Source organism: Phyllostomus hastatus, unplaced genomic scaffold (assembly GCF_019186645.2).
Source record: "Phyllostomus hastatus isolate PE091 unplaced genomic scaffold, TTU_PhHast_1.1 phas_contig_40, whole genome shotgun sequence".
Lineage (NCBI taxonomy): Eukaryota > Metazoa > Chordata > Mammalia > Chiroptera > Phyllostomidae > Phyllostomus > Phyllostomus hastatus.
Window position 1 is genome coordinate 63,678,434 of NW_025333872.1, and position 104,682 is coordinate 63,783,115.

Consider the following 104,682-nt stretch of genomic DNA (forward strand, 5'->3'; position numbering starts at 1 on the left):
CAACCTAGGTATGTGCCTTGAACAGGTATTGAACCCCCAATTTCATATATGGGGATGATGTTCCAACCAACTGAGCCACACTGGCCAATGCTGTCTCCTGCTATTCTTGATAATCAATAATTATGATTACAGTGGTTCAGCATGCCCAACTTTTGAGCAGAATGCCAGGAAGGACCTTTCAGATAAAATATGATCTAGGATCATATTTAGCATTCTTAGAGGGCTTGGTAAATACTTTTTAAAAAAAAATTAAGTAGCTGGCATAAAACATTAAGTACTTTTTTGATAGAAAAAAGGGGAAAAGAGGAGATAAAATGTACACACAAAAGCATCAAAATAGAGATTGGAATGTTAGAGTTAAAAGAAGCACCGGGGTCACACAGCCATAGCTACTGAGGCTGATGCCACGTGCACCCTTAGAGGTTCTCTGGCCCCTTATTTTACAGATGAGAACATTGGAACTTGGAACTCAAAGAGTTTAAGCAATTTGCCTGTCTACAAAATTAGCTTGCCCTGAAACTAAAATTCAAATTCAACTATCCTGCTCTCATTAAAGAAAATTCATTTGTAATTTCCTCTACCCTGCTTTCCTTTCTCATACTACACGGTGCCCGATGTCTTGTCTATCATCCAGCTTTCGCCATGTATGTAAAGTGTTTCTCCAGGAAGGAGCACTTTGACTTGAGGTAGGGCCTTAATTTCTCATAGAAGAATTAGATTTTTCTCAAGAAGGAAATAGTGTTGACAAAAATGGTAGTGTAGAGAAAAAATTTAAATGTAGTTTATTTTAAACAAAGAATTAAATAACAGATCCATGTTTAAAACAAAATGCATGTTGCGAGTGCTAGAAACACAAACATGTTATGTATGCGTGTTGTGGACAGTCTATGACGTCTTCTTACTGGTTTTCTCAAGTGACTTCAGAGATTTTTTTAGGTAAAGTACATATAAATATATTAATAAAAACATTCATTGCTTCTGCACTTGAAAGTTAGTTATGCATATGCCACTGATGTATCTCTCTTTTAGGAAAGCAGAGCAAGACTGTGTCAGCTTAAAAATATGAGAGTTTAAATTTTATGAAAACAATCTAGATGTCAGTATAAGTACACACTTATATACTTGGAAGTTTAGCTATGTTCTTTAATGCTTTACTCACCCAACACACTTCCGGATGTCTGGTCGTCTGGGATAGTCTTCAGAGGACAGCATTTTATCATGAATGGAGAACAAACCTCCAATCATGATATGTCCCGGAGAAGTGGCAGCCACAAAGTCATCAGGGTTCTGACAAGGCTGGGAAGTAGCAAGAATAATCACACAGCACATAATCAGTACAATCAATAATGCCATGTTTCTATCTCATTTGCTCACTTCATGCAAGTTCTTAGGAATCATTAAGCTCACAGAGCACCAACAACACATTCCTATTTCACCTGTAAACCATGTGAGGTATATAGTTAGGTGTCCAGGGCCAGAAACACTCAGTATTCAGATGCTTGATGATAGTCAAAACATTTCTTCACCAATAAGAATATACCAAACTTTCTAACACTCCTTTGTTGCAGATGTAGGACAGCAGGAATGCTGGGTGAAAGCTGATAGAATTAGAAACACAGGGACAGTTTTGCACTTCAAGGGGTATCACCTTCAAGGCACAAAAGTTTTAATATAGTTTATAAATTGTTTAGAAAAATAGAATCCTACTTTGATTTTCTTGGAAAAGCTCTATTTTAAAAAAAATCAAATTCAGTTAAGTTTAGGTATTTATCATGTCCTGTTTATATGTGTTGAAATAAGTATAAGTAGCTTTCGTAGTGATGGAATTAGGTGAAACTTGTCTGGCACAGTGTTTTGCTTTGAACAAGAAAGGTCTGTCATAGATCATTGACACTTCTGCAGTTTGTGGGTTTTATTTTTATAAATTTGAAACTAGTGTTAGGCTATATGTGCTTAAAAAGACTAGGAATCTTATCTAACATGATCTTATGGATATAATTTAGAATTTATAAAAGATAAATGAACTTCAATAGCTTAGACACCAGTAAGGAAAAAGGTAAAATTATGAATTTTACATTTTAAAATCAACCTTATTCAAATATTGGATTATTAAGGAACATATGATGGGCAAGCAATTCCAAATCCAATATATCCGGTTTGTTGGATGTAGCAGATATTTTTAAGGGAACTTCAGAAAATAAAGGAGTACAGTGACTATTACGGTATTTCTCATCATTCAAATCAGCCTTAGTTTCCATTGACATGGGGGTTATGCCATCTAAAGAGTGGAGACGTTATAGTGCTTCACACCGTGTCAAATGTTTCCTTGTCTTATCGTTTGCACTAGTGGCAGGATTTCCTCTTAGGAACCCAACTAGTTAACTTTAGTTGTCCAGAAAGTTTAATAAACATACATGAATTTGAAAACTTTTCAAATGTTTTGTATTTGCATTTTATCCATTTTAATTTTAATATTCATTTGCATATGTCTGTGCATTTGGATAAATTTATGTTTTTACGTTTTGTAATGAAGGTTATTTTGCTCAGATAACCTCCAAGGTCTTCTGTAATTGCAAATCCAAAGACAAGCTTTGGTAAATACACTGAAAAATAAGGCATTAAAATAGTTGTTCAGCAAAAATATATAATAGGTATTAAGCAAAATAAGCCCCTCATGTGACCATATTGCTCAGATTCAATTCTTATTTAAAAAATCAGTGACAAAAGTTATGCGGAGCAATTTCTCTAAGGTTGCAGTTTTAACATTTAGGGTCTTTGCTATCTGATAAAACTTAAGATAAACTACATTTTAAAAATATTTTTATCAATATAATTTAAGTTGGAAATCTGTTTCTAAAGGGGGCCTTCTGAAGGTAGGAAAAATGTTCCAAAAGCCCTTGCCTTGTAAAATGCAGTGCCATGTGGCAGCGAGGTTCCAACTCTGGCCCAGACCTGGGCGGCTTTGTCTACCACTTAGCATGTGACCATGAGTGGGTTACGTAACATTTCTGAACAATAGTCTCCTCATTTATAACATAGGTAAAACACCTGTAGCTTATAAGGTATGTTTTGAGTCTTGCTGAATCAATTTGCCAAGCTCCTGCATTCTGGTAGGCACTCAACAATTAGCTCCTGTCTTAGTTATGGCTGCTCTATAGCAAAAATACCACAACCTGGTGGCATCTAAACCACAAACGTTTATTTATTTGGAAAGAATACAAACATTTATTTCACTGGGAAGTTCAAGGTACATATGTTGCTGGCAGATTCGATGCCTGGCGAGGGCCCACTTCCTCATACATGGCTGTCCTCTCACTGGGAACCTCACAAGGCGGGAGGTAGAAGGGAGCCTTCTCTGCCTGTTTTTATAAGGACACTAATCACATTTAAAAGGACTCTGCCCTCATGACCTACTCACTTCCCCATATCCTAATACCATATCTTTGGGAAGATGCAAACATTCAGAGCACAGAGGCTCCCTCCTTTCCCTTCCCAAAACTAGACTGAAAGTTATTAATTCTTAAATTTGGTGTGCTTTCTACAGTTGTTAATTCATTGTTCAGAGCTCTTTCTCAAACATCTTAAATGCTTCCCTGGTAGAAATGATGTTTGTGACGGTGTCAGTATTTACCCACCTTGGCTCAGGAATTCCGTCACCATGCTATTTCCTGTTGAATTGTCATTTATCACTGAAATGCTCCAGCATATACCATCCTCTCTGCTGTGGTCCTGTCTGTAACTGAAGTTTATCTTTGAACATTTGATTTAATATATAGTTTTAATGTTAGGTAATTGTCTTTAATGTGCAACGTAGGTGATGTTATTCTCCTTAGGGGACTTCATGGAAGTCTGTGAATCCCTTAAAGTCGTATAAAATTGAGTGAACATGCCTACATGGATTTTTCTGGGGAGTGCGCTCAGTGCTTTTGCCAGATTATCAAAGGGGTGTGTTGTGCCCAGAAAACTGAAGAACTGTCCATTAGAACAGATTTGAGCCTTGCTTCCTAGGAAACACAGGGATGTTTTCTGAGATGATAATCCTGCCTTTGTTACCCATTTTTAACTCCAATCATCCTCACTAATATACCAATAACTTCAGCATTTGTTCGATACACCTGACCATTTAAGACCACCAACTCAAAGGATTACATGAGCAAAGCATTATTACCCACGCATCATTTCTTTTCCATCTCAGAGTGGACCTTAGATCACTGCTCTAAGAGGACCAGACCTACTTGCCCCAAAAGGATGGTTGTTTATGGGTAAAGTTAAGCATAAACAGTCTATATACTAGTATAGTGTTTTATTAATTCAGAACAGGCCAAGTGTTCATTTTTTAAATGCTATTTTCATTTTCTTTATTCTTTTTACACCATACGGAAAATGCTAATTGTTATTGAAATAATTTTATTTTTGTATGTACATTCCCTCTGCCCCCAACTCTCTCTTAAGGACTTTAATATTTTAGGTTACCATGTAGATCTACCTTTCATAGTCTCAAATGGAAGGGTAATGTAGTATTTTATCATCTCCCTAAGCTCTAATAGTACAGTTCCACTTATAAAAGTACTTTTTTCACCCATCTTATCTCTAGTTATAAAATAGATGAGGAAATCAAAATCCAGAAGGATCTACCTCAGTATCAATCACTGCCTCAGTCTTCTTTTTATGTATAAACTAAGTCTCTCATACTGCAAAATATATTTTTTACAGAAAAAACTTTTGTGTAACAAGTTGCATATGCTTGAAAGCTATTTTTAATATCAAACTAAATTGTAAATTCAGTAGAAAGACAAATGTACCAAAGCACCACTTTAATACTGTTGATACAATTAGTTGATAGAGTGAACTTCTCACTTTTTAATCAGCTTTTGATATGTATTGACATAGTTCAAGTTAACCACTTAACTCTATTTTCTCTATGGTACACAAATAATGCATAATTTATAAAATATATTTTCTTTAGGGATTTACAAACTGTGCTCTTGTGTCCTCACATTCCCTAATAGACATTCTGTACACAACAGATGCTTATGTTGGTAAGTAATCCAGTCCTTCTTTCTCAGGTTGCTGTGTTAGGCTTGAAGTTGAGAAAGTCAAAAGATCATTCATTTCACCCTGAAGATATGGATACTGGAGTATTTCAATCTTCTTGTATTTCATTTTTGTTTAAATGTCATTTCCTAGAGAACTTATTTATTTTCATCGCAGCTTTTATTAATATCTACCACTGTTTGTTGCTTATTTGTTCACTGTCCATCACCTCCATTTTATTTTAAAGTTCTTTTGATTGACTGCCCATATGGCAGACACTCAATAACTAGTTGTTAGACAAATGAGGGAGTAATTGGAACAGCGCAAAGTGGGTGAGTACAGCTTTGCCTGCCCTTCTTAGCTTAGTGGGTGTAGCTTTAAGAACTTGCAGCCCTTGGACGAACCGCCTGGTGAAGACCACTCACAAACTAAAAGCAGAAACTCCAGGTTCCCACTGCTTTCCTCCAGAATGAAAATGTGTTTGGGAACTCAGTGACACCTGCTTCCCTATTGATTCATTCTCCGCTCTCTACTCCTAATGAGGTGGTATAGTAAGCACCTGGCTGATTGTAGACCCAACAAACTGTTCACTACTGACTTATTTGTTTTCAACATACTTCATCAGGTTCATAGTTCATGTGAGTGTCACATGTTTGTGTTTTAAGGATAAATAACCTTTTATATGTGCTACACATGCAGCTCTTAGTTTCAACCCAATAGCAAGAAACAGGCCAAAATAAATGATAAGTAACTAGACAACAAACTAAGAAGCTATGTCATATGAACAGCTTATCAGTGAAAAGACTGCAAGATTGCTCAGGAATAGGAATACTTGAATTTACAGGTTTCATATGAATATAGGCAAAAAGAAGAGACTGGCAATTTTGAGTGGGAAAGAGGACATTGTGTAAGCAACAAGATTGGGTCTTCTCCCTGGAGATTCCAGTCAACAAGTTTAACCCCTCAAACAAAGGCAGACAACTTTGGTTAGACCAGGTTAGTGAATTATTGCAGATCTGGCTGCTTCAGTTGGCAAGCAGTCATTGAAAGGATTTTTTTCAAAGTTTACTTGTAGAAAGAGATAATGGAGCTATTGAAAACAAACAGGTGGAAACCTCTCATGATTGAAGAAGACGGTATAACAGATAACGAAGTTTGGAAGGTAACAATTCTACTTATGACTACAGTGTAGAATCGAGTTGGTTACAGTCAGTTGACCAGTAGTTTCATTTAGCTCTTTGAATCTATCAGTTTGTCCTCCAATACTGTACAAATGAATATGTTTAACTCTTTAAATCCATAAAGTAGAAAATGAGAGTTGGAAGCGAATGAGGTTTAGTCATAAATATATTGGTTCTGAGAGAGACTATTATCAAATTTCTTAAGTTACTATCCAAGGTAAACTGATTATGTAGCAAATCCATGCTTTGGGGAACTGTAGAGAGAACTTGGATCATTTAATACTTGCAATTTTATTCTGAAGTTTGCTTTATCTAAATTAGCCTCAGATAATTACCTGACAATGGATCAAAGTTATGTTTCATTTGCTGGTAAATGCTTTTCTTTCTTGGGAAAGAGGTATAGTAAACCATGCCATAAGTACTGAGTACTCATATTCAGTACTTATTGAGTGTTTACTGTGTGTCTGCCAGTATTCTATTAATAGGTGCTTGGAACAGAAGTGAAGAAAGCAAGAAAGAAAACCCTATACCTCGAGAACTTCATATCCTAATGGGGGAGGCAATTTTACAAAACACATGTTTCAAATGTATTAGAAGGCATTAAGAAGGTTTAAAGAATAATAAAGCAGTGAAGGGCCATAGAAAGTTCCAGAGAAGGGGTGGCATTTTGTTGAGGTCAGTTGGTCAGTTAAGGCCTTACTAAGAAGATGGCATTTGAGCAAAGACTTAAAGGTTAGGGACAGAGCTGGGTGGATGTAGGAGGGACGTGGGATCCAGGTAGATGCCAGTGCAAAGGCTGGAAGTGGGAGCACGCCAGAACAGCAAGGACGCCAGTGCAGTTGAGTAAAGGGGTAGAGTAGTAGGAGAGGAATTAGAGAAACAACAGGGGACCATGTCATGAGGGCCTTGCAAGTCAGTGTAAGGACTTTGGTTTTTACTCTGAAACAGGAAGTTATTGCAAGGGGTGGGTTAGTAGAGTGCCGTGTTCTGATTTTCTTTTTTTAAAGGATCATTTGATCCGTGTTGAGATTAGATGGGAGGCCATAGGTAGCTGTTGCAATAACCCAGGCAAATTGATGTGGGCTCTGTGAGTCCGGTGGGAGTGAAGAAAGTGAGACATGATAAAGCCTGTCTATATATTTAAAGAGTAGAGCCAAACAGAATTTACTAAAATAATTACTTAAGAAAATTGCCAGCTCTAAAATTCCTATTTTCACCCTTTCTCCGTTTCCATTTATAGATATACTAAGGATGCTGGAGCAGATTTAGGAAGTCAAATTATTTGGCTGTAGAGCCAATAATTTTGAAGCAGATGAAAGTTCAAGAAAACTGCTCTGGCTGGTGTAGCTCAGTGTTTTGAGGGAGGGCCTGTGAACCAAAGGGTCACTGGTTAGATTCCAAGTCAGGGCACACGCCGGTCAAGTCTCCAGTTGTGGGCATGTGAGGAGCAACCACACATAGATGTTTCTCTCCCTCTATTTCTCCTCCCCTTCCCCTGTCTCTAATAAATAAATAAATAAATAAATAAATAAATAAATAAATAAATAAATAAAATCCTTTTTAAAAAGTTCAAGAAACTTTTTAAAAGTTTCTCAATATTTGTACTATTTCTCAATACTGTTTCTCAACTGAGTACTGTTTCTCAATATTTTTGTACTATTATATTTATTCTAGCATATCAGATAAAATGGGGTAGAAGATAAAATGCAAACTGTCTTTTTTCTTACTAAGTATGTGTAGCAAATATTATTTTTAATGAAGTGTGGCTGCAGCATTTAATTTTAACTTCATGGTTCTGTCTTTGTGTTTACCTAACAATAACAAAATGCATCCATCTTGGGAAATGCAGAAGATCAAAGGGTCTCATCTCCATTTCCCTTCAAAGACAGTAAAGGGAAAACAGCAAAAGAACCATAGTGAACATTTTCCACTTTTGAACTCTGTTACTATCTTTTAGTGTATTTTTACATTTCACTTTGCAATTGGTTTAAAATCTCTATAATTTGCTTTCGTAAACAAGAGATGATGAAAGCATTTTCTTGTGATTATGAAGTAAACAAAAAAGTTAGCTCGAGTTAAGAAAAAAATTCCATGAAATACAAGAAAAAAAAACACTGATGAGGTACAATTTCAGTGAATGGCAGCATGCTCTCAAAAGCAAGGTGTCTGGTGACTTGCTATTTTGAGTGCCAGGAACATCTGATAATTTTAAGTTAAGCTACTAGAGGAAGAGAAAAACTGTTTCCCAAACTTCTTGAAGATGTTAATAGTTATCCTTTGATAAAAGGATTGTTTATCTAAATAAAATTAGAAACACCGGTTTAATTTAAGTATTCAGATTATTTATTACTCATCCCTAGGGCTTTCACATCTCAAACTTTATTCGGCCTAGAGGGATATAGCCATATGGAGGTATCTTCCATGAAGTACTTGTTCTAAGTGTTTTGTTCCTTTAAAAATGGGGATTGACTCTTTTCTTATTGATTGAAGGAGTTCTTTATGAATTCTGCTAGACGTAAGAATTGAAAACACTTTTTACCACTCTATGTCTGGACTTCTGAACCCCCTCTCCATTTTTATTCCCTCTTTTAAAAACACCAGTAAGCAGGCCCTGATTGGGTAGCTCAGTTGGTCAGGTCATCTTTCCTCTGCGCCAAGCTGTGGTTCAGTCTCTGGTCAGGGCACATACAAGAAGCAACCAATGAGTGCATAAATAAGTGGATTGATAAATTGATCTTTCTCTCTCTCAAATTAATAAATAAACTTTTTAAAAAATCAGTAAATGAATTTTGATATCTTATCAGGTAAATGAGACACAAAACATAAAATTAACCAGTTCTGAATTAAAATTCTAACTCTGCCACCCAGAGGTTGAATGAGCCTAGCCAAATAACTTTACCTCTCAGTTCCCTTATCTATACATTGGGCTAATAACACTGACCTAAGACTGCTATGAGGGTTAAATAATACCAAACATGGAAAGGACTTGACTTAGCACCTGGAACCAGTAGTTGCTTAATAGCCATTGTTAATAAAAGAAGAGTATGTAGGGTTAGGCTCTACACTGGTATTTTTAGCATGTGGGTCAGTCAGAAGCACTATTCATCAGTTATATTTTGTAGCCTACTCTTAAAGCACTGAGTCCCAAAATGAGGTGAGACATTGATTTAGAGTCCACTAAGCAGCCCAGGGGCCAGAGACTGACATGTGGACCCCGAGTAGTGAGAGAGACTTTCTCCAGGCTCTCCAGAGTTCACATAAGAGGCCAAATCCAGTCATTTCTATAGTTATTTTGAAGGCTTTAAAAAGTTATGTTTGATTTAAAAAACATTTTCCATGAAAAAAGACTATGTTGATTCATAGGCTGCTTTTTAATTTTTTTTTTTTTTAAGTCAGAGAGGCAGGACTTGGGACCACGTAGAAAAATATTGTTCAACATCCCCACCTACTGGTAACTCTAAATAATATTATTCAATTAGTGAAAGAAGAGAAAATGCCTAGTTTTAAAGTTATAATATAGTACTAACGATGATCATGATGAATGTGTACTGAGCACTTGCTAGATGTGTGAGTTCTTTTCAAGAGCTTTACGATATGGTAAATCACTGAATAGTAACCTGTGCTTTGAATACAGTGAATGTAGTATAAAGAAAAGTAATTTTAAACGTTATCACTGGGCTAGAGAACAAATCATCAACTCAATCCAAAGCAAGACCTTGAGTCCACGTCATCTGGTGTCTAGAAGGTGGTGACAGCCTCCCGCGGGGCCTCTGCCTCCGGTTTTCCCCAAGCCAATCCATTCTGCACTGTGACATTGATTTTTGTCTTGGTGATTAAAAACAAAGAAAGGAAATAAGTTTCTGAATAGACTTTAGGAAAATATTTTAAAAAATTTAAAGCAGAGACAATAATCTTAAAACCAAGACTTTCAGTTGATAGGGTGGAGTTTGTAAGAGAAAAGAGAAAGAGGAACCTCAGAAGGCAACACAGTATCAAATATTCACCCTATAAAGTTGATTTGAAAAAAATACTTGACATCAAATCAGATTCCCCACCAGATTACATAAAGATCTCCCATGGTGGGGGAAACAGGAGACTGGGAAAGGGTGTGATCTAGACAATCAGATCTTGAACCTTAGCCTGAGCCTGGCGTCACAATCTAGGGATTTGGGGAGGGAGGGAGTGTATCTTAAAAGTAGGAGAAATATAAGTGATACGTGGTCAGGGAATGGAATTGGGAGCTTGTCATAAATCTTTGACATTCCTCCCATGAGAGATGAGAGTCTCTAGCCCCTCTCCTCCAGTTTTGGCTGGCTCTGTAACTACTTTGACCTATACAATTTCACAGAAGTGACACTATGCTAATTCCAAGCTCATGTTTTAGGAAATGGGCAGCTTTTGTTCCCTTGATGCCTGGAACACTGGGAGGCCTGAAATTTCATGTAAGACTCCAACTACCCAGAGACCTCCACAGTGGAGAGGCCTTGACGTTCTTAGCCTACACTCTTCCAAGATGTTAGAAGTGTGACTGGAGTCATCAGGTACTCCCCAGAGCAGCCGTCCTGCCAGTAAAACACCAGATGACCTCAGTGGATGCCCCACGGAACAGAAGAATTACGCAGCTGAGTCTTGCCTGAATTTTTAACTCCCAGAATCAAGAAATATAATAAAATAGTGGTTGTTTTAGAACCCTCCATGTTGGGGGAAGTTGATAGCCAGCAATAGATAGCCAGAACATTTCCCTGCAGCCCTTTGTCAACACAGCAGGCTGAGGATAAGTTGAAGTGTGTACCAGATCATGTCATACCCCTCGTCTGCCCAAAGCCTGTAAACTTTGTAACACCAGAAAGTTCTCACAGTGACCTTAAGGCCTTTCCTAATCTCATCTTTATGACTTCTCTAACTTCATTCCCCACTGCTGTTCCCCTTCCCTCATTTCCTGCCACACTGGCTCTCCTGGAAAAAACGTAGCATGCATGTTCCTGCTAATGACTCTAGCAGCTTCCTCTGCCTGGAATACTCTTTTTCCACGTAGCTACTTGGTTAACTCCCTCAACTCTCCAAAGTATTTGTTCAAACATCACCTTCTCAATAGCCTTCCCAGTGAGGTCTACGCTGATGACCTCATTTAACACTGTCAATGATCCCACTCGGGGGCTCCCAGCCTCTCAGCTCTCTTGATCTCACCCTATAGTATTTTGACTTTTGGGGCGGGGGCAGACATATTTATGCTCTTTTAAACTGTTATATAATTTATTTATTTATAATTTCATTAAATTGTTTATCATCTTGACTAGAATATAAGTTCCTCAAGGCAAGATATCTTTCTGTTTTGCTCACTGATGGATCCCAAATGTCTAGTACATACTAAGTACTCAGGAAATACTTGTTGACTCTTTAAATGAATGTATTTACCTTGAATTAGTAAGATTTTGGTATGTACTGTTGAGCAGATATGGGGGTCTGAGTAGTAAGTTTATTTATTTAATTTTAGAAAGAAAAATACATTAAACTTTAGCTTACTTGAATTCTCTGAATGTGAAGCTTTCTTCCCTGCTATGTTCATTTGAGTCAGAAGTTTCTGGGTAAGGGTTTGAATTTTTAGAACAAGTTCCTAAATAGAATATAATCACTATCATCATCTTCATCATTCATCATTATCATTGTCATCTTTGTGACTGCTTGCAAATCCCAATTGAAAGCAATTTTATCAATGCAATTTTTTGTGAGACAGTAGGCAAAGCATTGTCTTTGCTATTTTTATTCATTTTTTTATTCTAAATAGTTTTCTTTTTTGAGTCCAATCAAGTATCCCTCTTTTCCTAGGTTGCTGAGTGCTTTTACATGAATGAGTGCTCAACTCCCTCAAATAACTTTTCTTTGTCTATTAAGATGTTGGTGTGTCCTTTTTCTGTTAATATAGTGAATTATATTGATTGATTTTAGAGTATTAAAGTATCCTTGCATTCCTGGGATAAAACCCCTGTATCATAATGCATTATCATTTAAATACATTGTTGAATTCAGTTTTGTTGAGAAGTCTTGTATTATGCTTATGAGTGATAGTTTGTAATTTCTTTCTTTGTAATGTCTTTGTCAGCTTTTGGTAGCAAGGCTTTGCTGACCTTGTAAAATGAATTGGAAAGTACTGTATTATATCCTCTATTTTTCTGAAAATTTGGGTGCTATTATTTCTTTTTGAAGTATTTGATAGGAATCACTAATGAAACCATTCATACCTGAAGTTTTCTTTACAGAAAAGTTTTTGATTGTGATTTCAATGAAAAGAAAAGAATAGGAATATTTTGATTTTTTATTCCTTGTTGAATTAGTGTTGATGAGTTGTGTTTTGGAAGATATTTGTTCATTTCATCTAGGTTTTCTTTATTTGCTGGCCATAATTTGTTCATAAATATTGCCTTATTATCCTGCTATATCTAGGATTTATAGTGATATCTCCTGTTTTGCACTTGATATTTTTTGTGTGTTTTATCTTACTCTTTTTTTGTAGTTATTTTTATTCTTTTTTAAAATTTTATTTTAATCATTATTCAAATACAGTTTTCTCCCTGTTTCTCCAAATCCAGCCCCCCTAGTTGTTTTTATTCTTGTTTGGGGTTTATAAATTTCACTAATCTTTTCAAAAGATTAGCTTCTGAATATTGTAAATGTTTGTTATTACTGAAATGATTTTTTTCACATCTTTATTATGATATTTTGTTCTACTTGGTTTTAATTGCTTTTCTTTTGCTAAATTCTTAAGATGGAAATTTAGATCACTAATTCTAAAACCTTTTTTTCTTTATTAGTGTAGTCATTTAAAGCTACACATTTCCCTTCAAGTACCACATTAGCTGAATCTTACAAATTTTTATCAGAATCAAATTCTGATTGTTTTTATTATCATTCCCTTTGATCCATGTATATTATTTAATTTTCAGATATGTGGAGATTTTGTAGATATATTGCTTTTATTAATTTCTAATTTAATTCCATTTAGATAAATGTTCTTTAGGATTTCAATCCTTTCAACTATACTGAGATTTATTAATAGCTTGGTACATTTGGTAAATGTTCCATATGCACTTGAAAAGAATGTGGATATAGTTGGGTGTAGTGCTTTGGAGGTATTAATTAAATCAAGTTCTCTGATAGTTTTGTTGAGATCTTAACTGATTTTTTATGTACCAGTTCTACCAATTATTAAAGGATGAATGTCAAAATTATTAACTATGATTGTAGACCTTCTGTTTCTCCCTTCAGTTCTCTCAGTTTTTGCTTCATGATCTTTGAAGCTTTGTTATTAGATGCATACATAGTAAGGTATTAAAGAATGGATCTTTTTATCAGTATTAAATCTCTCTCTTTATCTCTGATAATATTCCTTGCTTCAAATCTACTTTGTTTTATGCCAATATAAACACTATATTTTGTATAGAACTTTAAGAAGAGTTGTTGACCATTTCAGAAAGTCATATATCAATGGCAATACCTTTCAAAACCAAAAAATCCTCACACCAATATTGTTTTGCATGTCTAACTTCATTCATGGTGAGTCTATGTTTAGATGCAAACATCAGTTGTCTTAACAAGGTGTTTTAGTATGGTATTTAGTGTTAAAATATTTAGTCATGCCTAAGCATGTATCTATTAAAATACATATTATTTAGTATTACTTATCTTTCTTTAGTTTACCCTTTACATTAGAGCCAGTGCATTACATTGATTTAATATATGTGAGTAGTTGTTTGCAAATTTATATTTGGTGTAGTAAAGGCACTATTATAAAATATTTCTTATAAGAGGGAACATGGGAATGTGGGCTGATAGGACTGAGGATTAGACTGACCTGGCTCCTGCACTGGTGGGCAGTCTAACAGGCGTGGCACCCTGGTTAAGACTATGAACATTCAAATTAGGCAGGGCAGGGTTTAATCCTGGCTCCTCGTTCTTTAACCATGAGACCTTAGGAACGTCATTTACAATTTTTGAGTCTCTTTCTTCATGTTTAAAAAAAGTCATGTTCACACCTACCTCATAGAATCAGTGAGGATAAAATGACAAAACATTTAAAATATTCAATATAGTTCCAATTACATAATGAGTGTGGGGTATGACGTGTTGTTATTAAAACCAAATAAATCCATTAATTCCTGTAATACACCTTGAGTTAAGTGTTATATACTATTAATGATACAACTATTGATAAATGCTTTACATTTATTCTTTCATTCCTGAGGAACTTGCATCTCACTCTAACTCATAGGATTCCATGTGCTAATAATATTCCACCGTTTGTTTATTCCAATCATGCCAAATCTTATTCCTTTCATCTTGATTACTTCCTTTGGGTCTTGAACTTGCTTTCAGATATATCAAACATTTAGTTTTTTATTTCTGTTTTTTTTTAACTCCCATCCTTACATTCTCATCGACATCTCTTATTTCCCTGCTGGGTGTTCCCCCATGACTGCACATGGGGAGGGTGAGTTTCCACCTCTTTGGCTGTCATCAACCTGTTGCGCAGCCATCATTTTGCGGGGTGAGTCCAGGCTTCCTCAGCAAGCCCGGATGTGCCTTTTCACTGCAAGAATTACAGTGCATCCCTGACTGGGAGGGAGTTTCATTTCCTGTAGGATTTTACAAGGCTACCTGTACAAAGAGCACTTCATGCCTATTGAATGAAGCAGTGAAGACATCATATCCTTCCATTTCTTGGTATAACAAATGTTAATAAAATATTGGAAGGTCATAAATTTGAAAAAAATCACTGTATAATATTAACTGTTGAGTTAAACTCAGAATTTCATTATTGATGACTTTCATTCTTATTTAGAGAGATTTTCATGAGTACCTACTTTTCCAGCTTAAAAATTTGGATTCAGTCTTATCCAAGTGGATTATGAGATCATTGGAAGTCTAATATACCAATTGTTGGCTCTCTGGAATTCTTTTTTTTTTTTCCTGTGGGCTTGTGATTATTAACACACCGGAACAAGGTCAGGACAGAACTCATCCTTACCATGACCCCGACTTTACTAAAGTCTTTCATTTTACCTTAATCATTTCCTGTCTCAACTATCACAATTTCCTTTTTCTAAATGGTCTTTCTCAATCCTCTTATTTCTAACACTAAGTGAATGCAGGAGGCAGCTGGCAATCCATATATTATTTAATGGAAACTTGTCATAGGAGAATTTTCCATTAGTTTCATTTTCCTTATATGGTCTACCAGCAAGTCATATAATGACCTTGATAATTGGCTTACTATCTCCGGAGAGACCAATTAACATTTATGTCTCTCATGTCTTCTTTCAAAATTAACTCATAGTTAGAAACAGATAATCAACTACCTTTTTGATGTGATTTAAGTTATGAATTAGCAGTTATAATAGCTATGCTGTAAGGATGAAGTGGCTATTTATTCAGTTCATAAAATTGGAAATTAGTTCACATTTACTGTAAGTTTGTGAATAAGCTTAATATGCACTTTGGTTTTACATCTGACTTCATGTTGTCCTGCTTGTCGAAGTTTCTGAGTTCAGTTTCTGGAGATGTGAGCAAACAAAAATTACAAATCAATCAACCCAAAATGTGTAATTATATGTAATCATATTATTTGCTTTCCATGTTAGTGTGAATGTTACTATAGTTTACTTTTAGTACTAGTGCTATTTAAGTTTAAGTTGATATATTATTTCCAAAGTGATACATTCTGACTTCTTTTGATACACCCAATTAATGTTGAAATATATATATTGCTAAGATTCACCATAGTTTTGTATATATGGAAGCTCACATTTTTAGTACCACAGAATTTAGGAAAAAATGATTAAAAAGCATTTTTATTTGAAATAATCATTTGATGTTTTTCATTACTTTTTGGTTTTATAAAAGTTAACATCAAAGCCACTTTTTGACTTCTATATCCCTCACTGATTCCTCCTCTCCACTTGTATTTATTTTTTAACTTGAAATTCATGATATATTTTTTTAAGGTGCAACATGATCAACAAACAATTTTGGTCTAAGGATAAAAATGGGTTCTATCACTTTTCTGTATTTTTTGCATTTCTTACTTTATGTTCATATTATATTTTAAAATTTTCTGCAGTGTAATAAAAGTTCTCTTGAAATTTCACGTCACATCATTATAAATGGCTAACTGAAAACACAAGATATGTAAATTGTACATGTTTTCTACAGCAGCAATGATTAAATTACTTATTTCATTTAAATGTAAATAACATACAGTAATTAAAAATATTCTACATATAATGACATATTCACTTAATTAGTATTCACTGACTGTGGAAATGGAAATGGAAAAACTATCCCATACCCTTCTTTACAGGAGCTGGAGAATGACCTAGCAACATACTGGTGATAACCTTCTTATTTGTCATAGTGAAGAAGACAGACCCAGCGTCCAGGCATTGCTAAGAGCATGTAGTGATGAACATGCCAGAGTGATGAATATTCCTTGGAACATATTCCCAACTGGGTCTCCTTAGGGGATGGCACCGATACCCAGTCTCCTTTGGGGTGTTCAGAGTCTCTGGTCTGTTTACTTTTCTGGTGAGCAGACTCATGTATCTATGCAGTGTGCTGGATATAGTATTTTCATTCATGACCTACATGTGCCATGGTACAAAAAACCAAACCAGAAAAGCACTGCTGAGACTACTGAGAAACTGTGTTCACATTCTTGCTCTTCAACCTGCCCTCCATAGCGACCCCCTCCTGTCTTTAACTCTCTCCTCCACACTGCCTTTCTGACTGAACCAAGGCTAAATTATAATCCAACTGAAAGCATACTTTATTACATCTCTAAGGCTTTAGACTATGTTTGGGACATGTCTCCATTCATGTATTCTACAAGCTTTCTTTGTTTTGATGTGATAAATTCATGACATATTATTGACAACATTCATTTTAACTGATTCCCTGGATCTGAGGTTGGTCTCTGCATTTTTCACATGTATTTCAGGTAATTCTGTTACAGATGGTACAACTTCAAGAAGTGCCATTTAATCCTTGCATTAGATATAACCAACTACCTCTTCTCTTGACTTAATGTTTACTTACTTATTACACTTTTCTATAGTTATCGATCCTCAACTGGTACCCAAAAGCAATATGTTGTGGAAAGAATAGCATTTACTTAGCTCTTCCAATTGATAAGTTGTTCAGTAGAGATGACACATTGAGCTCAAAGCTATCAAATGGAGTGAGAGATGAGGAATAAATGCATTGTACACATGGTCCTGGACCCACAGCCTGGAGTTAGGAGGCATAGTTACCCATTATACTCAGTGAAAAGTTAAAAAACTAGTGATTTAAGCAAAACTAATCTTGTTGAGCTTGGGAAAATTATATGAGTTCTACAGTTATTCATTTCAATATTATATTTAAAAAACAATGTATTCATCAAAATTTGTAGTGATTGTTAGTCAAATTATTATATACAGCAAAGAGATTACAATTAGCATACTCACCAGTCAATTTTATAAAATACAAAAAATTGGAAAGTTGAGAAAAAAGCTGCACTCTTCAATATTCAAGGAGCAGGAATTCTAAGTAAAGGAACCATTTAGGGTGTATTTCACAACTGTACAATGATATACAGTACTATGCTAAGAATAAAGAGTGGTCTGGAGCAGTTATTGATTACAGAAAAATAAGGACAAATTTATGATAAATCATGCATGATGCCTCCAATTTTAAATAATTTAATTTATTCTATATTGTTTGTGATAGTAGATAAAACATGACTACAATATGTCTGCTAATTTCAATTATTGCCTCATTATGATAGGAATATTAGGACTGAAAAGCATTCTGTTTTTGCCCACTTCTTCCAAACGATCACTGATAGGAAAATGAAGCAGTTTTTTGTCTTCGTCTTGCAGACTACACATTATACCTTGAAATTAAATGCTATAAAGTAGCATATTTTGTTACATAATTTGTTTTCTGAAATAATAGGCACCTCAGTCCAAGGCCGATACAAAATAGGTGGTATATATATAATATTTTAAGTAAAAAGCTCAAAAATGAAGAAGAAAGTAGCCCTTAAACATGCCTAATTTATTTGGATCTTCGAACATCTTATTCTGTTGATACCCCTAGTGTATGTCTCTGTGTGGACACTTCATTTCAAAGAGTCAACTGCAGCATTCTCTGGGCTTGGGTCTGGAAAGAGAGATATGCTTTGGAAAATAATGCCACCTATAGGGAGAAACTCTCAGGAGCTGCTTTAGAATGCACTGGGGCACCCAAGTTTCTCCTCAAAGTGGGATGCATGTGTATATCTTTGTATGTGTAAACCCACTCGTGTGAAGTCCTTAAAAAGTCAAGTAGAAAATAAGAACATATAGCCTACATATAAATGGACTTACAAGGTAAAAACTATTTTTCATTTGGTGTTTTTGTGTATATTATTGTACTTGATCTTTATATGAACCCTTTGATGTAAGTTAAATTCAAAATCTCCCTCATTTTTGAGTTCTATTCTCCTTCATCTAAAAACACACACAAAAAGCCCCATCCAAAAAAAAAAAATACTGCTACATAGTCGCTCTTCAAAAAACTGCTTTTCTCACTGGCTACTGCTACTTCGATGTCTCCAAAAGATCAACCAAGCTTTTGTGAGATGTAAGAGTATCACTAGCCCATTACTGTGTCAGTTAGTTTTTGCTGATCCTTCAAGGAACGTTAGTACCTGCCATTCACCCCATTTCCAACAGTACACTTCTCTTCCTGGCCCTGATCACTGTCCAGGTGAAATGTGGCGACAGCTTGCTAGAAAATCCTTTTCCTGGATTTTCTCTGTATGAATTTACCTTTTACATTGATTTGCAATTATGGAGAATGGGTTTTCTGCTCACATGGAGACTAGAGCCATCAACTCAGTCTCCTAAATTCTACCAACTGGATTTTCTTCCTCTCTCTCTCTCTCTTCCTCATCAACTGTCTCAATCTTCTCAGCCATTTTCTGCCATTTCCCTTTCTTTCTCTCTTCTCTTTGTTCTCTATTTCCCATTGCTTCTCTGTCATCCTACATGCAATAAGGAGGAAAAAAAAAGGAAAGAAAAAAATTAACATGGCACAACCAAAATTGAAGGATGAAGAAATTAGACTAGAAGACTAAAAGAAAGAATGGAATGGAGACATAATTCCCTGAAATTTACAACACAATAGTCAAACTAATAGGTTATATTTTAAGAATAAGCCTGTGAGGTGTGTTCAGACTTTGTAAATTACCTTCAAAAGAGAGTCTTGACTCTTTTCTTGGGACAATAGAGGCTGTGTAGCATCGGTATTACTCTGAGGAGAGAACAGGCAGTAGAGGGGTTTAAAAATGCAGAGCAGTAAAACTTTTAACTTGGAGAAGCAAAACCATGCTCCAAGGAAGTATCATCAACATCACCAGCAGCAGCAGCAGCAGCAGCAGCAGCAGCAGTAAGGGTGGCAGCAGCCACGCCACCACCAATACCTGCAAAAAAGGGCAGGCAAGCCAGCAGCCAAAATGAAGGCTTTGCTATTCACCTGAAGAATTTTTAGAGACCACAAGAGAAGACCTTCACCCAATGTAGTAGGCTCTTTGTGGGCAATCTTCCTCCTGACTTCACTGAGGAGGAAATGAAACTGTTTGAGAAATAAGGGAAGATAGACAAAGTCTTCATTGATAAGGATAAGGGCTTTGGCTTTATTTGCTTGGAAACAGAGCCCTAGTGGATATTGCTAAAGTGGAGCTGGACAAAATGCCATTCCGTGGAAAGCAGCTGCATGTGCTCTTTGCATGCCTTACACTTTGAAACCTTCCTCATTATGTGTCCAATGAACTGCTGTAGGAAACCTTTACTGTCTTCTGCCAGGTTGAGAGGATCGATCATTGTGGGTGATGGAGGAAGGCCTTTAGGAAAAGGCATTGATGAATTCTCAGGGAAGCCAGCTTCTCAGAAAGCTCTGGACAAATGCAGTGAAGGCTCCTTCCTGCTAACTACATTTCCTTGGCCTGTGACTGTGGAGCCCATGGACTGCTAGATGATGAAGAGGGACTTCCAGAGAAGCTGGTTATAAAGAACCAGCCATTTCACAAGGAGTGAGAGCAGCCACCTAGATCTCCACAGCCTGGCTCCTTTGAGTATGAGTACGCTGGAAGACATTCATTGAGACGGAGAAACAGCAGCAGGACCAAGTGGACTGCAACATCAAGGGAGCTCACGAGAAATGAGTTGGAGATGGAGGCTGTTCACCCTGAGGCGTCACCTGATGAGGCGTCAAGAAGAACTCGGGAGGATTGAAGAGCTGCACAACCAAGAAGTGCAAAAATGAAAGCAGCTGGAGCTCAAGCAGGAAGAGGAGCACAGGCTCCATGAGGAAGAGATGCAATGACAGCAGGAAGAAATGATGTGGCAACAGCAGGAGGGATTCAAGGGAACCTTCCCTGAGGCATGAGAGCAGGAGATACAGATAGGCCAGATGGCTATGGGAAGTGCTTGGGCATAAATAACAGAGGCACCATGGCCCCTGCTCCTGTGCTTGCTGGTACCCCAGCTCCTCCAGGACCTGCCACTCTGATGCCAGATGCAACCTTGGGATTGATCCCCCCCAACTACCAAATGCTTTGGCCAAGCTGCTACAATGGAAGGAATAGGGGATATTGGTGGAACCCCCTCCTGCATTCAACCGTGCAGCTCCTGGAGCTGAATTTGATCCAAACAAACCTTGCCAATACTAATAAAATTGCATTGTCTAGTTTCCCAAAAACCCTTAAGAGAAGGACCATTTTTGGACTAGTTGGAATTCTACATTGGAAAAGTGTTAGGGATTCCTTCCAATAGTTAGGTCTTCCCTGACTGTACTAGGGAGTATGCTGGAGGCAGAGGGCTGGGGAGGGGTGATATTTAATAAATGAATTCTGTGTGGTACATCGTAATCATATCTGTATGGTGCATTCCTGAAGTCTCATGTGATTATTGAGGGCTGGGGAGGGAGAGAACAATGGAAAGTGGATCCAGTTAGAGCCCCCATTAATCTTGATCATTCCATCCTTTGTTTACCCTGTTGTATTTGCTTTCTCATTTTTAAACTCCCCAACCCGAGACACTGCCACATACACCACAAATCCACCGACACCCTCCAATGACCTTATCCCCAGTGCTCCATTCACTCCCAGCTGGGAATTCAGACAAATGTCTGCAGAAGTCACAGAGAACATACACACAGTTCTGTTATATCCCATATATTATCCCTTCACATCCTAAGGAAGACATTTCCTCTTAGGGATCATTTTAGTATATCTTTTAAGAAAACTTGTGTTGACTTGCCTCCACCTTTTTCTTGAGTCATTTTGTGAATGGCCATTTTATGTCTGATTTTGCGGTTTACAACATTTTTCAAAAAGATTTTATTTATTTATTTTTTAGAGAGGGGAAGGGAGGAAGAAAGAGAGGGAGAGAAGCATCAATGTGTGGTTGCTTCTTGTGCACCTCCAACCAGGGACCTGGCCCACAACCCAGGCCTGTGCCCTGGCTGGGAATCAAACTGGCAACACTTAGATTTGCAGGCTGGCACTCAACCACTGAGCCACACCAGGCAGGGCAGTTCACAGCTTTCCTCGATAGGCCTCGTACCGTCTTGGGAACAGACTTGCTGTATGCTGAATGTTGGACAGTAGCTCTTAGCCTTGCCTATCTTAGGTAGTTATGCTGTATATTTTTTTACTCTTTTTTTATTACTTTGTTTTAAATATATTTTATTGATTACGCTATTACAGTTGTCCCATTACCCCCCATTCCCCTCCACCCTGTACCCCCTCTCCCACCCACATTTCCCCTCTTTAGTTCATGTCCATGTGTCATAAGTTCTTTAGCTTCTACATTTTTTATTTCTGCTTATTTAAAATGTTTTTCTTTATTGAGATAAAGGTCACCATTTTAACTAGTTCAAAGTGTATAATTCAGTGATTTTTAGCATATTCACAATATTGTGCAACCATCACCACTAATTCCAGAACATTTTTATTACCCCAAGAAGAAATCCTGTATTTATCAAACAGTCCCCCTCTACTACCTGTAGCCTCTTGCAGTCATTAATCTACTTTTGGTCTTTATAAACTTGCTTATTCTGAACATTTCATGTAGATGGAGTCATATGGGTTTTATGTTTGGCTTATTTCACTTAGCATAATGTTTTCAAGATTCACTCATATTGTAGCATATATCAATATTTCATTATTTTTTATGGTTGAATAATATTCTTTTTTAATGGCTACACAACACTGTATTTATTCAACAGTTGGTGGGAATATGGGTTGTATTTACCGTGACTATTATGCATACTGCTGCTATAAGCATTTGTGTACAAGTTTTTATGTAATCATATGTTTTTAGTTCTCTTGGGTACATACTTAAGAATAGAATTACTGTGTCATATGACGATTCTATATTTACCTTTCTGAGGAACTGCTATCACTGCAGAGTAATAAAAATTCTCTTGAAATTTACTGCACCATTTTACATCCCCACCAGCAGTGTATGAAGCTTCTAATTTCTCCACATTTTTCCACAAGTGTCACCAACACTTATTTTCTGGTTCTTTTTTAAATTGTAAATCCTAGTGGAAATGAAGTGGTATCTCATTGTGGTTTTGATTTGCATTTCCCTAATCCAAATGATATTGAACATCTTTCCCTGTGCTTATTGGTCATTTGTTTATTTTCTTTGGAGAAATACCTGTTCAAATCTTTTGTTCACTTTAAAATTTGTCTGTTATCATTTTAGTGTTGAATTATAAGAATTCTTTATACATTCTGGTCAGTAGGCCCTTATCAGAAAGCTGATGTGCAAATATTCTGCTATTCTCTGTGCTGTCCTTCTGTTCTGGTGATAGTGTCCTTGGTTGTACACCTTTTAATGGAGTTCAGTTCATCTATTTTTTATTTGTTGCTTGTGCTTTTGGTATCATATTTAAGAAATATTTGCCTAAACCAAGGTCATGAAAAAATTTACACCCATTTCCTTTTAAGAGTGGTAGAGGTTCAGCTCTTATATTTAATCTTTGATCCATTTTGAGGTAATTTTTGTACATATTATGCAGGAAAGTTTCAAATTCATGTGGAAGAGGTTCCTCTTGCATGCGGATATTCGATTCTTTGAGCAACACTAGTTGAAAAGGCTATCCTTTCCCTACTGAATGGTCTTGGCCACTTGGGAAAAATCAGTGTTTGCTTTATTTACTTTGGGATTCTGTTTTTAGGTTCATAACTGACTGTGCTTTTATTTCAGGCAGTGTTAAACAAAATTTAACTGCCATGGCTGAAGTCTTTTTTAAAGAAAAGTTTTGTTGGGCCAAACACGCTCACTGAAAAGAAGACCAGTCTTGGAGCATGAAGTCTGAACCAACTGCAGTATTGCTTGGTGGAAAAACCTGTATGTCTGTGGTCCCAGAGTTTGTACGCATTTTTAAACCTCCTACAGGAAGGCAGGGGAAGGGGAAGAAACATGTAAGCCAAGTTGTCTGAAGGAATTTATAGTAGCTATAGGCAAAAGGGGCGGCAAAAGTGAAGCAGGGTCAAGCTCCGAGACAGGTGCAGAGGCCACAAGGAAGAAGGGTGGTTCCTTTGGATTTGGGGGCCAGTAGTCTGGGAAGTTTGTGACTAAACATGCTGAGGCTCCTGGGGTTCAAAGACATCTGGCTATTCTCTTTTTTGGATAATTGAGGAAATAGCTATCTGGAAGTTAATCCAGAAGTTCCAACAGACATATGCGTATATGAATATGAGCAGTCTTTGGTTAGCTGCTCCATAGCTATCAGCAGGCTAACTGTTCTGTTTCTTTCTTTCACTCTCTGGCCACTGTAATTTAATTTAGAATGTCTCTCAGGAATGTCCTCCTTGTCAGCAGCAACAATGTGGAATGTATTACCTGGAGGCAGAATGAAAAACACTTTCTACATTTAAAAAGTATTGTTGGTGAACAGGAAAAATTAGATGAAATAGGAGCTTTCACAGAAGAAAGTTTCATAGATATGATCACTCCAGGTCATACTGAGCCCAGAAATAGTCTAGGCAAGGAAAAGATATTCCTCAGCATCTTTCTGCAGTGAAAAGAACATTCCTTTCCTTGTCTATGAACACTAAAAAGGATCTAGAGAATAAAAACATTAGATACCTTTTAGTGAGAGCTTACTGTTCCGGGTACTGTATTAGGTTTTTCTTTATTTAATTGAATTCTTAATAAACGCTATATTGTGATGTCTTATTTCAGTACAACCTGAGTCAAGTAGTCATTTCCAAAGGTGATTTTTAAAGAAGTGTTCGTTTCTAGGAGAAACAGGTAAGGTAATAAGGATAGCAGGACAGAGAGAGGGAAGAACCCAGACAAAAATGGGATTTCAATAATTGTCTGGGAGAAGATGCTTCAGCCGGATCTCATAGAGGGGCTTTGGAGTGTAAATTGCAACCCCAGTGTATCCACCATGAGATCAGTGAACTTTGCTTTTATTCTCATCATCTAATCCCTCCTCATTAGTTATGGGCTAAGGGCTCCAAGGAAGTATGTAAACACAGAGTTACTTGGACTTTGTCTGTGGACAGTGGTGGTCTGGTAACCAAGGCACTTCCCTCCAGAGAATCTCAGGTGTTCTCAGGTAGTGCTGGTGAAGCTGGTTCCTGTACAAAAAAAAAAAAAAGAGGCAGAAGCTGGGAGAATGGGATCCCAAGGGGATCTGGGCAGAGCAGCCACAGTCTGCTACAGACAGGTACTAAATTTCCCAATTCAGAGAGAGGGAACGGAAAGGTTAAGTGGCCAGCCACAATGCGAATGGGTGCATCTGACTTCAAATTCTTTTTCCTTTTCCCTTTACTTTGGGAACTCCAAGAATCTCCTTTCTCAGATGCCACTGTGTTTTTTTCTTAAAACAGAATAACTTTTTTCATATATTCTTAGGATCAGTCAAATTGCATGCAACATTTTGTATGTATATATGTATGCTTTTTCTCCCTGGCAGGGAGAGTCTATGATTAAATACATTTCTTAAAGGAAATATAAAAAAACAAAATGTTATGAATCACTATGTTAAGAGGTTGTCTCTTTTTATTATTATTACTTTACTTATTTGCTTATTTTCCTGCCTAGGATCTTATAACTTGTTTATCACCATATGTCTCTAAAACTTTGGTCTCTTGAACTCATATTAATTATATTAATCACAAATGGCAATTGAGCATGGCAACAGATCCCTACTTCCCATTTTGAGCACTGCTTTTAGTGCTTCTCATAAGTTTAGGAAGGACTGGCATCGATTCTTCTTTAAACATTTGGTGTAATTCACCAGTGACACCTCTGGTCCTGGGCTTTTTTATGTTGGATGTTTCCGAGCACTGATTCAACCTCTTCACTCGTTACAGGACTATTTAATTTGTTTCCAAGTAGAAGTACAAAGAGCTTACACATTATTTTGTTAGGCTAACGGTTTACTCAAAATTAAAGCAAAATGTTCACCAAGAGCCTTAAATGATCTTGGTTTGTGTTTCCATTAATCAATTCAACTCAATAATTGCCATATACTCACTTTCTGTCAGTATGGCTTACACACACACACACACACACACACACACACACAAAATCAACCTGGGTGCCAAATTTTTAAGAATTCAAAAGTAAATCCCAATATTTTTCTAATGTTGCTCTTTTGATTATGTGATCTGAGTGGGCAGGCCTTTTCTGTACACACAGTTAGTCTCTGGAACTCCCTTTATAGAATGAGTCTGAGAGTGTCTTTGTAAAGTGGAAAAATTCTAAACTTTAGCATTATAGATCTAAGCCCCACTGACGGAGAAATTTCTGAGGCTTTGGGAGCTTGGGTAGAGATCCATATGCAGAGTTGTCCCTGGGGGGAGTGTAGTTTCAGACCTTTGGGTGCCTGGATGGGTGGCTGGCTCCAGCCTGAGCCCAGCTGCTGGAGGTTGGTAAGCAGAAAGCCTTAGACAGAGAGGTAATGCCTTCTCAACAAGTGGTGCTAAAAGATGGGAGAGATGTAAGTACACCCATAATCCTGGTTGTGTAGGCCTGGTAATGCTCTTAGGCTGTATTATTTCTCCCCATAATTCACCCTTCAGCCGTCTACCACCTTGGGTCTCATTTTGTTTTCTTCCATGTTAAATTTTGATGTAATGTAGTAATATTAAATTCAAGTTCAGGGGTGTTTTCTCTTTCTAATATTCCAAGAGAGCATGACAGGCTGTGGTTTGCGGTAAAGCAATATCAACCAAAACAAGACCCTTGATCTTTTTGGACAGTGCTAGGCATTTAGTTGTCAAAAGAACAGGTGATGAAATGAAAAATTATGTAGCAGACAACAGTCACCCCAAGTCTCTCCTAATTTCTCTGTCTTAAAGGGAGCACACATTATCATTTTCAACATGTGCGACTCTTGCCGTTTTGGATTGAAAATGAAATATTGCAATTTCATTTTCATTTCAACAAATGTCCATGGCACTACCCAGAGGTATGAAAGATGAGGAATCCGGAGGGATATGTTTAAATCACGAACTACTGTTAGTAGGAGCAAATGCACCTTTTCCTCCAAGGTCAAGACGAGACTCTCTGGGAAAGTGAAGCCTGGGATTCCAGTGCTTGTGCACCTGTGAGCAGGGCAGTTGGGACACCTGTGATGCGATGGTGTCTGTCCCCAAGTCACGGAGGAGAGCCCTCAGCAACCCCTCGGATTGCCCGGGAATAAATAAGCCCGGCCCAGGTTGTGCAGAACTGAACGGTGCTCTGGGGTCCTCCTCTTCCTGCCCGGGGCTCACACTCAGGGCTGCCAGGCTGCGGGTCGTTTGTGTTTCCTGAGAGTAAGGACGCGGATATCTGCTCTTCCCCCGAGAAGACACTGGATCTTTTTCTAGTTTTTCTGGGAGCTTCTGGTCTGAGAAGTGTCCTCGGGCCCAGCGCAAGCTGAGAGAAAAGGAAGAAAGAGGGGGAAGGAGACGTGGAGAATGGGGCTCCATTGCTCTGGCGAGACGGACGCAGGTGAGGATGCCCGTTTCCAGTTGTGCATCAGTCGGGACCGCAGACAGGTGGAGTAAGGTAGTTCCGCCTCGGCCCACCTGGTTCCCTGAGCGATCTGAGCTGTACCTGTGCAAGGCTTTCCTTCTCCACGCCGCCGCGGGGATCCCGAGCCTGAGGCCCCCGCCCCTGCAGCCCAAGTCCCCAGCCCCTCCCCTCCCCGCCCCGCCCGGCCCCGCCCTAAGCTCCAGGCTCCACGGGGAGCCGGCAAGCGGCGGTGCCCAGGTCTCCGGTGGCCAGGAGGATGGCCAAGGTCCCGGACCTGGAAAACGCCTTCCCTCAGGCTCAGGCTTCGCCCCAAGTTTCCTCCGAGGTCCAGGACGAGTGTTGTGTGCAGCTCCTGGGCAAAGGGTTGCTCGTTTACCCACGGGAAACGGTGTACCTGGCTGCTGAAGCGCAGCCCAGAGGCGCGCTGGTCAGCAGAGAGAAAGAAGACGACTCAGAGCTGCAGATGGGAGTTAAATCAGGTGAGTGAGTGCTCTGCTCCCTCCGGGGAACTGATTGGAACTGGGATTGACACAGTCTAAAAAGGGCATCCAATAAAAAAAGTAATAAACACCGCAAACACACAAATATGTAGAATGTTCTTTTTGGGTCTTTGTATTTCCCCCAGGGAAGTATTTGTTAACTAGAAATTAAGGGACTTCACATAGGTGTCCTCCCAACCCCCATAGGCAACCCCGTTTGACGCAAAGGTACGTTAAGAGGCTACTCAATTAATTTTATAATCTGATTTTCTGCATTATCTTTTCAAATTGCAATCAGAAATGCATTTAAGCAATGGTAGCTTCTCCTCTGAAGAAGAGGATTCGGACAGTCGCGACAGTAAAACCAAAGCAGCAGATGCACACCTGTGTCAGAAGAAAACCATCACGCAGATTATGAAGGATAAGAAGAAGCAGACACAGCTCACCCTGCAGTGGTAAGATCCCCCCGCAGGGGGACACTTAAGCACTTGTTGAGTTTTAAAAATCAGTACCTTCAGAATCTTTGCTTTTCTCATTTTGTTTCTCCCTTTTAAAACTTTTTTTGTGTGAAGTTTAAAAGACCAGTTAGAAATTTACTCCAGTTTTTTTTTCACTGAGTCATTTGGCATGGAGACATATTTTGGTGCTGATGAAAAATGAACTACAATACAAATAAAACCACATCACATTCTTCATTATTGACTAAAACTATAATTCATTCAAATGTAAGCAATAATGGATGGTTTTATGACTTATTTGCTTAACATGAAATCAGTTTGCTCCTGTATATTTGTTATTTGGTAGTTTTGTGTTTATAAAATATGATTCTTAAAAACAATTTGAAAGAATGAAGATCTTAACATTGCCTTGATCTATAAAAGGGCAAATTTAATATCAGTGCATTGGCCATAAGGTGAAATGTATTTGAAATAAAAGAAATAGAAACATCAGTTAAGATATCACTAGTAACTTAAATAGATGTTCAATTGTTTTTATAGCACCCATCATATATGATTTATTATAGTAAAATATCAAAATTGGATTTTGTGAAAAATCTTTTAACACCAACAATTTATTAGTAGACTCTTTATATAGAGAACATTTTGTAATATTGATCTAAAAGGAAGAGGGATCTAAAGTAAAACATCATATTAAACTTCCCCTCAAAGTGTGAAGAAATGGGAGTATATATTTTCTCCCAAATTCCAAATAATAAGCTAGTAAGTTAAAAGTTCTATCCATTGATAGGTAACATAATCTGTTTATATATAAAGTATTATCTAAATCTTAGGAAAATGCAAAAAATAATAAAAAATAGTAAATTTTTGTTTATTATAATATTAAATTAGTTTTATATGCTGTTTTTATAATTATATACTCTTTCAAATATTTGAAGTATAAAGCCTTTCAGATATTTGAAATACAAATCAGTGATCCTCTAAAGTTATGGTTTAACTATGAAGTTGATGTCACACTTACTGGTTTAAGGTACAACTATTTTTCATTAGGATAACCAGAGGAAAAGTGTTTTGATTTCAGTTATATTATGAAGGTCTTTCAAATGATCACTTTCATTTTTTTTACTTCAAATTGAGTGAATAAAAACAAACTTCTATTTATTTTATAAATATGAATGCCTTATAATTAAAGAAAGAAATTATACTCCAAATTAATATTGTACTTATGCCTAGGATTGCTCAGTTTTGAAGACAAAAGCAATGCCTACAACATCAAAACAGCCAGTGAAAAGTGGGCATTATATGCATGTCATTAACATATAATTTTTAAATACTTGAGTGTTTCTCAGTGGTTTTCATTTAAGTATTCCACACCTTCTCCCCTCAAGAGTGATATATATATATATATATATATATTTAAAAACCTTCTCCTCTCAAAAGCTATATGTATTTTTTAAAAACCTAAGGGAGTTATTTATATTTTGAGAATTTTCCATTAACATTATATATGATATTGAGGATGGTAAAAATTAGAACAGAAAGTTTAAGTGAAAAATCTGATTGAATAACTCCAATTTTCACTGTCAACTAGGTGTTTGGTTTTATGTATGCAAATCACACTTGGTTTTGCTTCTTTTTTTCCTTCTTCATAGCAAAATAGATGTCTGATGCTTTACCTGCTTAGAGAATATGTCCTTTGCCTTTTCTGTCATATGCATTGGGAATATGTTAAATCAGAGATCTTAAAGAGTTCCACTCAGTTTTAATCTGAATGCATACATTGATCTTATATAGTAGTAATTTTGAATTTACTATGCATAAATTTGGTAAGTTTTAGCCAAAATCACCTCCTGGATTGTTAGAAAAACTGGAAATAGAATGTACAAGTTCTGATTTCTTGATTGCTGTTCAGAGATTTGTAACCTTTAAATATATATCATTACATTTATATAAAATGTGTTTAATTGCAATTATAGACATCCAAACAATAGAATCATCTCTAAATTTTCAAAGTTTGTGTTATTGTATTTATAATATAGAGCTTAATTTATATCATATTTAGAGGTATCTATAGAGAATTACATAGTGTTTCGAATGTGCGGGATATTTTAGGTAATTATAGTACTGCTCAAGGTTAAGGTGTAGGGTAAAAATAGATCAGTACCATTTGGGAGTTAAGTGAAGTGAGTTTACCTTCAGTTATTTTTCCAAATACCTGCATCACCATGCTTCCCTAACTATTCAGGTTCAGAACTAGTTTGTGTACAACAGTAAATGATTGTAGACATTTGCCATCCTGAAGCCTGGCAGCCCTTTAGCATTGAGAATGTTCCTTTTAAAAAAACCCATCATTTTCAATTTTACTATTAATGTTTATATCTTACAGAACAAGCCCCAAGAATAGTGAGGATTTACAATACATAGAAATGAGATCTATTCTTTAGGCTGTGGACCAGGCAGGAGTGGTTTTATGTTAGCCATATTATTTTAACTGCATTAACAGGTGTTCAATGGGGGTTCTTGCACTTCTGACATTAATCTGTGATCTTATTTTGAATAATATTCAGAGTATGTCTACTCATGAACTCATTTGTATAAAGTGTCTATTAAAAGTGGGCATTAAATAAATATAAAGGAGGAATTGAAAGGAGAAATAAACAGAATGTTTGATTTGACTTTTTGCTTTTTTCTTAGGCTTGAAGAGAATTACATTGTGTGTGAAGGAGTTTGTTTACCACGGTGCATCCTGTATGCACACTATTTAGATTTCTGCAGAAAAGAGAAATTGGAGCCAGCCTGTGCGGCCACCTTTGGAAAGGTAAGTGACACATACTGGCTCTACTCTCTTACAAGTAAAGTCATGTGAGACAGAGAGGATGGGAACAAATTCATCTGAACAAGTTTTCATATAGAATATTAAGAAATTTTTGTCTCAAGCATAAACAAAGTCTCTTGAGAGCTATATCTGGAAGTGTTACATACTTTGCTTTGATTTTACCTACTATATATATATGTTTTACTTGAACAACTATATGTTCTAAATGTTAAAACCCTGCCTCTCTGAAGGTTTAATGTGACCTCAAAGGCAACTGCATTTGAGTGGTGGCATTTCCTTTCAAAGAGGGATATGTTAAAGAGTGTGGTTTGGGCTGTATCGAGAAGCAAAATTAAGTGGAAGTGACAAGTATCTTGGTAATGCAATTGATTATTATGTTTATTATTTACTGAGTCCAAGTATAAGAGTTTTTAACAGATTTTTCTTCTATTACATAATAATAGATTTTCTAATTCTCTGCTTCACTCTGACTCTAAGATGTTACAGGATTGATTAAATTTCTCTCATTTTTATACGTTTCTTTCTACCCAAATAGTGTGACTAGGATGGGAATTTACAGAACTGATGTTACTATATTTCTTTACATTGATCTCATTTTGAAAATCAGGAAACACTATCAGTACCTTGTGAAAGTCCTGTTCTTTGAGATTGTTATGCTTGATGGCCTACGAACCTAAGATATCCTGGAAAAACTGTAGTAATCTTAATTAAGTCTCAAACCTTGTATCTCATATTAACTGAAATCCAAGTTCCAGCCTGTAGAGGGACTCATTGCCCAGAAAATAATGAATTCTATGATTCAGCCCCTCAGTTTTTTTTTTGAAATAAAATGGTTTATTAACTTACTTTAAAAAAACCTATTTACGAGAGCAGTTAACATGGTCACCCAGTGAGTTAGGCTCCAGCTGAGACTGTGACTAATTTGTGTGAGACTTTCTTAAACGCATTTAATCTCTTCTAATTCTGCTCACTCCTTCTATAAAATAAGGAGGTTAGAAAAGACAATATTTAATATCCAGTTTAGCATTACTATTTTATAAATCCACCTTATTATGGCAGTAATTCTTATCTGTTAGGGGGTCGTGAAACACTGTGAGAATCTGATAGAAACTACAACACCAGTTCCCAAGAAATGAACACATACATAGTTTGCCCTGAAGCCTTTAGAAGATCAGTATGGATCTCCTATAATCCAGATTAAAACCCCTGCTTTATGTAGAAGAGATTTGTACTCTTTAATCAGATGTTAGTTTTTACTTTGCAAGTTTAGAAAAAGAAACATAGAAAAGAAAAATTTTAAAACACTGCTGTGGAGATCCTGTAAAGCAGACAAAGTTTCATGTGTCCCTCTAGGGTTGGAGATAGATATTTAATTGTGGATAAACCTCTGGACAGAGTTATTGTAGAGAAACTCAAATCTTTCCACTAAGTTGATAAAGTAATAAGTGCCTTATATATTAAGACAATTTTTACTTGAAATTCAATTTATTTTCTAGAATTAATTAGGTATGAATGATCTGAAGTAGAACCATACACTTTCTAAAAACTAAAGTAATTGATTTTCTTTTTAGACAATTCGCCAGAAATTTCCCCTCTTAACAACACGGCGACTTGGAACAAGAGGCCATTCAAAGTAAGACATATCAATAAGCATGTATCTGGCCAGTGCATGTGATACCTTGTGCATGAAGATTGACACAATGTCAAATAACTGTTGTCTTTATTGGTGAATAAAACCAGGTATTTTCTCCTTGATGAAGCAGACTTTTACCAACTGTAAGAACTAAAAAGAAAAATGAGTGAACTTTCAGATAATATTTAAAAAGCAAAATTTACAGAGAAATCACAATATTTTTTCTGGTGAAATAACTCAAATAAATCATTTTCATAACCTTAAAGCCACTCCTGAAGGCACCAGTGTCATGAAGGGCAGATGTATGTATCTAAAGTGAGCAAATTGAAGTCACACTTCCGAAGAGCAAGGCCAAAGCCAGGGGTTGAAGCTGGTTCAGGTTCTTCCTCTGGTTTTCTTTCAGATAATAATTTTTAGAATCTTCTCTTTCCCCTTGAAGAAAAATAATATGCCCAAAATGACCTCGTTGGTCATCTCTTAGTGTAAATATAAACATAAATGAGGTGTCATATATTCCTTCTTTTGGTGACTTTAGCTCTTTTTTTTCCATTTGTGGCAATCTTTGTACAACTTACAGATTTTTGTCCATTAATTATTTACTCTTTTCAGTTTTTAGTTTTTTGTTTCCTTCTGTTTACAAATGTATCCAACGCTCTTTTATGTTGATAAAAATAAAATTATCCCACACCTCTACACTACTCTTTCTAATTACTGTTATATTTTTTTTTGCTATTTCTTGAAAGGGCAGCTATCTGCTCCCTTCCTCTAGTGTGAATCACATGCCTCCGTTCTAGTAATTTCTTTGCTATCCATTGACAAAAACTCAGTGACTCATTTTTACTATTACTCATCTTCCTTGGCACCTTGTCTAGCATTTGAACCTGCTGGAAATGTCCTCTTCAAATAAACACATAGATAAAACTTCCTCGATGGCTTCCCCATCACAGCCCTGCCAGGTCTTCTTCCCTTCCCTGCCTCATTTTTCAGTTTGTTCAGTGTCTCCTTCTGCCCTAAGATCTGGTTCAGCACTGTGCAATGAAATAAAATGCAGCCACATAGTTGAAAACATTCTAGTAGCCACATTAAAATAGTACAAAAAGAACAGATAAAATTGATTTTCATGTTTCATTTAATCCAACATATCCAGAGCATTTAATTACCATGTAATTAAAATAAACATTATTAATGAGATCTTTTATGCTCTCTTCTGCTAAATTTTTGAGATTCAAAGTGTATTTTACATTTGCAGCACACAGCTCAAGTCAGACTAGTGTCAGTTCAAGTGGTCAGTATCCACAGGTGACTAGTGGAGGCTGTTGCCTAGCTCAGTCTTAGTCGCTGGCCAAAAAGGAGGTCCTTCTCTTTGGACTTCTGTCCAACCTGTCTGTCTTCATTCTTACTTTCATAACCCGGCCTTGACTCAGTCTTTCCAGTCCATTCAATACACTTTTTTCCAAATTGACCTAAAATTCAGATTCAGTCATGCCTCCCTCATGCTCAGAAACTTTCACCAGCTCATAATTTCTACTGTGAAAGACAAATTTTTCTCACCTTGACATTCAAGGTCTATTATGACTTAGTCCCAACTCATTTTTCTATCTTACAATCTACTTCCTTATTTCTCAGCACGAAACCTATGCTCTCCCCAAATTATTGTCCTATTACCCATTGCTCCACCTTCAACTGTCACTCCTTTGTTTATGCTGTCTTTCCCCATCGAACATGATATTTTCCCTCTGGGTATGCTGAAATATCATATATTTAAAAAATATCCCATGAACCATCTCTTCTTCAGAATCTTTTCTTAGCCCCTTGATTTATTTTAGATGCTTTCTTTGTACTCTCCTAGCACTCTGTTGGTACCTATCTTAATGTGAAATTAATTTATTTCTTCCACTCAACATATAGTGTTTTGAGGATAGAGACTTTGTCTCATTTTCATTCATATTTTATCTGTTGTCTGATACATTATAGATCATCAATTAGTATTTATCTAATTGATTCCAACTGATATTAACAGTATTGTGACCTCAGAAGGAGAAACAAAATGCCAAATTGAAAGATAATGCTGGATTTTTCCTTCTAATCAAGTCAGCTTTTTTCTAAAGTTGAGTCAATTTATCTGGCAAATTTTTACTGAATTTGATTTCCACTGAATTGTGTGTGGAGGAAAGATCAGTCAGTATTTAAGTAGAGAGATAACAGAAGAAGAGGCAAGGCAGTGCTGAGAAATCCTCTTCATAGGATCTACAAGAGAGCAGGCAGGCAGTTGCAGAGAAAGTCAATTAATCCTAGAAGGAGACTTTAAGATTAGGGATGAATCATTAACCCCGTGCTTTGTGACACAGTGAGGCTCCAACATTTAGGTTTATGTAACAACATGTGATGACTTCAGGCAACTTGTTTGGTATCTAAGAGTAGACATGCCCAAGAGCAAAGCAATGACAATTTGAATTTTCTTCTACCTTCCTGATATGCCATTTTGCTTTTTATAATTTGCCTATTATATGTTTCGTATTTAGATATCATTAGGATAAGAGATTTTCCATATGTAAACTTGGATGTTTGGAGATATGGGAAAATGTAAAGTTTGTGTACTTTGTAATTAGTAATGTTTTGATGTAATTATTCTTAGTCAGGTAGTTCTCCTGTTTTTATACATTCCCAAGACATGCCCTTAGATTTTTATCCTGAGAGATAGTATATGTAAAAAGGCTGCCTTGCCTAGTAGTTAGGAGCAAAAAGTTTAAAGTTGGACAAATCTAGCTTTAATTCCCTACTTCCATACAAAGCTGTGTGTGACTCTAGATAAATTGTTCAGCTTTCCATCAGTAAATCATCTATCTCATAGTTATGTTGTGAATATTAAAAGAAATAAAGTATAGGAATGAATGGAGAAATGAATATGGTTTCAACTTTACTATTTTTTAAAGATTTTATTTATTTATTTTTAGAGACGGAAGGGAGGGAGATAAAGAGAGAGAGAGAAACACTAATGTGCCGTTGCTGGGGGTCATGGCCTGCAACCCAGGAATGTACCCTGATTGGGAATCGAACCTGTGACACTTTGGTTCACAGCCCTCGCTCAATCCACTGAGCTATGCCAGCCAGGGCTAACTTTACTATTTTTAATAAAATGAAATTAATCGCAGTGCATCGAAGTATCAGCAGTGCAGTTAAAGTTATTATTTATTGAGAACTACACACATTCCCCATAATCCTTATAATGATGAAATTGGAATTCCTGTGTTTTACAAATGAGAAAACTGCAGTTTAAAGATTATTGACTTGCCCAAGCCCACACAGATACTATAAAATAACAATATTGGCATCTAAATAAATGTTTATTTGGCTCTAAAGTTTGTGCTTTGTCAACTAGTAAAGCCTACTTCTTTCTGATATCAGTCATATCAACACAAGAATTGTTTAATTAAACTTTTAAGATATGACTTTTATTGTTTTTTTCTGATCTAGGTTTTAAAAATTTATTAATAGATTCTTTTTCAAAGAGCTAACAACATTTTCTCAAGCCTCAATCATAAGAAATTTTAAATTATTTTATACTTATTGCAATATACTTATATTTTATATTAAAGCAAATTTGTAGTAAAAACATAATTTTGCTAATTTTTGTCCTAAACATTTCTATATGTTGGTATATTATGTTCACACTCATTTTTAGTGGATGTTTAATATTCTAAAAATTTACATTTTATTAAAAGTATTTTTATGTTTGTAGACATATGAACAAATGATTAACCAGAAATATAAATGAAGAAGTAAGCATGTTTTGGAAAAAATAGGAATTTAGAATTTCTCTCAATTTTACAAGTAATTTCATAAAACTTATTTTATTGTCATAGTGTTTAGTACAATACCCTAAATGTATTATTGATGAATTTTTATTAAACTATTTCAAAAATAAAAGTAAGTTGGGTATTAATTTATTTTAACTTTTGTGGATTACATAATAAAGTATATTAATGATGGCCTTTTAAAATATAAGTTCTCAAATTTTACCAAATTCTTATGGAATATGCTAGAGTATGTCCAATAATTTCATTTGGCTCTCTCAGACAGAATTTATATTAGATCATAATTGACATAAAATTCAAAAGATTTTTCTGTATTGTGGGCACAAGATGAACCACTATTTTTAAAACCATCCTTAGGTGCTGTTAATGTTCATTAAACAATGTTGCTTTCCAGATTTCACCGGTTAGTGTGTGAAATTCTACACGGTGTAAAGCACTGATTTATGGTGACAAAGAGATGGTTAGTAGATTCTAAAAAAATAGTAATGAATTCTGTGTCTATTTTCAAGTTCTGTTTCTCTAAGTTCTGACATAAGTGGATATTAAAATGGTCAGTCCAAAATGGCCAGAGACAAGAGTGTATTCAACCCAAAGGAAGGGAGAAAATATTTTGTAAAGACAGCTACATTGAAAACAACCACAAAAACAAATGGGCAGAATTGCTAGGTAGGGCCCATTGTCAAAAATCAGAAACATTTAAAAATTGACTAATTTGTTTCCAGTGGCAAGTCAGATGTTCCTCATGAGAAGCCATTGTTGCCAAAGGTTATGGAAAAAGGTCTCTAAAGATTAACACTCCAGGTCAGAAAGCCTCAACTCCCCATCCCTCCCTTCACCCTTAACCATTATTACCCTTCCAGCCAAGAAAACCAATATTCCCAATGGTGGATTCTTCCCATTCTCAACACCAAGATAAAAACTGACTTTGCTTTTTTATTTTTTTTTATTTACAGCCAATGCCAAAAATATACACCTGATTATTTTTCTGTGTGATGTTTTTAAATTTCGATTTTGAATAAATAACAATAACATAGCATTCCATAGGTACAAAAGAGTAATGAAAAGTAAATATTGCTTATTTGATGTTATAAATGTATTATATCAAGAATGATCAATCCATTCATATTTATATTGATGTATAAAGCATGGTGCTGAAGAGTTTTTGAGATGCAGAGAATAATAAGATAGAGTACAAGGTGTCCAAAAACGTCCACTATTAATCTGTATTTATTTAATAAGCACTTTGCTGAGTATCTTGAAGATGAGTAGGCCCTAGGGATATGATGATGAGCAAAAGGAGCCTGTATCCCACCCATGCTCAGAATAACTCAGGGGCAGAGAGAACACAGTTGAGTAGATTTCATGCACATGGTAAACTGTTTGATTTGAAGTTACATTTTAATTTCTTGTAGACTTTGAGCTGTTGGATCTTGGTTTTCAGACATGATGGACAAAAGCTATTATCTTATTTATTAGTGGTGATTTAGTGGGTTAATAAAACTGATATGGCAGCTGCTCTTATCATAGTTAAGTTATTGCAAGTCCCTGAACAGCTTAATCCCATCATTTCCTTATCAGTTATCATTTGTGTAGTGTAAACTAACATCAGGGCTACTAGCTCAGTGGGAACATCTGTTTCAGGAATCCTGTATAATGACTGAAATGGAAAAGAAGAAATGTAGGTGTAGGCATACACAGATCAGCAAATGAAGAAAAGTATTAGACACAATACAACTATTTCAGCAGTAAAAAAGAGCAGTGATAATTGCATTTGTCATGTTAAAAATCTCATATATTTTATAGTGTGTTAACTTTAAAATGTGGACACAAAAAATTAATGAATAGTATTTATTTATTCCTAAAATATGAATGATATCTGATATTTAATGTAAGGCTGTGGACAGTTGATGCTAATAAATACAATTTTGTTAATTCACAAAGACTGCTTACAGTATAAAAACATTTTCTTAGAGAAACTGGCTAATCATACCCAGGATTTTTAAATCATTTATTATCTATCTTCTTTGATACAAATAGATAGAAACCATTTAGGGAGAAAGAACTGTGCCATGTTTACTGAGAGAAACCCACAGGACGGGCATCAGGTAGTGACATAGAAATTAAAACAACTAGTTGTCCCACAGTGAAAACTTTGCATTTTTACTTAACATGCACCAGCTTATGTTCTTGTAATGCTAGAATATTTCTGGCAAATATTTACTAGCAAGTTTATTTTAGGGAACTATATTAACAACAAAATAGCACTATAAAATTTTGAAATGAGATGAAAAGTCTACGTATATGTTGCATGAAATCACCCTACCCAGTTTTATGAGGTTTGTGTTTTAGCTGTTAGGATGATAGAGAGCAATAATTTGTTATCTTCTCTGTTTTCAAAGACACTAAATCATTACTCAGATCATGCCATGTACTAGTCTAGTTAAACTAAAAGGAAGGTTAAACTAGAAAAATTATATTATCAGCTCTAGAAAAAACTATATATGAAATGTGCTAAAGCATTACAGTGGTCACTGCAAAACAGAAATTTATATTCCTAATGTTCTTTCTACCTAAATACACTGATTCCAATGTTGCATTGATTACCTACCTTGGTAGGTATACAACATTTGTCCCACTCCAGTATTTTACAGATAACCTGGAAAGACACAGTGCTAAGAGTAGATTTTTGAAAATGATTGTTTTTAAGAGAATTTGCTTTTTATCAGTTTCTAAATGTTTAGCAGGATACATGGACTCATCCAATAAATGAGGATTTTTCTTTACAGTGATGTCTAAGGGGGAACACAATGAAGGGAAAGGTGCACTTTTCTTTCTTCAAATCTTACAGTTTAGTGGGTGAGGTAAGCCATGTATACACATACCAATGGTGTGGGGTATAAAGCTGCATGGGATAAATGGCCAAGAGAAGAATTCAAAGGACAGAGAACTTAGTTTTACTGTAGAGACCAGGCAAAGCTTCTGGCATTAATGCTATGCCTCGAGGCGTGGGTAGGGATGAGCCAGGAAGGGAGAGTATTGCCGGTGCAGAGAGAGCCCAGCAAAGTAAAGGCACCAGGTGGGAAAGCACAAGTTGTTTACGGAGAATGAGTAATTCTGATAGAATACATAAGTTTATACACTCTTAGTTGTAGGATTAAAGGGGTTAGTAGATTTACTTACATACTTTTAGATAGTACACTCTTTAATCTCTACCAAAGTTAAAATTGTGCCATTTTAAGTATATACTATATGCATGCCTTTTAGTGACAGATTTCTATTCATAAAGTTTTCTTTATGACACATGGTTATTTTTAACTTTTTTATGATGCTGATTTATTCAACAAATGTTTATTGGTTTCCTATGATAGGGACCCCTTGTTTACATATAGAATTTCAAATATGAAACATCCAGTGGTATAGTTCTTAATGATTTCTTAGTTATCATTGCTTAATATGATTCTTGCTAAACTAGAAGAGGGGGTGTGTATTTGCTACAAACATATTCAAACTATATTTTGCTTAAGAATTTCTAATTATAGGTAAAATTGAGACACTAATATTTCTATATTTATACCTACCCATCCATCCATCCACCCATCCGTCCACTTATACATCTATCTACCTTTTACATCTCAAGTATGGAGATAGCATGGTGTCTGTTTTATGGAGTTATGGGTTTGAATTTTGTCTTCAAAATCCATAACATTTTCACACAATCTTTGTAAAGCAAATCACAACCTTTTTGAACCTCTGCCCTTAAATGGAAAAAATGCTTTACTTGCTGGCTGCTGTAGAAATTTGAGACAAAGTTTTTTGCATATAACAAGTGCTCAGTAAGAAGTATCCATTTCTGTTACCTCCTAATACCTGCTTCCCTTTTGGCACGTGTTCATGTGGTGTTGCAGTTTAATGCATGCTTTTCTCTCCACATGACTGTCCAATCTTCCAGGACAGAGAACTTCTCCCTGTCTTTGAATCCTCAGCACCTGGCACACAGTAAGCACTGAATACATGTCTAAAGAGAGGGAGAGCTCACTCTTCTGCTGGTCCCCTATCGGCTGGCACTTTTATAAGATTGCATTAATGGAACATGTTCAACTGCACAGAGATAGCTAAATCATGAGGTATTGCTAATGAGAAAAACACATGCCTTTCATTTGTAGACTGAAATGTAGCTGACCAAATTCCTTCCTCCTCTGTCAGTGTGTGTCTGCTTACAGAGTCGTTTACATTTGACCTATGAATAAAGTACATTACTTGAAAAGGACATTTTTGTTTTGGTAGAAATAAAATCTTGACTCTGAAAGTAGGTGGAGGCATCAAGTACATCTAATTGTAAAAATATTTTGCCCTAATGATTGGAAGGGAAAAGATAAAATAATAAAGTCATTCTATTAAAATACAGAACAAATGAATTCTGTAAGAAAAAGATCTTTTTCTTAAAAATCATATACAAGAAAAACATTATAAATCCCTTTTAATCAGTATTTATTGGGTCCTAAAGGATATTGAAATTTTTACAAAAAGTGACCATCAGGCAATTTTTAAAAAAGATTTTATTTATTTATTTTTAGAGAGGGAAGGGAGAAAGAGAGAGAGAGAGAGAGAGAGAGAGAGAGAGAGAGAGAGAGAGAGAGAGAGACATCAATGTGTGGTTGCTGGGGGCCGTGGCCTACAACTCAGGCATGTGACCTGAATGGGAATCGAAACTGCGATGCTTTGGTTCACAGCCCTTGCTCAATCCACTGAGCTACACCAGCCAGGGCCGATTTTAAAAAGTGGAACAAAACTGTGCCTTGGGCTTGGCCTGTGTGGTCGCTGTCCTGTGACTGGCAGGCAGTCTGGCTCAGGAAGCCATGGACTAAGGTGGATGTCAGAGTGTTCATGTTCCTGACCTGATTTTTCATGCTGTTTTTGCCATTGCTGTATTGACAACTACACAGTGGTCAGGACACAGCATGGCCTTTAACGTTTGTTAAACTCATGACCGTTCCTTGACTTATGATTTTGTCTGCCACCTGTCAAGGCAATGTATTTTATCCCAGTCTGCATGACAAGCCACTCGTCCATGGTATAATATATTTCACATGTTGAAAAAAGGTAGACGAGAAAGAAGATAAAGTTATGATAAAAGATTATCAACTTGTAAAGCAAGTGGCTGAAATGTAGTTATTTAAACTATAGTATCTTATAACAAATAGCACACTTTGCATAAGAACATAAAATTACAATATTCTGTATTTTTATTGTAATAGAATTCCTTATTCTCAGCATTTATTGCTTTATTTCTTCTAACATAAAGACATTTCCTTTGCTGGCTGAGTTCTAAAATCTAATAAAGGAAATATTAATATTTATTTCAGACTCTTGGTTCATTAACTAATTCTAATATACTTGGCTAAAGAGCATCTCAATGTGCTCAGTTATCCATGGTTTTGGGATATTTCCTTTATCTATTCCTATTAATATAGCTGCTTTTGGTAAAGTCTTAATGAAAAGTTTCCTTCTTTTCATTTCTAATTAGAGACACATCAGTACAATATTTTGGGGTTTCCGTAAGTTCCGTATTTTCTTCCTTTCTCCTTTGCTCCCATATCCCTTGGAGGTTGTTCTTCCTCACCTGCCAGAGGATCATGTTCTGTTCTGTAAAAACCAGCAGCTGCGAGCTGCTTCTGTTCAGGGTAACAGGCTACGATTGTCCTTCTACAAAACTGAAGATTTGAAATCTTGTTTCTAGTCTGCCAGCATAGTAAAAATGCCTTCATTTACCTTGACCACTCTCTGATACTGCTTCTCAGATATAATAGCTCTTTCTGAAAATATTTGTTACAATATATGCAATTTTTCATATTTAGAAACTCCTGTCTATCTCAAATGTCCCAGGGTCACTGGAGGCAACCCTCCACCACAGCCCTGCCCTCGGGACCTAATGGGAGAGCACCCATTGCTGGGCCTCACACTTCAGGGCCCTGCTATGGCCCTCCTCCAGCTGTTCCCCTCTGCAGGGGGTAAGGAGTCCTTAGCCCGAGTGAACGTGTCCACCCAAAGAGCACTTCCCCCTTCTAACCCACATTCCAGGTCCCTGGGGCTGGAGTATTACCTGTTCAATCAGCCTCTGGTCTGCATCCTGGCCTATGTGGGGCTCTTCCTCATCCTTTCTCAGAAGGGTGTTCAGCTCTCCTAGTATACACAGAGCAGAGGAATGGCCAGGAGGCAGCTGTGTGGAGGGTGCCTGTGTGGGTGGATCCTGGACATGGAGGCTGCGGTGTTCACAAGAGGCCCCTCACAGGGAACAATGGAGCAAGGGCGGAGAAGAGAACGGAGTTGAGGGTGGCCCCTCCCCACCACTGTGTTCCCACACAGAACTCCAGGGGTCTTGGAATTCCAAGTTCAAACAACATACCAAAACATTATGTAGTTAAATAGTCAAGATAGGAGGACAGTGACATGTATTTAGTAATTTGTTGGCTTGACTTATGTATTTTAAATATTTGGATACATGGTATTGGGCCTCCATTGCACTCTCATCCTGGGCTTTGAAAACATTTAGAATTGGGGCTTGCTCCACCAAGTATCTTCTTTATTGCTGAGGTCAGGAAAGGGGCCTTGGAACTTAGATCCTTCTGTCCATTTTCAACTCAGATGGTGATGCTAAGAAATGACATTTTACATATGCTTATATTGGAATCCCTTTATTCTCTCTTAGTTTATCCCTCCCCTGATCTTAGATGAATGCAGATGGAAATGGTAGGTAACCAAACAGGCAGTGGTACAGCACGGGGAGAGAGGGGAAGTGAAAGCAGAGGTTGGCAGGCTTGGCTGCCCTCACTCAATACCCACTGTATAACCTTTGTAGTTTTGTGCCGTGGTGTTAGCAGTCTGCAGTTTTGGAGAAAATGCTACAACATGAGGCTGGATGAGATCCTGTCCTACCTGTGGCTCAGGATTCACAGGCACATTTATCACAAATTATTCATATGCATTCTATAATTTATATTTCCATTGATTCAGGACATAGTTTGCTCCCACCCCTGCTCCCATTGTTGCACAGAAGTCTGAAATGAAAATGACAGTGAATTGGGCTTCTCATTCCACATGAGGAAAGGCTTTTAAAGGGTCACGTACTTCACACATATTCCTATGAGTGATATCCATGTCTTCTTCACACGTAATGTCATGCTATTTTCTCTGTCTGACAGATACAATATGAAGGAACCCTGCCATTTTCTTATTTAATTGACTAAATCCAAATTGAATGGAGCCACTTGCAAGTAGATACACTCTGTGTACTTAGAGCCAATGTCTACATTTACAAGTTTAAGTGCCTACAGTTAAGTACCTACAGTTAAATGCTTACAATTACATTTTTTTTTGCCTTGAAACCTAACATTTTAGGGGTTTAAAGGAGTTTTGGCAGTAGGTGTTTCTTCTATCTTTATCAAGAGCCAGAATATATTTATTTAATGTATTTTTAATATAGTAATATATGTTTAATATATGTTTAATATATTTAAAACATAAGTAGGATTAGTTACCCTCAAAGACAGATTTAGCCCATTTAAGATGTTATTTGGAAAAAATCAGGAAAGGAAGGTGATCAACAGGCTGCAGTTCCTACCCGTGGTTTACTTCAGTTATGCTTTAGCATCCCCCCCTTCAGACCCCTGCAGTAACACCAAGCTGGCCCCTGTCCTCACCCTAGGTACCATTACTACGGGATTGGCATCAAGGAAAGCAGTGCGTATTACCACTCCGTCTACTCTGGAAAGGGCCTGACGAGGTACGGTTCCGCTCTCCTCCAGACAAGCTCTCTGCATTTCTTTAAGTGTGCATGATATCTACTGAACAGAAGGACTTACTGATTTTGCTTATAAAATGTTTTATTTTGAGCACCAGACCTTAATGTCAACTTTGTATGGACGTTAACAGTGATGTAGTCTAGACTATTGTATAGTGTATATAATTTTCAATCATTAATGACAAATTAAAAGTGAAACAGGTGTTTCAGTGATGAAAACCAGGGAAGCCAAATTATTTTTAAATTAATATTTACTCTAAGGCTGAATCTGTTTTCAGGATGAATTTTGTAAAAATAAAGGAAGAAATTATAAATGTGTTTTTCTTTTCCTACTAGACAACCTGTTTTAAATATCTGTGTGGGGACCAGTACCTTACGCAGATGAAAAGTTTATAATTATACAATCATCTCCAACCACAGGTGCCTTTACTGCCAGTTTAGCTTAGTAAGATAAAGCTACTGACCTTTCTGAGTCTCTGTGAAAAGAAAACACGAATATAGAGAGCGCATTGCTCTAATCTGCCATTAGCTGTCAGGGGGAGGTTATTCACAAGTGAAGTGACATTCTGTGAAACCTATAATATATGCCATTGTTAATTTTTAAATTCTAGAGCTCTGAATAATTAAATCGACAACTGAGATTGCCTTGATGACTTATCCAGAATTGCTCTTATCTCCCAAAGAATGAATTGTTTTTAAAAGTAAAGTGTCCTGTGAAGGGAAAATAAATTTAGTCACCTGAGTCATACTGAGGTGAACTCGCATATTATAAAGAACGTGATGGAGGCTCACTAGCCACTACCCATTATGAAGTGCAAATGCAGCCTGGAACACAGACACAAATATGTACTACCAAGTATTTTTGCTTGCTTCAAACCTTACCAGACTTTCCTAAAGTTTCTTAATTTTACTTTTCCTTAATAGATTTATTTTTTTAGTAAGTTGAGAGAGATGCTTGGATCCCTTTGAACATCAGATAAATCTCTTCAGATTTATTTCACTAATCATGGTATGAAATTACTATTTTGTAGGTTGCACTTCCTTGAGAGCTATAAGTGTATATATGTATATATTTTTAACTAATGGAAAATGTACTCACTTTTAAGGTTTTCTGGAAGCAAGCTGAAGAATGAGGTAAGAATTACTTCCATTTCTTCTATTTTACATGTGCTATAATACATATTACAAACTAAACAGTAAGTATTAGTCACCTTTGTTGTCAAATATGGAAATAAATGTTATTTATTAGGAACCCTTAGAATGATTGAGGACTTCAGACTGAACTAAATCATATTTGGGGCAGCTAATGGTTCTTTACATGGACCTACTGAACAACTTCCAATTAGGAGAGGTAATTTTTGAATTATCCTTACATAATATCCAATATTTAAGTGGTTGCAAAAAAAAAGACTATAACTGATCCAAGAAATTTTCATTTAAATATAAACAGCATGTCTAAAGCTGAGGACAGGGAAAGAATTGCTATTTGGGATATACCTGTTTAGACAAAATCTTTAATAGTTATCAAGAAGCGCAAATGTTATGTTATGGTTGGTTTTAATGTTATGGTTTGTTTTAGCCACTGTGTGTGTATTAGTCACTTTGCTGATATCTTCTACAACAAGGACGGGTGTGGGTGGTGGAGGTGGGAGCTGGTGGAAAGGGTACATTATACCCCTGAACTCCTCTTCTCTAGCCCCCAGTCAAATCACAGATCAGCAAAGAGACTTTATCTAAATGAGACTGCCATTAGGGACTGCATGGCTAATTAGGCACATGATAAGGGCTTCATTATCCTCAAGTTAACTAATCATTAAAAAGAGGTGCCACAGAACTAAGGGCACATGACAATGTGTTGTGTGGTAAATCGAGACTGAGGTAAACTGTAACTCCATTAGTTTGGTGAAATGATGCAAGCGTGTTATCTTAAGAAATAATATAAAGCCCCAATCCTCTGAAATGACCAATTTCTTTCCACTACTGGTTTTAATGCAGTTAATGGCTAACTACATAATAAAATCCTCTAGATTGCTCTTTTTATCAATGAAGTAATAGCTCTTTATTAGATAAACAATTATGAAAGTGCAAAAATATTGACTTAGAAATATACTGCAGTTGAACTGAAGTTTGTCAACAGGGAATTTAAGTAACTTCTCTCAGGGTTTTTTTCAACGACTTCGGTGGAGCTGGGGTATCAGCTGGTACAGCATATGCATGGCAAGCCTTGCTGTACACAATAAAGGAAAGTGTTTCTCAAGTCTTCATCCTCAGAAGAGTGCACTACAAATTCAGGTATACATTTTGTCAGTAAAGTTAAAATAAATGATTTTGGTTAGGCTATATAGCCTGTTTTTCTAAAGATATCTGACATAATAATAGAATGTCATTACTATGATGACTATAGAAATTAGCACAATTAAGGACTTTCTGAAGGCCCAGGACTACTCCAGATACTTTTAAAAAATGATAATAGAATATTTGTTTAACAAAGTTGAAATAGAAAAATATTTTGTGGTCAGAGTGACCAACCCTCATAGTTTGCTCAGGACCCTAGACTTCCAGTGTAAGCCTGCACATTTCTGGTTCTTGGAACATTAGTAACTGTGAGATATAGAAAATGGGTGTTAACATGTATAGTTTATAGCTAAGGAAACTGAGGCTAAGGATGTATTTGCTTTTTAAAAAAATTTGAGTAAAGCTTTATTTTTTAAAACTCATGGTCAAGATATTAATCAAGAGATACATGGACTTACAGGCACTAGGGAACAAAACAGTGAGCAAGTAGATTTGACCCTTTACAGTGTAGCAGAAAAATGTATCTTAAGTAATTATAAGTAATTATGAAGGGTGCCATGGCAGTTAACCTAGTTTAGGTGGTTAATGACATTTACTACAAGAAGTGACATCTAAGGAGAGAACTGTAATGGAAAAGATACAATAAAGATTAAAAATTTTTTAAAAAGGAGAGAACTGGTAATAAGTGGGAATGTGGAGGAGGAGAGCAGCAGGGGAAGAGAGAGGAAGAGTGGTCCAGACGGATGGAACAGCGTAGGTTAGGGTTTCTCAGCCTTTGTGTCATTTATACTTGGGGCCAGATAATTCTGTTGTGGGGGGTGTCCTGTGCATTGTAGGATGTTTATAAAGTAGGACCTTATAAAATTTAAATTGTAGGAAGCAGCAGAAATGCAAAATATTTAGGAGCCATCATAGTAAAAGATGCATACTACCTGTTTAAAAAATGCAGCTGTAAAAGAAAATTTTAAAGGAAAAGACGTGACATGTCTGGATAGGAATGCTAGTTATTATAAAAGTGCCAATTCTTCCTATATTAATTTAAACATTTAATATTCTAATAAAAATGTCATTGGGTAATTAATTTTTGAAATGATGAAAATAGCTATAGACTTGATCCAGAAAAATAGAAAGTAAAAGATTTGTCTGGTACGTATTATAGTATTATGACAGTATGATGTTGAGTCAACTAGAGGTACTACAAATCTACAGCAGAGATGAGATACCTGAAAAATACCCTAGTATATATGGGAATTTAGTGTATGATCAAGGAGACATTCCAAATGAGGAAGGAAGAAGATATTTTTCAATGAATTGCCTTAAGCTTTTTCTGGAGGAAGATGGAGTACAAAATAGATAAATTAAATTCTTCAGGACATAATGTTATAAAAATGAACAATTTGGGGACGATTTCTGTCTCATAACTTTATGAATTTCTATATCTCATAATTTTATGAATTTCATATAAATTACTGTGTATACCAAGAATAAATAGAAGGAAACATATCTACTTCATTTCTGAGGAATGACTTTCTAAGTATGCAAAAGAATTAAGAGATTTCAAAGGAAAAAATAAAACAAATCAAAAACTTCTTTGTATCAAAAGTACCACATACAAAATTTGAAGAAAAAAAGAAATACTGGGGAAAATATTTTCTGATAAGATGACAATGGGTAGATATCACATATCTACCATGTGAAGAAATTCTATCAGTTTATAAGAACAATATGAAGACCACACTGAATAGTAAAAGATGTGCATAGACCCTACACATAAGAAAGAAAAGACCAATAGATGTGTGAAAAATGGATTACAATAAATAAAAAATAACATTTTAATTGGTAAAATTATCAAATATTAAGGAATTATTATGATGCAGGTGAAGGTATGGTGAAATGAGGTCTCTCATATGCTGCTGGGTAGACAGAACCAAGTTTCTCAAAAATAGTTGCAAAATTCATATCATTTTTACAGTGTTTATATACTTTTTGCCACTAATTTTGCTTTTGCATGAATCTCACATAAAGCAATAATAGAAAATGTGAACAAAATATCATGCACAAAATTGTTATTGGCTGCAGTGAAAAACTGTTTGCAACCTAAATGTCTAATAAGGAAATGGTTACATAACTTACAGAACTTTTTGGGATGAAGCAGTATATTGTTTATTAACAGGCTTTTTTTACTGACAGAGAAATAATATTTAGGAAGAAAAACAGGGCACGAGAGCAAATACACATATATATGGTTTCAAATACGTAAAATAAAACAATATTTAGATATCACATGTGACAGAGGGTTGCTATCTATAAATATGATGTGCAGTATGGTAGCCCCTATGCACATGTGGCTGTTAAATATGTAAAGTATTCAGTTTCTCTATCACATTGGCTACATTTCAAGCATTCAATAGTTGTATGTAGCTAGTGATTATTGTATTAGACCATGCAGATATAGAAGAACATTTTTCTCATCACAGAAATTTTCATAGAACAGTACTGTTTTGGGATATGTAAAGGATTCAACTCCAAAATACAAAGACAATTCAATATAAATATATCAAAGTATATGAACAGGCAATTAACACAGGATGAAAAAGAATGAATAATATATAGTGTTGTTCATGGTGCTCATTCTGACTGACCAAGTTCCATAGCATATGGTCAGTAAATATTTTGAATACCATTTCCATGAATAAACATATAAAAAGTGCTCAATCTAAACCTTCAAAAAGAGAAATGCAAATTAAAACCATTAGTAATTACTTAACTATTATTGGAATAATAACAATTAAAAAGTCTAAAAATATGTTTTCAAGAATGTGGAGAAAAGGAACTCTCATTAACAGTAGAAGGGACAAGAACTAGTAATACTGAAGGTGTGCACACCTTATAAATGCATTCCTAGAGAAACCTTCACACTGTGCAAAGAAGGCACGTAGGAAGATGTTCATAAGAGAATTGTTTATAATCTCAGAATGTTGGAAAATAAATGTCCATTATGATATAATGGGAAATGTATTTTACATATATTTATACAAGGGAATGCTACCCTTACTTGGAATTGAGTGAACTGCAGCTGTAAGAATCACATTAGAGTCATGTCAAAAACCTAAAGTTTAGTGAAAAAAGCTCATTGAATTTAGAAGGATACATACTTTATGGCACCATTTTTAAAGCAATAGTACTTATTGCTTAAGAATATTTACATATTAAGTAAATGTTTAGAGGCTTGACTAGGAATGATAATAAACAAATCCAGAATATTAATTATTTTTTGTGGGGAAGGAAGGGAAAGAAGTTAGGGGGAACTACAGAGCTGCCTTAGTATTTCAAATGTATAATGTCTTAAGATGGTGAATTCATGGGTATTTATTACTTTTTATCTATACATTTAAAAAGTTTAAATAGCTTATAATATAAAAGCAAACAAAATTAACAACAAAAGCAAAACAAAAAAGAAAAATTGACAGTAATAGTAGTTATCAGTCGGTAGTATGAATTTTGATAGTTTCAGTTTTTTAATTCAGAAAGGCAGTGGTTCAAATTCCATTTTGTTTTAATTAGCTGAAGTACTGATTTGCCATCATTTCTCAAGAAAAAAGTCCCTTGATTTCAGACATTTCAACCAGGAAGTTTTCCTGATAGTTTGAGTTTCCTTCTCTTCACATCAACCATTCATGGCCAGTTCAACAACTTTGTACCAAGATAAACAACAAATCCTCCCTTCTTGGTGTACGCTCTTCAAATATTTGTAGAGCGTTATCATGCTCTCTTGTAGTCATCACTTAGCCAAACTGTGCAGCTGAACTCCTTTAATCTTTCCCCATAAATCAGACCCTCTTGCCTTCTAATCACATTGTTTCTTTTCCATAGGTTCCTTCTTATTTTCTCTTGGAAATAAGATTTTTAATAGTTTACTCAAGAGTACTGAAGTCATCAGTTGCCAAAAAAAGCTCCCCCAAAACAAACAAAACCCCCACCAGACCTCTGTAGCTGGCCTATGATCTGGCATCTCCTAGTACAGTTAAAATAGGAAACATATTATTGGAATCAAAATGATTATATTTTACTTTTTTCCCACTTTATCAATCCTTCCTTTTTTTCTGTTATGTGTTTTGGCAGATATTACTATTTGATTTATAGCATCTTTGTGAGCAATTGTTAATATATTCAAACAAATTAAAATTTAAACACTTTTTCTTGAGCACTCTTGCCTTCAGTCAATGCTCCACACATTTGTTAACTTCTGCTACACGGAAGTAGTATTTATCATCACGAGGGCTTTAAATAAGCATTAAAATAAAATACATTTTGTTCCTTAATATGCGTTTCATTAACACTAAATTTTTTTTATCAGGAAATGTATTATTTATAACACATACACACACACACACAATTCACAAATACCCATGAGATAAAAACTGAAGAGCAACATCATAGCTGAAAAGAGAGAAGTCTCTGTGTGCCCCCCTTTTGGTCCTTTCCTTGTCCCTGCCAAGCAGAAGTTTCTGCTGTCCAGAATTCGGTCTTAATCACTCCTTTGTTTGTCCTTAAAGTTTATCACTTTTGAATGAATTCCTAAACATGTGGTGATGATTGCATATCAATATGAATGTACTTAATTCCACTGAACTACATACTTAAAAATTATCAAGATAGTAAATTTTATCTATTGTTTATTATTGCCCAGTTTATTGTCACCAATATATTGTCTATTATTTACCATACGTAGAAATGGATTCATTTTTTCTGTAACTTTCAGGTTTCATTCAACATTAGGTTTTGTGATTCACCAGTGTTAATACATGTAATTCTAGTACTATTATTTATACTCCTGTATAGTGTTATATTGTATAAAAATGCTGTATCACAATGCATTCATTTCTTTCATCGTTGGTTTCATTTTTTTTGGTAGAAAAACAATATTGTTGTGGACATTTTTCAAGTGCACAGATGCAGGAGTGGAATTCTGGGTCTTAGGATGTGCTTATGTTTAGCTTTACTAGTTAAGGTCAACTTGTTCTCTAAAATGGCTGTATCAACTAGGTCTCTTCAGCTGTATGACATTCCTTGTGCTTCACATTTTCAGAAACACTTGGCATCAAATGACATTTTAGTTTTTGCCAATTTAATAAGCATAAAATGTTATCTATGGTTTTCATTTAAAAATTGATTTTGATGACTACACGAAACATGAGTTTGAAATCCTTTTTGGGTTTTTATTGGCCGATTCTCTTCTGTGAAATATTTGTTCAGATCACATAACTTTTCTATTTTAGAAATTTGATTCTTAGGAGATTTTAAAAATATTCTGGATACCAATATCCTAGGTTATGTCTTATAAATAACTTCTACCTGTTGGTGGCATGACTCAGCATTCTATACAGTGTTTTAAGGAAAGTAATTGAAAAATTTTATTTTTGTGTGTTTTTTTGTGTTTTTTTTGTGTATCTTGTGTGTGAAATTCCATGTTTATTCCAGATCATAAATATATTTTTCTACATAATCTTCTAAAAGTATAAAGTTGCTCTTAACACTTAAGTTCTTATTTCTTCTGTAATTGATTTTTTCATATTTTTTTACTGTGCAAAAATACACACAACAAAAATTAATATCTTAATCATTTTTACATATACACTTAAGGAGTACTAAGTGTATTCATACTGTTGTACAGCCATCACTATTACCCATTAACTCTTAATCCAGCAAAATGGAAACTCTGTAGTCATTAAACATTAACTCCTCATCTTCCCTTTTCCCAGCTCCTTAAAGCCATGATTCTATTTTCTCTCTCTGTCATTGTGACTACTCTAGGTACTTCATGTAAGTAGAATCATACAGTTTTTTATGTTTGTGATGGGCTTATTTTATTTAGCATAATACCCTTAGGTTCAGGGTTCATCCATGTTGTAACATACATTAGACTTTTCTTCCTTTTTAAGGCTTAATAATATTTCATTGTGTGTGTGTGTGTGTGTGTGTATACATATAGTGGGATTATATATATATATATTTGTGTGTGTGTATATATAAATATATACATATATATATATATACATATATATATACACACACATTCCACATTTTACTTTTTCATCCATCTGTCAGTGAACATCTGGTTTGCTTTCATGGTTTAGCTATTATAAATAATGTTCCTATGAACATGGGTATAGAAATATATCTTTGAGGCCCTGCTTTCACTTTTTTTGAGTATATACTTTTGGGTATATTTCATCAAATACTAATACTATTTTTTAATTTTTGGAGAACTTTCATACTATTTAACACACCAGCTGTACCATTTTATATTTCCATCAACAGTCTACAAGAGTTCCAATTTCTCCACATCCTCACTAACACTTGTCAGTTCTGTTGTTTTTTATTCTGTCTTAATCTGTGTAAAGTGATATCTTCTTGTGGTTTTGATTAACACTTATCTAAGTATTAGTAATGTTGAATATCTTTTCATGTACTTATTGACTATGAATATATCTTCTTTGTCTATTCAATGTCTATTCAAGTCCTTTGCTCATTTTTGAATAGGTTTGTTTGTTTTTATTGTTTGGTTGAGTTTTAGGAATTTTCTCTATATGATGTTCATTAATCCCTTATCAAATGTGATTTATAAATATCTTCTCCTATTCCATGAACTGCCTTTTCACTCTGTTGATAGTGTTCTTTGATGCAGAAAAGTTTTAAATGTTTATAAAGTCAGTTTGTCTATGTACCTTTAGTTGCCTGTTCCTTTGATGTCATATCTAAGACATCATTGTCAAATCAGATGTTATGAAGTTTTGTCCTATGTTTTCTTCTAAGAGTTTTATAGTTTTAGGTCTTATAATCATGTCTGTGATCAGTTTTCTTAGTTTTTGTCTGTGGTGCTAGGTAAAGGTCTACATTCATTCTTCTACATGTGGATATCCAGTTTCCTTAGCACCATTTGTTGAAAATAATATCCTTTTCCCATTGAGTGTTCTTGACACCTTTGGTGAAATTCATTTAACAACATATGTGAGGGTTTATTTCTGGACTCTCTGTTCTGTTCCATTGATCTATTTATTTGTCTTTATGCCATGACCACTGTGGTTTTGTAGTAAGTTTTGAAATCAGGAAGTGTGATGCCCTCAACATGTTTAAATATTGTTTTGCTATTGGGGGTCCCTTGAGTTTCCATATGAATTATAGAACAATTTTTTCTATCTTTATAAAATGCCATTGGGATATTGATAAGGATTGCATTGAATCTGTGGGTCATTTTGGTTTGTATTCACATCTTGACATTATTAAATATTTTAATTCATGAACATAAGATATTGTTCCAATTTTTTGTGTCTCCTTTAATTTTGTTTTCCAGTATTTTGCAGTTTTCAGTTCACAAGTCTTTTACCTCATTGGCTAAGTTTATTCCTAAGTATTTTATTCTTCTTCATGTAATTGTAAATAGAATTACTTTTTTCATTTGTTTTTTGAATTGTTCATTGTTAGTGTAAAGAAATGGAACTGATTTTTTCGGGGTTGGCTTTGTACCCTGCAACTTTACTGAATTTGTTTATTCAAACAGTTGTATTTGTGGTATCTTTAGGGTTTTCTATGTATAAAAACATGTTTTTATGAACAGAGATACTTCTGCTTCTTTCTTCCCAATATGGATGCCTTTTATTTCCTTTTCTTGCTTAATTGCTCTGGCTACAATTTACAGTACTAGGCAAAACAGAAATGGCAAGAATGGGCATTCTTGCCGTGTTTTGGATCTTAGCCGAAAAATCTTTCAGTCTTTCACTATCAAATATAACTTAACAATAGTTATATCATGTATGGCCTCTTTTTGGATGTAGTTTCCTTCCATTTTTAGTTTGTTAAGTATTTTTATCACATCTAGTTGGTCTCCAGTATTGACATCTTTAGCTGTTATTATAGAGTTATTTTTTCCTTTAATTCTGTTAATTTTTGCTTCATATATTTTGATGGGCTATCATCAGGTGTGTAAATGTTTTAATTGTTACATCTTCTTGCTGTATTGAACCTTTTATTAAGATATAATGTCCTGGAACTTCTGGCCAAGATGGAGGTGTAGATGGACACACTATACCTTCTCGCACAACCAAAATAAGGACAACAACAATTTTGAAACAAAATAAAAACCAGAACTGATAGAAGATTGAACTGTATAGGAGTCCGACAACCAAGGAGATAAAATAGACACATTCATCCAGTCTGGTAGGAGGGGTCGAGTCAGGCAGCTGGGTAGAGAGTGGTCACGACAAAAAGAAGTGGTGGCTTGTGAAGGCAGGGCATGCAAGACCACGGGGGGTGGACCCCAGGCACAGACAGCAGTTGACAGACCCTGGGTGTGGGGTGGCAGTGGGCAGACCCAGCGAGGCACACAAGGCAGCTGACCGGGCAGTCCCACATTCATGCAGAGATAAACCAGGCAAAACTGGGAGGCGAGACAGGCCTCACAACCCAGGGTCCCAGTGCAGGGAAATAAAGCCTCAAAACACCGATTGGAAACACCTGTAGGGATTGAGGCACATGGAGATACTCTGAGCTTCACAGGCCAGTTCGTTGGAGAGACCCACAGGATCCTAGAATGTGTACAAGCCCACCCACACAGGAATCAGCAACAGAAGAGCCCAGTTTGCTTGGGGGAAGCAGCAGAAGGGACTGAAATCTGACAGAAAGTTGAGCAAGTGCTATTGCTCCCTCTTGGACCCTGCCCCCACATACAGTGTCACAACCCAGTGACTGGGTTGCCCCACCCTAGTGAACACCTAAGGCTCTGCCCCTCGCTACATAACGGGTACGTCAAGACAAAAAAAATGGCCCAAACTGAAGAACAGATCAAATCCCCACAGCAAATACAACTAAGAGACAAAGAGATAGACAACCTATCAGATGCACAGTTTAAAGTGCTGGTGATCAGGATGCTCACAGAATTGGTTGAATTTGGTCATAAATTAGGTGAAAAAAATGAAGGCTACCCTAAGTGAAATGAAGAAAAGTGCACAGGGAGCCAATAGTGATGGGAAGAAAATTGGGACTCAGATCAATGGAGTGGACCAGAAGGAAGAAAGAAACAATCAAACAGAAAAGAATGAAGCAACAAGAATTTAAAAAAAAATGAGGAGAGGCTTAGGAACCTCCAGGACATCTTTAAACATTCCAACATCTGAATTATAGGGGTACCAGAAGAAGAAGAGGAAGAGCAACAAGTGGAAAAGTTATTTGAACAAATAATAAAGGAGAACTTCCCCAATCTGGCAAAGAAAATAGACTTCCAAGAAGTCCAAGAAGCTCAGAGAGTCCCAAAGAATTTGGACCCAAGGAGGAATACACCAAGGCACATCATAATTACATTAGCCAAGATTAAAATGAAGGAGGGAATACTAGAAGCAGCAAGAGAAAAGGAGACACTTACCTACAAAGGAGTTCCCATCAGACTGGCAGCTGGTTTCTCAAAAGAGACCTTGCAGGCAAGAAGGAACTGGAAAGAAGTATTCCAAGTCATGAAAGGCAAGGACCTATATCCCAGATTGCTCTATCCAGCAAAGCTTTCATTTAGAATGGAAGGGCAGATAAAGTGCTTCTCAGATAAGGTCAAGTTCAAGGAGTTCATCCTCACCAAGCCCTTATTATATGAAATGTTAAAGGGACTTATCTAAGAAAAAGAAGATAAAAAACCTGTATAGTAAAACGGCAGCAAACTCACAATTATTAACAACCACACCTAAAACAAAAACAAAAACCAACTAAGCAAACAACTAGAACAGGAACATAACTACAGAAATGGAGATCACATGGAGGGTTAGCAACAGGGGAGTGGGAGGAGGAGAGAGGGGAAAAGGTACAGAGAATAAGTAGCATAGATGGTAGGTAGAAAATAGACAGGGGGAGGGCAAGAATAGTATGGGAAATGTAGAAGCTAAAGAACTTATGACACATGGACATGAACTAAAGGGGGGAATGTGGGTGGGAGAGGGTATGCAGGGTGGAGGGGAATGAAGGGGGGAAAATGGGACAACTGTAATAGCATAATCAATAAAATATATTTTAAAAAAGAAAAAGATATAATGTCTTTCTTTGCCTCATGTTTTGTAATTTAAAGTCTACTCGATCTGATATTAATGTAGCCATTCTTTTTTTTTTTGGTTACTATTTGAACGAAATATCTTTTTCCACGTTTTCCCTTTTAACTTATTTCTGCATTTGTATCTAAAGTGAGTGTATAGTAGACACCACATAAGTGGATTGTGGTTTTTTGCATTCTGCCTTTTTTGATTGGAGGAATTAATTCATGTATATTTAAAGCAATTATTGAAAAGGAGTGACTTCTTTCTGTCATTTTGCTATTTGTTTTCTATATGTCTTATTGCATATTTTCCTTTATTCCTGCATTGCTCTTTGTTGTGTGTGTGTTTAGTTGATTTTTTGTGGTGAAATATTTTAATTTTCTTGTCATTTACTCTGGTGTGTATTCTACAACTCTGTTCCTTTTAGTTACCAGGGGATTACTTTTAATATCTTAAAGGTATAACAGTAATTTGAATCTATACCAGCTTAACTACAATAAGATACAAAATTCTGCTCCATTACAGCTCTGTCCTTACCCCTTAGTTATTCATATTACAAAATACATCTTTATAAACTGTTTAAAAATATGCACGGATAGCTATTTTTAAAAATAATGTATTAGTCTCTTAAATTATGTGGAAAACAGAATGTGGAGTTACAAACCAAAGTTACAGTAATACTAGCTTTTATACTAATATTTGTTTTTTTAAATATATTAGTCTCTTAAATCATATAAAAACAGAAAGTAGAAGTTACAACTGTTATTATAATAGTAGCTTTTATAATTGCATAGGTATTTACCTTTACTGAGGTCTTTATTTCTTCATGTGATTTCAGATTAGTTTACTGTTATTTTATTTTAACCTGCAGGAAGACTCCCTTTAGCATTTTTGCAGGATAGGTCAAGTAGCTAAAAATGTGTTCAGCTATTGTGTGTGTGTGCACGCGTGTGACTGCCTTAATTTCCCCCTTACTTTTGAAAAATAGTGTTGCCAGATATAGGTTTATTGGTTGACAGTTTATTTCTTTTAGCACTTGGAATATATTGGCCTGCAAAGTTTCTACTAAGAAATATACTAATCTTGTTGAGGATCCCTTGTATGTAAATGAGTTCCTTCTCTTTTTCTGCTTTCAAGATTTTCTCTTTGTCTATTGAAAGTTTGATTTTAATGTGTGTCAGTGTGGATCTCTGAGTTCATTTCACTTAAAGTTTGTTAATCTTCTTGGATGTTTACATTCATATCTTTCATCAGACTTGGAAAGTTTTCAGCCATTATTTCTTCAAATACTTTCCCCATCCTGCTCCACCTTCTGGGATTATTACAATGTGTATGCTTATCTGCTTATGTCCTACAGATTCTTTGGATTCTGTTTACCTTTTCTCATTTTTTAAATTTTTGTTCCTCGGACTCGATCATTTCAATTGTCCTTTCTTATCATTCACTAATTCTTTCTTCTGCTTACTCATATCGGTCTATTAATTCCTCTGATAAATTTTTCATTTCAGTTACTATACTTTTTAGTTCTAGAATTTCTTTTTGGTTTCTTCAGGTTTTCTAACCCTTTATTGATATTTCTAATTTGTTCATACATCATTTAACTTTATCCACATCTTCCCTTGTTCTTTAAACACTGACTTGACTTTAAGACAGCTGTTTTGAAGTTTTTGTCTAGTTGGTCTGCCATATGGTCTTTGTTGGTGATAGTTTCTTTGGTTAGTTTTTTTTTTCCCCTTTGAATGGGCTATACTTTCCTGTTCATTTGTGTGCCTTGTAACTTTTTTGTTGAAAACATTTGACTCTAATAACGCAATAGTTCTGGAAGTCAGATTTTCCTTCCTCCCCAGGGTTTGCTTCTTGTTTTATTCATTTATTTTTAATTATTTTATCATTGTTAAAGTACAGTTGTCTGCATTACCCCCCCACCATTCCCTCCTACCCCAGCCATTCCCACCCCCTCCCCTGATTCCACCCCCTCTTTGGTTTTGTCCATGTGTCTTTTGTAGTTGTTCCTGCTGTTCGTTTTATTTTTTATTGTGGTATGCTGTTTCCATACCAACATCAGCCTGAGGTCTATTAGATCTTCTCAGGTCTTTTCCAAGCCTGCACCTTTCCTTGGGTATGCTTGGTGGTTTTCTAATGTCTCCCATAAATGCTGTTGCTTTTACATATCCCAGTCGTTTAATATCTGGTTTTCAAAAGAGGAGAAAAAAAATAAAAGGAATAAAGAGGCACTGACCCTTTAAATTCACTAGAAGTCACTTTATATGGGGTGGGAAGCAGTTCACTTGCAAAAATACTTGCTGCCGCTGTGTTTGCATCTCCATGATCAGAGGCAGCAATTAGTGAATACAGTACATTTACACAATGGAATACTATGCAGCTGTAAAAAATAAAGAAACTCTTACCCTTTGTGACAGCATGGATGGAACTGGAGAGCATTATACAGTATCTCCTTAATCACATGTTCTTAAAATTTGTTTCTTAATTTTAGCAATTTAATTGACTTATATTGATCTCATATCCAGCAACTTTGCTAACAGTGTTTCTTAATTGTAACAATTTTTTGTGCAGTTTGTTTCAGTTGTTCAGTATGATCAGCCACATCAGTGGCCAATAATACTACTTTGTTTCTTTTCAATGCTTAATCTTTCATTACTTTTTCTGGTCTTAATGTTCAATTAACTGTTTACTGTAGCACAGTGTTGATTAAAAGAGGTGAGAGTGGATAACTTTATCTTATTTGTAATTTTTAAGAGAATGTTTCTGGTATTTTACCATTGAGTATAATATTTCTTGTAATTTTTGAAAGATATTCTTCAGTGAATGATTAAGGGAATTTCCCTCTGTATTTGTAGTTTACAAAGAAGAAAAGAGATGATTGTATAATATATGGCATTTTCCTTTTAATGCAGTAAATTTAAATTCAACTTGAATATGATCATTCTTTATGCTGTTAAATTTGGTATGCTAACATTTTGGTACTGTTTCAAGTAAAATAATAAGCAATATTGGTCTAAAATTTTTCCTTCTTTTTCTGTTCTTGTCTAGTTTTGGCATATGTTCTCAAATGAATTGGGAAATGTGTCTTCTTTTCTATTGTCTGGAGAAATCTTTTAAGTTTGAAATTATCTTTTTAAATGCTGATGAAATTTGCCTATAAATCTTTATACCTGTTTTTATTTTCCTTGTGAAAAAATTTGATTTCTAATTTTATTGTTTATTGAAATGAGAGTATTCTCAATCTCTAACTTAAATTTAATTTAATACAACACTATGTATTGTCATTTTTTGGTTTATATTTCTCGGTCTCACTTTTTCCATCTCACAAATTACATCTTAGGATGAATAAACATGATTTTATACCTGAGAAAAGGTATAAAAAGTATAAATCTTTTTTAAAATTAGGACTTAGGTGTATTCTAGTGTTTATCACATATTTGTTTTAATCTTGCTAAGCATTTTTCTTTCTGTGAAATTAAAATCTTTATTTTTTTACATCTTATTCTTTTCCCCTTTTTATTAACAGTACTATTCTTTGATAATCAATGATAATCGGTACTCATAAATGATAAATCCAAAGCATTGAAACCCTTTGAAGCACATCTTAAATTATTAAGACTGATTAAACAGATTTAGGATCAACTGCTATTACATCAGTTTATGATGTTTATGTTAGAGATTTTTTAACTCACTTATTAAAATGATTTAATCAAATAATCCTTTCCTATTGATACTTGAAACTAAAGGTTAACAAAGTTAAAATCTAAAACCTGATGGAGATGTGCTTTCTTCAAGAGATTTGAAAGAACAAATACCTGAACTTCGTGTAGGGGAAGGGTAAGGTGGGAAAGTCCAGAGTACTAGCTTGGGGATTAGGAGACTCAGGCTCTAATCAAAATTCTACTGCTATTTATCTCTGAGACTGAATAAATAAATTAACTTATCTCATTTACTTAAATCATGGGTGAAGGCACTGGATTTGGCAATCCTTGATTCTCTTATAGTTAAAATAATTTCAATAGCTCTAAAAATAGACTTTCAAAATATATGCCCTTAACAGATGTGAACTAAAAGGTCTAAAAGTTGTGAAGACAAAAAATTTCAAAATTAAAATCCAAAGTAATAGGAAATTTATCCTGACTATGAAACTATTTACAGTTTGGAAACAATAATTCTGAAATGTCTAGTTTATTCAGTTACACAATTTAAACACTTTACCTAAATCTTCTAATTTCTCATGGTTTGCAGGATAAAACAAATAAAATGTTATGGGTTTCTATTTTATTAGAATTATATGTTTTATTAAGACTTTCTTTTTATTTTCTTGAACTTTAGGGTGGCTTCACTCGTAAATATTCACTTAGCTCAAAGACTGGAACCCTTCTTCCAGAATTCCCCAGCGCTCAACACCTTGTGTACCAAGGATGCATTTCTAAAGAAAAGGTATCAATTAAAGCTACTTCTGTATTGATTTTCTGATATGTTGGTTCCATATCTCACTTTGCTAGGACTCTCATGCCACTGGCAGGAAGCAGTCAGAAATCTGCATAATCAAACATAATAGACTGATTTATAGGAGGAAATGTTTACTAACATAGATTAAACACTTTCCAATTAATTATTTACCATCTCCATGGTAGTACATAACCACAGAAATTGGCAAAATAAACCTTACAAGACTAAAGACTGTTTTTTATTTAAAACTCAATATCAAGGAAGAAAACACTAGAATGCATCTATCACATACAGTATTTTTAGTCATAAACTTTATGCTTTTGATTAACATCATTTAATTTCTATAAATAGTCATCAAGCACTTCTCCAGGAAAGAATCTATTCGTAGCTCTCAGGAGAGGAACCTAGGTGAATGCAAGGATGTACACTAGATGATTACAAAGCTTCTTTTCAATTCCAAAATTCTTGCTTCTCTTGCATTTGCAATTTTTTTTAAGGTTAAGGAAGGAGTTTTTCATAGTTTATAAATAATCTTCCATATGGTCTGTCAGTACTTATGTAATAAAATGTGCGTCTAAATTTCCTTCCATTTCAGAACTTCTAAAGTCATTTTTGCAGTCCTACTAACTGACTAATAGCTGCATCCATTATTAAATAGGGGCATAATTTCTACATTCTTTTATTAACTAGAGTTCATTCTTCATTAGCATTTGAGGAAAACACCTTTGATAGTATTTCATTAAATCATTTTTGAGGTGCAAAGATGGAGGAATATGAACAAATGTCCAATTAAATACTTTAGAAATGCACTTTCTGTAGAAACCAGAAATAAAAATAACACATTGATTAGAAATCTATTGATCGATAAGTAGACATACACAGTAACTTCTGGGGTTCATTCTGATGACAGGCATACTCTCCCAGTTAAAATAGTCAATGTATTGAAGGTTATTCTCAAATGTCAATTCTAGGCAAGTCTCCTGAAGTATGTCTACTTCCTGCTATTCTCCTCTTCCATCATAGTTATCAGGGTTATCATGTCATTTTTTTTTACCTTACAGATATAATGTGTGATGTTATGAGTTCAGATTTCAGATACTTCCAGTTAATGTTAACGTGTGCAGTTTGTGGGGAAACCTGTAGAAATCAGTGACACCTCAGGGAACCCAGTTCTTTGGGGGAGAGCATGCTTGAGTACCTTTGTGGAGAGGACTGCTTACATGCAAACATATTATAAAAATATTTACTGTGTAAATACCTGTTGAGAGGTGGGGGGGCACAGAGAGAGCAACAAAATAAAAAAGAGAGGTGAGAAACATGTTCAATGGTTTCAGTTTCTCTGCTAGTCTCCAAGGAATTCCTTATCTGTCAGCTTGAAAACCCGGTCTGTGGATCATTTCTCGTTCAGGTATCAAGGTGCTTATATAACCCCTGGTTTTAGGTTCATTCCCTTTGGTCCCCATCATGAACACCAGCAACTACCACTCATTTTGCCCCTTCAGGGCCCTGGGCCTTCCTTGTCTTTCACCTTTTTAGCTAGTAGCCAAGTTCCCCAGATAACCTGACAGTTTCTAGAAAGAAGGGTGGGGCTGCAGCTAAGCCTTTGCTTTCTTCAGGCAGAAAGGATGGAGATTGCCCAGTGAGAAGCTGACTCTAGTGGGGGGTGCCAGCTGAAGCTGTGGGACCCAATTTCTGTCTCATCACACTGTCACTCAAGGCAGTTGCCCCTTCCCCCATCACATGCTCCCTGATTTGACTGGGGATGAGCCTTGCCTCTGCTCCTACCTTCTATAATATGATGTCTATTCCTAGAAAATCAAGCAAAATTATATTTGAAAGAATGCCAAGTATGGTACAATGAAAATTTATTGTCTCAAAACTATGTAAATAGAAAATAAGTGAAGTACTAATAGCAAGATTTAAAAAATTTGATGATTTGTGTAAGAAAGAATAAATTTTGAGTACTTCTCCAATCAAAGGTAATTTTTCTTAGTAAGCAGAAAATCAAAATGTTGCTTTGGCCTGAATGTGCCTGCACAATCGCCTTTATCATTTTGTTACGGTACTGCATTTTAATTGCACAGTGCTTGCATTTCTCCCTTCAGAAGGCAGTAAGCTCCTTGAAATAAGCATTTCTTCTTTATTTTTAATCCCTCAGCATTGAGCACAATGCCTGGTATATGACAGGACCTTAATAAATGTGTGTTGAATGAAAGAACAAATGAATGTATGAACAAATGAATGCAGTGTTGCAAGGCTGCGGCTAACTAAGCTTTTTCTTCCCTAAAACAGGTTGATACTCTCATAATGATGTACAAAACTCACTGTCAGTGCATCCTGGACAATGCAATTAATGGAAATTTTGAAGAGGTAAAAGTTACAAAATACTTTCTTGGCTTGTTCTTTGTATGAGTTGAAGAAAAAATCTTAATGTACATATTCTTTGCTTTTCGACTAGATCCAGCATTTCTTATTACACTTTTGGCAAGGGATGCCTGATCATCTTCTCCCCCTGCTTGAAAACCCTGTTATCATTGACATTTTCTGTGTTTGTGACTCCATTCTTTATAAGGTAAGTTCTTTGCACTCTCTTAAATATAAACTATATATTTCTTTTAAGAGCATTCTGTCTAAATTTTTGCACTGTATTTTCATTAAATTCATTATTTCTGGTTGGTGAAACACCATTAATTATTTCTTCTAATGAGAAAGCAAGAAGTTTAATAATGTATATTTCATAGTGTATGTATTTTAATGTAAATTGGCATTAAGTAAATCCAAATCAACTTTATTTACAGTTAATAATTCTAAGTGTGACATATTAATACGTGAACACTTAATTAATTTTTATTACCTCCTCAGCATGTTTTCAGATTAAATAACAATGTTTTATCACAATATTAGTGCCTTGGGAAAAAGCAGAATTAAGCACTCTTACAGGATTAATAACTTGAAAATCTCTAGCTTTAATGCATAATGTCATTTCTGTTCTCAAACCAAGTAAGAGTCCCCAAATGTCTACAGGAGGATCACCAAGACATCCTGAACAAAGACAAGAACAGCTGTTGGCCTTCTAGCCAAATATTTGGCAGGAAAGGGGAGAGGCTAGTTCCCTGGTATTTTGCTCTCTAGTTAGAGGAGCAATAGTGCTCAAGCTGAGGGAGAAAACTATATTGAAATCTGGGTACTTTAAAGTGAGTTTGTCTACATTTACCTGTTAAATTGTCATAAGATACAAGAGAAGCTTTCCTTTGGGGATTGGCTTGGGGAGAAAAGAGGGTGGGGCTGGGTGGAGGTAGGGAAAGGGAGAAAAAGTAGGAACAACTGTAACAGCATAAAAAATGAAAAAAAAAAACAGTCTGAATTAGCAAGAAAACCCAAACCAGAGCCTTGTTAAGCATTAAGGAAACGAAACCCTTCTAGGTTAGTTGCAGAGAAATGCAGCTGAAGCTACATAGACTCAGTCCAGAAACAACTTTGCAGGCCAAGAAGTGACAGGTGAACCCCAATGTTCATAGCAGGGTTATTTACAATAGCCAAGTGCTAGAAACAGCCTAGGTGCCCATTAGTAAATGAGTGGCTCAAAAAACTGTGATACATTTACACAATGGAATGCTATGCAACAGAAAGAAAGAAGGAGCTGCTACCCTTCATGACAACGTGGATGGGACTGGAGAGCATTATGCTAAGTTAAATAAGCCAGGAGGTGAAAGACAAATACCACCTGATCTCACCTATGGGTAGAAGCTAATCAACAAAACAACCAAGTGAGCAAAATGGAGCCAGAGACATGGAAATAAAGAACAAACTGACAGTGACCAGAGGGAAGAGGGGATAATGGGGAATAATGGGGGAAAGAAGGGGAAGAGACAAGTGAAGGAACACGAATAGAGGACTCATGGGCACAGACAGTAGGGGGGGATGGGGTAGCAGAGAGCGGTGGGGAAAGAGGCAGGACAACTGTAACTGAACAACAGTAAGTAAAAAGTAAAAATAAAAAATAAAGAAGTGACAGGTCGGCTTGAGGCTGAGTGCAAGAGCCCATATTTTCACCCTCTGTTCAGCTCTCCCTCATCACAGGCTGAGAGAATGGGGGAGTGGATGCAGCATATTGTCTACCTTTAATTCAAGGTAAAGAAGGACAGAGGAGAGCATTGTCTCATTTTTGGGGGGTTGAATAAGAATATCATTATTTAGAGGGAAAAGATTGAGTTTGCACTAGTTGCTTGTCTGCAATATTTAAGACTTGAGAGAGTAATTGGGAAGGGGGAAAAGGTGGCTCCAAGCGCATCTCTAACAAAAGATCCTGAGCTCATGCACACACATCACTGCCATCAAGACAAAGCTGCTTCAACTGTCATTCAGTGCCTCTGAGAATATCCATTAAGCATCTTTCTCCGTGCTCGAGTGGTCTGTTTCTTTGAGTTCAACGCAAAACCCCCGAGTTTAAGTCCCTTTAAAAGAACTAAGTTTCTCTTCTTCACAGAGAACTCAGGGAGCATGGTGAGCACTGTAAATGGAGCAGTGTAAGATGAGCTTCTGCCAGACCTTCATCTCCCCCTTCAGAGAGTGGTCCCAGCTTTCAGTCCCTGAAACTGTTCATAATTCCTAGGCCAATCCATCAGGAACTAACATACAGAGCATGGACAACGCTGTCTCTTGTTTTACTGTCTCATACACATGGAATATGCATGTGCTTTGCTGATAAGCTACACAGGCCTTTGTAGGCTGAGTGTCTACCCACATTCTGATATATCTTCTGATGTAAACTTCTTGGTCCACTTCTCCAGGCTGGCCCACTAAGTTGATTAGCCAGCCTAGTGGATCTGCACTGCTCCTCTCTTATCTGATTCCCAACCTCCTTCATACATCACGGTTTTTCCTGAGCTGGAATCAGTCAGCACTGTGTAATTTCTTCTTTGTGCTACTTTTTATCTCACCCATGTTTAGGGCTCAGTCTAGCCCTTTCTTTTCAGTAATTTTTCTGTTCTTATAATTATCTCTTTGTACCCAATAGGTGTCACCTGCTTAACCTAGTAACTGCAGTGTTTTTAGATCTCCCCTCACCCTGCCTTTTACATACACAAACACATGCAACTCATAAATACATTCATTTTAGGGAAAAAGTGTAACTTTCAGAAATGAATTAACATGTTATTCTCTTGAAAGCTAGGAATAAAAGTAATTGACAAATAATGAGTCTTTCTGTAGAAATGCCAAGTAAGTATTAATGTTAACTCTCTTTTGCTGTGGTTAAGGTTCTTACAGATGTACTCATTCCTGCAACAATGCAAGAAATGCCTGAAAGGTAAGTTCAGTCAATAAAATATAATAGTTTCCTAGTGTAAGGTTTAACATTATACGCTATGTTAAAGGAAAACATTAAGTAGAAATTCATTCATTTACCAAGATTAGTTTCTTTTAAATACCAATTTGCAGTCTTTAAATGTCTAATTTGTGCTCTGAATTAGGTACATGTCACAGCAGAATGGCTGTGTGTACTGAGTGGCAGGCACACGACATGTGACTAATGGTAGTAACAGTTGATGTTTATTAAACACAGCATGGGGATTTGGGGCATTGCATAAATTATTTCACTTAGTTCCCACAATAAACCTGAAAAGAACTATGTATATATGCTTCTCTTAAGTTTACAAGTAATTCACATTCATTGTGGAGAATGAAGAGCATGCATGTATACATTTTAAAAAATCACTCATAATCTCACTACATTCTTAATGTCTTAGTTATTATCTCGCAGACTGTTTTCTGGAAATAACTGTAAATATGTACATTCTATAAAGTGAAACCATAGTATACATACAATGGCAGTATACTGTGGAAATTTTTTCATATCAACTATATAGATCAACATTATCTCTTTAAATGGTTGCATAGCATCTGAAAAACACTATACTTTACTGAACCAATTCCTTATCAATTAGAACTTTTTGAACAAAATTCCAAATAACTATTATGATCCTAAATTCACAAATGAGGAACCCAGGAGCATAAAGAAGTTAGTTTTCTCATCATTTTATATTTATGTAATTTATTTGCTTAGGTATTTAGCTACAGGCAGCTTATTAGTAAGAAACTGAGCCTATATTTTAATCAAAGTCTATTTAACTCCAAACTGCCTACTCTTTTTCCTGTGCCACATGTCTGTCCTCAACGTACATACCACCTCAAATATATTTAAATCTGTTTTACTGAGCTATAAAAGGTACATAATTAACTGGTTTTTAAAATTTTATGTGTTCTCATAATATAAACACAACCAACAATTGCAATTTTAGTGACTGCTATGATGAAGTAACTGCTTGAGCTAAAGCCAACCTGCTAACATTTGCAATTTTAAAGCAAGTTCCTCTAATCAGCACATATTTGATAATTTATCCCACAGTTGTATTTGGAATATAAGAATATGTTACTAGGAATTAATATTAAATACTTGAAATTATGTTATGGTTCCAACATGATGGGCTCTCAAGAAGCCGTGCAAAGTCAAGTGCACCCTTACATTTCCCCAGAAATATTTTATTGAAAATGATTGAATCAGTTAATGTTGATAATAATTATTTATTGAACACTGTGCATGACAGGCTTTAACCTAAGCACCTCCCATGAATTATTTCAATAATCCTCATAATAATCCTGTAACATGGACACTGTTCTTGTTCCCATTTAACAGATGAGGAAATTGGAGCTTGAAGTGATTGAGTCTATTGAACAAGATGATTAATGACAGACCTAGGCTGACTTCAAAAGTCATGCACTTGGAATCATACAATAATTGTATTCTTCCATCAAACTACATGTATTTAATGCATTTTGGACAATTTAGCATTTAACACATTGTGGGCTTTTTTTTTTGGTAGCTTATTAGCAGACATACGAAATTTTGCTAAAAATTGGGAACAGTGGGTTGTTTCATCTTTGGAAAACTTGCCAGAAGCTCTGACTGACAAGAAAATACCTATTGTGCGAAGATTTGTATCTTCTCTGAAACGACAAACGTCTTTCTTACATCTTGCTCAGGTACGTTAGTAAGCCGAGTGTATTTGAGTCTCTAACTCAAAAATGAACCATCTTGTAGCAGAGATTGAGGAAATTCCAAAGACTGGAGACTAAATAGGCAACAATAAAGTGCATTGTGAGATCCTAAAACAGAGAAAGGACATTACTGATGAACTTAGAATTATTTCTATAGTGTGGTTAATGCTATCATACCAAGGTTAGTTTTCTGATTTGGCTAGTATACAATGGTTATGTGAGATGGTAATAGAGAAACTGGATGGAGAGGATATGGAAACACAGTTGGGCCTTCATAGCGGTGGGTTCAACAAAATTAGACACTGGGGATAGCTGTGCTCTGCACTAACTTTGCCACTTTGTTATCAATTTAAACTTACTTCAGAATAAAAGTAAAAACACAATTCTGAAGGTAATGTAAAATGTAAAACTTTTATTGGTCACATGAATCCAAGTGATAAAAATTAAATTTGAAAGAAATGAGCCCATAGGATACTTAATATTTTGAAACCCACTAAACCAACACATTTTAAAAGTACCTTCTAATTTGGCCCTCTTAAACAGAGAAGAAAAAAGTGATATTTATTTTTGTGGTATATCCTTTTTACCTTTTTATTGAATTTACTGGTGTAACAAAATTATACAGGTTTCAGGTGCACAATCCCACAACACATCATGTGTACACTGTATTGTGGTGAACACCACCACACCAAATCAAGTTTCTGTCCATCACCATTTATTTGCCCTATACCCTCCTCCACTTCCCACCACTCCCCAATCCCTCCAGCAGTTACCACACTGTTCTCTGTGTCCATGAGTTTTTTTTCCTCGCTTTTTTTCTTTTTTTTCCCAATCCCTCCACTCCATCCTTAAATTTGACTACATTTGCATATTGTGAAGTACACCTTCCCTCCTCTCAAGTGATCATTTATTTTAAGAAGGTTTCTGGCTCCCTAAATTTTAGAAGACTAGCTTGGAATAATTCCAGATAAGAAACAGTATTACAAAATTCCACAAAGTGGAAGGTCACTGGTTTGATTCCCAGTCACGACATATGTATGCCTGGGTTGCAGGTTCGGTTCCTGGTTGGGACACATGTGAGAGGCTGCCTGCCTAATAGATGTTTCTCACAGTATACACCTGATCACGATGTTTCCCTCACTTTCTGTCTCCCTCTCTCTAAAAATAAATAAATAAAAACCTTTAAAAAATAAAATGAAACATTTATGACTTTCCCCTGAAGGAAAAATTCTAGAAGCTAAATCTTTCTTTTTAGATAGACCATCAATGACATAGTTTAGTGTTTTAAAAGAACTTTTTCTATACAGATTGCCAGACCAGCTCTTTTTGACCAGCATGTTGTGAATTCTATGGTATCGGACATTGAGAAGGTTGACTTGAATAGCATTGGATCACAGGCCCTTCTCACCATTTCTGGCAGTGCGGACACAGAATCCGACATCTACACTGAACGTGAGTCTTCTCTCTTTGTTCCAGCAGGGTTTCTCAGCTTCAGCACTATTGATACCTTGGACTGGATAACTCTTGGTTGTGGGGCTGTCCTCTGCATTACGGGATGTTTAGCAGCATCCTTGCCATCTACACACTAGATGCCATTAGCAATTTCCCTCCAGTTGTGACAACCCACAAATGTCACCAAACATTGCCAAATGTTCTCTCCCTAGACTACAAAGACCCTATCTGTTTGAGCAACCTGGTTATAGAGACATTTCACATTTTTAAAAAAGCATTCTCTATTTAAAAATGACTGTATTTACTCATTGCAGAAAACATGGATAATTTAGAAAATATTGAGAGGAAAGTAAGTCATCCATAATCATATTGTCTAGATATTACCAAAATAGAAATAATCTAAAAATAATCAAAATAGCCTGAGTCTTGTTACTTTTCTTCCAGTTCTACATTGCAAGCATGCACATCTCCATGTGTTTAGCACTCTTGGTATCATATGTGCATGACACATCTCAAAATGTGCACATCTCTGCACAATACCGTTTTTCAAAGCAGAAAATCCGAGATCAGGTTTGGACCCCCTGAGAGCTTACCGTGTCCCTAGGTGTGACTAGACAACCAGGCTCAGTTCCCAAGGGAGAATAACCCACTCTTTCTCTCTTCCTTTCTCTCTGAAAAGAACAAAATAATGCAACTTTGTATAGGCTACAGCACCAGTAATGAATTGCTGTCTGGGGATGGTCCAACCTCAGCCCTGCTTTCTGTTTCTTAACATAAAATTATAGTATCTTTTGGGACTCAGTAAACCTTGAACTCTTTAATAAAATGATAATCTTATACTGGCCCTTTAAATTTTACTTGATGCAAGATTATTTATACAAATGGCTCAATTCTTCAGTGCAAAATTCAAGTTCTGTTAAAGATAAAGAATATTTCATAAAGCAGGAAAACAATAACCTTAGTTCATCCTTTAACTTTCAACTAAGTCATTCCATTTAATGAAAGCATTGGATTCAAAATGAGTAATCAACTATGTTGACAACTGACTCTTCTCTAGTATAATATACTTATATAATATCAAAACCTGTATTTCAATATATACCAAGATACACTTATGATCAAAATTTTGAAGAATAAAGTACCAAGAATGTTTTTACTGTTCTCAGGATATGAAATGAATTCCTTTAACACATTTAACTCAATCTACTATCTTTCCTTTTTATTGTATAATATTATTAATGATTTCTAGTTTTAGGTTTTCTCTTGGGTTCAAAGTCGAGTGTAATATTCTGCTTTTTTTTTTCTTTTATACATGGTAGATGACTCTATCACAGTGTTCCAAGAACTGAAAGATCTCCTTAAGAAGAATGCCACTGTGGAAGCTTTTATTGAATGGTTGGATACTGTGGTAGAGCAGAGAGTTATTAAGGTACTTTTCAATGACAGAGTCATTACATTTTTGTTAATAATAAATGTTAATGTGGTTGTAATTTCTTACTGCTGGGGGTGGGGTGAAAGGCTGTGTGTAAAAATGCTTTGAAGAGTTTTGAAGCCCTAAAAATAAGGCAGCCCAAATACCAAAATTAGGAATATACCAGACTCGAGAGCATGGGCACCAATTCAATTGTATTTATCCTTCCTCGTCAAAGGACTGCAAGGCAAACACCACAGTAGTCCTCCCTTATCTGCAATTTCACTCTTCATGGTTTCAGTTACTTCTGGTTAACAGTGGTCTGAACATATTAATGGAAAATTCCAGAAATAAACAATTCACAAGTTTTAAATTCTGCACTGAGTCATGTGATGAAATCTCTCAACCTCCCACTCCATCCTGACAGGATGTGACTCTTCCATTGTCCCATGAATCCACACTGCACATGCTCCCTGACCGTAGTTATGCAGTAGTGGACTGGGTTAGCAGATTGACTGTATCACAGAGCTCATGTTCAAGTCACCCTTAGTTCACTGAATAATGATCCCAAAGTACAAGAGTAGTGATGCCGGCAATTCAGATACACCAAAGAGAAGCTTTAAAGTGCTTCCTTAAAGTGAAAAGGTGAATATAAAACAATAAGATTTTTTGAGAGAGTGAGAGAGAGAAGGAGAAAGACCATGTTCACATAACTTGTTATAGTTTACTGTTATAATTGTTCTATTTTATTATTGCTAATCTCTTACTATGTTTAATTTATAAATGAAAATTTCTCATAGGTATGTATTTATAGGAAAAAACATAGCATATAAAGGGTTTGGCACTAACTGCAGATTCAAGCATCTGCTGTGAATCTTTGAATGTATCCCCTTTGGATAAATGGGGACTACTGTATACCTTCCCTATCAGTTAATAGACTTATGGCTGAATAACAGCAGTAGTGAAAGATAAACTTAGAAACTGGAAAGATTCTAGCCCTTTATGAAAAGCACATTTCCATAAATGCTGGCAGAAAATATGGTTTTAAGTATTTACATTTTTTTTAATTCAAAGAGCTCAGTATTTTGTGTTTTCTGTGGGGTTTCTTCAACTCTTTCAGTTACCCTTGAAGTCATCAATCATGAAACAAGACAGTAAGAACAAATATATCCACGCTAGTTGGTGTTAGCCCTTCCATATCAAGGAAACTAGTTACAGTGTGGAGAGTGTTTTTCTCCTGGAAGGAAAACAGATTATCATTCAGGAACAGAGAAGTCAGAGTTAATCATTCACAGAAATATATAACCCTTCCTTCACACTTGACCTTCTGTTTTGTCAAAATAAAATAAAGGGATAAAATATTTGGTAAATTATTTCATTTTGTTGTTCAGTTCTATTAGGTAATATAATGATACAGAATACAGATCTATTAACCTTAAAAATGACCACAGAGACAGACTAAAGCTTCTACATGAAAATTATTCTTTTGCTTTTTTTTTTTTCAAATCAAAGAGGTATTCTGTTTCAGGCTGTAAAGACACCTTCTTACTTGATACTTTTTCCAGACCATGTCGGCCATTGTATCCCTGGACAGACCATTTTGTTCCATGAACAAATGGCGTGCCCTGCCACGTGTCTTGTTGGTTGTCAGACAGTGACCTACCTCTTGCTCTTGTGCAGCATGCATGTAGTGATGAGATGACAGATTTTTATAGTTCCAACTTATTCTTTTACTTTTCAGACCAGCAAACAAAATGGAAAATCATTAAAGAAGAGGGCTCAAGACTTTCTGCTGAAGTGGAGCTTTTTTGGTGCTCGAGTAATGCATAATCTCACCTTGAACAATGCATCCAGTTTTGGTATCCTATGTGCTTTATAAAACTCTTCTGAAGTGAATGACATCATTTGTCCCCAGTCACATTTCCCATCAGTTTTTAAACATGTGACATTGTCACTTCTCCAACCATGTCTGGATATTGAGCAGTAGAGACTAGCAGTTATGAACCTGGGTTTTAGAGTCAGTTCACAGGCAGAGCTCAATCCTATCACCTCTGTGTGGCTTAGGCTTTACCCAGGCTCTCTGCTTATCATAGAAGGAGGAGAATAGCACTCAGTAAACACTTAATAATTAATAGTTATTGTCATTCCATTCCATCAGTGCTTGGATAAGTTTTATTAAACAAGTAAATAAACAATTATGATACATTATTTTCCCAAGGCACTATGATTTGAAATATGACAAATTTTTGCATCTCTTTGGGAACCCACAGAGCTGCATTTCAGGAGTTAAGGAACAGCTTAGAACACAGGCTCTTGTGTTTCTGAATCATGTTACCTGCTATGTGACTTGTGAATCAAGTTGAGTTAAGTTAGCTTTATCAAAAATTAAATACCTTCTTTTCCTAAAAAGATTTTATGGGATTTTTAGTTTATTGTTATAAAGCTATCTCATGAACAGTACTTCTGCATTTAGTAGTTGCATTTTAAGAAATCTTCACAGTATAAAATAGATCACAGTTAAATAAGTTGTTTTTATTTAGTTTTCAATGTTATTAAATAAAATCAGTTAACTTGTATTGAGGGATGAGCAAAGTGTATTGAGTCTATTATTTGAATTCTCCTGCTTTCAGTTAAGGTTTCTTAAAATATACAACATTGAAGCCTGACTTTTTTTTAATGAAAAAAGACTTTTGTTGAAAACCTATTGAACAGTTAAAGAAGGTTAAGGTTTTCCAGAACAGCTTCTACATGAAAATTACTCTTTTGCTTTTTTTTTTTTCAAATCAAAGAGGTATTCTGTTTCAGGCTGTAAAGACATCTTCTTACTTGATACTTTTTCCAGACCATGTCGGCCATTGTCTAATTATTTAGTACAAAGTAAACAGAAATAGAGTAGAATAGAGCTTATTCTCCCCAGGTTAAAGCTTATCACACTCCAATGTGTGCCCTCTTAAAGCATAAAGCATGTCTCACTTTCATCCGTATTTTCCTTTGATGTAATTAGTTGCCAAAGAGCTGGCAGGACAGTACACACAGTGAGTTGGGCAGGCGGTGCACAGAAAGATTAGAGACCTAGGTTAAGCATGTTGGTCTTAGAAGGTCATTTAAAGTCCAACAAGTATTTGTTTATTTCAGTCGCTCCTTGTAAAGTATTGCGAGATGGTCACCAAGATAACTTGACTTCTCCCTCTTTCTCTTTCTTCTCTTTCTCCCCCTTATTTCATCTCATAATGCCCTCTACCCATTCCCCACCCACAAACAAGGTTCTTTCCATTTGATCCGAATGCTTCTGGATGAATACATTCTCCTGGCCATGGAGACCCAGTTTAATAATGACAAAGAACAGGAGTTACAGAATCTATTGGACAAGTATATGAAAAATTCAGGTAATTTAAAATGCATATCTTGTTTTGAATATTTCTTTGCTTAAACCTAAGTTCAGGGATTTGTTTAGTGGGTTTATAACTGTCTCAGAGTTTACTCCAAATGTGTCACTGCTAACATGGTACACTAACACTAATAGAGCACTATTTTTTCCTTTCTGTGGACTATTCTTTTCTACTGAGTATTCAAAGTATTTATCTGGAAACTCTGAGAGATACAAAATAAATATTCTTAACTTTTGAGAATTCAGGTAAAATAGAAGAGGTGACTATAATCCAAAAATTAAGTGTAATTTAAGACATGTGTAGTAAACCATCTTATAAATGGTATAGAAATAAGTGCCCTAGTAGTTTAGAGAAGAAAGGAACACATCTCCTTGGTGTGTGATGACTTGCATTTTGAAGACTGTTCATGCCAGAGTGGATTGTTTTCAGTGTTTCTCAAGATGCACCTTTACTCACAAGTGTACACTTAACTGAAACCAGCACCACCACCAAGAACAAAGAGCTGCCAGCCTGTTTCCCATGGAAATCATTTCTCATGACTTTCCAGATTTCTGATACAATCCTAAAATATTTTCCATTTCTTTTACTTGGGCTTCTCCACCAGGAATATGGAAATGATACTAACTTCCCCATTTAAAAAATCCTTCCAGATGCAAGTAAAGCTGCCTTCACCGCTTCTCCGAGTTCATGCTTTCTGGCAAACCGTAATAAGGCGAGTGCTGTTTCCAGTGACACTGTGAAGAATGAAAGCCATGTGGAAACACCCTACCTTCCTCTGTCATCCAGTCAGCCTGGAGGCTTACCCTCTGCCCTGCACCCCTTCCCTGCTGGAAACACAGACAACATGCCGCTCACAGGTACGCTGAGCAACAGCCAAGAAAACCACTTAGGCTTCAGTACGTATCACAGGAAACTCTTCCTTTGTTTTCTTAAAATGGGTAACTACCAGGCACTCCAAGAATTAAAAGAGGCTTACCTTAACTGACTTATAATAACAGTTTATAAAATTTTTATGACTTTCAGCATTTGTTATTCAAACTTTTAGCAATACCATTGTTAACATAGGTATCGTACTTTGGCACACTCTCTTTGTTATACCAGAAGTGCAAATTATTAGTTATCTTCATTTGGTGGGGAAAAGTTAGATTAGGTTTGCATAAAACCCGAAAGGGCTGCTATTTATTTTGGAGTTTTGAGGAGACTTATTTCTCCTTCATTAAGAAGTGGATTCAGCCATTTTTGCACAACCATTATAATTTTCCTTTTTGGTCTGTGGTCTCTTTTGGGCCCTTCTGAATGTTTAGTGGCTAGAACTAGCTACTAGATAATTTCTTCAGTCTGCTTACTGCTTCATGTCTTTTTTGAAATCCTTTTACATACATTACTTCATTGGACACTCAGAATTTTAAACCTGGAAGAGCCTAGTAGTTCAAGGGCTGAATTCCACCAATGGGAAGTTGGAGGCTCAGGAGTTGGCACCATCCATAACTCATGGATCATCTGTGGTGTTTGCATGATGTTTTGAACTGGCTGCTTTAAAACTGTGGTCATTCTGACTTTATTGTCCATTTTTACCTTAAAAATCAAAGCAGGTCACGTTCAGCTTCTTTATTAATTATAGAGAAATGAGAACAGCAGACCCATCTGCCCTCTCCATGCTTGAGCTCTAACCGTCTCTATACCTGCGGGAGCAGGAAGCCGTCTTAGACTTTCTTCCTCAGTCACTAACTCCCGACGTCTCCACTGCCATGGAATATACATGTATTATGATGATGTTTTTAAACCTAAGTTTTTAGTGTTCCCAGTTTTGTGGTTTTGGGAGACTAGGAATGAATCAAGTTAGGAAAAGATACAATAATAAATCTTTTGACTAATGTTTAAAGAAGTGGCCCATATATTTCAATATACCACTCAGTGAACACTATGGTAATTTTTTTCCCAGGTCAGATGGAGCTCTCCCAGAGTGCCGGTCATTTGATGACACCACCCATTTCTCCAGCCATGGCAAGTCGAGGAAGTGTCATTAACCAGGGTCCAATGGTGGGGAGACCCCCAAGTGTGGGTCCTGTGCTGTCAGTCCCGCCACACTGCTCAACATACCCAGAGCCCATTTACCCTTCCCTTCCTCAAGCGAGCCACGACTTCTATGGGACCAACTCTAACTATCAGACTGTGTTCAGGGCACAACCTCACCCCACATCAGGACTCTATCCTCATCGCCCTGAGCATGGTCGATGCATGGCCTGGAGTGAACAGCAGCTTTCTAGAGACTTCTTCAGTGGCAGCTGTGCTGGGTCTCCATATAATTCTCGGCCCCCTTCCAGCTATGGACCATCCCCACACAGCCAAGACGCACACAGTATGCAGTTTTTAAATACAGGAAGCTTCAATTTCCTGAGCAATGCGGGGGCTGCCAGCTGCCAAGGAGCAACATTACCTCCTAATTCACCAAATGGTATGAAAAATTTTTTTTAAATTTCCTGGCTTTTGAGTGGGTGATAAAACAGATCAGACACGAAGTTCTACCCTTGCTGAGTAGCGTGTCATCCCACGCAAACTTTCTGAAGATCACAGAAACTTGGAATTTGGGGCTCATTTCTGCTGCATACAAACATACCCCTAATTCTGTGGCTTTACTATAGTTGTCTTTTTACGTCCCACATGTGATGAAAAAATATGATGTCAACCATATTTGAGACCAATCTTAGTAGCCCCAAAGAAGAATGTTCTGTCCTTTGAAAATATTTTTAGTGAATATTTTTTTCCAGAGACTTAGCAGCAGATCTTAACAATTAGGACCCAAACTATGCCCCCTGGTAGGCTGATAAAACACTGCCAGTTAAGAAGTTAGAGAGACCTGTGGACTTCCTCAACCACCAAATTAAGCTCTATGTGTAGGCTGCATTGAAGCTTCTCTCCTAAGTGTAGGCCAGTCCTTTTTTCAGAAACATGAATCCATAAATAAAATTGGTATTTGACAAGCAGGGTAGTCTTTGTGAGAGGCTAATAGTGCTTTTTTTTTCATTCATCGAAGATCTTGGTAATTTAGATAAGGGGAATTAAATTAGAGAGATGTAATCTTATATCTCAAAATTAATAACAGGATAACTCATGTATGTTTTTCAAAAACAAAAACAAAACAGCTAGTGAACTATTCCACATATAAGCAGAAATCCAACTATATAGTAAATGTAGGTGTGAATGCAATATTTACGGTATGATATCTTTAGACTCCATCCTATCATCTTGTCCCTTTTTGCCTTCCTGAAATAGTCTTTGTAATAAGTTAACAGTCCATTCTCGATGTTTTCTGTTGCAGGGTACTATGGAAGCAATATAAACTACCCAGAGTCTCACAGACTTGGATCGATGGTGAATCAACATGTTTCTGTCATCAGCAGTGTTCGCTCACTGCCTCCCTACAGTGACATCCACGACCCACTTAACATTTTAGATGACAGTAGTAGAAAGCAGACCAGCTCATTTTATGCAGACACATCACCTTCAGCTGCGTGTCGAACTCCAGTAGTAGGTAAATTATTTTAGTAGTTCTTGAAAAATATTTTAAAAAGTGGTTAACCTCAGATATTCAGTATTACTTGGGAGGGTGACCATTGAGGTGGCTTGGCCACTCATGGACCTTCAGCTGATTCATCACTTTGCGTCTGATGTTATATTTTGGTATCTATAAGTAACAGTTTACCACTATACAGAATGCATATCACTACTGCTAAATTCTACGGCTAGATCTGTTATTTTTTCCAGAAAGAATAGCTGGTATCTCTTGTATAAACAAAAATTAATGTAACCTGTCAAAGGCAGTTTGAAAGACTGTGGGTTTTATGAGAATAAGAATGATATCTGTTTCTTACTCTCTTGTTCACGGATGGACCCAGAGGCAGAGCCAATGGGTACCTCTGGGTCCCATGACCTACATCAGCACCCTAAAACCATTCCAAGTTGAAAATATTGGTGACTTGTGGTAGTCATGTTCTCAACTGCATGTAAAGTGTGATTAGATCCCTCTGTAGAAAATGTTGCTATTTTGAGTGTTTTATAACATACAGTTTAAGTAAAAATGATCAAAACAGTGCATTTGCAATGGAGTCCTGTAGCATCTTCTTCCACCCAGGTTGCTGTACCTAAGAAAATTCTGAAACTTGAACTAGATGCATTACCGGCTCCCAGCAAAGTGTCTGCCACATAGTAGAAACTCAAGAAATCAGAGTTGAAAAGGAAAAAAGCATACATAGAAATTTAGTTGCTAAAATAACTGATAAGGTATCATAGGACAAGCATACGTCCATGTGAGTGTCAAGGCAGCGTGTTAATGTTTATATGATATGGTTGGAACCTTCCGGTGGAACTGATTTCAGACCAACATAAGTGAAGGGCATTAACACCCAACTGAAGCATAAGGGAAAATGAGATAAATTCTATCTTTCCCCATTCAGTGTGCTTTTCCAATAATTCAATAGGAAGTACTTCTGCCCTTCCTGTGACCATCACAGATGCTCTCCGAGCAGAGTCTGGCAGCTCAGCTCATGCTGTCTACAGATGGTCATTGCTTCTAGGTTACTCTAATGAAGCAGAAAATTCCACTTCAGGAAGTTTCCTCGCTGTGAGACTAAAATGTACCATGTTGCTATTGTTACTATTAGTTCTGTTTGCTTGTAGAGATAGTGCAAGCTTTGACAGAACATAGCTTAGGTGTCAGATGGATTCTAAGCTTGAGGTGTCAGGCCTGGCTTACAAGTAAATTACATGCGGGGCTCCCAGGTGAAAAGAGGGAACAGAATAATAGGGTAAATTGCACAGGGGGAGTTAGCACCTACCTTATGTCTCCTTAGTTATATATCCTGGTTTTTGGTGACAGAGAAGATGGCTATTAGAACATAAGGAAAACAACAATGAGAAGACAGCACCCATAAATGCAAGAAGTGTAGTGTTAGTGAGCCAATTAGTGTGATTTTTTTAAGAACCTACTCTGTGCCAAACTTCATTCTAGGTGTGGGGATATGGGAGTGATCAGGCTGGAGTTCCTGCCTATAAGAAGTTTACATCTCAGTAAAGGGAGATAAAGTAATGAATATACAAGTAAATGCATTGCAAGGATAATTTCAGTTAATCTGAAGTCAACTAAATAGAGTAAAGTGACAGATAGTAATGGAGGGACTACTTCTAAGTAAGGTGGTTGAGAATGGAAACCTGAGGTGAGAACACTGGAGTTGAAAGCTGAGGGCTAAGGAGGTAAATGACATGAAGATCTGATGTAGTTCTAGGCAGAAGAAACAGCAACTACATAGGCTCTGAAATGGGAACACGATTGGAAAATTCACTGTGCTGAAAGAAGGCCAGTGTGTTTTGAGCATGATGGATGAAGAAGAGAGTAGGATGAATCAGAAGGTGCATAAATTCACACGGATATTTTGAACCAGGGCAAGGAGGTTGGATTTTGTTCTGAGTAATGGGAAGTCATTGTAACATTTGACAAGAGTGACAATCCGATTAAGATTCAGCAAGATTACCCTGGTTCTATCTGCAGGGTGAGAGGGTGGGTCAAAAGTAAGGTCACAAGACTAATTAGGAGGTTGCTGTGTTGGTCCAGCTAAGAAGAAGATGGCAGTTGGAACTACCACTGCGTGAGTGCAGATGGAAAGAGGGGGTGTACTGGGTATATCTTTTGGAGGTAGAGTTATGTGGATTTAAGTTTAACATTGAGTTTTTGCTGCACACTGTATAGAAGAAATAAATTCTGGAAGAATAGCAAGGGGAAAGATGGAAGAAGAGGATGACTTTGAGAAACCATACACACTCAAACTTAGTACAGATACATGTGCTAAATGCAAAAACAAACACAGAGGCCTAAAATGAGTGGCACTTGCAGAGAAAAGAAAATGTCAATTTACAATTGCTGATTATCTTTTCCCTTGCAGCATCCAGCATGCAAACCTCAATTCCTTCCTCCTCATCCCAGTGTATGTATGGAACCTCCAATCAGTATCCGGCTCAAGAAGCCCTGGACTCCCACGGAGCAAATGGTAGAGACATGGTGTCCTCTTTACCACCCATCAACACTGTGTTCATGGGAACAGCAGCTGGAGGCACTTAAATCCACAGTGTTGGGTGGGCGTTAAACTTTAAAAATCTCTACTGCTAAATATTATTCACTGGGACTCCCATCAGAGTACAAAGAATAAAATATGCAGTGTCAGGACATTGTTTTTCAAGTCACAGGGACAAAATTATGGACAACCTCCCATAGTGACTGGAGATACTTGCAGAGTTGACCTTGCACACAAGTTGTTTAAAATATGATCTCATTATTAATCATCATTTCAAATATTATCAAGTGGAACCAATGGAGCTTTGAAGAAGCAAATATTTCAACTATGAAGATTTAATTTTTCACTTCCTAATTTATTGAAAATCTGTGTGCTGTTGTTTCATCTTTGGTTTCTAAAAAAAGAGAAAATTTTATTTAATGCCTTTAAAATACCTTTAATTTATTAGGATCTCAGATTCATTGTTTACTGTCCCTTATTTGACAAAAAGTCAAATGTGTATGTTCTACCTCCTATGGAAATGTTTACAAGGTCAAGACTTAATTCAATGCAGCCCAGACCAAAGTTGCTTGACTTTTAATTCCTGTGCATTAATGTGGTGATTTCTGTTACATAGCAGTATTCCAATTCTATGTAACTGAAAGGACATTATAAATGCTTTCCCTATTTAAAAAGGATGAGAAATAAACAGAATAAAGTATGGAAACATTCTTCAAGGTGTGTTTGCTCTCAGGGCTGGGACTGTTTCTGAAAAATACTGGGCAAATCTCTGGATATCAAATTAAAGAGTCAGACTGGTCAGTAAAAATATCATAATTCGAAAACACTTGCATATCAAATACATGCATAGAAATTGTGGTGTGTAGGCTGTTTGACTTGTACACCTATGGAAGCAGTCTTCAATCGAGTACTTTGCTTATACAGTGAGATTGTAGGAGTGTTCAGGGATCATCTGGAAGCAAAGACAAATTCAGAAATGAAAGAGTTATTATATATAAATTAATACAACTTGATATACCATCTACCTAGCTATGTTTCTTTTTCATGGATCTTAGCTGAAAGATCTGTTGTAAAACTTATGGCCTATAGTGGGAACATTTTATTAACTTTACAGGCTTCTCCTACAGCCTTATGCCAGGCATCAAATTACTTTTAAGGATTTGATTGTACTATTAGCCCTGGAAAGGATCCATAAGCCCTGAATACTCTTTATACACCATGATGGAATTTGGTAAAGACAAACTGTAGGATTGTTTTCAGCAACCAATAAACAATTAGTGTGGACTTGGAGTGTTGCTACCATTTGCTCTGTAGTGTGCTCAATAGTATGTAGTTTATAAACTAATTGAGCAGAAAAAATTTGCAACAGTGATAAATCATGACAAAAAGCAAGCTAAGTGTTGCATTCTTTGCTATGATAATATTGTAAGAGTACAAGGAGAATGAATTGAATAAGGACTTGGATTAAAGTAGAAAACGAAACAGTTTTAACAAGTGTTTGGATGGAAGCCTTGAAAATTAAGAACTGAATTTCCATTGCATAGTAGTTAAATATATATACAGCATCTAGTTTGTGTCAGGCACATTGGAAAATACAAAGATGAAAAAGATGAAAATTAAAACACAAAGATGGAAAGGGCACTGTTCATATTTCACTTCCTAAGATTTGGTAAGTTTTGATGTGATGGTGAAGGGGTGATATGATAGGAAGTAGAAGCTCCCTGAAGACTTTTGAGTAGAAAGGCGATGTGGGGAAAGTGATGTTTAGGGAACACGGAGCAGCAGTTGGAGGGAGGGGGTGGACTGGATAGGAGAGGACTTAGCCTTAGAATGGGCAACTTGGGAGGCTGTTCCTCTCACGCAGAGTCCAGCAGGTATGTGCAAAGAATATGTGGAAGCAGAGTGAATGGGGGAGGGGAGAGAGAAAGAGCATGAGCATTATTTCAAAGAATATACTGAAGGATTGGTGACTGACTACATAGGAGGAATAAAAAAGAAATATGTCAACAGCAGCTCTGAAATTTTCCTTAACCTTATTTACAAAGCATTTCAGTGCAAATAGTTGACCTTACATTGATATTCCCTTTGTAGAGGAGGGAAAATGATCTGGAGCAGGGAGAAGCTGAACAGACAAGTGAGTGGTGTCTCTGAGTTTTGTGTGCATTGGCTATATTTTGACAGTCGAGAAGACTAACTTGCCCTTTTCCCCAGGCAGTGAGACTTGAGTTTATCTCTATTAGATGTATAGCAGTGCTTCTCAGTGCAGGCCCTATTGACTTTCAGGCAGAGCAGTTCTTTGTTCCATAAGACTATTCTGCATATCACACAAGATTTAGTGTTCCTCGTCCACAAACATGAAAAGCTCCCAACACCTCTAGCCTTGTGAAGACCAAAAGTTTTGCCCATATTTCCAAACACCCCTGGAGGCAGTGCCACCCGTGTATGAATTAAAGGTGACGGCAGCTTTAATTTTACTTAGAAGGAGCTTCAAACACTTCATACCCCTCTCGCCTTCAGCCACATTTATCATTTAAGAATTGTTTCCTTCATAAATCTAAAGTTTGGATGCTCATTTTCTGCTCTTCTTAGTATTCTCTAGGTTCATTTCAATGTAGTTAAAGGATCTTGCCTGGTTTTTAATGTTTCTGTTTTTATTAGCTTGAAAAGTAAATAAACCTTTTCAAGCTAATGCTTATATGAAATAGAAAATTAAGGTTAGAAATCAAAATGTTTGGTTCAAAACTCAATTCTTAGGGCATTATCTTTCAAAAGTTATAGTGCTTGCTACAGATAAAAGACAATGAAAAATGAATATTGCAATTAATTCAGGGGATTCTTTTTAAAAAACGTTTTTTTAAATTGTTGTTCAATTACAGTTGTCCCCATTTTCCCCCAATACTCTCTCCTGCCCTACCCACCCCCACCTCCCACATTCAATTGTTCCCCCGTTGTCTTTGTCCATGAGTCCTTTAGACATGTTCTTTGACTTGACCCTTCCCCTCTTCCCCTGTTTATCTACCTCCCCCTGCCCCTCAGGTCACTGTCAGTTTGTTCTTTATTTCATTTCAATGTGTCTCTGGTTATATTTTGCTTGCTTGTTTGTTTTGTTGATTAGATTCCTCTTATAGGTGAGGTCATATGGTATTTGTGTTTCACTGCCTGGCTTATTTCACTTAGCATAATGCTCTCTAGTTCCATCCATGCTGTTGAGAAAGGTAGGAGTTCCTTCTTTCTTTCTGCTGTGTAGTATTCCATTGTGTAAATGTACCACAGTATTTATTTATTTATTTATTTATTTATTTATTTATTTATTTATTTTTAATACAGTTGTCTGCATTTACCTCACTCCACTCCCCCCTCCACCCCAGCCATCCTCACCTCCCTCCCCTGATTCCACCCCTCTTGGTTTTGTCCATGAATCCTTTAGACATGTTCCTTGACTTGACCCTTCCCCTCTTTCCCCTGGTATCTATCTCCCCCTGCTCATCAGGTCACTGTCAGTTTGTTTTTAATTTCAATGTCTCTGGTTATATTTTGCTTGCTTGTTTGTCTTGTTGATTAGGTTCCATTTAAAGGTGAGATCATACAGTATTTGTGTTTCACTGCCTGGCTTATTTTACTTAGCTAATGCTCTCCAGTTCCAGCCATGCTGTTACAATGGGTAGGAACTCCTTCTTTCTTTCTGCTGTGTAATATTCCATTGTGTAAATGTACCATAGTTTTTTGATCCATTCACTTACTGATGGGCACTTAGGTTGCTTCCAGCAATTGAGCTGCTATGAACATTAGGGTGCATAGGTTCTTATGAATTGGTGTTTCAGAGTCCTTAGGATATAATCCCAGCAGTGAAATTGCTGGGTCAAAAGGAAGTTCCATTTTTAGTTTTCTGAGGAAATTCCACATTGTTTTCCACAGTGGCTGCACCAGTCTGCAGTCCTACCAACAATGCACTAGTGTTCCCTTTTCTCCACATCCTCTCCAACACTTGTTTATTGATTTGTTTATAATGGCCATTCTGACCCGTGTGAAAAAGGTCCTCATGTGGTTTTCACTTGCATCTCTGATGGCTAGTGATGCTGAGCATCTTTTCATATGTCTGTGGGCCCTCTGTGTGTCCTCCTTGGAGAAGGGTCTGTCCGGGTCCTTGGCACATTTTTGAATTGGATTGTTTGTCTCTCTGAAGTGGAGTCATGTACATTTTTTTATTATTTTAGTTAATGTAATTCAGAGACCAAGAACCTATTTAGTAACAACTTCAAGAAAAAAATAAAACTCAACTACATTATTAACATAAAAATCACAGATCCAAAGAGATCTGGTTTATTTTGCTTTCTTTAGGCAGTGTTGCACCAAAACAGTTAGGCCTCTCCTCAGTTATGTGTTCCCAAGTATAGAAAGTTTTTATAAAAAGTTATTTAAGCTAAATTTTAATTATAATTGTGATATAAAATCTTTATCTTTGTTTCTTCTTTGAGAGAGAAGGGCCCATGAAACTCTCAAGGTCCTGCATGTCATAGTCCACTTTGGAAACGAAAAGGGGGATAGTTGTCATTGCAATAATGTCTAACGGGAAGAGGTGTGCTGGCATGTAGTGTCAGGACTAAGGATGTGAATAACTTGTGATATGAGGGACAGATTTGTACAATGAAGGGTTGTCCCATCTCAAAAGCTAGTAACATTTATGTTGAAGAAATGGAGGTAGACCAGTATGCTGAGAGATGATTGTCCCCAAACTTTGCCCAGTAGTGGTACTCTGTAGTAAATGGCATCTAACCCAATCAGATAATCTCTTCAGGAACTATGACTGTGAGACACACACACACAATGTAGAGCAACAAGCAGGTGGAGGAGTAAGGCTATAAAGTCAGAGAAAATGATGTCTAGAAAAAAGCAGAGTTGTGAGAGTGGTACAGTGGGCAGCAGTGGGTGGGCCCCTCTAATGGGACCCTGAGACAAGAGATTCCTAGATGAGATTTGTGGCTGTGCCATCCTGACCAGTGAAGGGCAATAAGTAGTTCTCTCTGCGCACTTGAATTAGCCCTTGGAGGGCTCAGTGGATAAGTCTTCATTTAGCCACTCAGAGCACAGCTGCTTTGACTATATCACCATGTCCTCAATGACATGTTTTCTTCTCCTTCAGATAAGCAATAAACTAGAGAACTACTGAATCAATGCTCACACAAATGCACTTAACAAAAAATAGGACAAAGAATATGCTAATTCTTGAAAGTCGGTCCAGGTAGTACATTGTTACCTGCCCCCCCCAAAAAAAAAGAAAGAGAAAGAAAGAAAAAGGGAAAGAAGGAAGGAAGGAAGGAAGGAAGGGAGGGAGGGAGGGAGGAAGGGAGGAAGGAAGGAAACCCTTAGAGATAAAAAATTCTGAAACCCAAATCCAGAGTTCCAATGTTTCAAAAAAGCAGGAAGTCACCCTGGCTGGCATAGCTCAGTGGATTGAGCACGGACTGTGAACCAAAGTATCGCAGGTTCAATTCCCAGTCAGGGCACATGCCTGGGTTGCAGGCCACGGCCCCCAGCAACCACACATTGATGTTTCTCTCTCTCTCTCTCCCCCTCCCTCCCTAACCTCTCTAAAAATAAATAAATAAAATCTTAAAAAAAGGCAGGAAGTTAAATGAGAGTGATTTTTCTGAACTCCCTGGAAAGAAATAGTTCAGTCAGTCAGATTTCTATATGACAAGGAGTAAAATCAGTCTTACAAGTCTCAAAATAATGGCTATGATGTCTTATAAGGTCTGATGCAGGAAACTGTTCACACTGTATTGTGAAGGTAAATTTACAATCCTAGGTTAGTTACAGAAATTTAAACAGAAAACCTTCTAGAAAGGTAAACAATAGTGGTTAAATGCATACAGGACATTTTGTGCTTTGGGAAAGATAAGAAATGATGAATTTATATAAAAGATTATTGTACTATCTCATTCAATTATTGAAATCTAAATTAAATCCTCGAGTTTGTAAATGGCAGAGAACATAGCCTGTCTGTTACGAAAGCACACTGATTAAATGAAAAGAAAATAAATTTTAGTTACCCCTTGATTATAGGCATTAGCAATGGCTAGAAAAGATTGGTAGATGTAAGTAGACACCAATAAATGATCTATTCACTAATTTTGAGATATTTAACTACCAAATGAGGTCTTATTTCTGTTCTGATTGGTTAAAAATTTTTCAATTAGTTTTCTAACATCAAAATCTTATTAATGCTTAATTTCTATTGATCTTGGCTATGTAATCCTATTATAGAAATGTTTTCTATTACAAAAATAGTCTACTTCCAGAACAAGCAAAATATTTATTTAGTTTTATTTTGTAGAATCTAATCTGGTTGGAGAGAGCTCTAATTTCACCCCAAATCTCTCTTCTAATATCTATAATTCAATCATATTAATGTGGATGTTTACAAGGGTAAAATTGACCACTCATTAGTTTGACCATTTTACTTTTTATGTTAGAAGGTTCTAGTAAAAGCCTCTCTGTCCATTTAATAGCATGGGAAGCTTTGAATACACATATGCATCATATAGATGTATATATAATACAAGTATATATAATACATGTATATATGCTTCTAGATTCTTTTTCCTATTAAAATTTTATCTCATTATTTTATCTCAAGACTTAATTTTTATTTATGAGTATTCTTAATGAAATATCTTGGTAGTGTTCTTAGGTTTGGTTAGATTTTGCTAAGGAGTTAATGTGTTGAAGATTCTAACAGACAACTCTGTTTATCTCATGTTTTAACAAATTTGTCAGCTCACACTGGTGATAAGAAGAACAGGCAACAGCCCTGGCTGGTGTGGCTCAGTGGATTGAGTGCTGGCCTGTCAACCAAAGGGTTGCTGGTTTGATTTCCAGTCAGGGCACATGCCTGGGTTGCAGGCCAGGTACCCAGTAGAGAGTGTGCAGGAGGCAACCACACATTGATGTTTCTCTCCCTCTCTTTCTCCCTCCTTTCCCCTCTCTCTAAACATAAATAAATAAAATCTTTAAAAAGGGAAGAAAAAACAACCTTCCCCCTCTCATAGGGCTTACGGTTTATGAGGTAGAGCAGACATTAAACTAAGCGTTTACACAATTGGTAACAATAAAAAAATGATTAATTGAAATTGTGAAAAGAGGTGAGGGCTGCTCGGAGAAATCATATAGCAACAGTTGAGCTCATGGAGATGGGTACAAGACAGATGGCGTCAGGAGAGCTGGTCAGGAGAATTCCTGGGAGAAGTGACCTACTGAGAAAGAAAGAAGTGGGAAATGGGTGATGCTGGGCAAGGGAGTTGTGGGGGGAGGGATAAGCAGGCAGGACAAGTGTTCAGACAGGAGTCCAGCTGGTAAGGAACCTATGACTGGAGGCAAAGGATAAAAAGATGTGGTGGAACTTGAAGAGCCAGAATGAGTCTAGAAAGATATTTTGGAGGCTTTTAAACTTTAATGATGATTATAGTGGTTTGTTGATAAAACATGACAAACTCATATGATTGTGAAGATCTATAAAGTAGTGGAAGAGATCCGTAAGAATGTCAGGCTGAGATTTTTACAAATCCTGCTTTTGTGGAAATATTTTCATGATGACATCAGCATTGTTTTTCTAGAATATACTATTAAAAATAGCCTGTAAGCTCCTTTAATGTGTTCAATGACAGCACATAATTAAGAAATTTAATTTCATGGTTTCATTTTTATTGAGATATAATTGATATATAACGTATTAGTTTTAGGAAGTTGGTTTCTTTTTTTTTTAATGATACTACTCTTTTTTTTTAAAGATTTTATCTATTTATTTTTAGAGAGGGAAGGGAGGGAGATAGAGAGAGAAACATCAATGTGCGGTTGCTGGGGGCCGTGGCCTGCAACCCAGGCATGTACCCTGACTGGGAATCAAACCTGCAACACTTTGGTTCGCAGCCCTCGCTTAATCCACTGAGCTACGCCAGCCAGTGGTTTCTTTAATGAGACTCTGAATTTGCATCTCTTTTTAAAATAATGATTTTAGCCAATAATTTAAGTTTTAATAGAAATCTCAATTCTTTTTCCAGAAATTTAGTTCTTGACCTCCTCCCTTGAAAAATGCATTCAAATAGCAGGGAAAGGAAAAATAAGTTAATGCTTTGAACTGGCACTTATTCTGTATTGCTGATGTGATTAATTTCAAGCCTAACGTTGAAGGAAACTAAAGGTGAAGAGAAGGTCAAAACCAAGATTTCTCAGTGTAATGTGGTGACTCACCTCTTTTCTTAAAATAGATGTCTTAGAATCTCCAAGAACTGGGAGAGAGGCACATTTACAAAGGTGAAAAATTAACTACTCAATATGATACCTGCTCTAAAGTAAAGAGAAACCATTGTTTTTATTAGTTAAAAACAAGGGCGGTGTTCTTACCAATCAATAGTCAGAATGAGGGTCAAAGATTTACAGCCTGCAAGCATCTTTAAACACACTGAAGCAAATATAAGCTTCGTGGGCAGTTTGTTTATCTAGATTTGTTATTTAACTCTGTGTACTTTGGCTTATTAATGCTTTACATATGACCTCTGTGGAAAATAAAACTGTTTCCATATTTTATATGACAAAGTAGCAAGATTTCTTGAATTTTGGGAATAATATATTTCTACTATTTGCCTTCTCGTCTCCTCACAATATATTGGTTTTAACTAATTACTAACTGTTTAGATTTCTCTACGATTCATAACTTTCACTTGAACTCTGCTTCCCAAAGAAACTTCAGCTAGGAAATATGCCTGAAGATGGTATAAGATGTGTTTTCACAGAAAGCTGAGCATTCATTTGCCTAGGATGTTAGAGGCACTTGGACAGCAAACTAGCAGAGAAAGCCCTCCGAGAACACATCCATCTCTCAATGGAAGATAACCCCGTGGCATAGCAGTGGTTCTCTTACATCCTGCTGAGAACAATTGCCAAGAATTAACTAGTGAGTCCTGGAAATTAAAAAAAAAAAACAGCTTGTCTTTGACACACACTTCAGTGTTAAGTGGCTTGCCCTAGAGAAACTCCAGTGTAGTTTTCCTTGGGCTCCCTGCATCTAAGAACACGAGACTAGATAGGGTAAAGCAGGGATGCAGAAGTATCAGGGTGACATGAGCTGACCTTGAGTTCTCCTAGGAAAGGCATGGCCCCAAGAACAAAAACTTTCCTTTATATAATAACATTGAGGTGATTGTTCTTGTTAAAATATGAAAACAGGATTAACCTAAAATATGGTTTCAAAGTAAAAATAGGTAGCAATTTCAAACACTTACTACAAAGTCAGACACATCTGTGTGTGGAACCACATTAACTGTGTGACTAGTTAAACAACTTCTCATCTGCAAAGTGGACTTAATACCACAAAGGGTTTTTGTGAGGATTAGTTAAGGAAATGCTCACAAAATATTCAGCCTCGATGGTTTCTGACAAATGCACAGGCTCAGTAAATGGTGGCTGTTATTTGTTTTCATTGTTATTCAAATCCTATAGAATCAGTAGTGTTACTGAAAACAATGCAAACTGTTCTCCAGTGTCTTTATGTGTGATGTAGTCAGCTCTATTGCTACAGTTTTCTAGCAAGATAACCTAGGCTGGTATAATTAAATAAAAATTTATAATGTAAAAGTAAAGGAAAATAGCAAAAGGTAGTCAATCATTAACAACACCAATATGGTTTCATGAAAGTGACACTAACAGGAAACAATACATTCTGATTGTTCAATATAAAAACACAATTACAAACAACATTTAAAAATAGTTTTGTTTAGCAGTAAAAATATTTTACTGCTTTTATACAATTATACAAATTATTCCTCTATTAATCAATAATTCAGGGAGGTAACTGTCAATGTATTTCAGTCTCATTGTCTTTGTTTTCACAGACCTGTAATAAGTCGCCATAAACATGAGATTTTTCTGTGCAAAATTATATTAGAAAAATATTTTAATTAATTTTATTCCCCTTTTACAGTTAGTTAAATTAATATTTAAAACACAAATGGTTTTCTCTTGTCATTACAGGCTTGTGGGAGTGAACAACCTGGAAGTCATCCTAAACTCTCCCTCCTGCCTCCTCTCCCAGCTACTCGATTCCTTTATTATCTTCGTGAGCTCCCTTCTCATCCTCCTCATCCTCATATACAATGCCTTACTCCACTCTCATCTCTTGCCAGAATTACAAGATTAGCCCCAACTGAATCAGCCTCTCCATCACTGCCAGAGGAAGTCTCCTGAAACAGAAATGACACCTCTTCTCTGGCTCCCCTGTGATCTCAGAACAAAGCATGAGTTTAAGGCTTTTTAATTTTTCCTGCTTCAACCTAGTGTTAATCAATATAATGTAAATGCTCTTTGAAAATTTGTATGCAATTGGAAGTTTCATGGGATTTTTCAGGTGTTAAAAGTAATCACTTTGTAGGTACTGGGGTTTCCTTTATGTTTTATGGTCAGAGTAGAAAGAATAGGAATATAAGTGATAAATGGTCAATAGAGATGAAATGCTTATAAAAATCGATAGCTGTAATGGCTCTAAAATATTTCAGGACATTAGCATTTGACATAAACAACACTGAAGGAAACCTCATTTAACTGGAATTTTTGGCTCAGTTCTCAGCCTTTCTAATGTGTGACAAAGTGATACTGAAAGACTAAGGAAAAAGACCATTATAGACCTCAATGACATATAGACAGATAGAGGCTTAACTGAGTCTAAGATTGAGAATTTTTTTCAGTAGTACACAGAAATCCAATAAATGCAGTAAACTGTCTTCCTCTTCGTTCTGTCTCTCCTGTGTTTGGCTGATTCTTACTCAGCCCTCCAGTACAGATGTTGCATGCCTTAAGAAGTCTCTTCTGAAACCCCAAAGTCCAGGTTAGTGTCCTTCCTACATGCTTTCTTTAGGTCTTATATTTCCACATTGGGGAAATATAAGGCCTAAATAAGGTGATAATAAGACTTATCATCTTATTTTTCTGTCTTCTGAACTAAACTATTAGCACTGGGATAGCTCAGGTGATTGTTAGGTTGATATATTTCCACAATAAGTACATGTTTACTAAAATTGCATGTAAGGAGCACCATTAAACTCAGAATGAATAACCACCTTTGGGTCCATTGCTCTAGAAGCTGTATAATAAATAACACAATGAAGATCAAATCCCCTATCAATGTCAATGTTACAGTTCATTCTTTGAAGTTCAGTTAATATTGATGAGGTTATAAACATGTGGCTTCCTCTCTTGAAATTATTCCTCCATGCAAACATACCTCTCAATAGCCTAGCAACTCATTTGCCTTCTGCTTTCAAGGCTAGATGCATCCCACATTCCCTTAGGTAAAGGAATGATTCAGACTCATCTTCCATATATCCATGTGAAGAAATAAAACCCAATTTTTCCATCCATGGTCAGTGCAAACCACAATATCCAACCATCAAGAACTTTGCTAAGTTATGTTAAGGAGACCAACTCTTGCTGGGACTGTTTTTTTTCTGAGATGTGACTTTGTGTTTGTGCTTCTGCTTGACTACAAGTAACTCACAGAAGAAAACTGTGCCCGGAATTCCCTGAGTTACCATAATCAGTATAGACAGTAAGAAAGATAGTGTGATGTTCCAGGTGAAAGTGGTTATGGCCTCAACTCAATAAATTCCGTAGGTTAAAAATAAGAAAAGACAAGACTTAATTTTGGGGATGTGGGGAGTGAAAGTGATGGTAAGAAGCATGGAAGAGAAAAGGGGTGATCTAGAGACTTAGTATGTGATGACACGAATAACTGATTAAGCAATGTAGGAGGAAGTGTAGTGTTTCTGTCTGGGATATGTGGGTGAAGAGAGACAAGAAACATAACTATATTATACAAATTCATTTGGGGTATGATGGGTTGGCCTATTTCCGGCCTAAAACTCAGGAGCACCATAAATGCTAGAAATACACACTTGATGCTCATTAAGATAAGGTGTTACTTAAAACTGTGCCAAAGTTATCACCCAGGCAGAGTTTATAGATTGAACAAAGTAGAAGACCAAAGACAAATCCCCGAGAAAATCCCGTGTTTTAAGAGAAGATGCGGAGAGGCATTCATGAAGGAGAGTGATGGTCCGAGGTAGGAGCAGAAAATGGAGAAATCTGTGACTTGACATAAAGGAAGGAAAGATTTTCAAGAATACATGATGGTCAATAGTGGCAAACATAGTATAGATTCACCAGAAGAAAAGGTTTGGAAAATACTTATTGGGTTTGGCAATGCGAAGTATTCTAAGCAAAAGGAGGCTTGTATGTATTTAGAAGGAGTTGTAAATGGGAAGTGAGAAAAAGAAGACATGAGTAGAGAACATTTTATTAAAAACCTTTTTTGGACTCCTTGCTTTTGAAAACATGGGGCTACAGGGTTAAAAGACAGCTGTTTGTTTTTCTTCTTTTTGGCTGGAAAAAATTTAAGCAGCTTATGGACTACAGAGAAACAGTTGGCAGAGAGGAAGGTGTTGCAGGTTTGGGAGAGAGGGAGGTAATGAATGGGTAACATACCAGACAAGGTGTCTTTACCCAGCTAGGCTGCATCAGTGGAATGCACTGCTGCTGTTTTTCTTCTTACTTTCCTACCATGACTGTGTTTGTTCACATGCTGTTTGTTATCTATTCACATCCTTTGGCAGGATCTGTAAAATGACTCATCCATTTATAGGCCTTGCTCTTCCAAGTTCTTTTGCAAAATTCTGGCAAAGAAAAATCAAATGGACCTGGTGACTGGTGAGGAAAGATTCCTCTCTTAGGTTGTATACTTTTTCCTTAATTTGTACATCAGCAACAAAATGACCATGTGATTCAGTTTTCCTCATCCAGGAGACAAGTTTTCAAAGCAAAATAGCCACAACAAGAAGTTCTGATAACCATAACAGCCCTGGTTGGTGTGGATCAGTGGTTTGAGTACTGGCCTGTGAACCAAAGAATCACCAGTTTGATTCTTGGTCAGGGCACATGCCTGGGTTGTAGGCCAGGTTCCCAGTAGGGGGTCTTGAGAGATAACCATACATTGATGTTTCTCTCTCTCCTTCTCCCTCCCTTCCCTTCTGTAAAAATAAATAAATAAAAATCTTTTTTTAAAAAGAAAAATAACAGTAACAAACCTTAGGTGTATTTAGTCTAGTCTAGAGGCAGATATCAAACTTTCAGCTTTTTAATTACATAGTGAAAAATCCCTTACTCTACTCCTGATTTCAGCCTATTCCTAAGAGTTACTCCTCCATCCCCATGTGTGACCAGCAGGAAAGAGTAAGGGTTAGAAATGTGGTGAAGTGTCCTGGTCTGCTCATTATGTGGTAGTTTGTAAAGCAGAAAGTGCAATGCTTTGTCTTTTTACTTTCATGAATGTATGTACAATTTAAAAGTCATAGTGTAAAAATAGCAACATTAAACAGCTGTCAGAATGACATATGACTTCCCTAGATTCCTTTGTTATTCTTTTTGTTCCTAATAATCTCATGTTCTATCAGTGACCTTCTCCTGCTTCTCTTTTCTCCTCTTTCCTTTCTGAAGTTCTTAGCTGACATTACAATTCTTTCTCCACTGCCCTCACCCCACAGCCAACACTTACTACCTTCCACTAGAAGCTCTAGAAGACTTTTCTGAAGTAATCAGTCAATGTATCAACCAGTAAGTATTGTTAAGCACCAGTACTCTTATCCTGAGAGGTGGGAATATACGGTTTTCCAAGCCAGCAGCCACTGGCAGGTATACCTCATTTTATATGTTGGTGCTTGTCTGTATAGAGAGCACTACTAATCATTATAATCTAAGTTAACCTAAGCCCCAGAAACAGTATAAAGAATCAGATATAGGCAAGACAGGTACTTTAGCATCAGAATGACCTAGAAGCCCAATGGTGTTTGATAAGTTGTTGCATAAGAAACTTGGGAAATCTGATGTATTATCATCATTAGAATGACTTACATCAAAGATAGTTAGGATTCATAGAAACTCCAAGATACTGTATAAATTTTTCTCAAGTGCTGGAAGAAATGTATTAGTGCAGCAGATACCGAGGGAGCTCTGGAATAAATCCCTCCCCCAAACCTTGTAGTTCTTCACAAATGAAGGCCATTTATCTGGAAACTATGAATTAGTAAATATTCGTATACTGCAGAGTACATTTGCATGTTTTGGCATTAGTTGGTATAATCCTGAGAATTCTACCCTCTGCTTAATAACTAAAAAAAGAAACAAGAGAACTACAAATACAAAAAATGAGGAGGCAGGAGAAAAAATTTAAATGAAAATAAACAGGGAAACAACAAAAGTAACCAATCCATGACTCTTTCAGATTCACAAAAATGAGTGAATGAGACACATTTCCATTCAGAGAGTGGCAGTCCCTACCCATGCATATTCAAATCAACTTTAAATATTCAGTTCTTGTTGAATTTGGCCCCTTTATTTCTGTAAATTTTTCCTTCTTAATGGTGGCACAGATGGACTCACAACTGGAGAGCACGTAAAAAAGATTACATTTTGCAGGTGAACTAGGAACGCTGACCTACCTTCCTCTGGGCTTGGTTGATCATTACCCTTGATCAAATAAAGAGCCACATGTTCCAGCTGCCCTTATGCCCTGGTTACCACAGGGAGAGAAAGAAAGGAAAGAAAGAGAAGGAGATAGAAAGGAGACTTAAGACAAGATAGATAGTTTTATATAAATTTTCATATCATCTGAATACAGGTACTTTCCATGCACTCAGTTCATTTTTTAGAAAAAGAACATTTAAATGGGATGAAAATAGTTCACAATAAATAATTTACTCTTGTTGTAATGAAAACAATACTTAGTTGCAATAAATTCAAACTTTTAAAGTTATGAATGTTATGCAAAGAAAACATAGAAACAAATCTGAATGCCTGATTAGAAATGCAGAAGAATAAAGTAAGGGGTAAAAAGAAGGGCATGGAAGGAGGTTAAGAGGACAGTCCCTCCTCCTGATTTCACTTCAGGAGGATGCGGATGCACACAGGTCCACACAATCACCTCTGCAGTCCGCCCATCTGTACGATGATGAGAGGCTACTGCTTTTCTCCATCTTCATTGAGCTTTCCATTCTAGCTGATGACATTGAGTAGATATTTGTGTTTATGTTAGATGTCTCTGAAAGCAAGCTCTACAAAATGAGTATTTCCACCAAATGAGTTTTAAAACCTAGTGTGTTCTTCTGAGACATGGAAACATCTCAATGTGGTAGAGGGTAGGGAAGCAGATTACAAATTATTATATATGACATAACATTTTTCTTGAAAACATAATTTGTTATTGTATAAGTAGAAACAAAAAAAAATTTGGAGAAGGGATTAGGCCTCAGATTATTGATAGTGATTTTCCAGGCTGGGGAAAATTACAGAGGACTTTGTATTTAATGATTTCCTATAATAATTAAATTTTGTTGATTACTATTGCAATTAGAAAAATACATTTTCTATTATAATGTATATATTATTAAGATTTAGGTTGTGGTGATTAAAGTGTTGACTATTTTCTAGTGACCAGGGACTAATGTGTGTTTTCTTGAGAAACCTGCTATGGAGCAGATCCTTTATGAACTTGAACCAGATTTGTTAACAGAAAAACCCTAAGTACTTACTTTTTTTTACAAAAAGGACCCTCTTTTAAATTATCCCATTTTATCAGTTCCAAATCAAGGGAAAATACAGGTATTATGTTGGTTGGTCATATTGTTGCAATTACTCAAGGCGAGAAGAATACCCAAATCTAGCATGCCATTTGTACCTTTGCAATTAAAATGATAGCTGGTAATTTAGACAAGGGAAAGTGTTTTGGAGAATGTGTCTGGTGGAAGTAACTAAGTAAGTTTAGAGTGTGAGGACCTTTCAGACTGAATGCCAAGAACGACTGGATTGATGAGAGGGGATGAGGAGCGTCAAGCCAGCCCTAGAGTGGCATCACTCTGAACTTGAGATCATGTGTCTTAAAGGTAAGTATATCTTCTTTCAATTTTGAAAGGGAAGTGAAGCTGAGAAAGGGTTCCGGTTTTATTCATGAACTTTAAAAGATTAAAGACTATGATTTTGAAGTATAACACAACAGAAATGTGATTGGAATGCAGTGCCATTTTATTGGACATTTCTAGGGCTGCTGAATCAGGGAGGTCTTGACCACTACACAATTCACAGAGCTTAACATGAGAATAAAACTCATAATCTATTCCTTTGGCATCGGCAAAGTCATTTGCTCAGTCCTGATGGTGTAATTTCAAAGTACAAAGAAAAGGGCTTTGTACTTTTTGGCAACCTGAAGCCACATCTATCTTGTTGAAAAGATTGCTTTGAACTAAATTGTTAAGATGGCATTTTGCCTTTCATTATTGGCCAAAATGAAATCAGGATGTCTTTCCTAAGTCATGGGGAGTTGCAGAAGTCAAACAGATGTTTAAGATTTGTATCACACGCCTGCAAGTTAACTCTAAGTCATCTGATTTTATTACTGCTGCTCACTTTCAACAGCAAATAGATGTGTTCTGGGAAAAAAATAGCACATATTTAGCTGACTGGGTGCATCACAATCTTTGTGGCTACTGAGTCTATGGGACTTTATGGCATACGTAATTTGTTACTTAGTTGTTGCTGCTAAATTTGGTTTTTCTCAAGGAGATGTTGTAAGTGGGATAGATAAATGCTTTCCATTCCACAGTTGCCTTTTTCTGCAACTCCTTGGAACAAGCACATCCCAGGATGAAGAGATAGCTTTCAGTGTATCCATGGCAAGATAGCATTTCTTCAGCATGGCATTGTCTGTAATCTGCTGTCTCCATGAAGAGCATCTGCAACTGGCTTTGTCAAACAGAGTCAGATTGAGATCAAAGCTGAACCCTTTGTGACTGGTTGACTGGCAAGAAGAGCAGAGCCCCAGGAGAACAATTGGGTGTCTGATGCACAGCTGATGGGTTCCCGTGCTTTCTCTCACGTCTGGTTTACCTCATTTTATCTCTGCTGATAAGAACAAGAAAAGTATGTGAACTGGACAGAGGCCAATGATAACGTATTATTAATATATTCACATAAAAATCTAAAGGCATATTTGTAACTTTCAAGCAGTATCAGGTGGATCTTTTAGCTGTAATTTATATTGGCTTCACAGTTTTCCTTCCACGGGGACCTTCAGGTTTTTCCTCCTGCCTCTCCCACCTCCCGCGCTTAAGGAGAAGGAGTCTGCCCACAGCTCCAGGAGGCCCCACTGACCTGTTGCTCGGCCGTGATAGGAGGCTTGGTGGTTCATAAATGTACCTAGTTCTCAACCCAGTAAAATTTCCTATCTCATGGAAACTATAACCTTGATTAAGTTTTCAGGAAAATAGAAATTTCCCTAAAATATTCAGAGTCCTAGAGAGTACAACTTTTTGAACTGATTATTAAATGTGAAATAGGATTTTTTCATTCTGTAGAACTGTGTACGTGGTTAGAAATCCCAGTACTTGTCAAAATAGTTCAATTTCTTTGAAATGCTTTTCCTCATGTTAGCTTCAGGTCCTTTTCAAGCTATATACTTTATATGCTTTCACATTTCTTTTACAACTTGTATTAACTGTCTAGAACAGTTGTGTATCCTAACGTGCCCTTGGACTGAGTTTACACAATACTTTTTACTGGTACCAGAATTTTTGAAATTATTATTATGAATACTTATTATAAACTCATCACAACAGATTAAAAACAAAATTACTCATATCTTGTTTTTCTAAACATAAATAAGACAAAATCTAATGAAAGTTTTGTTGGTCTCTTCACACAACTTTTAATCAGAACCACCGTGTAAACATCCTCTAACATCCACGGTTTCGAGGATCAGTTACATATGACTCAACTGAATGCACACTCCTTAAGTAATGTTTAAGTGCCTAGCACAGAGTGCTGCTAATGGTAAATTACTCTTTATCTTCTGTTTTAGGGCAAAAAGAATCATATACCCACTAATTATCTGGCATAAGCATGGTTTTTATAACAAGCCCTGTTAATATGGTCACACTAACATCATAATAGAAAGACAATCCTTTAGTTTGGCAGATGATGAGTTACCCTTATAAGAGAAACTGGGTGCTCTTAACTATTTCAGAACCTTCATGATGTCAGTGGCAACTCTCTTATTTTGAATCGCAGTGTTCAACTGGCAGTCATCACATAGTTACAGTGCTCTGGTAAGAAAAAAATAAATCGATGGAGTGCCTTCTCTGTTCCAGGACGGTACTAAGAGGATAAATGTATTACCTTAGTTAAGTCAGCCCTATGAGATAGGTACTATCAGCATTCATTCCATTTTCCAGATGAATAAACTATGTACTGAAGATGTTAAGTGGGTTCCCCAAAATTACACATCTAGTAAGCAGCAGAGTTAAGAGTAAAAGCAAGGCACCATGAGGTTGAAGCTTGCATTCTGAGATACTACAACTCTGCCTGGGAGTGACACTCTGCCCTGCCTCCACCCATCCTGCCTTCTCCTCACCCCCACCCACCACACCCTTGTTTCATGTTCTAGTCTGCTATTGTTGGCTTGGCATGAGCTGTTTAGGAGGAATTGCTGAATTGGGCCTCCAAAGTCTCCAAATTATTTACAGAAAGCTTTTAATTCATAATAAACTTTATGTCCTGGCTGATGTGGCCCAGTGGACTGAGCATTGGCCTGTAAATCAAAGAGTCTCTGGTTCGATTCCCAGTCAGGGCACATGCCTGGGTTGCAGGCTGGGTCCCCAGTTGGGGGCATGTGAAACAACCACACATTGATGTTTCTCTCCCTCCCCCTCTCTCTAAAAATAAATAAATGAAATCTTAAAAGAGTAAATTTTATAATAGTTGTCAATTACTTTTCCTGTTTTGTTTCTCTCCCAAAATGAACATATAGAAGAGATGTCAGCCAAAGAGAACTATGAAATTGCTTTAGAAGCACACTATTAAACTTTATATCCAGTTATTTTTATTGGTGAATTACACTAAAACTTTAAGACAAAATGCCTTAAGGATTTGGTTTCAAGTAGACCAATGGATTGAGACAGACGTGTAATTTTTTTTATGCTTCCTACATGTCGAGTACTGTAGCAGGTACTTTATGCATTATATCATAACACCCCACAGCAATCCTGTGACAGAAGTACTTTTATCTTCACTATATTATAAGAGAGGGGGCCTCCATTTAGGGAGGTTAAGCAACTTCAAGTCCAGAAGCTGAAAGTGACAGGGCCATGACTTCTTATTTTCAAACTCTTTTTGCAACATCTCCCAAATGCAAAGGGTGTGATTTATGGTATTTCAGATATTATTCATGTCCACCGTGTGGAAACTGGGCCACTCTTCTGCTTCTTCTTTCTGGGAACATCAAGGCAGGCCTGCAGATTCTACATCACTACAAAGCTAGCACATTTCATAAGCTACTTATTTAAAAAATATGTCCCCTTGCCTGAACATTCTGCTGTGTTCATGGGTCCTCTTGACTGTAATAAGCACCAAACCATCCATGACAAGTACACACACTCAGAGTCCTAAAAATATCATGGCCAGCTAACAAGAAAAGTTCCCGGTGCTCTGAAACATATCAAAGCCTGTCTTTAATACCACACTTTTCATCCTCTAATAAATTAGTAATAGCTCTGCAGGTACAAGAGGAAACAATTCACCTTTGAAAAAGAGCAGTGCTTTCTTTTGCATTTATTTTGAATTCTGTGACAGGCTTACTTTTCCATCACTCAGAGAATTCACTACTTTTTTCCTAATGATTTGTTAGCAAATCGAGGCCCTAAAATCAGGACTGTGAAAGTAAAAAAAAAAAAAAGCCATTGTAGATTTTTTCTTTACCTTGAAAGGAAAAAGAGTTTACCCTCTCAGCACGACAGATGGTTTTAAATGCAGTGATTACAAAATTCTGAGGGTAAAATGGTTTAATTACAGAGTCAATACTGCCTCCAGCCTGGGCTGAATCTTGAGCGTAAAAACAACAGACGGAGTAGTGCAAACGCTAGGACAATGTTTAACCAGAACTTTGCATAGCTACTGCAGTAGGGTTTTCCATGGGGCTTTAGTAAACGACGGAGCACCTGACTCTAGGTTCCTATTCACTGAGTGTCCTCAGAGGACGATGAGTTATATATGTGTGTATTCATTTCACCATGCAATATTTATACATACACACAAAGAAGCCTGATGAGGTCTACTGGAACCCAATGTTTTGAGATAGGATTCAATTTCAGCAAAAAATGAGCAATTAGGGGAAGTTAAGGATACACAAAGGAGTTTGTCACAGGAATGAGTCTGTAGTTCATTTAAAAAGGACAGCATTCTAAAATTATACTTCAGTTTGTAAATCTTGTTTCCAAACATTAATTGGTCAGTTTTGGCTTAAAACTAAAAGGAAAAGCAATGACATACTAAGAAATGATTCAATTGCTATATAGTTATAAAATTGCTTTTTGTTCTTTTTTAGGCACATAAGAAGGCAAGTTGACTTTCTTTGTAAAACTCATCTTTTTTTCCAAAACAGAAATTGGAGGATACAAAAAATTATTCATGGGTTAAATCCTGATTTTAATTAAAGTTGTAATACTAAAAAATAAAATTAGAGTGCCTGGTGAGAGCTTTCCTATATGTCTAGTGAGACACTCATCAACAGATAACTCAGTGAAACTCTTTTCATTTTATCCATTAAATAGAATTAAAACCATTCATGAAAACTGATATACAAGAAAACCAAGTGTTTTTTCCTTATGCTGGTGTATTTTTGCCTTCATATCCCATAACCATTTGATATAGGCAATTATAAGATAGGGTCACTGAGCTAAGCAGGTGTGGGAGGGTTTAAATAGTTAGGTAAAATAAACATTTCTGATGGTCTTATCTCTACACCTTCTGATCTTAATAAATGTCACCAGGATAACCTAAAACAACTCTTGTAGTAACTCTCAGTAGGGAATTAAAATCAGAAGCATTTCTAATCTGTTCAGGTTTCTCTGGAAGAAAAAAATGCCTCATTCCAGCAGGATGTGCCTGGGATTACCTCCAACAACATTTGGAAAGGTTGGTGTTGAGGTTAAGATGTAGGAAAAGAAAAAGGGAAATTAACACTATTTTCTAAAAATAAAAATGGAACAAAGGTGCAATGATCAAAACATTACATTTTAGGGCAGAGTAAGTGAACCCCTGAATCATAATTACCACACATTAATTTCACTTTTGAAGAGGTATTAAAATTTACCCAAATTCACAATAACAAGACATATCTAGTCGCTTACCTAATGCTATTCTCTGCCACAAGTTTTGTAAAGAGCCCTGAAGCAAAAGGAAATATTTTACTCTTCTAAAACTTATAATAAAATTAAGACATCCTTTGGTATTCTTTACTGATAAGAGCTTGAAAATCATACATTTGAAATTCATTCATTTGCTCTCTTTTATTTCCTCTTTGACAGGCAACCATTCTAATGTATTTTACATACAGCTTAAAGAAAATCCTTCGTATTGCAGTATCAGACACACAGACAATTCCACTTGTCTTAGGTTTATGACGTGGTACAATCGCCCTGGGATCAAGAAGCAGGCATTCCCAGCCCCCAACCAGGCTTCTTGGGTCCCTTTCTAGCCACAGTCAGCGCAGGAGAACCACTATCCTGGCTTTCGGCAGAGGAGGTTATTTTTGCTGAGTTTGTACATTAAAGGAACAGACCATACCATTTGCAGTTGTATGTGTCTGGCTTTGATAGTTCCACATTGTGTTTTTAAGATTCATCTATGCTTTCGTGTACAGCTGAAGGCTGTTCATTATTACTGCTGTGACTTGACCACTGTTCACTTTCCTTCTGTTGTTGTTGGGCATTTGGGTAGGTCCCAGTTTTGTTCTTGCTAATAGGGTTGCTAGCAACCTTCTGGTTCATTTTTTGGTGAACATATGTCTATACTTCTGTCAGGCCTATACCTAGGTGTGGAACTGTATGTCACAGTGCATAAAGTATGTTCGCTTTTAGTCAACATGGTCAAAGCTATATCCTAAAGTGAATATACTGAGCCCTTTGCTTCTCTGTTCTTGTATGATGTAAATGGCTTTGCTGTGCATGTGCTTTTATTCATTATAAAGGGATTTATGTTATACACTTTCTATTTTTCCACTCTTTTTCCCACTCAGGATTATGGATTTGAGGACCTGGCATGCTGCAATGTGAACATTGAGTCTGTTACTTCTAACTGCGTGTTACTGCATGATGCATAGTGACATGTTTATAACCACAGGGGAAAAATTTCATCCAGACAATGAAATACAACAGGCCCACTTAAAATGAAGATTTTAAGGTCTATTTGATTCTGTGGGACATATTCACAAAAGTCAATATTTTGGGAAAAGAAAGATATAAAACTTGATAAAGTACAATCCAAATTTTACTTTTAAATGTATATATCTGAAAAAAGTATACCAGATATAATCTTTACTATGCTAAAAGATTTAGAGTGCTTTTTGTTTCTTTGTACTTTTCTATATTTTCCAAGGACACTACAACCAGGGAAAGGTAAGTAAAAGAAGAAAATACATAACCTATGAGTACAGTCTTTTTATGAAGTGTTAGAAGACATTCTTACTTTTTATATTGTGAGTAGCTGTTTTCACATCGTTTTCATAATCATTGTTTGCACTTTATGCAAATCATTATTGTCATCTCCCTGAATACTACCTTGTTTCAATGGTTTTGTCCTTCCTCTCTATTTAGTTTCTCCTCTTTTGCACCTTCCTTCATGAGGAGGACTAACTAGGGGTCAGGGTTTCTCTTCTCCAGGGGGCAGCCCTTGATGAAGGGGATAAAACAGGGAAACCAGGACAAGGGCTATGACAACAACGATCTTTTCAAGTGACTGGCAGAGTATAAGGCTCCTCTCCTGGGCTGGCCCACACTTCCTCAGCCCCTCCCTTGCTGAATCCACTTGTCACTCTAGGAAGGCCCTAAAGGCCACAGTCACCGTGCTCCCCAAATATCCTGGCTGCTTTCTTTTCTCTGTCCCAGCAGCTCATCTCCTCAGGCCCCTGTTGTCTGCACGTAGCAGCCTGAGGCTGGATAACTCTACAGACAAATCTCCCAACTGAAGGTGCTGGACTGGGTGGGAATCACCACTGAATTCTTTTTGGCCAGTGTAATAAAAGACATGCTCTGAGGTGGACTTGTGTCTCTCTAGAATTTTTTAATTCACCTTGGTTGTCTGACTTGCTGGACCAACAAGAATCGAAAACTGGAGTGAAAGTGGGGGTTTTCCTGGCAGACAAGCATCCTTGTGTTACACACGGTGAGGCAGCGGGCCAGCCTCGCCTACACCCGAAGCCATACATCACTGTATAGCACTTCTATATGTTTGATCCATTGAAAAATAACTGCAAAGCAGTGTTCAACTTGAGGATAAATAAAGTAGAAAACCTATGTATTTTTAAGGCTTTTCTTGGTTAACAACTTTTACTAATGATAGCAACAAAATTATTGGAGCCTGCAATAAGCTTTCCAGTGGTCAAGTAGGTCATCTATGACCAATATTAAGATTTAAATATCCTTTAAAATTAAACACTTTGGTGTTATTAATGTTTCCCTTCCTCTCAAAATTTTTGTGTTGAGAGGAGGTATGGGAGGAAATGTATTAGCAACAGTAGGATGTGAAGAATAACTCAAAGTACATTAAACATCTGTTGATGGAGCTATTAGCACAAATTGTAGATACCGCCACCTGGCCCTTATTCCATTTTGCTCAAATTTTAGTACCTGAAAATATACTGTAGCAATCGCGTTCCACTTCTATTAAATCTTTTACTACTGCATTAGGTGGAACGTAAGCATCAATCAGTTCTCATTAAGAGAGAAAAGACCTACTTATGGCAGGAATCAAATGCCAATAAGAAAATGCCAAGGGTTAAACATCACTTAGCATCTCAAACTGGCTGTGTTATCATCTGTATGAGCGGAAGTCCTTAAAACAGCAAATGGAGGTGGAGGCAGCTGCAGGTTGTATAATCATGTTATTCAGGTGAGAGAATATTAACTTCTTCCTCTATGACTTCTATAGGTTATTTTGAAGTGCAACATCAGATTTATCATGAACAGGGAGCTTTTAAATAAAATAGGATCTCAAAAAACAAAATCTCCATTTCCCCTGAATGTTAAGGCTAAGCTGGGTGTTC

General features: G+C 36.4%; 2 protein-coding genes and 1 pseudogene across 3 annotated transcripts in view; 2 read left to right on the forward strand and 1 right to left on the reverse strand.

Moving 5' to 3' along the window:
• GPRC6A (G protein-coupled receptor class C group 6 member A) overlaps window positions 1-1,401 on the reverse strand; it is a 21,086-nt gene extending 19,685 nt beyond the window's left edge. For both annotated transcript variants that reach the window (XM_045843592.1, XM_045843593.1), the window contains exon 1: window positions 1,160-1,401. In XM_045843592.1, coding sequence (XP_045699548.1) covers window positions 1,160-1,353 — 194 coding nt within the window. In that variant the 5' untranslated portion in view covers window positions 1,354-1,401. The remainder of the gene's footprint in view (window positions 1-1,159) is intronic.
• An 18,177-nt stretch (window positions 1,402-19,578) lies between these two features.
• On the forward strand, window positions 19,579-20,961 carry LOC123822122 (annotated as a pseudogene).
• A 6,575-nt stretch (window positions 20,962-27,536) lies between these two features.
• RFX6 (regulatory factor X6) lies at window positions 27,537-80,602 on the forward strand. The gene is made up of 19 exons (XM_045843855.1): window positions 27,537-27,759; window positions 28,058-28,214; window positions 30,912-31,035; window positions 32,625-32,686; window positions 44,204-44,281; window positions 45,406-45,433; window positions 61,003-61,110; window positions 63,415-63,492; window positions 63,581-63,694; window positions 66,381-66,430; window positions 68,004-68,163; window positions 69,486-69,630; window positions 70,950-71,059; window positions 72,783-72,900; window positions 74,305-74,427; window positions 75,081-75,287; window positions 76,373-76,885; window positions 77,750-77,962; window positions 80,367-80,602. The coding sequence occupies exons 1-19, from the start codon at window positions 27,537-27,539 to the stop codon at window positions 80,540-80,542; spliced, it is 2,787 nt and encodes a 928-aa protein (XP_045699811.1). The 3' UTR covers window positions 80,543-80,602.
• The last annotated feature ends 24,080 nt before the right edge of the window (window positions 80,603-104,682 follow it).

Excerpts from the sequence above, each read along its gene's own strand:
- RFX6 (XM_045843855.1), top strand. The coding sequence starts at position 27,537 with ATGGCCAAGGTCCCGGACCTGGAAAACGCCTTCCCTCAGGCTCAGGCT. Across the intron at positions 71,060-72,782 it reads TAGAGCAGAGAGTTATTAAG|ACCAGCAAACAAAATGGAAA; the intron begins GTACTTTTCAAT and ends TTTACTTTTCAG. Across the intron at positions 75,288-76,372 it reads AGACAACATGCCGCTCACAG|GTCAGATGGAGCTCTCCCAG; the intron begins GTACGCTGAGCA and ends TTTTTTTCCCAG.